The following is a 144,179-nucleotide window of genomic DNA, read 5'->3' as shown; positions in this document are numbered from 1 at the left end:
CCGTTTACGCCATGTAAATTACAGATCTATTTCTTTTATAATTAATTCCAGATTTAACTTCGTTTCGCTTAAGAATGAACGAAACGGATTATATTTTTAACCATTTCACTCGCGGATTGAGCATAAAGCGTGCATACTCTACACGATATTTTGCTGAGAAAAGGTGGAAACTGGAACAATTTCTGGATGAACGCATTAACAACATTCTATGTTATCACAGTTTTAGTGTCTCATTTCCTGAGAGCACCAGATTATCAATTTAAAACATTTTAGGAACTGCTGAATATTGTTAAGGCACAGCTGTTTTGTGTGAGTGAGTGTGGTTTTACGCCGCTTTTAGCAACACCCACACGGGATATTAGAAATAGGCGTCATACGAGGAAATCATGAAGAGTAACAAACTAGATTTTTGAAGCCCTGTCAGCGCTAAGCTAGTCGTAAGTGCCGTACACTGACATTAACTTACGACCATCTTAGCGCTAAAGTAACTTCAAAACTCTAGGCCAAGTACGTTACGAAGGGACGCTGCAACCACCCAGGAGGTCACTGACTTCAATATCAAGCACCACATCGATTACTTCGGACTTTCTTCCGACAAAATGCCGGCACGCCTTTACTGTGTTTAACAGTAATAGTATTTAACTCAGAATTACTGCTTGACAATTATTAGATGATCCACGACCTGACAAATGACCCCAATTTGCATATACGGGAACGCCCTCCGGAACATTCCATTTGAAACAAGAGGGAAACAGGTTGCCGTCTAAATATTGAAAAGTTCACTTTCCTCGTGCAAATCGTGTTTTGATTGTGTTACCATACCATTGCTTTGCAAGTATTAGATGAGCCAGCGCAGTGAACGCGTTTGTAACAAACAGGCGGGGCAAGTAATCTGGGTCCGTTCCTCAAAGCGATAGTAGCGCTACGACTGTCGTACGTCTATGTTAAAGTATCGGAGCTACGGTCAACATAGTGCTAATAGCTTACAGATAAATATAATTATACATAGCCTAAATACAGGATGATTAATTAAAGTTCTGTACTGTAAATAGAGTTTTGAGAACGTAATGATAAAGGTTATAGTATAACATAAAATTCATGATCAGCGTTTTTTCTTCATTGCAAAACTATACGTGTGTACCGTTTGTAACTGTATTTCAGGGATTCGGGCACATTCAACTCCAATAAAAAAAAACATGTGTTAACATGAACAACTGCAAAATAAAACAAAAACATAACGATGTAGGTGAACTGCTTGAGCTTAAAATCTCATGTGACCTCCTTAACAACAATGTCATCAGTCTATATAATGTATACGACTTTGGCCTTTATGATAACATGATAACATTCGTCCCATTATAAAATAAACAATGGTCAGTCAGGACCAGAGGCTTTACTAATAAGACAAATATACAATATTGGTCAAATCTCTGAAATGGAATGCGGGAGAGAAAAGCAAGATTTATAGATGTCAGTTTCTTTATCGTGAATAACGCGATGTTTCGGATAGTACACTTGCTCCTACATGACGTTGATGAAGGAGCGAGCATACACTCCACTACGTCGCGTTATTCACAACAAGAAGCTGACGTCTTGCTTTTCTTAAAAGATTGATCCATTTGAGGCCCCTTTTTACCCCAAGTCACAAATAAAACCACTAAGGCGCACGAAACAAAGCATTTGGTTGAACGTACATTTTGTCACTCTTGGAGCAACTTATAAAGACATTTCCACCTGTAAAATGTTACATGAAACATGAGCACATTTTGTTGCTACGGAAATCAAGGGCAGATAATTCAAAGGGAACGTGATCGAACTAACTCTGGATGACAAATATATTGCAGAATCGGAGCCATATCGCGACAATCGTATCGCGAGATTGCACAGCCCTAATAATCGACATGCAGTCTGGTGCATCCTCTCCACACCGGGGTCAAATACTGATTAGATCCATGATATAGATAGACTGAATTCGGACCTCTTTATTTTCTGAATCGATCTGGGTGTGTGAATTACTTGTCAGTCCTAACTAAATCTATCACGATTCTGTCTTTTTCTTTTTCTACTGCAATTTCCCTTTGCCAGTAGCTATGTTCAATGGTTTTGACATGTCTACAACATTCGGACCATTCCTTGGCTCCAATTGCAGACATCTTCTCATTTATGGCGAAGTTTTGTGAACTGCAAGTTTTGTTCAGCAAGGTAATTTTCAACACTGGCCCAATCAGTTTATTAGGGTTCAGTTATGAGTGAGTGAGTTTAGTTTTACGCCGCACTCAGCAATATTCCAGCTATATGGCGGCGGTCTGTAAATAGACAATCCAGTGATCAACAACTTGATCATCGATCTGCGCAATTGGGAACCGATAACACGTGTCAACCAAGTCAGCGAGTCTGACCACCTGGTCCCGTTAGTCGCCTCTTACGACAAGCTGAGTCGCCTTTATGTGGCAAGCATGGGTTGCTGAAGGCCTATTCAACCCTGGACCTTCACGGGTTGGGTTCAGTTCTGTTGGGTAAGGAGGATGACGTAGTATGCCATGATAATCTCCTGATTTGAGCTTTGAATCAAATACACGAAAAACATTTGCTACAACACTATTTTCAGACCCTGCATGAACCACGATAAGCCAAGATCCGGTCCCGGACGGAGGCTGAACCCCATTTATTACAACCTCACCATCGAGTTCCCAAAACTTTGGGACAATGTGGTGTACATGGAACCATGTTTCATAGAGAAAGATAACTGTACCATTTTCATCTCAGGATTTATTATTGCACGCAAGTATTGCAAACGCTTTGTAACGGTGTATTTTCGTTCCATTAAAACCTTACGATTTGACTGCGTTTTTCGCCACCTTAATCCCATGTCTTTCAGAGTTTTTCGAAACCTTTCCTTTGAACCCTGGTAGTGCAATTGGCTTCTTGTCATATCATATACAATATCTAGAGTTGTCAGTTGCTTTCGTACTCCATATAAATTGTGTACAATTGACGGATTGCACACTGGTACAAATCATGAAGTTTGTGCTTGAAAGTTTTGAGTTAGGTTGCACATGTCCTTTCCATATAAATGAGATCATTGTAGGCTAGCTCCCTTGCTCGAGAACGAACAATTTGCCCATGCTCCCATTACAGATTATAAACCTTTTGTTGCTGAGAATACCATGCGGGATTCGAACCGACACCCTCAAAGTTAGGCACCTAATCCTTAGCATTCGGAGGCAGCCGTCTAAACCGGCCAGTCACCCCGGCTTCCACAAATATAGAGGTCGGACAGCTGGTAGTCTAAAAACGGACTTTGAGAAGCCTTCTGATAAGAAACTCCCACGGGCCCAAGCTATGGGGTACACAAAATATATACCAGTTGTACATTTGTACTTACATGATATCAGATCTGTTTTCTAATACTCTCGTACCATTGAAGGTGTCTGGTTAGAAATGATCTTCAATAACCCATTCTTGTCGTAAGAGGCGACAAATGGCATCGGGTGGTCATGCTCGCTGACTTTGTTGGCACGTGTCAAACGTATACCTATTCCGTAGATGGATGTTCATGCTGTTGATCACTGAATTGTCTGATCCAGACTCGATTATTTACAGGCCGCCGCTATATAGCTGGAATATTGCTGAGTGTGGCGTAAAAGTAAACTTACTCACTCCAATATTCTCGCCTTGTTTTGTCACATGACCGTACTGCTTACGTTACGCGGGACGAGTACTATGACAGTGGTGCATCAGAGTGCTATACACGGTAATCTTCATCAGGTAGAACCGACGGCAACGTTGAATACGTTGAAAGTGTCCCTTTGGACTCATAACGCCTGAAGCATTCACTTAGTGCAAGATAACGTTGTATATCAAACATTAACGGGGTAATAAATCGCTACTAGCTAAATGTGGTCAACTACTGATGGAAAAGTGATAATAACAGGCAGTGAAAATCAAAAATGTATATAAAAATATTCACATATGCATGAAAGCCAAATGCTATGTCGTTGGGATGCCTCATCGTTAAAGCAAGTTTCAACCACAATATTTAGATCGGTGTTCATAATGTTGATGACTGGATTGTGTGGTCGAGTGATTATTTAAAGACTGTCGCCATACAGCCGATTGTGACGTTAAAACAACAAATGGATCAAACAAATAAAAGATCCAAGCTCGATTTTCTGTCATATAATCAATGCATGAAGTCTATTTTACGTGTTAACGATCCCGTCAAGATTCGGTGTTAGTGAGTGAGTGAATATTGTTTTACGAAGCACCCCCAACTCTTCAGTTTTTCAAGGATATCCGAGTTAAAACTGAGTTCAGCACTCAATGTTTATCTGCCATTAGAGGAGATTAACGTCAACGGGAATTCAAACCATCTCGACATAGTTTCAATCACTGGATCGTGTAGTCCAGTCTTGATTATTTACAGAAAGCGTGCATATACCTGGAATTTTGCAGTGTTGTGTAAAACCACAAACAAGAAAAAGTGTCCACACAGGGATAGGACTTGCATTGCACATTGCTAACCTCGGCACACGACCGTACTCAAGTTATCGAGTTACTTAAAGATATCAATGAATTTTAAAGTTACTATTACCCTTTGATTTATTTCAAATTAAGTTAACAATTCCTTCCGTCTCTTTGTCTCCGAGCAACGATTACCCAGACACGTTATACACTTCAAATTAGGGCATTTCGATACGAATTATAGATTCGTGTCCTTTTAAAAAATGCCAAATGATTTAGTCAACGCCACTTCAGAGAAACCTATTGTAAGTAGAACATAAGGAAAAACGAAACTTCCACTGTATTCCCCTTGTTTTTTTTCTCCGTGCTTGCCTTTAAAACAAAATCGAGAAAAAATATGATAATCAAATAAATGTATTTTGAAAGAAATCGTTAACACATACATCGTCTCAATTCTAACTTCAGTACAAGAGTTTGTTTCTGAACATTTGTCTCATTCTGAACGAATTATGAGTAGCATTTGGCTATAAATTCTTTGATCATGCCCAATAATGGTCAGTTGCAGAGGAGGAATCGCTTTAGCTGAAAATTAAAACCTTTATGAAAAACAAAATTTTCCAGCCTTTGACAAAAGAAATTCAATTTAGCTTCTCGTCAGTAGAACTAACATGTTTATGATGTCCATCAAGACGTATAAAGTGCTGAATTCTAAATACTAATGTCATAACCGGAACCGATGTGACCTTTGAACTTTTCGCTGGTCGATACTAATATTGTAAAAAACAGAATTATCTCCCCTTACCTCCTACCGTTTTCTTCATGAATAGTTAGTGGTCTTTGAAATTGTTGTAATAAGTGATTCCGGATCGGTATTTGCGAGTGATTGCAATTTACAATGAGATTGTTCATGGATACCTTAATATTTTACCATGGGTTGGACATTTTACTGAGACAGACTAAAATTATGTTTGGCTTTAAATAATGTCGACATAAAACTGATCACAGATGATACCTAAATAACTTTCGAAGTTAAAATTCCTCCATGACACAAATTAGATTTTAAATGTAACCTTCAGTGAGTCTGAGAGTCTATTTTAGATGTTCATGTTTCGACAATGTGAACTTGTGAGCGGATGTTTACATACAAAACTATCATGTCGCTTTGATCTAAACATTTATTGCAAAATGAGGCAGATAAAAACAGGTTGCCCCGAATCAAATCTGTTCGGCTCCTCCTTTGTGTGAAAAAGAAAGACTTTCTCAATGATATTATATACCTTGAAAAAAACGGATCTTAAGTATAAGATATTATGCGAATAACAATTTCTATCGTCGTTCCAATCAGCACAGCATTCTGAGCACGCGTAGCGGAGTATAGTGAGTGAGTGAGTTAGTAATGTTTTACGTCGCGGGGGAGACCAGATTGTACCCATATGGGCTTCAGCGTGACGAGCGAACGCTGCGGATTACAGTATTTCCCCGATTAAACGTCAGATAATATTCATGTGAATTAATACTCGATTATCATTAGACATTTAAAAGGATATTTCTTGTCACTTTTTTGCTGAAAGTCAGTGTTGATAGGAAACAGAAATAGAATATGTGCGAAAGATCAGTTTTCAGGAGATAGGGAATTAGAATCCGATTTTGAATTTATATCGGCCTAAAATACGTTGAGGACATATGAATCAAATAACACGGGTTACACATACAGTATCGTCTTAAATTTCGATAATTGTAAGCACACAACACATTAATAAACAGTTTAACAAACTGTACATACGGTACAGTAGATGGTTCTTGTAAGGTTAAGTCTCAAAATGAAACACCGGGAATCGGATACTCTCCATTAAACGCCGATTGTCCTAAACACGTATACATTCAGATCTGGCTTTTACAGCAGTGAACGAATCCAAGTTTCAACTCCGGTATACTAGTATTTGTTTGTTAGTTTTGATGCACAGCAATATTTCAGCTATATGGTGGCGGACTGTGAATTCTAAAATCTGGACAAGACGATCCAGTGATCAACAGCATGAGGATCGACCTGCGACTGGAATACGATAAAACGCATTTTCCAATTCCACGAGCCTGACCACCCGATCCCGTTAGTCGAATGGTAATTCTATAGTGTATAGCACTTACCACGTGTCTATTTATTCTTTACCAGAGAACGTGAACCGAGAAGGTGGGTACAGCACTTACCACGTGTCTTTCTATTCTTTACCAGAGAAAGGGAACCGACAAGGTGGAGATAGCACTTACCACGTCCCTATTCTTTACCACAGAATGGGACACGAACGGTTGGGTATAGCATTTACCACGTGTCTACCTATATTCTTTACCAGAGAACAGGAGACGAACGGTTAGGCATAGCACTTACCATGTGTCTATCTGTTCTTTACCAGAGAACGGGAGCCGAGGGGTGGGTATAGCACTTACCACGTGCCTATTTATTCTTTAGCAGAGTAAGGGAACCGAGTGGGTGGGTATAGCACTTACTACGTGTCTATCTATTCTTTACCAGAGAAAGGGAACCGACAAGGTGGAGATAGCACTTACCACGTGCCTATTCTTTACCACAGAATGGGACACGAACGGTTGGGTATAGCACTTACCACGTGTCTGTTTATTCTTTACCAGAGAACGGGAACCGAGTGGGTGGGTATAGCACTTACCACGTGTCTATCTATTCTTTACTAGACAACAGGAACCGAGTGGGTGGGTATAGCAATTACCACGTGTCTATTTATTCTTTACCAGAGAAAGGGAACCGAGTGGGTGGGTATAGCACTTACCACGTGTCTATCTATTCTTTACTAGACAACGGGAACCGAGTGGGTGGGTATAGCACTTACCACGTGCCTATTTATTCTTTACCAGAGAACGGGAACCGAAAAGGTGGGTACAGCACTTACCACGTGTTTTTCTACTCTTTCCCAGAGAACAGGAGACGAAGGGTTGGGTATAGCACTTACCACGTGTCTTTCTCTTCTTTACCAGAGAACGGGAACCGAGAGGGTGGGTATAGCACTTACCATGTGTCTTTCTCTTCTTTACCACACAATGGGAGACGAAAGGGTGGGTATAGCACTTACCACGTGTCTATCTATTCTTTACTAGAGAACTGGAGACGAACGGTTGGGTGCAGCACTTACCACGTGTCTATTTATTCTTTACCAGAGAACGGGAACCGAGTGGGTGGGTATAGCACTTACCATGTTTCTATTCTTTATAGGAGAAATGTATGTGCATCTATAACACCATGCGTGTTTTTTACCGGGGTACCTAACGTTGAGCGGTTACATCTAACAGAGAATTCCTGTCCGTTATAAACGGGGTTACTGGTTGGCCATCGTACAGTTGTATGTCCCTGAAGGTGCGTGGTGCCAAGTTCGGACGATTCACAAGAACCAGCATATTTGAACAAAGGCATTAAAACCCCCATTAAAAATTAGACTCGACTTTGAATGAATGTCCCATGAGTGTACAATAAAACGTCAGCACTGTACCTACATTCATTGGTGACACCAGACTCGGAAAACTCCTGTGTTCTGCATGACTGCCCCTTGGTAAGGAAAATACACACAGGTATCACCCCTTTGAAAATGAATGACATATGATCACATTGAAGGCTTCTTTTGCGTTGGCGGCGCCAGTTGGGGTTTAGGTGGGGGTTCCCTGATCCCCTCCTTTCAAAATTCGGGATCAAAATTCAGTGTTGCGCAGTGAATAAAGCGCCTATTACTTCGAGGGCCTGGGTTCGATTCTCCATAATGTATCAGGCTGTCTGAAGTCGCATCGCTGGGACTGAAAGAAAACAACACTCATTTTTTTCTCAGACGGGGCGATTTGCTATACAGTTACGTCCCTTAAAAGTGCCACAACCCTGTGACCTCTGTGAGTGCACTGTTCTGCCCTGAATGTATTTCAAGGTTCGTCATCACTATATCGTTGTCATATGTTTAATCGAAGTAGGGAACACCAAAAGACTAAAGTACTGCTGGAAATAGAAAAAGGTTGTTATTCTGTATCCCTAAGATTTACACAGTTGCAAATAGCTTATGCCCAAATAACCCACATCGGCCTAACTGGGCGTTCAGTGGAATGTGTAATACTGAAAAATATGTTTACTCGTAAAATCCGCTCGTCGCTCAGCCAGGTATAACGACGGACCGTCGACTCACCTGGCATCAAAGATGCTTTGTGCTTAATTATGAGTGTATGAGTGAGTTTAGCTTTACGCCGTATTCAGCAACATTCCAGCTATATGGCGGTGATCTGTAAATAATCGAGTCTGGACCAGGCAATCCAGTTATCAACAGCATGAGCATCGATCTACGCAACTGGGAACCGATGACACGTGTCAACCAAGTCAGCGAGTCTGACCACCCGATCCCGTTAGTCGTCTCTTACGACAAGCATAGTCGCCTTTTGTGGCAAGCATGGGTTGCTGAAGGCCTATTCCGTCCCGACCCAGGTCTGCTTAATTATGTGTGTTGAATATCTCACATCTATTGTTCAATATCTTACGTGTCTTTCTTCCATTGAGTTTATAGTGAGATACTTAAAATGGCGTGACACCCACAGAAAAGTTTACACCAACCACCGCATTAAATATCTCAAAATAGATAGTGTGGAATGACCACCTGCTAATAAACAGGTCTGGAATATTATTTTAAATTGTTTTGACATGTGCACATTTTTCTTTTCCGGAGCAGAACCGCTCAATATTTCTTCACCAAACTTGACACATAGATTGGTCTAGTGGTGTACTGGTGCCTCTTGATAGTTTTGGAATTCCGAATAAAATAAATTTGGCGTTTCCGTGGCAACAAGTGTGGCTTAGACTGAAATTGGAGGTAATGCGGGGGATATTGATGACTGTGTCTTCTTGCTTTGTTTTTGTTTTGCTCTTTTTTTGTTTGCTTGTTTTTGTTTTTTATTTTGTTTCCGAGTTGTTCAGAGACTGAGCGTTAGTTCAGCAAAAGACCAGCAGACCTTTCCGTCACATCAAGATTATATCACACAGTCACTGATCCAAACGGGTTGACCAAAGCGGCAACAAACCCAAATTTACGATGGGACAGCCTTAGTATGTATGTATGTATGTATGTATGTATGTATGTATGTATGTATGTATGTATGTATGTATGTATGTATGTATGTATGTATGTATGTATGTATGTATGTATGTATGTATGTATGGATGGATGGATGGATGGATGGATGGATGGATGCATGCATGTATGTATACAACGGATAAATATAGCAGAGGGCCAGGAAAGCTAAAATCAATGCATTACATGTGCTGGAGCTAGTTTCACTGAACAGAAAAGGTTATTTGTGTGCAGTTACTTGCATGCAGTTATTTGTATGTAGCTACTTGTATGCAGTTTTTTGTATGTTGTTACTTGCACGTAGCCACGTGTATGTTATCCATCGGCCTTTCAGTTGGAAAAACGGTTACTCCGAGTTGGAGTGGACTGTCTGCATTGGCCATCTTCATGACATTACTGTTAAGTGAAGTTAACGTTAACGTTTTCAGTAAAGTATCACGAAAAAGAATAGCGCGTTTTTCACAAAGCATGGTCTAGCCTCGTGGCGATGTGTAAAAACTGTTATAAAGGACCATTGTTTTAGAGGGATCACATCTTCCTACCCTCTAAAGTATTTATCAAGTTAGAGACCTGCATTTGGGAGCCAGACGATAGGATGAAGTTTATCCAATCAAATCATTACGCAGCTCTCTCTCATGCCATAATTTGAAGTAATTTTTCAAAACAATTAAAAAACCGACCCCCGACGTGGCAGAGGAGAACCGCATTAACATCCTCGCACTCACGCTTTCGTTCCAGCCATTGACGCGTGTGGGTAAGGCAAAACCTTAATTTGCTTAAATCTAAAGTGGCGCTCACACAATAATGCCACAAAATGTCAAAAAAAGGAGCTTTAATCAAATTGGCCCCTACACCAATACCCCTCCCGTCAATATGTAATGAAAATGTCAGTTCCGTGCCATCATTGGACGCGAAATAAATCTGTCACCTCATAATAGGAATATGGTATGACAGCAAGGCGCAAACACGTACTGAAACCCTATGCATAATTTACAACAAATATGGGATAATCTAATACATTGGCCCATCGATAAATGTAGGCCGGGTTATTATCACGCTTTCAAAGCTATTAGTATTAGTTGCGCTCAGGGAAGGTTGGATTATAGATTATGAATGACTCACCTGTGATTAATCTTTATAAATCATTGATAGAAGTAGGCTGACACCTTTAAATTAATCAAAGTAATCTTCGCTGAGTACTGAACAAAGTTCAGTAATCACGAGTATACTCGTACTCAGGCTGTTATCAGACGTCCTTGGGGTGGTCTAAGGGCAGATCAGGCAATAAACACAACTGAGCAAGGTAAGCGGTAGCGGCGTTAACTGCGAATGCTTGACGTAAACTCCGATTAACGTGTTTGTTTGACGCGTTAAGATAGCGAACGAGCGTCAAAACCATTTTTACGTTAAGCCTGTGGGAGTTGGAGCCGAGGTCCTCCGAGTTTTCAAATCTTTGTCTGTTGTGTTTGAATTATGAACATTTAAAGAAGCATGAGCGTTTACGTTGACATGTGAATGTTGTTAAGTATTTAAATGACTCTTTTAAGACGTTGTATGAGTAAAGAATGCAACGTAAAATAAGTCAACGTGAAATATATTTCTAATACTGGGACAGTAAGGATTTCAGACAAGACATATCAGCGGATTTAACACGAGGAACGATCCAAGCCGTGGGGGTGAGGGGTACGTAGACATGAAATGAAAATCATATTTGAACAATTTAAACATTAAGAATGAAGATTTTTATGGATATCAACTTCTTTATATGAGAACACAACGTTTCGGAGTTAATGCTTACTCCATCAGGTGATTGAGAATGGGGTACAGAGCTATATTTATATGTACAGGTAAAGCAATAACAAAGTAACAAGTGGAATGACTTAACGAAAGCTGGAAGCCAGTATAAACAAGCGCTGATTGGAAACCGACAGTTATGATAACAATGATAGAAGCCAATGGTAATACATTACAGATGATGGGATATGTTTACATAACACAGGTAGGGGGTAAGGACGATGTACATGATAGGGGAAAAGGGTGGAAGCCAATGGTGGATGATGTTTACATAACACATGATTGGGGATAAGGATGATGTACATGACTGCATGAGGGTTGATGGGCATGTTTACATGGGGGTAGATGATGTACAAACACAAGTAGATAAGGATGTACACGGGTAGATTGGCTATACATGGATTACATAGATTACATAGATAGAATGTACACAGATAGATGAGATTAATTTATCAATAAGTCCCAGGCACTTGGTAGGTACAATCCTTGGTCACGGTTGATTGCTGGTTTCTGTCTCCGGATCTCGATGGCTTCTTGCAGTTTCCTTTGGCGCCAGTTGTTGTTGGTAGATAGTATCCTAGTGTCCTCCCATCGGATTGAATGTCCAGGGTTCTTGAGAATGTGTTCAGAGATGGCCGATTTCTGGTCGAGTTTTCAAACATTCTCTGTTTGTCGTGGGTTAACATCAGATGCATGGACATCTTGTGAGCTGGGCATAGCTGACGATATGTTTATTCTTGGATACATATTTACGATGACCTGCACATGGGTTATAGATGACCTATTCTGTTCGAAATCGCCACGTGCGTAAATTACGACATACATGGGTTATAGATGACTTATTCTGTGCTGAAATCGCTACGAGCATAACATGGGTTATAGATGACCTGTCCTGTTATGGAATCATTACAGACGTAACCTGCGACATGCATGGGTTATGGGTGATCTATTTCTGTTTTGAAACCACTACGGGTGACCAGTCGGAAACAAAATCATTGCGGGCGTATCTTAGGACATACATGAGATATGGGTGGCCTATTATTGATTTGAAAACACTGCGGGCGAAACTTACGACATACGTGAGTTATGGGTGACCTATTCGGAGCTAATTTCATTACGGGTGTATCTTAAGACATACATAAAATATGGGTGACCTATTATTGTTTTGAAAACACTGCGGACGAAACTTACGACATACGTGGTTTATGGGGAATCTATTCGGAGCTAAAATCAGGCAATGTATTAAAGACTAGTTCCTCTCACTTAGGTATGTATTCAACAGTAAGAATCGTCAACAAGGATTGGAACCAATAAAAGTTGCTGTTGGCATTGATGTCATTGATGTTGATATTGTCTGTACACATACTGCAGCCTTGATCAAACATGATGTCATCATGTGACGAAACATTCATAATGACAAATATCAAGTACACCTCGCCCCACCCCACCGATCTTAAAAACACCGGGCTGATAACCTGTGCGATACACAAACTGTTCGAATTTATGAAAAGGGCGAGAGACATACCGCATCGACATAATGCGGGGACTATGATTTATTCAAATGGTAGTGAATGAGTGAAATTTCTTTAACGCCGCTTTTGGTTCTGTTCCAGCTCTGTCGCTGAGTTGTAAAGATGATAAAGACTGGGCAGACAAGTGTTTAGGTACACATCTGTCCGTGTGATCGCGATATGATGCCATGCATTCAAATAGGATATCTTTAACGACTAGGAGAGCATAATGAGTATATACTCTGTCCTAAATCAGTGAATGAGTGAGTGTGATTAGTTTTACGCCGCACTCAGCAATATTTCATCTGTATGAAGGCGGTTTGTAGACAATCGTGTCAGGACCAGGCAATCCGATTCCAGTGATTAACAGCATGAGCATCGATCTACGAGCCCAAGCGAACACTTTAACTACTGCGCTAGCCTGCCGTCTCTCAAACAACACAGAGTAACACGACAATGGTAGTACAATATATTCCGACACGTCATGTCATACAAGAGACGCGAATACACGAACATATAATTGAGTAGACTCATACTAAACTCACTCGGGACAGTTACGTTTTTATAAGTTCAGTTTTGTGAACTTCGATTTCCAAATTATACTTCCGTTGCAATGTAGTTTACGTCTGAGAACACTTTGTCTCGAGGTAAGCTGATGTGATAACTTTAGTAACGATTGTGAATGACTTTTTAAAAGTAAGATTAACAGATCCCTTGTTGTACCATATATCACGGTCTGATTGTAATGCCACACACGTGCGCCGTTGATTATTTTAAGTCACAGCGTCAGAGAAAAAAACATTAAAATAAGCTTTGATCGCAATACCGCTAAATCATTTGGTGGGTTTTTTTCTGTAGCAGTTGTGATGATGGTATTTAGGTCCGCTCAAACCGTTACCCTAGAGATTAAAATCTGTTTGAATCAATGGCTAATTTAATCGTATTTTCTACCAAAGATTTCGAGATTTCCTTGTAATTTTTCTGGAAATGACCCGAACCTATTTTATAAAAAAATAAATAACTTTAACATTCTACAAATTAGTAGATTTTAACAGACAGGGTAAATGTCTTACGTGAAATATTTCATTTTATATTATCTACGAATACAAGTAGATCAGACAGAGGATAGGTCCGGTTATTCGGTAATGCCTGAGATCATAGATTCCAGACTCTTAATTTGTTTCAACCGAAAATGAACCCGTTATATTAAAATGAACGTTATATTAAATCCCCATCAAAATGTCCGTTAGCGTCGAAAACAACCAATGTGCACTGTACATTTAAACATAGTCTTAGTACAAGTACCCCATTTCTTACGACACGTGAATACGCAAGTAGGAAATAATTAAAGCCGAAACACTTTGATTATCACATATATGTTTACCGTTTTGTTAAATTAAAGTTGTAGAGCAAGCATAGGCTTGGCTGTGTTCATATACCGGCTATTCACAGCTGCTGATCACATGTGCAAAGGTTTTCCCGGTTTGGAAAAGACAACAGCTGTTATGTTGGAGGTATATCCGGGTCACAAGTGGAAGGGTGGAGCCAGCTGTCACCCTGGGTTGTTGATGTCGGAGACACAATGCACATTCAATATCCAGGAAGTTATGCATCCTTCATGCAGGATTACACCAAAAATCCCCTAAGTTATTTATTGTAATTGTAAACTTACATTATAAAACCTGGACAATATATCGCTTGGCTCCCGTTACACACCACGGCATTACAGCCTAAAATTGGACGTGCGACACACTTTAGACTTGCACTAGTCTCTAAGTTAATAATTGATAGCTTAAATAATGATTTCCGAAAAATGAATAAAATTAACACATTGTCAATCTAACAGACTGGATTGTCTGGTCCAGACTCGATTATTTACAGACCGCCGCAATATATCTGGAATAATGCTGGAATATTGCACGAATATTGCACGAATATTGCTTAGTGCGGCAATAACTGTTTGCCGCTAGATGTCTCACTCCAACAGACTGGCGTCCTTTATACTTACTGTATATCCAGGGAAACTGAAACTGAGTGCCAGGTACTGTGTTACTGGGTGAGTGAGTTTAGTTTTACGCCGCACTCAGCGACAACCTAGCTATATGGCGGCGGTCTGTAAATAATCGAGTCTGGACCAGGCAATCCAGTAATCAACAACATGAGCATCGATCTACGCAACAGGGAACCGATGACATGTGTCAACCAAGTCAGCGAGTCTGACCACCCGATCCCGTTAGTCGCCTCTTACGACAAGCACAGTCGCCTTTTATGGCAAGCATGGGTTGCGGAAGGCCTATTCTAACCCGGAGCTTCACGGGTCTACAGTGTTTCTGCATAAAGGTTCATCATAAGGATGAATATGAGATTGATCGTACAGTGAATCCTTACGAATCAAAGGACGTAATTCCAGTGTATGGCGAAGTGCTGTGCCTTGGGTCCCACCTCCCTTATTGAGTGACTGAGTATAGTTTTACGCCAGTTTTATACATATTTCAGGGGACTCAAAAAATGGGCGTGGCATATTGTACCCATAATGGAATCGAACTCGAGTTGTCGCCATGACGAGCGAAGGCTTTAACCACAAGGCTAGCACAAAGCCCCCACTCCTTATTGATAACTCCTACCTCGTCTTATAATCTCAGTGACCGTATGCAGCTAGCTGAAACAAACGCAACGCTAAAATTTGTTTCAGTGCTACTGGAGATGATTAAAGAAATTGTACCAACAACGATAATAACACCAACAAAAATATCAATAATAACAAAGAAATAATAATAATAGTAACAAATAATGTAGAGATGGACGTCGATGGTAATACGCCCGCAAATGATAAGAAAATGAAATCCCTTTGACCATATGTTTAATACCTGCGTCGCAACCGTATTCTAACGTGAATGAAACCATCTCAAAATTCACATGTAAAACACTTTTCTTGAGAACATGCGCTTACTCACAAGAAAGTTTAGAGGGACATAAACTTTTGACATTTGGTGTTTCTAGAATCAATCTGCGACAAGTTGAGCAGAAATGTGGGGAAAATTGTATCAGGATTCCTGACCCATCGAAGCGAGAATTATTGAATTTCAAAATTCAATATGGCCACGAGGCCAAGATATTGACAAAAACTGGCATCGTTGTTCATGTTTTTATACCCTATTTCCGTCACACGCAGATTAAATTATGCTGAAACTTTGTGTGAGGCCAGATAACACTCAGTGAGTCTTCAAATTATGTGTACTTTGCCTAACAGAATATTGTCGAATTATTGTTCGTGGTAAGTTGATTTCAACGTGACTGAACATTTTCGTTGTGGTATTCTATTCATGCAAAAAACTCTCAACCGGCGCAAGTGAATCAGAGAGACTGGATCTCAGAACCGAGAAAGTTGGCATGGAAAATGTACTTTTCAAAATATGTCACGGTCGAGGTTGAGGTTATGTAATTTGTGTTGTCTACTTGTGGAAAATGTTTCTGGACCCACAGCTGGTTCAGCGTGACCTGATTAAAACAACACTAATGCATTGCGTGACCGTGTCACAGTGGATTGTTAACATCTCCTAACAGCCGAGACGAGGCTGCCGTTTGGCATCTCAGTGTCGAGAAATTTTAACTCTTTTTAAAATGGAAGCTACAGATGGTTTAATGTTTCCAATGTGTGCATACTTCGCACGAAAGCAACATGTGACCTCCCGGGTTATGCATATGTAAAGTAGCTCAAGTCAAGCTGAATAAGCTGTAAAACAATAAACGTTATTAATATAAAGTTGCACGTGTGTGGAGAGCGTAGTAGGTAAGGAGCTTGAAATGAAACCACACTGCCACATCACTAATTCATTAGCTAAGCGACCATTTCGATACGGGAGAAAGAGTTTAGCACAGACATGTACTTATAGTTCAAACGGTGAGAGGGATGCGCTGATATTAGCAGTGCTGTTCGTGCAAGTATGGTGGTTATACCGTAGCATTAAGAACCCTTTGTGTGGAACGAACACCCCCAGCCCCGTTCGAAGTATCAAGAATGGCAGTTATACCGTAGCATTTAGAAGGCTTTGTGAAGGAACACCCCCAGCCCCGTTCGAAGTGTCGAATATGACGGTTATACCGTAGCATTAAGAACCCTCTGTGTGGAACGAACACCCCCATCCCCGTTCGAAGTATCAAGAATGGCAGTTATACCGTAGCATTTAGAAGGCTTTGTGAAGGAACACCCCCAGCCCCGTTCGAAGTGTCGTGATTCAGAACTAAGAGACATATGAAGACCCGGGTTAGAATTGGTCTACAGGAACGGATTAGAATTGATCTCCAGTAACCAATACTTGTCGTATGAACCGAATTAGATCGGGTGTTTAAATCGTGGACACATGGCATCGTATCTCATATAGCTGGAATATCGTAGAGAGCGGCGTTAAACAAAACAAAACAAACAAACAAACAAAAACAACAACAAAGCAAACAAAGCTCAGAACATCATCACAGGTTTACCTTTACCAAACCAAGGCCACAATTCACAAAACGGACCGAGCACCAAACCTATCCCCCTCACTAACTTAGACTTATAACCTATCATCGTAGAGCCGGGGTCTCATACATGAGAGACAGTACAATTTAGCCTCTACTCGGACTAACACTTAGTCTCTCTATATATGATAATATTAATAATATCAGACAATCCCATTCAAACTAAAAAGCGTCCCAGTAAGATGGGAGATTCAACTTGAACCCGTGGATATCTCGACTTGCTTCATTTAGAGCTTTAACATTGCAGGGAGGGCTTAGCAATAATGAAAATATTTGGGGACTGTGCGACAGACTAGATTCAGCACAAACGGCTAAGAACAATTTGTGCAAATGAGCCTTGCCCCACAATCTTGTGATGTATTGCTGTGGTATTGCCAGCTATACCTAACGGGACCCTGGTGCCTGTTAAACCCAGAATAGCGACTGGGGACGAATTTATAGGATAGCTGAGGACGTATTCGCCTAACTGCATGAGGCACCAGAGACAAGAACGGTCGCGTGGAAGAAACTCACACCCGTAACGAGTATGCAGTGTTGTCTGAATAACAGCAGCACCAGCTGTTGTATCAGTTTCTATTTGTTCTGTCAATGGCAGCTATTTGTCGACCCTAACTGATTCTTTAAAGCAATTGAAAATTGAAATAACTGGTATTAAATTTCATCATGTTTTCAAGCATCTCTAATTCATGCAACAGTTTGTAAAAAGCAATATTGTGGGAAAATAGACCCTTTCAATGAAAGAGGGGGGTTAGGAATTGCATTTTCAACATGATCCCCCAACCATGCAGTACAAATATGAGTTTAGATTATCTTTATAGATTCTAAGGTACTCATCGGCAGTTACTGTGAGATTATTTTGATTTGGTTAAAGTTTAAATATCCTTGACTGGAATCAAGTTTGGATACATTATCGCAAACTTCAGCTATTTTCATAACCATCTTCAACTTCCAACTGTCACCTCCGACTTCCAGTAAGTGACCAAAGTCCCTCTCTACTAATGTAGATGTACTGATCTACTTTACCCGCTGGCGATCAACGGCCTGCTTGAATGAAATCAACTTTTAGACTTGTGTGCTAGCATCAAATTCTGATTCTGTGATATTCAAGTTGTTTTCACTCTCCTTTGTCGACATTTTTTTCATAATTTGAATGTAATTACCTTGTATTAAGAACCTGGGGCCCGTTTCACAAAACTAGTACTGTTGCTTCGTAACTTTCCTGGTAACATTTGTACCTGGTTTACTGTAATATAGTAGGTGCAGATGCTACGAGAAAAGTTACGAGATCTTAGGCTTACGAGAGTTTTGTGAAAAGGAGCCCAGTTTCGTCTCAATATGGCTGACATATTGCTCATGTCTTTTTTTAATTTTAACTCACTCATTCCAACACACAGAACTCGCTCTATAAACCAGAAATCGTACCTACGGTTTTGGCTTCTTCCGAATAATTAAATCAGATGCTATAACATTCTGAACTGACGGCAAATGAGATGTACACATATACTGAGAGAAACTAAAAAAAGAACACGGGGACATTCAACGGTTCCCTTCATATTTTCCATTTTTCATCACATTTGAATAGCGCTGCGGGAGAAAATTTGAAGATAAATAAAGGAACACTGCCATGAAATAGTGTTTCGTCAATTGTTTCCCCTCAGTATGTTGAACCATCCTCGATTATTCAGTTTTTTATATCTCCATTAACAACAGGATCTAAAACAAGTATGAAATTCCGATAGCATCGAGGGCGGTATGTTGCAAACGGTTTCTTAAGCTGTTTGTTACCCCAACGGTTGGAACATTATGTCAAACAGCGCTGACATTATATATTTGTTCTATTTACAGCTGAAACTTCCTTAAATATACTTTTATTCTGAAGACAAACACAGTGTATCTTTTCACTTGTGATGTACGTGGTTGGTTTCAAGGAAGCACTCGCGGGGTAGCGATTTGGAACACCACCTTGCTCCAACAATTAAACATATGCTCGCGTCTTTGTTCAATGGTGTCCACACAACTAAGCGAGTCAAGTGAACTTTAGCCTGGTTTCCTGGGTCTGTTGCGCCTGCGCCACGGTCCAGAACGTGCCACTGGGTGACGTGGCAAAACTAAACGCACTTTTGTGTCGGGATTTGCGCACGGCAACATTGAACTCTCGCAGGTGAGCTAAAAACGAGACTCATCCAACAGTAGGCGTAGGATGTTGGAAAGAGAACGTTGGGGGTTGGTGTTGAGACATGTATAGCGTCAAACGCCACCACTACGCGCCAACGCGTCCATTGGAAAACATCTTCAACAATCGGTTGTACCTGTTGTGTTGGGCTGCCGTGGGCGACAGATTCGCCAACAAGGCGGATATTGACACTTAAAAACACAATCGGCTTGAACAAATTACCACAACAGCATCACATTTCTACAAGTTTTTGTTGTTAATCTAGGAGGTGATGTTACGATCGTGAGTTAGGGTTTGTTTCAAACTGTACGCCGGTATTTCAAGGGGTACAATTGATGAATTAGTGAAGACTTGGGGTTTTGGGGAGACTTTAGCAACACCTCATAACTAACAGGACAGGGAACACCTTCGCGAGACAAGTGGACGTATTATCCACAAGACTACCAACAAATATGGGAGATACTGGATTCGAACCTAAATATCGGGGATCTAGACAATTGGTTTAGTTGGTTGGTTGGTTGTTAAATGACGCGCTCAGCACTATTCCAGCTAAATAATAAATAAATAAATAATAAATCGAGTCGAGTTGAGTGATCAACATCTTCAGAATCGATGTACGAAATTGGGATACGATGACATGCGTCAACCAAGTCAGCGCCTAGATTTTTTCGAAGCTCTCTTGGCGCTAAGATGGTCGTAAGTGTCATACATTGACGTTAACTTACGACTCGCATAACGTTAAGAGAGCTTTGAAAATCAGGACCCAGGAACAGAACGTTCAGTAAGAGCTTCTCGATTGCCCAAGACACTTTTCTTTCAAGCAACAAAGCAATGTTTTTGGGCGCATTGAGAGACGTAGCTCTTCTAAAACACATTATGTTTTGTCTGCAGACCTCTGCAGTGTTATAGAAACACAGACACTGAACTTGATTATCTTAGGACGTGTTTTGTAGCTGTTTCACGGCACTAGTGTTATTTGACAGCTTTTCCACTGATTTGTCGGTATCTTGTTATGACATAATTTGGCCCGGTATACTTGCAACCTTTGCAGGTACCCGGTACAGTAGAGGGGATACCTTGACATCGAATCGTCAGTCATGCGTTGAGACTTCAAAACGTTATATAGAGGGGTTTGGGGTATAACATGCAAATAGACAAACTAACTTTTCCAGGTGATAAAATATTCAGGCGACTTTAAAAAAATTCTGTTGTTTAACGCAGAATTCAGCAATATCCAAGATATATGAATCTGTAAATAATCTAGCCTGAACAAGTCAATCCAGTGATTGAAAGCATGACCATTGATCTGTACAACTGGGATACGATGACATCCAGCAAGTCAAGAGGGCTAGACCACAGGATCTTTTAACATTGACAACACCATTTTGAATATCTTCTATAACTGCTGTATCCAATCTATTTTATTGTTCTCTGTTCATTGTTGGTTCGGTGCCCTCTCTCTTCAAAACAAAAACAAACTGCAAAAAGTTGTAACCACCTGTTCAAAAATTGTCGGCATGAATTTGCACCCCCTTTGTTATATGTATGAGAAGCGTGTTTTAATGTCTGCGAACAAAATCTTATCCGACCAGTCTCATGACCTACATTCTTGTTTTAAGCTTTTACCTTCTGGACGTAGATACCTCGTCCCTAAAGTGCGCACAAAGAGGTCCCAAACATCTTTTATACCCGCTAGCATTAACCTTTTAAATGAAGGTTAGACCTAGCCACAACGTTAAAGGCATCTGCCTACCAGTCTCTTACAATATACACTGGTTATCTTTCTCATGCCGTTTATTCATTTGTGTTTTTTTTTAATGTGATCGAGTCTCTTTGCTTGAATTGTTTAACCATGCTGTATGCCTCACTGTTGTGAAAGGAATTCCCTTGTCGGGCAATAAAAAAGTATTATTACATATTACATCTGAGTCACATCTAAAGTGAGTTTAGGTTTACGTTGCTTTGAGCAATATTCCAGCAATATCACGGAGGGAGACCCAGAAATGGGCTTCACACGTTGTCCCCATGTGATAAGTAGGCGTGACCAGCGAACGCTATAACCACTAGACTACCCCCACCGTCCTGGCTACTCCTTGTCTTATACCCCTGAAACGACAGAGAAACATGTGGGAAAAAATTAACGTCTTTTGACTTAACCAGAGCTGGGATACAAGCATGACACTTTCTCATTCACTCAACCTATCCACTTGAGCACGGTGATCTGGTAAGAAAGTGTCTGGCGTAGCAAGGGTAGCTTATCCTGCTCAGTTAATGACCTGAAGCGTGTTCTGGCACGTGATTTTGGTTCATTCACGCTCGCCTCAGAGCTGGATTCCGCGCATGGAAGACCACAACTCCTGGAGGGAGGTCTTTTCTTCCAGAAGACGGGACGCCGACACATGGAATCTGTATCACAATCGTTCCTCGTAAAATCCAGAAGCCAACAACGGAAGACATTGTACGTAAGCTTCAGTCATTCTTGAGCACCTCTGTTCGACTTGCTTGGGCATTTACACGAACTTCGTGATGTCAGTGTATTATTACAGGAAGGTCCAATATATTTCAGTTGATATTATTGCTTACAGGCTTTGCCATTAGTTACGTTTTATTTCAGTCAAACGTGTCAGTCAATATTTTATGAAAACACTTTCAGAAAAACCACACGTGATGGGAACTATGTCGTGATGTTTCAGGTTGGACACAAACGCAAAAACATACCTGAATACGAATACCCTCAGGGCATGTTTTTACTTCGGACAACAGTAAGTTCGACATAACAGTACTGGTGTTTGACGGTATTACCTAGTACTGGGAACTGATTAAAATTTCATAACTGATGATTGGTTCATCAAAATGTACACCTTTTTTCAGATTTTCCTATTGGGGTTGTTATTGCAAATAAGTATACCAAGATGAAGCTTGCTACTTTCAAGTAATGACCAATATATCATGAACATTAACTTTCCATGATTTTTGAAATTGTAGAGTTAGTGTTGTACCAGAATACATAAACGAAGACTAAAAACATGGTGCGAAAATTTGACCAGGAGCTGAGGGCAGTCTTACAAAACTGTCCCAGATGACAGAGATAAGCTGTCTTCTCTTCCCCGTCAACACAAAACACCCCCTGTAATCTCAGTAGAATACTCTCATACTGAAGGTTCCTAATCATGGAAGTAACAACATGTATTGAATTCTTATTTGATATTTTGCCACCACTAGGTAATATGATCAATAGATTTATCATTTATTACAGACACTGTCAATAGTATCAACTACATACCGAAAGCATCTCCACTCTCCTGGTATTCAGGAAAGAAAGTTGAAAATATTCAATACAGCTTAAATGTGGGAAGACACAATGTCAGTTTGAAAGTGACCAAATGTAATGCTATACGCGAGACTACACTTTCTTAATAAAGTAGCTTCTAGTACTTTAGTTAGGTTGAAATCAATTCAGGGTCAGGCACAGAAAGTCAGCCATCTCACCCACTCGGCTACCATGTTTGCCATACATTGTATATTACTGAGGTAATTATTTCTTAACGGTATATTTGAGTTCATAACTTATACAGAACATTTGCTCCAGTGATAACAGACTACAAAGACCCCAGAAATGTTCTGATAGGAAACAAAAACATTTCATAGGTATCAGTATGCACTGGAGTGAATTTTTAATCTGCCTAAACACAACATCAGTGTTCACTTAACCTTGGCACTCAGAGCTTTACAGAATATATCAACCTCTGGCACTAAATACCAAAAGGCAAGTTTCTTGGTGAACGTTTATCTGAAGCACATTAAAGTCTGGGTCATCAGGCTGCATCCAGAAGAAATGTCAAAATGGCAGTAGAATCAAATTGCTTATACTAATGAAAAACTGAAACTTAAAATGTCAAATATTATTACCCTGCTAAGACAGCAAAGTTCAGAAAATCTATTTGCCACAGAATTGTACCAATAAAATGCAAAGTAGGTGTTAACTTGAAAGTAACAATTCTCCCTAAAGTTTTTAATTTCACAAGACCGACTCGTCACCATAAATTCAGTTAACAGCCCAAACCACCTTGTCATACCATCCATCTTCTGACATAAGTTATCCAGTGTTTTAGCTCATCATCATGGAGAGAGTGAGTTTTCAGCAGTGTTTCGCAACATTTCACCAATATCATAATGTAGAAAATTTAAAACGAACCGTCTAGCAAAGAAATGCATAGAATTTGACAAAATGATTCCATTTCTAAACATTTTTGGGAAGGTTTATATTGCATTGTTGTTACTGCATTACGATATACCGAACCTTAGGCAAATATAATGGTTCTACTACTACTGCAGTGTACTGTTTTACCTCTACTTTTTGTCTAATGTTACATGACACAAAACACAAACAAGGTTTTACAATATACACAATTTCTTTTCATGGAACGTGATACAGACATAATTCAATGATGTACAATAATTTTTACAAGGTTCTGTACAAAGTTTTACAATGAGATTGATGACAGGTATCATTTCTGTATCAACATCTGTAATCTGTACACAAGAAAAAATACAGACCAATAAACCGAATAATCATGTACAGTGACATAAAATTAGGACTATTTCAAGTTGCAGCAAGCATTAGGTCAACCTTATATTGAAAATTGCAGCTAAATATTAATTTCTACATGCATCCAGTGCATGTGAAAATATTACAAATTATACATAAAGCTCTTTCAAAGCATTTAGATGTTGGACTAACATGAATATTTGACAGATTTCATGGACAGAAACGTCTTTTATCCTCTTAATGATATTATGTTAAACAAAAAGTTTTAACTGTGGTTAGTGAGTGAGTATGGTTTCATGTCACCTTAAGCAATATTCCAGCAATATCACAGTGGAGGACGCTGAAAATGGGTTTCACAAAATGTACCCATGTCGTTTTAAGCATTATAAGCCAACTACTATAGTCTGTCAACATACCTTTTGGGCCACATTTTTTCACAATTTACATAAAATTCCTGAATATTTTATAGCATTACTCTTTTCATGTGGCAGTTGTATCCACTGACCTGACAAGATATTGAATTTAGTAATTTTGAAATGAATATTAAACATTTTGCCTTCAAACCTGTCATATAATAATTGTCAAACTGTAGGTTTATGGGGGGGGGGGGGTGTGTGTTAATGCATGTGATGGAAAAGCCAACAACATAGTAAAATGTGTCAGCGTGACATGTACAATAAGGTAAGGTTTTGACACCCAATGCACCATGTGCAAACTCTATCAAGCTGTCATATTTCTTGCACTGTAATGCTATACTGAACCTTAGGACATAAAGCATCTTCAATGTACATTAACATTTTCTCTTTATTGTGGAATGAGTTTCCTCTAAACAGATGCACATCTCATTACTACCCTTCTAAATTCCAGGGCCTCCCGTAATTGTTGACTGTCACCACTTGACACAACTGGTTACAAGTTGAGACATGTTTCTCTGTCCACTCATCACTGGTATTTCCGAAACACCTGTTTTCAAATAATGACAGGTTGCAATGATGCCAGTGAATGTGCTATATATGTGCATTACACTAGCTATTTGTCTGCGGCAAGATTTTAAAATTATCTCCGTGAAATATGGGCCATCTTTGCCGACACCTCTCAAACCTCCAGGGCCTCAGACCGATAAAATGAATGGGTTACATAAGTTACTGTTATGTACTGAAACATGCAGTAAGTCACTGTCAACAATCTCCATTACATTCTGAATCCATACATTGTCCAGGGTAGGTCCATGAGGCCCTCGTCAGCTTATACTCCCCTACAAGGAGATATCAAGTAATTCCTTTCTGGTCTGACAGATAAATATTCTACAGGTGCTGCGTCTCATAAGAAGTCCTGGACACGGACTGTTCTGCGGACAGCGTTGGAGAATCCTTCCTTGAAATGGAACCAGACATCCGTGGCCAGCACATCCTTCTTGTCTGAAAGATCATATACAAGTAGTGGTTGTCATGACTGATGGACATACAGAAGGATCAGCCTTTCAAGGTCCTGTTCCAGCATGTCTGAGAGTAACGTTGGCTATCAGGAAATTTTCGGTGGTTTGTTGTTCTAATGCCACACTCAGCAATATTCCAGCTATATTGTGGTGGTCTGTAAATAACTGAGTCTGGACCAGACAATCCAGTTATCAACTGCACGAGCATTTATCTATACAATCGGGAAACGATGACATGCGTCAACCAAGTCAGCAAGCTTCACCACCTGATCCTGTTAGTCGCCTCCAACAACAAGCATGGGTTGCTGAAGACCAATCCGAACCTAGATCTTCACTGGTAGAATTCTATGTCTATAGTTCTTCCTTCCCTCCCTCTCTCTTTCTCTCTCCCTGGTGTATGTCTAATGCCCTCAACCATCTAAATCTGTTGGGCAAAATCATATATCTGACTGTCTTCCTGAAATGTAGCTAAAGGTCTTCCTAATATATATCCAATGGCATCCCTGATATATATTTGAAGTTGATAAACATCACAAGGTCTCCAGGAAATGTCATTGGTCCCAAACAGGATATGACTTACCTTTTCCACCTTCCGGGGACTTTGTCTTTTCAGAACTGACAGTTGAAGACGTTCTTTTAGTTTTTGTGAAGTTACCAAAGAAATTTTTGACAGGCTAAAAAAGAATAAAAACAAATGAAGATATACTTGTATTGTTAGTTTGACATCCCTGCACCTAGCAATACTCCAAAATATTGAAAATATGTCCTGTAATATTTCAGAATATCTGGGGAAAACACTCCATGACACAGGGTCAAGCAACTTGATCTGTTGACCACAGGATGATGAGGATCTGTTCGAACCTTGAGTCATCAATGGTCTTCCATAATTAATTCATGACATGCAGAATTGTAGATAAAAATGTAGAAAAGTTCTAAGCCCAGAGGGAAGGGATACTGAACTCTCTTGTTGTGGACACCATGTTTTAGTTGTGTATCCATAAAGAATAGTCAGCTGAGTGAGTTCAGGTTTACGCCGCTTTCAGCAATATTCCTTCAATATCCTGGGGACACCAGGAAATGGGTTTCACATGCTTTACCCATATGAGGAATCACACCCTGGTCTTTGGTGTGATGAGCGAACACTTTAACCACTAGGCTACCCCACTGCCTGTGTCAGTTGAGTGCATCTGCTGTGACGCCTTCAAAACAAACATGGTCCTTCGTATCATGTACACCCAATAAAATCTGAGCATATGCTCCCTTCACTGCCCCTCAGTAATCCATTTCCAGTCACTCTCATACTTTATATTTACTCTGACCTAAACTTGTCATGAATACAATTATTTTCTGACCTTCTTTTTACTCATTGTGCCCAAAATACGATCCCTTTAATACCAGATGTGCAATCATGCCAGACTCACCTTATCTTCGAGGATGGGTTTTGCTTCCAGCTTTCTCTTGTGGTTGGGTACAGCTGGGATGTTGTCCTTGATTGGATCTAAGTCTGGAGCAGAACCGCTGGGGGAATACAAGTTTGTTTTAAGTCTTAACTTCAAATTATAACATACAGTCATGTCGCAGATTTCCTGACATTGCAAATCTGCACAATCAAGAACTAGAAGGCTACAAAACAACAAAACAGCTCAGGCATGAAGGGTAAAAGGATTGTATCAACATAATTTTGGTGAAATTGTGTCTCTCCAGGCTCAAGAAAAAATCATCGTACAAGGTTAATACATGTCAACTGTGAGTATGATTTCCACTACTTGGCAATATGGACTTGCCGATTTATGGAAAGAAGCTGAACATGATCCTGGGATTTACACAGATAAAGCTACATTGTCATGCAGATCATTGTCACAGTCATATATTTATCTAATCTTGCAAAATACAACCTGCCTGCTGAGGCAATATATGGTTTGCATTGTGACCATCTGTTCTTATTTTAGAATACAACTGGTGGTTTACAAACAAGACAAATATCTGGCCTTGAGATGAAGCTGTAACCCCTGTGTGTTCCTTGAACAGAAACATGTCTGGTAGGCAGATCTGAGTAAGGCAAAAAGGTTTATCAGGTACAGTTTACAAGAAATGTATCAGAACAGTCAACGCACGGCCCCGTAAACATAAGTAGGTTCACGGTGAGGCCTAAGGGAGACAACTCACTGAGACCTAGAAGGGAAGACAACTCACTTGTTCCTCACTGCCAGCTTCACCTCAGTCATCCTCATCTTCTCAAGCTCGATCTGAATGGAAAGTTGGGGCAGTAAAGTACACAATCATCTAATATAAACTGATGTGATCTCATCTAGTTCATGTGATCAACATTAGCAAATAAACACACACTTGACACTGTCAGAGGTGAGGTGAGAATAAAAATGACTGGTTTGTTATCCCAGACTATATGGTAGCAGTATGTAAATAACTGAGTCTGGACCTGGCAATCCAGTGACTGACATCACAAGCATTGATCCATACAATCTGAATATGATGAAGTGTCAACCAAGTGGTTCTGAGCCCTTTTCAAAACATTTAACAGGTGGGTCAATTGTTTAGATTTTTCTATTTCCATCCTACAAGACAGCCTCCCTACAGTACTGATAACTTTCCTTGATAACTACAGTACTGATAACTTTCCTTGATAACTACAGTACTAATAACTTTCCTTGATAACTACAGTACTGATAACTTTCCTTGATAACTACAGTACTGATAACTTTCCTTGATAACTACAGTACTAATAACTTTCCTTGATAACTAGAGTACTAATAACTTTCCTTGATAACTACAGTACTAATAACTTTCCTTGATAACTACAGTACTGATAACTTTCCTTGATAACTACAGTACTGATAACTTTCCTTGATAACTACAGTACTGATAACTTTGTCCCTACATCTAATCAGTGGCAGTTTTGTGGCGGTCTCTATGGTAACTCATCAGACAGGAAGTCCAAGCTTTGGTGCAGTGGAACAAACTTGACATTATCCTATGTATATACTGTATGTGCCGTGTGTAGTATTAAGAGCACAAACAATATATTCATGCCTAAAAAAACAGAAAACCAGCTGTTTTTCTTCCAAAAAACAAAATGACAGCAGTGTGCACAAGAAGTAACTGAATGCTATATTGGATCTCATAATTCATGGTACTGCAGCACTGTTAAGGTATATCTACATCTGACAGTATGTAAACATATGTGTTAAGAAAACTGATACAAAAACCTTTACATAACCAAACAAAATACATTTTCGTTATATTTTGCAAGGACCATATTCACTGAAATTACACTGTCATGAATGAACTATGATGTGTTGATTCCAAGAAATGTCCAACTGATACCCACTTAACACAAAACTGTTCATATGTTAGCAGTGTTTAAACCAAATTTAGTAACCTGGACATGACAAATTCTCCGTAGTTTCCAACTCAAATAGTTCAAAGGTTACAAACACTTAATTACCTACCCTCATACTCAAATACACCTTTCAGTCTGTATAAAGTGATATAGCCCTCCTCCTCCCACCCCACTCCCCCTTCTATAATCCTGCAATACTCCAGTCTCCAGCTGTATCACAGCCACCTATAAAGCCAGACAGACTGGTGATTGATAGTATGAGAGCCATCTAACACTATCGGGGTAGAATGACATAAATCAGAAATGCCACATTCGGTTTTAACAAGAAACAATGTGCAGGGTGTTACAGTTTTCCCTGAAAGGTGGCTGCTGTCACATTTGGCAGCAGCACTGTTAAAAGACAAACCTCTCTGGCTATCAGCTGTTTGGCTGCGTAGGTCAGCTGGCGTTGTTGTTTCATTCCAGGAAATTTCACAATTTCCTCAACATTTCTGAAGAGAAGAAGAAGGTCATGTAAACATAGTCTATGATAGTTAATAAACAGAATTTAGACAATATGATAGATTTCAAAAACAGAAGGGCTTTAGTGAATGAATGACAGTCATGCACTGAATTTGCCAGTGCAAGGAGAAGCTCCGACAAGGACATTTCCAGATTCACATGCACATGACTTAAAGGGAATGTACTGGATGTATGATCTATCATGTATGGGAAATATACAATACATAAGGCTAAATAAAAAAGTGAAATTGACATTTTTTTAAAAAAAATCTGATTTTGCAGTGTCCTGATCATCCATTTGTCCTCTATAACATTGAGTGCCTTTAAGAACGAGTGTGACTGAATCTAGAACTCATAAACACATGCGTGCTGTAACTCGGAGAGAAAAAATATGAATGTGTTCCTCCCTCGTCACTCTTTTTTGTATCAAAGTTTTTTCAAAAAGTCCTACAGCCCTCTTCACTTTTGAAAAAAATGAGCCCGAGAAACATATAATCTTTTTTATGCAGACTAATGAATGCCAAACAATGTCCAGTTTGGAATATCTGGGGCAGACATAATGTCTCTGGTCAAACAATTCTTTTGTGGCATGAGTACAAGTTGTATGTTTGTATGTACGAGTTGTTTGTATGATAAACAAGCTATCAACACATGAACAAATGGTCTAAAGTCAGTTCAACTCACGGGTCCAGCACATAGCTGTACTGCCCCTCAAGGGACTTTTCCTGCTGGTAGGTCATGTTGTAGGCGATCATGATCCGCACCAAGTTAGATAACTCTTCCTTTTCTCGCTTGCTGTACAACTGGGTGTTCACCTAGTAACGACAGACAACAATAGCATCTCGCTACACTAGTAACACTGGGATTTATCTAGATATTCTAACGGGACGCTATGTAGCTGAAGCAAAAGTCGTATACTTTTAGGCATGTCTGTGGCTCTGTTGAGGTGACACACATTAAGTTTAACATAAAATATTTAAAAGCATCTGAGAAAATCTCACTTATAAACAAAATTATGCTACTTTTCCCTCTATCTGCAAAGGGCAAACAGTTTGGAATCCTACAAAAATCACTGTTGGCATTTTGCCAGCATATTTTCCAGTTTGCCCATCAAGGTTCCAATTGTGTTTTCTTGCCCTACCACATTGCATTCCTGACAGTTTGCACATATGCTAGTAAAATATTTCTGTGCTGATGTCGTAGACAGCAACCAAAGTTAATGTATACTAATAAAACCCTGCATCTGTGGGCATTGGCCTGAAGGGTGACACAAGGGTGGTACACACAGGTCCAAGGGTGGTACATAACAGTGGTACTGACTTCTCCCAGGGTGGTACATACAGGTGGTGTTCACAGGTCTGAAGGTGATATATGATAGTGGGGGGCGGTGGGGTAGCCTAATGGTTTAAGTGTTCGCTCGTCACGCCAAAGACCTGGGTTCGATTCCCCACACGGGTACAATGTGTGAAGGTATTTTCTGGTGTCCCCAGCCGTGATATTGCTGGAATATTGCTAAAATGTAGCGTAAAACTAAACTCACTCACTCACTCACACGATGGTGGTAGTCAGGGGTCTGGGGGTGGTACATGAGGGAGGTACTAACAGGTCTGAGGGTGGTACATGAGGGTGGTATAGGTCTGAGGGTGGTAGATGAGGACGGTACTTACAGGTCTGAGGGTGGTATATAAGGGTGATTCTCAATGGTTTGAGAGTGGTACATGAGGGTGCAGGTCTGAGGGTGGTACTTACAGGTCAAAGGGTGTTACAGTAGGGTGGTACTCAGGGATCTGAGGGTGGTGTATGAGGGAGGTACTTACAGGTCTGAGGGAGGTACATGAGGGTGGTACTCACAGGTCTGACAGAGGTACTCACAGGTCTGAGGCTAGCACATACAGGTCTGAGGGTGATACAAGTAAGTGGTATTTTGGGGTCTGAGTGTGGTACTTATAGGTCTGAGGGCATTACATGAGGGTGGCACTCAGGGGTTTGAGGGTATTACTTACAGGTCTGAAAGTGATACCTTTGGGTGGTACTCACAGGTCTGAGGGTGGTACTTACAGGTCGGAGGGTGGTACTTACAGGTCTGACGATGGTACAAGAGGGTGGCACTCGAGGGTCTATGGGTGGTACTCACAGGTCTGAGGATGGTATAAGAGGGTGATACTCCGGGTTCTAAGGGTGGTACTCGGGGGGTCTAAGGGTGGTACTCACAGGTCTGATAGTGGTACATGAGGGTGGTACTCACAGGTCTGAGGGTGGTACAAGAGGGTGGTACAAGAGGGTGGTACTCACAGGTCTGAGGATGGTACATGAGGGTGGTACTCATGGGTCTAAAGGTGGTACTCACAGGTCTGAGGACGGTACATGATGGTGGTGCTTGGGGGTCTAAGGGTGGTGCTTGGGGTCTAAGGGTGGTACTCACAGGTCTGAGGGTGGTACTGACAGACAGGTCTGAGGGTGGTACTCACAGGTCTAAGGGTGGTACTGACAGACAGGTCTGAGGGTGGTACTCACAGGTCTAAGGGTGGTACTCACAGGTCTGAGGGTGGTACTCACAGGTTTAAGGGTGGTACTCACAGGTTTGAGGGTGGTTCATGAGGGTGGTACTCGGGGGTCTAAGGGTGGTACTCACAGGTCTGATAGTGGTACATGAGGGTGGTACTCACAGGTCTGAGGGTGGTACAAGAGGGTGGTACAAGAGGGTGGTACTCACAGGTCTGAGGATGGTACATGAGGGTGGTACTCATGGGTCTAAAGGTGGTACTCACAGGTCTGAGGACGGTACATGATGGTGGTGCTTGGGGGTCTAAGGGTGGTGCTTGGGGTCTAAGGGTGGTACTCACAGGTCTGAGGGTGGTACTGACAGACAGGTCTGAGGGTGGTACTCACAGGTCTAAGGGTGGTACTGACAGACAGGTCTGAGGGTGGTACTCACAGGTCTAAGGGTGGGTGGTACTCACAGGTTTAAGGGTGGTACTCACAGGTTTGAGGGTGGTTCATGAGGGTGGTACTCGGGGGTCTAAGGGTGGTACTCACAGGTCTGAGGGTGGGCTGCATAATCTGTAGCATTGGGTGTAACATGTCCAGCACAGCATTCTTGGTGTTGATGAACTTCTTCACAGCAGGAGACATGTCGGCAAACATACAGGTCACCAAATTGATGGACTTGGCGAGTCTGGTCATGTGCTGTCACACAAATACACTTGTTTCAGGAGAAATGCCATAGGTCTCATATCTCACAAGTCTCATACTTCATCATACACAAGCATGCATGTCCAGAAGTTATTCTCATATCATTAATGTCACATAATTTCAAAATCTTTCTTGTAATTAACTTAAAAAATCTGACTCAGTTCCTCAAATCTTTCATCTACCAGGAAATTCATCATCATGATTGCAATCCCTTGCATTTTATGTCCCATATATAAAACATAGAGTCATGATAAGAGCCTCTGACAATGAGGTACACGGACTGATCAAAATGCAGGGATCGTATAATTCAAAGACAACAGACATTACCAAAATATGACCCTGATCCTGTAGTTTCCATGACACAATCCCTAATAACTGCTTATATGCAATGAAAATACTATTTAATCATTTTTTCTTGTGCATGTGTTACTATAGATAATATACTATTCATGCTGAACTGTACAGTATTGGACACTCTCTAGAGTCGATAGAGTAGCCTCCCTTGAGTAATACTGGTCCTATTTAAACCTGTATTACAATTCATCAGTTACATTTTCCTTATGAAATTAATTTTTCTTAACCATTTCCACATTCACCAATAATAAGCTAGTGGAGTCATCTCATAGATCAGTGTGCTGACTGGTTAACCTCTTTGGTCATGTGGACAAGGCATGAGACTTCAGTACAGGATGGGAACTATTAAAGCTGCTACATCTATGTTTCAGCATTCCTCTACCTCAAAGTTGCTGGATGGGTACTGAATCTTCGGGGGCTGGTATGAGGCGTAGAGTAGGTGGAAGTTGACGAAGGTGAAGGGCACGTATTTCATGAGGCTGTAATCCTGCTTGTGCACAGTGTATTTGTTGATACAGTCGACGAACACCAGCCAGTCGTTAGCACTGTTTAGCTGGGGAACAACATCATCTCATAATACTGATGCTTACATACAAAGGGGTTGTTGAATGTTGAAAATTCCCAATAGCAAATGGAAATGAAGTGTGTACTTATTTACAAATCATAGAATTGTATGCAAAAGTTTTGAAGCACAAACAAGATACCAGTAAACAAAATCATTAAACTTAATAACTAATAAATCTCACTAAAAGAATAATGATTACTCCAAATTCAATATTTCAGCTGTTGTCATGAACACAATGAGGAGATAATTGGGAACCAATAACATGTGTCAACCAAGTCAGCAAATCTGACCACCCGATCCCGTAAGTTGCTTCCTACAACAAGCATAGTCGCCTTTTATGGCAAGCATCGGTTGCTGATCATGAAGGCCTCTACCCAGGACATTCACAGGTGTCTGCCTGGTACAGAGCACAAGAACCTTCTGTGAGTAATGAAAAGGTTTCTATCCAAGTTTGCACAAAAACCTACATAAAACTTCTTCCTTTGGTTTGTAGAACTGACATGTAAGTTATGACACTCACAGCATCAAGCCTGGGATCTTTACACTTGGCCTCCAGGTAGTTCTCAAACACTCCTTGGGTCACCTTCTCGTACTCTCCCGCAGCCTGTGCCGCCAGCAACACTGTGTGGAATCTGGACATACAGTTTGTACAGTACAATATCCAATTCAAGGTAAGAATTTATACTGACTCCAGTGTATTTTCAATTGGCAGCAAAGATTACCTGTTTACCTCCCCTTGATTTAACAATCACTCTGTCTCAGTGTCTGTTTGTTTAAGCTCAAGCCTAAATGATTGTAAAAAGTTGCTCACTACAAGAACTCTCCAGAGATTAACAAGATGAAACAACCGGATACAATGATATACGCATCTTTAAAGTCATATAAACTTGCTGTTGATCCAGTTGGTCACTTCAAACGTGTGACAACTAGTGACTGACCTGTTTGCAGGAGATGTAACAGTTCCCATCTTCTGTGCCTGCTGGCCATTTTTCAAGTCATGGATGTTTACAAACTTGTTCCTAAGAAGAGAAGAGAATGGTATACTGTAAGCACGTTGCTCTACACTGTTGTCAAACACATTACAGCTCTGAATGCGGACTGCATGTGTAGACCAGCAAAGTTGAAATTTCTGCACACCCTGATGTGCATTGATAAATGTTCATTTATCTGGGGTTTCACTCTAAGTTCCCCGAGGACCACCCTTCAGACAACATAGCAAAAAATCCAATTTCAAGGTTACTGTCCTTGAAACATAAAGATGAGATGAAGATGATCAGTTATGCATTGCATAAGATTTGACCATCATACCATTTTGCAGGTCTGTTGCCTTGTACCAGAGGGAGAAAAGAACACAGGGAAAAGGATACTGTCATCTGAGTCAATAATGAGTGGGTGAGTGAGTATTGTATTTTGCAGTATTCCAGCAATATCATGGCAAGAGACACCAGAAAATGGCTTCACACACGGTACCCATGTGGGGAATTGAACTCGGGTTTACAGCATGTTGAGCGGATGCTTTAACCACTAAGCTACCCTGCCTGAGTAAATACTGAAGAGATCAAATATTCATATGGGGAAAGAATGGGAGTGAGGGAGGGAATTTTGCTTTACGGCAAGCACGGGTTGCTGAAGGCCTACTCTACCCCTGTCCTTCACCAGTTGGGAAAGCATGCGAAGTGGACTCACTTCTTGGCTCGCGGCATGGAGAAGATCTGGTACCATAGTGAGAACATGCTCTTGTGAGAGTCCTTCTGGCCAACGGTCAAGTTCTGGACAACACGTAGGTTAAAGTCCTGTTTCTTTTGACGAACAAACTACAAAGAAGAAAATGCCAAGTTTCAAATATACTGTATGCTAATGATATGAAATCAACAGTTTGCAGTGTGACCTATTAACATGCTGGACTGGACATTTAAATACGACTATTTATGTGCATGTAATATGGTTTGTAAATAAAAAATGTTTTTACCTGCAAGGTATTGAGACAGGATCTGATGTCGTTCTCTGACTTCTCACAGAGAGCTAGCAAGGCATTCATCTCCGCTTTGATCCTCTCCTCCCGAACAATCTGGAAAATCAAGGGCATTCACTTATTCCCAGACAAGATTCCAGTCTGAAATGCAGATATATTTCTTAAGATGGCTGTTTGTTGTTGATGCTCCAATACTCCAGTAGTATGATATTCATCCTCGATATCTCCAGGGTATACGTTCCGATAAGTCTCCACTATACCCTGAATGCATCTACGGCTCTGACAGATAAATTTATTACCTCCCGTGACTGTCTTTTGATTCAATCAGGCGTCTACGCTGGGAAGTTGAGCGAACCAATCACAACTAACTTTCATTTTTTTAACTATCTAACCGATTATACTTGGCAACAGAAACCATGCAGAGGTTCTCTGGAAGAGGTAGAAGGAGTTCCTGCATATGTTGTTTTAAAGTTTCCTTAAAATCTGAGTCGCACTGCGAGCAAACCTTCACAGTTGCGACCGCTACCTTTGCTGACACTGGCAAGCTCGGTTATAACAGCGCCCTAGCTGATTGGCTACTGTGAGAAGGCGGAGCCATCAAAGGGAGGTAATAAATTTATCGGGCAGAGCCGTAGATGCTTCCAGGGTATAGTGGAGACTTATCAGAACATGGAATCCTGGAGATATGACTGGCCATCCATTCCATATGGGTGAGTCTTACAAGGAAAATAGGTTGTGAGGACATATTCAAAGCCACAGGATGCATGAAGTTCATAAGAAATACTAAAACATGAAAAGCACACTTCACTCTTTAGTACATTTGAAAGAACAAATCATCGGACAGTTACTTAAAGTCTAATTTGAGTTTTTTAGAGTCAAAATCATTTCCATGAAAAACATAAATGCCAAAAATCCGCAAATAGCAAAACGCACCACTTCAAGACCTGTTTGATATATCTGCCAATTCTTGTAAGAAAGATATTGCCTCGTATATCTGCTAAATGTCATTAAAAAGCATTGAAAGGACTCTTTGTTGTGGATCAGAAATATGCCCACCCTTTCCAGAGACAGTCCAAATTGTGGATATCCAGAAATATGGAAACACCAAAAGTCGGTAAATAGCAGAAGGTAACACTACTGTTTGACATATCTACCAACTTCTCTTGAATATTTTTTAACTGTGGTCTGGAAACGATTGCAGATCGATAGAATGATGAACAGATGAAAGATGTTAATTACAACACATTACATGCCAGGGAGACAAAAATGAAGCACATATCTCTGTATACCTCATATAATCGGCTTGCCAGACGAGTCGGCTCTGTTGGAGGGAAGTGTAAAATCATAGCAAGGGGACGTAACTGCCGCAGGGCAGGAACATATCTGTAGGTAGAGATGACATAAATCACTATGATGACCATGTTGCACAAAGAGATATTAGTATTAAGATCATCATAATTCCCATTAATTAAATCTAAACTGACATGACTAAACCATCTATCTATCATTAGGAATGTGACAAAGACAAACTGACTACAAGCATGTAAGAATGTAACCAAATGAGGATCACCAACCACAGATTTATCAATCGTAACTCAAGTCGATTACAAATCCTGCAGTCCTGCTACAATAGTCAGAGCACCAAGATTGCCTTGTAAATGGGGTTCCCATCAATGTGACAAATAAGCTGAAACAAGAGTCATCAGAAGATGACATATCCCCTCAGCCCCCAACATATTTGAAAGAACTAAGCATCTGACAGTTACTTAAAATCCAGTTTCATTATTTTTTTCAAAATGAGTCCACATCGTTTCCCACATGGAAATATAGTCACTCTAAGCACCATCATGGATGTACTTACTGGTCGTTACATATACAAATGATGGGCCGGTACAAAATTCCACCTTCATTCTTCTTCTTGGTGGTACTCTGGTCTGTCCGCTTTATCAGGTTCAGTAAAATGTTGATTGCTGCCTGGCAACAGAAGGTTATCAATAAACATCAACAGTCAAATTTTCTAAATCATGGGTTGAAGTTTCCCACCAAACAGAGAGACAGTGTTAGGTTGATGTGGTCAAAAAGTCAGCATATATGAGGATTAAACTTCTAACGACAACTTGGCCATCATTGTCTATCTTCTCAATGTCATTGAGAACAATAATTCAATTTCGTTAAACAAAAATCTGATGACATCAATACATGACATGTCTGAATGCCAGAGGTTTGAGCAGCCTATGAGATGGCTCACAAGAAGTTGAGAATAGCCATTCAAAAAGCACCTGTCTTGAGCATGTTGAGGAATATGGTCCATGTTTTTATTTCCATTCCAGGCTACATTTTACAGAATACTTGGACTATGTAACATAAAGGAGCTGTTAGAGGACAGACCTGGGGAGCACCATCTATCTCATCGATGACTAGACAGTTGGGACGGGGATCGGCACCAAGTACCGCCTTCATCTGTGTCGCTGCCTCAAGCTTGTTCCGGAATACATCAGCACTTCGATCGTCACTGAAATAAAGTTACCAACACATCAAGGCAGCACTTCGATCGTCACTGAAATAAAGTTACCAACACATCAAGGCAATGGTTTGTTAGTTGCTGTATAATGTCACAATCTGGTTTGTAAATAATCAAGTTTAGACCTGGCAATCCAGTGATCAACAGCATGATCACTGATCTACATAAATGGGAACGGATGACGTGTCAACCAAGTCACTGAGTCTGACCATCTGATCCTGTTAATCACCTCTTATGACAAGCATTAGCTGCGGAAAACCAGTTCTAACCTGGATCTTAATGGGTATCAAGAAAATGAACAAAACAGGATCTCAAGCATATCAAGCATAAGTTATCATCAACATTCACAGTGAGCAAGAAGAATGTTCAACAAATCCACATTTGACATTATTTCAATGATTTCTTGTAAATGAACAAAGAATTACCTGGCATTCATCTCCACCACGTTGTACCCAGCATGCCTTGCAACGATGTGTGCCAGGGTGGTCTTCCCGAGTCCGGGTGGTCCACACAGCAGTGTAACCTGTGAAAGAGCACAGACACATGTACACAACAAAACAGTTCCAAAAGAAATTTAACCGAAATAATAATTATTCATACTGCTTAATGATGAAGTCATCAAACCTGGGTACAAAATTTACCTGCCATCTGCTATCATCAGAAGGTTGTTTCAGTAGTTTATCAATTTAAAGGGAACTGTGAAGACGTCTATCTGCATGCACCCACTTGAAGTTTATGCTCTGTGATAATCGTTTGCCATGAGTAGAGTTAAAGGATGAGGACTATTTATGGCTATACAACTTCTTTATTTTGTATTAGCAACGTTTCAACATTCTAATGTCATTAACAAGCAAGTGATGCAAGCATCCTCATCCTTCATCTACTCAATTTCAAGAATGCCAAAGAAGTCATGAGAAGAGTTATCTCCCTTTAACTCAAAGCCTATGGCAACATTCTGAGTTGTTCTACATTTCAGTTAACCTGTGAATCTTATGTTGTCCATGTTCTGACAGGAACAGCTATCTTTTGACCGCTATACCATGTAATTCTCCTTCTGAGGTGTCCCCCCACCACCACCCAACACACTTTCTCCAGCTGATAACTGGTTTATAAATAATGACTCAAATGTTTTCAAAATGTGACAGCTCCATTTCACCTTCTGCTCTTACCCTATGTGGATGCTTGCTCCCTACACCTTCTGAGATATTGAGTTCCATTATCTCTATCTCCTTTTGTGTCAGTCACACTCTGCCATTCACCCTACACTCAGTTGATAAGCTGATACCTGTACCATCCCTCCCCAACCAATCCCACAAGCTGATACCCACTTCAGTGTCCTACCTTCTGTTGAGGTCTGTTGAACTTGTCAAGCTCGTCAAGGACCTCAGGCTGTTTCCACTTCTTAAAATCCTGCTTCTTCTTATCCTTCTTGTCCTTTTTGACTGGGAGATCTCTCCCAAACACCACAAAGTCCCACAGCTTAAGCCAGTGCAGCAGGGTGCGATTCAGAGTCTGATCGACAACATGGAACACATCATTACCAGACTGACTCCACTACTAATGTATTTGTATAGGAATCTCTACAATCACCCCACAAACACTCCCAAAATACCACACCCTGCTGCTTCATGATGGCCTTATTATGGCTATTATTAAGACATCATGGATCACAGCAAGTTTGCTACTAAGCAATGCAGCCAGTCATGAGACAACAAAATGTTTACAAATTATAAGTCAACAAGTTTGAAATTAACCTTAAACATTAACTTTCCCAGAATAGTAATATCATGTAACAAAACTTCAAAAATTTTAAACTACCTGCTCAAAGGATATTTTTTCAATTAACAAAACATATCCCAAAAGGTTCATCCTAATTTAAATACCAAGTTTCATGTGTTAAGTGTTAGAAACACACAAAAAGAATAAATACACTTCATAATATGCTGATAACCTGCAAAGATTCATATTACTTGACTCAAATAATATAGCAGCAGACCCTCAAGTACAACGAGAACCCTCTTGATAATTAACTCTGGTAACCATGGTTATGGTATGGTTTGTACCGATGCTACATGCCCCAATGCCTACCTCCTCACTGAGAAGCTCTGTGTAACGCTGAGGGGCATATTTCTCTACCCACAAGTTCCGCTGGGGCTCGGTCCTCTCAGGTTCTTCATTCTCCTTATTCTCAGCTTCATCCAGTACAGAGAAATCGTCAATGATGTCTCTACAGCACATAAATCCACACTTGGTTCAGCAAAAGAATGCTGCATAAATGATTAAACCAAAACAGAAACAGTCTAGCCTTAACCAAAAGAAGCGACTTCAAGTCTGCAACAGAACTATCACTCATCATATTTTAATCCCTGGACAAGAAATGTGACTTTGTTTTAAATCCTCATCTCTAACAGTAGCTTCAGATTATATTCATAACCTCCTGTATCTCCTGAAAATCAGGTCAACCTAACACCACCCATATTTAAGCCAGGGACAGTGGGATAGCCTAGAGGTTATAGCATTCACTCATCACAAGGAATATCCACGTTTGATTCCCCGCTTGGATACACCATGTGAAGTGTATTTTGTCTAGTGGTGAATGCAGTGAATTTACCACTGATGCGATTAACACTAACTCATAAGCTATAACTGAGATGATCATATAATGAGAAGATCAGGCTACTATTGGAAATTTCTGTGTAACTCAGACTGCTGACTAATTAGAACTTTTTATTCAGTCCCAAGCCAGTGCAAATTAGACAGAGTGCCCTGTACTTATGTCACATTGCATGAGTCCTCATGTTACTACAGGTGACTAATTATAAAACTGCATAAACCATACCAATAACTGCAGTAGTCACTTAGTACAAAGAAACTCTTCTCCAAGAGTTTTAGAGCCTAACCTGTTTATTTGTTGGGATATTCTCTCAGCCTCCTCAATTACCTTTCTCCTTCTCTGAAACACAGTCAGTGAAACTAAAACAACAGTGTAAAACACTAAGTCTGACTACACAGAATTTATAAAAGAAAACAGACCCAACAAATAGGTTGCATTCTGTCTCAGCAATTAACTATTTGGGCTGTGTGATAGCCTAGTGATTGATACCTTTACTCGTCATGCTGAACACCTGGGTCTGAGATCGCACATACACACAATGTGTGAAGGCGATTTCCGGTGTTGTGTTATTGCCGGAATATTGCTGCAACCAATGTCAAACCAAAACCTCACTAACTAACTGACAGCCAATAATGTCAGTGCCTGACAATGGTATGGATCAATGATCAAACAAAATCTTATGGATCAAATGATCAAAAAACAGGAGATGCAAACATTGTTCAGCATGGAACCAGACAAAAAACATGTAAGTTGGCACTTACTTATAAAACATCCTGACGTGAGATAAAACAGATCAAAATGATATGTCACTTTTCGTGTGTACATGACTGAACTCACCTCTTCTTCAGCCTGATACCGCAACACAGAGACTGGAATTGTCAGTAGCTGTGTGGCTTTCAAGTCCTTCCCTACACTATCAAACTGAAACAAAATCACCACTGTGAACTGAAACATCATCAACACCAACACTCCTGATCACTTGCACCACCACATCAGACTCTTCTGACTACAAACTACTACAACCAAGAATAATTATAAACAATATAATACTTATAAAATTATAAAAAAGACCACTGCCTTTGCTGGTCAAGGTACATGTGTGATAAGAGTCACGTCTACAAACTTTGACCTACTTCCATACAGAAAGCATTACCTCCTTCTCAAGCTCCAACGTATCCTTCAGCTTCATGTACGCCCTCTGACCTTCCATATTAGTGACGCTGATGTAGTTGCAGTCACCGCCGGGGATGCGGGACAACACTCGGGGACGCTCGATCTCGTAGTCTGTCACGAAGAGAGGCAAGCTGTGAAGACATCCAGTTCTAACAACACCATGTCAGACATTCATGGGATTACCATAATTACCATCTAGTTCTGCAGCCAAGCTCAGTAAAGGTTCTATCTGGAAGTAATCTCTCTCAGTTATAACTCTACCACCTATTCAGAAATACAGGGTTGGTTACATGTTAACAGGGCCAGCAACATTTTTCAGCTATCAGCCCTGTGGGCTTCCTGGGTATTTCAGGAGTTTCATACAATGGAAAAGTTGACAAAGCATAAGGCAAAGGGGATTCCAAAACAGGAGCTTACCTAATTTCTATCTCTGTTTACAGACTGAACACATACATATGATGACATTCATTAAGCAACAGAAATTAAGACTGATTTTCCTCCAAGCTCACACTTATCAGAGGGGTACACAAAGTACACAGTCTAGACTAAGAGTTGTCCGACTTTCATTTTGTGGAAGTCGAGGTGGCTGAGCGGACTAGGCGGCTGTCTTTGTGTGCTGGCAATTAGGTGCCTGACTCTGAGGGTGTGGGTTCGAATCATGGATGGGACTCTACCAAAAAAGTACTAGAATTTGTTCATTACTGAGAAAGTGAAATCCCAAATATGACATGTTGCTCCAAGCTAACAACTGCACAAATCTGGTTGGCAAGTTTCAACAAGACATATTCGATGGTTTGGGAAAGTTTTGTTTTGGAAACAGACATGCTGTATCTCCTGTTTTACAAACAAGGGCAAAAAACATAAAACAAAGAACTACCGTCCTACTACGATCATATAATCTGAAATGTGCATTATATATTTGAGGGCCTAATTACTTATCTACTGAGAGTGCAAGCTTGTATCATACTATATTTCATACTATTTTATCAACCATTAATTCTAACCATCAATGGCATCAGCTCCAAAGTCGTCAATGTCAATATCGGCAATATTTCGATGTGGATGGCTGCCTGTCCATGCTGTTTCTTGTGGTCGCTTCTGTATAATGGGGTCCTGCTCCGGTGGGGGTGTGGGACTGCGGGGTTCTGTGGGTTCTGTGCGTCGCCGCTTGGCTCTGTGACCTGACATTGTGGCACAACACAGTCAGACTCACACTCACACAACATATTAATCACAAACGTAACTATTGCAGCAAAACATTAGAAATGATTTACCTGTATGTTCACATGACTTGCAGATATTGGCAAGCTGGCAAGTTGTCTGTCTCTGTCAGATTTGTACCAATAAAATCTCAATAATTATCCTACTAAAGCCTGCAAATGCACTATTGACAATTAAACTGTATTCTAGATTACGCTCTTCCCCCAACATCACACACAAACCAACAAACGCATCCATACCCACCCACCCACCCGCACTCACATGCACACACCAACAAACGCATCCATACCCACACATGAACGTACATGCACATGCATGCACACACCATAGACACATCCACACAGAAAAAACACACATATACACACACCCAAGCACTCACACATACCCCCCACAACCACGCACTCATTCCAGAGCAGATCCAGGCAGGGTTGCACATCCCTCCTTCGGGAACAGGACAATTCCCACCCAGGCAAATGCTACCCATACAATTCCCACCTAGGGCAATCCTCAACTAGGACAATTCCCACCCAGTTATTTTCACTATAATAATGACGACAATTCCGAGGATTTGTCCTAGGTGGGAATTCGCCCAGGTGGCATTTGTCAACAGACCCCCATCCTTCTCCCCCACCCTCCCCCTCCAAATTTCCTTAGGAGCATTTCCCTCTAACCCATACACTTTATGATTTAGGTGCACCCCCTCCTTCCAAATCCAGGATTCGCCCCTGCACACATTCAACACCTGTAGACAAACAAACACACACATCCACACAGACCTCTCATGCACAGATAAAGCACACAACCCCGCAAACACCCACAAATACTTGCACATGCGAGCATGAACACACACACATCTACAAACACTCCTCATCTTCATCCTGTTTTACCTCTCATATATATTGCATATACCACACACACTAGAAAGAGTCACCTATTTTGGGGAGAGTATCACATGTGTCCTCTTCACTATCTGACAGCCCAGTGAAGCTGTCATCACGTTGTCTTTTCTCTTTGACGTGTCCATTCCTTGCTGACAACGGGCTTTCCAGTGGCGTCAGTGGAGTGGGGCTGACCAAACAGCCACTTGGGTGCTTGCCCTTTGGCTTTGGTGTTGTGAACTGAAGAGTCTTCTTGGACTTTGGAGCATATGGGTCCCCTGGATCATCTGAAAAAGATACAATACAATATTAAATAAGGTGCAGAGACTGACAAAGCATGTTAAATGTCAGTATCTAGCAAACTGGACAGAAGAAAATAATGTCAATGAGAATTTTTGGATTCAATATAGTTTAGTGTGGCAGGTATTGGGAAAGAGAACTTTGACAATGGGCCATTTTCAGGATTATTAGCCATTTCCTGAATTTTGAATGGGCCACTGCTCTTGTATCAATACTTAACTTCCAAATTTTAATGGGCCATTTCACATTAGATGTGAAAAAAATGGTCAATGGCCCCTGCCCTTCCTAATCCCTGGACTGTTGGGAACCGACCTTTAAAACCATAATCGAGTATTATAATGAAATGAATTCATGAAGAAATTCAGTTCTATTCACCAAATAGTCAAGTGAATCATAACAATTTTGTTCACAGTCATTTAGTAGGGGAAGGTGTCATTGATTGTCATTGTACATGCACCACCATGAAAGCATCATCTCCCTAGCCATAAATTATGAACAGTCCCTATCATCAGATAATTAAAGGGGAACTGATGCAGAGCGATTAAAGTTTCACACCAATGGTCCAATTACGAAACCAAGCTGCAAGTTGGTCAGCACCTGCTCCCTCGACCATGACGGACACAGGGACTGGGCTACTGTCCACATTAGCAGAATTTCTTTACCATAAACTGTGAAAAGGGTGGATGCCCATCACATGCCAATATCTGAAATTATCCCTGGCATTCGTTGTCTGACTGTAATAAAGTATCCTATTATCCCAGCAGTGTAGGTTTTTTCCTAATGCCTGGATACTGACTGATCCAGTTTGATCCTATTTCTGAGTTTTTCACCTCAATATTTGCCCATGTCATGTAAAAATATGATGTCTACTGGCATGGAGCAAGCCATTTGTTTCGCCTAAGTCCGGCAGACTGCAAAGCTTTATATTTAGATATTATTGAGGGTTGGTCCAACTTTCATAGCAACACTCATGTGTAATTTTTGCAGCTACGACCCTGGTCTATTACCTATGACAATAAACATGATAAAAAACACACTTGATTTATTTGAATCCATAAACTAATGAAAACGACTTTGATATTAGTAGAAAAATCTGAAAATTTTCTTTGGTAAAAAAGGTATAACTATTTACCCAAGAACAAGGCAAATGCTTACATGTATTTCTTATGTAACAATTAAGTTTTGGTGGTATCCTCACAACAATTTCGGACCATAAGTGTTTTCAGGATGAATGCAATAAAGTGACTACTACTCCCTTTTTGTAACCCGCGTTTGGTAGTATAAACCTACATGTTATTTGTCATCATTCACTTGATGGTCAGTAAATGAATTAATAACAGGTTTAAATTATAATTAGTGGTAACACCACTCAGATTGCTGAACAAAGGTTCCCTTTTGGCATTTCTCCTGTCTTGAGTAAATACTCAACATTATTAATTAAGGTCTGATGTTGCAGTTGTATTACATGTTATGCAATATGTGCATGTAAGTGATGCAAGAGGCTTTATCAGCTCAGATACAAACACATCGATCAAAGGATTAATCAATAACACACTGATTAATTAACTACTTTTACCTTCCACAGCTGATTTGTCACATGTAGAATTACTAATCTATACTGACTACACCCTGTTGTGAAATGCAAGTATAAACACAACATCCTTCCTTCAAGGAATTAATTGCCAATACTTTGGTTGGTTGGTTGGTTGGTTGGTTGGTTGGTTGGTTGGTTGGTTGGTTGGTTACTGGCTAATTGGCTCATTATTGGTTAACTAAATTACTTAGAATGGCAGACATCACACAAATAATTGCCAGGTGTGCAAATTGTGGATGACCAATGAGACTAAACACCAATTTTAAAAAACCTGCAATGATGGATCACTTTTTTCAATATTAGACTGTTGAAAGACACATGATATAGAGCAAGATTATTTACCAGCTACATATGAATGGTATATGATCCTTTTATGTGGATACAATGTTTAGATATTACAGTCATGAATTCTCTATTATATTCTATAATCTATAAGTATAAGCAGACCGTGTGCTTTTTCACAGACTTTCAAAATGCATACAAATAGCATAATAAACTAATTTAGGTTATAAGACAAAGTATAAAGACGTACACTGACTTTATTTTTCAGTCCTAACAGTTTTTCATTACTGGCAGATGATTAAGCTTTAAAGTGTTTCATTTGTTTTCTTTTAAACTATCAATTGCGAATACGGGTGGTGCCACAAAGGTTACAAACCAGTCACGAATCCTGGGATATCACAGCAGATAAACGAAAACCAAAGGAACAACCAGTCCATGGAAACTGCTCTGAACTAGTGCCCCTTTAAGTTGGCTAATCAAAATCAAAATGGACAAGAAAATGTTGGGGTTCTGTTTGGTCTACCGTTCAAATTATCAACTGGACCGGTGTCGTGCAAATCTGTATCCTTGCCTTGGACTTAAATTGAACAACTGTCAGTCAGAATAAATATAAATGTCCTCATACACCAACACAACATCAATCATCATGCTAATACTGCCCTTCTGCCTGTATCCCGATACAGGATCTAGACCTTGACCCTACAAGACTGCGATAAGAATTCCACCCGCATCCCCAGCCCCTATTAAAAACAAATGTTGCAAACTGACATACATACCTCGCCATAAATATACATTCAATAAACTAAAATAGGCATTATAAAACAATCAATGAACTTGCGTTGGCATATTAGTATATTGGAATGCGTTGCGTTGGAATATTAGTATATTACACCAGGGAAGGATTCCCCTGAAGAAAATTTACTATGTTAAAAGATGGGGTTATAGGTGGAACTATTAATGTATTTTACAATATCTCTTCCGTTCATGTTTATTTGTTTTGTCCGTCCAGCTGTTCACCGCTGAGCTGACCTGGCTACACTGGCTGCCAAACATCAGGTTTGTCAGTATAATCATCAGATTCTCACCGTCGCAATCGTCGAGTGCCTCCAGTTCATCGGCAAATTCTTCTTCAAAGAAATCATCCATCGTTTTCTAGTATAATTCCAACAGATGTTTTATATAAATACAAGCTATTTTTGTTCTAAATTCAAGAAATCCGCCATTGCATTTCCCGCGGAATATTTATAAGGGAGATAATTCCCAAATAAGTTAACTTACCGCTAAATAAAATTCGGTTGTGACAGGGATAATATACATAGTCTCCTTGGTTGAGAGGAAATGAAAGTGAACAAGTATGGGGTGTGTCTTCAGAGTTGTGTTCAGGTTCCACCTTTAAAATGAAGAGGCAAGATAACATTTTACAAAAAAAGTCACAATCTGTGAAGAACAGGGTATTTGAGAGAGAAGGATTGCTGCAATATTAGTGGCTTTTGTTATGAACTGAAAATTATATTTAAATCTATAATTTGGAATTATACGTTGACCCTGCATATTTTGACTTCTCTCTAAGCTCTATATTAAATGATCAACACTTAAGTAATAATTAATCAATACTTTACTGCGATACAATTGATAACAGATCAATTTAACCAGTCCCTGGCAGCCCTATGAAACATTCCTCTGTTCAAATCAATATACATGTATGTTGACTGAACCGTTATGTCGTTTAAACCTCACACAACATGTGAAAGCATGCCGAGTAGCTGATTTTATAAATAACAGCGCAATTTCTTTATAGCCCTTTCCACAAGTTCTGCACGCGTCCAAAGTTGCCCGTGCAGAACCATAGTAAATTCGTGACATCGAGTACAAAGCGGTAAATTAATTAAAACGTGGGAGAGAACGCCGATGTTTTTATACACGGAAGTACAGTCACGAGAGTTGATTTATAGGAATAGATATATCATAACCAGGTCAGCGCCCTACTATTGACTGAGGTGCTATACAATCACGATTTCACCTGTGTTAGGATCAGGACAACGTAGACCTATTCAACTGAGTAAAAAGCAAGGGCTTATTCTGCTTTAACTGCAAGGGCTAATCCCACGATCTATGTAAAGACGAGATCTATAACCTCGCTGATATGAATGGTTTCTGATACAATATGCTCAGTGGTTGTAATATAATTCCATAAAGAAATGTTAGTTAGTTGAAGGCCTCCGGGAAAGAACGGCCAACCACAGTCTCTGATAGGGAAAGTATGACTTGTTTGCTACTTTTTATCCGCCTTGGTGGATGTTTTCAGGTTTGCTCGAGTAAATATACCACTTCAACACTCCCCCACTCCCCCCAAATCCATCCCCACCCCGACCCACTTAAAACATTCATGGCTTCATGTTCACAAGTGTCAGATAGTGTATATCCCTGAAACGGATTGTCTAGCTGATTTTCGAGCTGATTGTAAAGAACTGTTTAACTTACTTCTCGATTTCAAATTTGATTTTCTCACAAACTCACTTATCTAACTGACTGTTCAAATATGTATAAATCCGGTTATCTTTGAAAGATACTAATGGAACGGATTTCTGCTCGACTCTCTGACTGCTCGACTGCACATCTGCCCGACTGATTGATCAAACGCATTTCTACCCGATTGTACGACTGACTGTTCGGCTACTCGATAGAATATATACTCGAGATATCCGGTTATCTGACTAACAGACAGTGCATCTATCCCGACTGTCTCTCTGTTCGACTACAATGTACCCGATTATCTGTCTGTTCGGAACCCGCCAATATGTTTGTACGACTGCAATGTACCCGGCTGTCTGTTCTATTGTAATTTACGCGATTGTCTGTCTGTTCGACTGCAGTGTACCCCATTTTCTGGCTGAGCATTTCAACGTGAGAAAATACATGACTAATGTCAACTTCTTTATTGTGAATAACACGACGTTTTAGAGTGTACATGCTTGCTTCGTCAACAATCCCAAAACGTTGTGTTTTTCACACAAAAGAAGTTGACATCTATATTCTTGCTTTTCTTATGCATTCCACTTCTAAATGCTTTTCAAAGAATAACATCTGTCCGATTATCTTACTGATCGACTGCAACGTACCCGATCGTCTGTCTGTTCGACTGCTATGCACCCGGTTGTCTGTTTGTTCGGCGACATATCTACTCGACTGTCAAGATATGTTCACCATTTATCAGTATCGCCCAGCTTTTGGAAAAGAAATTCTATCATTTTCGTGACAAATTGGGTTCATGCGGCTTTAGACGCTTTTACGAGCTGCAACAGACTCTCACACTAGATTCATGAATGGCAGGGTTCATCCACCCGTTTAACAGTATTTCATTTGCACAGCGCGTCAGCTTAATGTTTGGGTTAACATTCAGGCCACACCCGCAAGCACGGGAATGGAAAAAGCCAGAAACATCACTAGATGCCTTTATTATGATAACAGCTCGATTTGGTATGGTCGGTGTTTCTGAAACACGTGCTATGACTTGTACTCAGCATCGAATGAACAAATAACCGCATATATGGACATCCCACCACAACACATTTGACCCATGAAGATTTAGGTTAGAATTGATCTTCGACGCTATGTGTTATGCACATGGTTTTAATGTGTGTGTTTGTTTTTTGTTTTTACTTTTTTTTGGTTTGTTGGTTTTGGGTGTTTAATATTATTCGTATTGCTGTTGGTTTTTTAAATAAAAAAACTGACGACAGCTTTGATCAGCTCAACATTGCCGTTATCATATATATTATCGCAGACGGACAAAGGCATCCACAGAGGTCGAAAAATTAAATCACAAGAAACAACTTTCATTTTCACGAAGACTTTTATATAGAAGCTATCTTATCATTCTTACTTTCGATGAATGTAAAGTGCTTGGGAATTTTTCATATGTTTTATTGTATATTTTCGGTTTTGGTGTATTATATGTTCAGACATAAAAAAATTGACTTTTCGTCAATCTATTTAATGGCCAATACGAGCTGCCTCATTGCCCAGGGCCGTAAACCATTTCTAGTCTGTTATATGCCACTTATAAGTTGTTTCTGTTATGCATACGTTTAGGAAATTCCAGGTGGTACTTTAATTAATTTAAGCCATTTCCACTCTGAAGTGCCACATAAACCACTGTCACAAGTACTTTAAGTATATGAATTACCAGAAATTTGGCCTTACACTGAGAGGGCACATAATGCCAGTTTGTCGATGCACTGAATCAGTTTAAGAGTTCGTTGACTGAGGGGCATTTCAACGAGCTTACCGTGAGCCCTAAACCAACCATCCACTACTGAGCGTGAGAACTATTATGGTTGCTATAACAGCCTGAATAGATGTACCCGTAATGTACGTTATATCTACATCGGCAGACTTGCACACCGAGTTACATCTCCACCTGCGCAGATGTGTGTTATCAAAACTATTTACATGAGTATCCCATATGTCCCTAGTTGACTATAGAGTGCCCAAACTGAACACTGCTCAAATAAAACCTTCATTGTCACTGTGAGCGTGGCAGCCTCGCTATAGAAAGGACCTATACCTCAGCATTAACATCGAAGGGTGTGGTGTGTGTGTGTGACTGACAGGCGTTAGCGAAGCTAGTCGCGCTTCACCAAGCAGATTGACCAGTCGCTCCTGTGTCTGGGGGTAGGTTCTCATGTTTATATCTCGTACGTTACTAATCATATACTACAAATTATATGGGACTATGGAGTTGATATTATGTTAACTATCCCTTGGTATAGGCGCTTTTACCACAACTGAACTGATTCATAGTGACGTAAGTTATACAGTTGCTGTATTTTCAGCTCAATGTTGGCTGGCGTCAGGGTTCAGCTGCGATGATTGAAATGTGTTTACATTTTTATCCTCATATATTTAGCTACTGGTTTCTAGTCCATTATGTCGGAAGCGACGTGAAACATTGCCTCAAGTATAACGAATACATGGGCATCCCACCACAACACATTCGACTCGTGAAGATTTAGGTTAGAACTGGCTTTCAGTAACCCATGCTTGTCGTAAGAGGCGACTAAAGGGGATCAGGTGGTCAGGCTTGCTGACCTGGTTCACTTGGTTAACTCATGTCATCGGTTCCCAGTTGCGTAGATCGATGCTCATGCTGTCACTCACGGGATTGTCTGGGTTTATTATGATTATTTACAAACGCCACCATATAGCTTGAATATATCTAAGATGTTGTTACTTTTGTCGAGAATCTCCTTAGATACATGTCATTGCAAGGTGAAAAGAACATTGTACATGGAAACGCATTGTAGCGCAGTCCATGCTTTTCGCAAGACGAGAATGACGAGATCAGATGGTTGATGTTCACCATGTCAATCGCTGGACTGTCTAGTGAGACTCCACTATTTACTCACGGCCGTCATGTACCATTGCTGAAGGCGACTTTAAACAACAAACAATTCCCACAACGTATTACAAGAATGCAGAATTATTCAACCCATTTCAGTGCCTATATATATAGGAATGATTTGGCTATACATGTTGGGGTAACTAGATAATGCTGGAAAGTGTAATGTGTTACGTGTAATGCCTGTTGTAAGAGTGAATGAGTGAGTGAGTTTAGTTTCACGCCGCACTCAGGAATATTCCAGCTATATTGCGGCGGTCTGTAAATAATCGAGTCTTGGCCAGACAATCCAGTGATCAACAACATAAGCATCGATCTGCGCAATTGGGAACCGATGACATGTGTCAACCATGTCAGCATGCCTAACCAACCGATCCAGTTAGTCGCCTCTTACGACAAGCATAGTCGCCTTTTATGGCAAGCATGGGTTGATGAAGGCCTATTCTCCCCCGTGACCTTCACGGGTCGCCTGTCGTAAGAGGCTAACGGGATGGAATGGTCAGGCTCTGTGTCTTTGTCCTCACATGTCAGCATATCCTATTTACGTAGCACGAACGGTGCTCATGCTATTGATCATTGGTCCAGACTCGATTATTTACTGACCGCCGCTATATAGCTTGGTATTGCTGAATGCGCCGTAAAACAACAAACCAAACAGCATCTTGGTATATATACATTTTTGTTTTCTTGACATGAATTCATGTATCTCAATACAATATACACAGTCATTATTACCGCTTGGTACTGAAAATCCATGCATGTAATACATGGAATTAATGATAACTCAGGTTATTTCCTCATATTATTTTAACCAGGACACATCCTTGTGCCAACATGGAGGCGACGATGTCCGCCTGTGGTCAACTCTGGGTGCTGACTGCTCTGGCGCTTGTACAACGGAGTCTCCAAGGTGTGCATTGTCATCGTGTCCGTAACATTTTAGTCTCACTGCGACAAGTTCGTATGAGTGTCATCAAATGATTTTCTGTTATAATGTCTGCCTTTTTCTACTTTTTGGCATACCTTTACCACCAGGTAAAAATGAATAGCAATATACCAGTATCACGGCAGGGGACAGCCAACAATGAATGTTACATAATGCTACCACTGAAGCTGGGGTTCCAGGGCTATGTACATCCTCGATATCTCCAGGGTATACGTGTATAAATCTACACTACATATCGGAACGTGCACCTTGATGATATCAAGGATGGGCTGTGTACTGTGATGAAAGGTGAACGAAACATTGTGATCTCTGTCTTTACATAAGCGGTAGGCACTTCATGTCCTCTGAAGACGCCCGGTTGCTGATTAAACCTTGATACAGCTTTTTATCCGAGTCTAGTAATGTAGAGACGAACTGATGAATAAATGTCAGATTATTTTCAGAATCGCAAGCTCAGGTTTTCGAATATCCCAATGGATTTTCAGTTATAATGCTTTAAAGAACTCTGTTGCTTTTCGATTTTGAATTTTGCGAATTTAATTAATTTAAGGTAGATTTTATACCATTTGCTTGCGTTTTAATGTACTGAAAAGTGTCTTTTGTACATCTTGCCGCAAATGCGTTTTAGACATTATTTCCCCTCTTGTATTCGCCGTCTTTTTCAAGCAATAATTTTGTTTTACCTTTAGTTCGACATTTGAAGTGTGTACCAAGTACCAACCTTGTATCAGCTATTGTCACTGTAGATATGGTTAATTAGAATACCAAGTGTCTACTTCATACACAGAGACTGTTCCAGATGTCAAAAAAAACTCTTGTTAGTACGATCCTCTTTTACACAGGTTTTACACACTGGACATTGACAAGGTGCCAGCTTCCTGCAGTAAATTCCAAGAGAGTATGGATTCTGCATAATTTGAATACTAACCTAAGGCAAAGATTCAGTCTTTTCGCAAACATCTGGTTTTAAGTGATCCATTCATATAATTCACACAGCTATTTTGCATTTTACGTTATTTCCATTCCAAATTCGATATGTTTTATTATGGCATTGATTTTTGGCATGTATATTTTCTACAGTAGTGGTTGTTTACAACACCACGGGTGTTGGTCGATAAAAGCACCTGGTGATATAGAATATACCAAAGCTTCCCATTCGCAAATGAAGTCTAGAAACACGCATGCACGCGCGCACACACACAGCTTCACAGACACACATACGCACACGCACATACACACATGCATGCAGGGACAAAAACAACCATAATGAACCAAATTATCCTGTGATGACAAAAGTCAACTTTTGTTGCTATAAAGTGTTGTAATTTGTTGTGTAAAATATCTTGTTACATACCACAATGGATACCCTTCAAAGGGCTTCAAACACTGTACAAATTTCAGCGTAGCTGTTTCTTAAATCACAGGGCAATCAAGACACGTGAGTTCGACAATCACAAATAGTCAGGGTTTGTATTGAAATGGTTGATGACTGGGAATGCATCTCTGTATTTTCAGCTCCCATATTCTTAAAAGCCCCGTACGTGGCCAACATCAGATACGACGATGATGTGGGCCATATTGTGGCGACAGTTACGGCAGTCGATCCAAACCTCCAGGTGAGCACGTCATGATCATCAATACCGTCGTTTCTTCATCGTCGTCGCGCCGGAATGCACCATCGTTGTTGACATATGTATCGTCAACGCCATCATTTGTACACAGATTATTCTTCATGCACCAAATAGGGTTCCGCCGATCCTGCCTTAGTGAGGCTGGATAGTGTCTGAACACCAGACAGAGAACTGGCCTTCCCTCGGGAAGTCCAACCTAGTCGACCCAAGAAGCTTTCAACACAAACTGCAGTCTCCCCATTACCAGGGGAGGTGGGGTAGCCTAGTGGTTAAAGCGTTCGCCGAAGAATCGCGTTCGATTCCCCACATGGGTACAATGTGTGAAGCCCATTTTCTGGTGTCCCCCGCCGTGATATTGCTGGAATATTGCTAAAAGCGGCGTAAAACTAAACTCACTCACTCACACACAACCCATTACCGTCGCACTGGTGTGAACACGATATGTTAATCGGTAAATTAGGAGATACCAAACCTAAGTCACCAAGAATGAGGGAGTGAATTTGATTTAAACGGCGTTTTCATCAATATGCCAGCAACATCACAGCTCGATGCACTAGAAATGGGCTACACACGTTGTGGTGAATCGAACCCCGGTTTTCGGTGTGACGAGCTAACGCTTTAATCTGTAGATTTCTACAGAGCCGCAAGTCATCAAGAACAATCGGGAGTCTAACGAGCCGGTACTTGAGGTACAAGTGTGACATTTCATAAGCAAGGTCCGCATATTTGCCATGCGTTTTCCTGTTAAAAGAGACAGAGAATTCAAAGATATCATTGATGCATTAGATGTGTATGTTGCAGTCATTTTGTGTAACAATAATCAATAAGCTTAAGTCTTTTTATCTAATTTAATTTAATGACTTCTGCTACAAAAGTGAATCACAATTTCAACATCACTTATTGTCACTAACAGTTAAAACTATTGTGGCAGCGACTGTTGCACTTCAGCTTGGCTTTGATGCATTTACACATATTTGTTTGACACTTGCCGTGTCCAGAGCAGCCACACTTGTCTACCACATAACATATAGATGAAATGACATTTCATGAAGTGGCTGAAGTATATTGATTGTTGTTGCACGAAATGGCTGACCTCTTCAGTCACTTCACGAAATGCCTGATTTCAAACTCTAACTGTAACATATACAACACGACACGGTCGGGTTGGTTTCGGAGGTATCATCCACTTAAAATGATATGACCCATCATCCCAGGAAGCGCTGCCTAGTCGCACCCACCTCAAAACCAACATGGAGCCCTCCAACACTGCAGCCTTCTGCATTTGTCAGATCACCAGAAGAACTGTGACCCCGGGTTAAAAGCATCAATGACTTACTTCACCCCTTATATCAATCAACGTACCATCCAGCAGAACACAGCTATCAACACGATCAACCTCAACTTGGATATTCTGGACCTCCTTTCAAAAACCACTAAGGTGATCGTGAGTCGCTAAGGTGACCTTAGTGCAATGTTAAAGAATGGAAGCTGAGGTTAACCTTAGTAAAAGGTTGCTTCGTGAAAGGAGTCCCTGACCAGCAACTTTGGTGCTGTAGAATTCCTTACTTTCGTCATGAGTCTTGGCATGCATCACCAAAGGATCATCAGATGAATAAATATGCGGAAAAGTACATTATTATTTTCTTATTATTTTCTAGGGTTCCTTGAAGTATGACCTGAACGGCGTCATGCCCGCCCCTGGCTTCTTCGCTGTGAACAGAGACAGAGGTGTCATCACGGTGGCTGCATCGTTAAGAAGCGACACTCTCACGTCGTACATTGTGAGTTTTTCTTGGAACCGGGAACTTTTGATGATAATTGTCATAGAGACATTTCGACAAAATGTTCAAAATCTTTATTCACATTGGTATTTCAAACCAGTAAATCACAGACTCTGTTTCCCTGTTCATAATTCTTTGCAAATAAGCCAAGTCGGTCGATACACGGCATTAAACCACGAGCAACAGCACTACCTGGCCATTAAACATACACTGTATTTTCCCCGAGTTGTCTTTTTGTTAAAACGAAACATTAATAATGTACTTGATGAATTGATGCGTTGTCACATGTTCTTGTTCCGTTTACACTGTCAGTACATATGAATTATTCACATTCTCCTTGTCGCAGCTTAACGTAGAGGTCTACGACTCGGCCCTGCCTGGGATAAAGACGTCGACTAACGTTACTGTCAAGGTCAACAGAAACCCTGAACCGCCTACGTCGAACACCCTGACGATGGAAGCAACCATCCTGGAGACAAGAAGGGTGGGATCCAGCGTGCTGGTGGTGTCCGCAGTTGATCCTGACAAGGTAAACAGAGAAACTGCAACAAATCCTATATTCCCCCACCTGCTCCCTTTACCCACCCACCCCCACCCCACCCAAAAAACTCAAATATTTATCTACATCCGTGTTCCTACAAATACGTTTTCTCTATCCGACTCGTTCGTTCTAAATTGTATGTACGCGTATACGGTGTCATTCCGTCTCCATATGAATGCAACGCGTCCTTCTTTCTCCAAATGAATGTATTGTATCCTTCTTTCTCCATATGAATGTACGATGTCCTTCTTTTTCCATACGAATTTACTGTGTCCTTCCTTCTCCATATGAATGTACCACATCCTTCTTTCTCCACTTGAATTCATCGTGCCCTACTTTCTTTATATGAATTACTGTGTGCTTCCTTCTCCATATGAATTCAATGTGTCCTTCTTTCTCCATATGAATGTACTCTGTCCTTGTTCCATATGAATGTACTGTGTTGGTCCTTCCTTCGTGTGAATGTGCAGTGTCCTCTTTTCTCCACATGAATGTACAGCATCATTTCTTCTCCATATGAATATGCTGCGCCCTTTCTCCATACGAATGTACTGTGTCTTTCTTCCTCCATATGAACGTACGGCATCCATTTTTTTCCATGTGAATATATCGAATGTGCTGTGTCATTTCCCAATATGAATGTACTGTTTCCTTCTTCCTGCATATGAACGTTTGTTGTGTGTGTACTCCTTCGTTCTGTGACCACATGTTTGTACTGTTTCTTATTCTGCTTGCTCTATCACATTCCTAGTCTAATATGGACACGTGAAAATAAGAGTTGGAATTGATCCTCAGTAACTCTTGCTTGTCGTAAGAGGTGCCTAATTGATTCGGGTGGTCCGACAACTGTGTCTCTTATGTGTTTGTACTGTTTATGTGTATTCGTTTTAATTTGATAATGCAATTTTCTCATGTACAAAGCTGCTGAAAGGTCTGTTTTCCTTGATCAAATCGAGGTAAAAATTCGTGATAGCTTGTCTAGGCAAGCAACGTTGGATGAACTCTGTGTGCTGGCTCCTGACTCTGAGGGTGTGGTTTCGAATCCTGGATGGAACTCAACCCAACAAAAGTATTTAGAATCTGTACTTCACTGAAAAAGCGCAATCCCAAAATATTACACGTTTTTCTCTTAGACGCCGGTGCACTACGACTTGGTTGACACACGATCTGACCAGCAGAGTAGCCAGTACTTCACGGTGAACTACAATACAGGAAGCGTCATGATCAGGGAGTCACTCACCTTTGACCCGGTCAGACACACAACCTACAACGTAAGTATAGATGTCAGCAGGTACCTGTCACTCGCACGTATGTTTTCTCCAGCTAACTCTACCTCTTTCTCTCTCTCTCATTACTTCTCTCACTGTCTCACACTCCCATATCTCTCTATCACCCTCTCACTATCCAGTTCTCTCTCTCACCCCTTCTCGTCTCTGTCTCATTCTAACACTATACGTCCGTGTCTCCCTCCTTCCTATCTCACTCTCAACGCTGCCATTCACTATGTCCCTGCTCTCGCACCATCTCCCTTCCTCTTCTTCCCCTTATTTTGCTACTTACTCCTTCCACTCTCTCTATGGACCCGTGAAGGTCTCGGGGGAGAATAGGCCTTCAGCAAACTATGCTTGCCATAAAAGGCGACTATGCGATTACGCAGATCGATGCTCATGTTGTTGATCACTGGATTGTGTGGTCCAGACTCGATTCTTTACAGATCGCCGCCATATAGCTGGAATATTGCTGAGTGCGTTGGAAAACTAAGCTCACTCACTCCACTCTTCTCTGCCTGTCACTCACTGCTTCCACTCACTATTTCTCCGCTCTCTCTCTCTCTCTCTCCATCTGTCATCTGCTTCTTCCCATCTCTCTATCTGTTACTCATTCCTTCCCCCACTCTAGCACTATCTCTCATTCACTTCTCCCTTCTCACACCTTCCAGCCTCTTTCATTCTTACATTTCACTCACTCCTTCGTCTCTCCTACTCTCACTCGTTCCTCCCTCTCCTTCTCATACTATCTGTCACTCATCCTTCCCCTCCCTCCACCACTTCTGCAGTTTATCCATCGCGTTATGGTGTTGTAGTTCGGAGTGAGGCTGACCGATTCTGGCCTTCCCCCAAGGACGAGCGAGTCCCTGGTCAGCGTGACGATCAACGTTGTGAGGAACATGTTCACTCCCACCTTCATCGGCCTGCCTTACACAGCCAACATCAACAGAACAGCACAACCTGGCGACATCGTCCTCTCTCTCCTTGCTGTTGATGTCGACAGTGTAAGTGCAGTCAGTCATTGAAAGATAACCACCTCATATTAGACATTGATATATATTTTGTTAAACGTGATTGTTATATTAAAAGAACCCCAAACGTTTCCCGCCTGAACATGGTATCATTTGCTAACGTCTTGTTGTAAAGCCACTGATTCAGTTAAATATTGTTCATGTAGAAATAACATTACCTTTTTGTCGAATGTTAATATATTACTGATTTACTTAAAAGAATCCAAAATTGTCAAAACGCACCACACTAATCATTTTCTGTTGTGCATACACACAGCATTAATCTTCTTTTGTGCAGTGTATACGCACACCAATAATCATCGTTTATAGGGTATACGCACAACAATAATCTTCGTTTATGTACGGTATACTCACAACAATAATCTTCGTTTGTGTTGAGTATACGCAAAGCATTAATAATCTTTTGTGTAGTGTATACGCACACTAACCATCGTTTGTGTAGGGTATACGCACAATACTAATCTTGTGTGTAGTGTATGCGCACAGCAATAATCTTCGTTTGTGTAGGGTATACGCACAACACTAATAATGTTTGTGTAGTGTATACGCACAACACTAATCATCTTCTGTGTACTGTATACACACCACTGATCATCTTTTAACAAAACAGAACATCATACAGATTTGAATATTGGTTTGTTACACAGATTCATTAGTTATCTTATTAACACGCTGTACAAGCTGTCGGTGGAGATCAGGACCAGACTTTGTCTTCATCAAACCTTGATGCTTGTCGTAACAGGATCGGGTCGTCAGACTTGCTGTTGGTGTACGCCACGATATCACATTTCTTATCTGTTCATGACGTCAATCATTGGAATCATCTGGTCCAGACGCCATTATTTACAGACCGAGGTGATAAAAGAGGAATATTGGTGGGTGTTGCTGTAAACACCCCCCAAAATCGTACAAAAAATCCTAGCGTTAGGTTAATCTGTCGCAGAGTACACTTTGGCGGTCTATATGTATTGCAATGATACTCCCAAAGATATCTCAATTATGTTGTCAGTTGTCAAAATATCAAAATCAAATTGCAATGTCTTTATTCTTTTAATCTCAGGCGTCACCCTTTTCTAAGCTGCAGTATTCATTGTGCGGAAGCAGTTATTCCGACATGTTTGCAGTCAACAACGACACTGGAGAAGTCTCATTGATTGGGAATCTGAACGAGACAAGGCAGCATCGTTATCAGGTAGGGTCATTTTACCAAAAAGGAACGGAAATCCTTAAACATTACCAGAATTTGAATTATTAATTAAATCCGTACTCAATATTAAACTCATCCGTGAAAATCCGGGTTGGAATTAGTCTTCATCAACCCATGCTTGTAGTAAGAGACTAACGGGATCTGGTGGTCAGACTCGATGACTTGGTTGACATATGTCATCATTTCCAAAATGTGTTGTTCGGTGGCCTTGGTGTCCATCACTGGATTATCAGGTTCGGTTAGAACGAACGTTCTGAATTTACAAACTACATGTACTCACTTATAGAAAAGCAAAGTGTAAATCACACCTTTCATGGCCTCTTTTACTCATCAAGCAATAATTGACCGAGAATGTATATATCAAAAAGTTTAAATAATGACAAGGGTAAAATGTATTTTTTTTAAAAAAAGTACTGTACATATTTGCATGAATGATGATTTTCAAACCAATATTTTATTAAGTTCATCGCATAAGCTTAATATTGTATGATGTTTATGACGACGTTGTGTTTCATGATGAGGTGTTATGATTCAGTTCGATGTGAGGGTTGAAGACGGCGGCACCCCGCCCCTTTCAGCCACCACTGTGGTAGAGGTGAGCGTCGACTACAACTTATATGACCCAACGTTCCAGGCCGTATTCTTCACTACACGCATCACAGAGACCCTTCCTGTACAGTCCAACGTGTTGAACTTCACGGTCACCGATGAAGATGGGGAGGTTAGTACTTTGTCTCAATATACTTTGAGTTATTATATAAAGCTTATACAGCGATATTGTTACACTACGGTAAACTAAGCGAACTGGGTGGGTTGTTTTTATTTTTGTTTTTGGGTGGGTGTGGGTGTGGCATTTTATTTTATTTTTTTCCTTCTACTAGTCCTTTTTAATCGAAATGTTTATATACCCCTTCGCGGTATATCCATTCCTTCCCCACTGATTGGCAGCCATTGATTTTATATTAAACTATTCTGCATGTAGACTGAAGAGATCTCTTCTCCTTAGGTTTCCGGCATGGTAACCTAGTAGATAGAGACTCGGATTTGATTCCCAGCGTTGGTAAAACGTGTGAAGCCTATTTCTGGTATCCCTCGCCGTGACATTGCTAGAATGTTGTTAAGAGGCGACGTAAAATTACACTCGCTCACTCCCCTTAGGTTCCTCTAATCAGCAGTTTCGAAAACGGGATTGACTTAGAGTTTAATTCTTCACCCATGGGTTTCAGGCCTGATCACTTCCAACTTTAGTACCATCTTAAGTTCGTTAGAACCTTAGAACTTAACGAAACTGAGCAAATGCTTAAAGCGGCGTTAAAGAGCCGCCTCCCATTCCGTTTCCAGGTCGGTATAGTAGCTTGGTGGTTCGCTCATCGCGCCTAAATCCCGGATCCGATTCGTCATGTACGTTCAATTGCTAAAGTTGAGGTAAAAACCATACTCACTCATTTCCTGTCATACCTTTCAGAGACCAGAGGGAGAAGTAGTGCTTACCATCGACGACCCAGTTGCTTCCAACTTCTTCAGGGTTGAAACACTATCACGTTCCCAAGGCTCGATAACACTGCGACAGTCACTCATTCAAGGCGAAAACAGGCGTTATCAGGTACGTCTACCTGTATTAGTTGGCACTGGAGTTAGGCCCCCTTGTTCACAGGGAGGCCTATTTGCGCTCACTAATATATTATTGAATTCTGCGGCGCAGGGATGCGTCCCTTAGCAAGTTCGTTTTGGATGAGAGGGGGAGTACGGATACCCTGGTGGTTAAAGCGTTGGGACGTCGCGCTGTAGTCCCGGGTTCGATTCCCCACATGGTACGATGTGTGAAGCCCATTTCTGTGTATCCGAAAAGTGCAGATCGATGTTCATGCTGTTGATCATTGGATTGTCTGGTCCAAACTCTTTTATGTACAAACCGCTTAAGTATGACTGAGTGAGGCGAGAAACTAAAATCACTTGTACTTTCTCTCTTACCCGCGCCTTTGGGTTTCAGTAAGTTGATGAACCCCCATAACTTTAAGCTTGACCTTTATCAAGAACATACGTAGTGATTTCACTGAAATACTGTTTAAAACGGCTGGTTTTTTTAAAATGAAAAATCCATGTACTGATGATTACTCGCTCTTATCATGCTCATTACCTGCTCATTTGTCAATGGTTCTTGAATTCGAGAAAAAAACAATGCAAGCAAAAATAAAAATGCATGAATAGACTTGATCGAACGGGTCGCTGACTTGTCATAGTATCCCAGTTGCGTATATCTATACTCATGATCTCAATCATTGGATTGTCTGGTCTAGCCTCGGTCATTACAGGACGCCTTCATGTAAATGGAAAATGGTCGAGCGCGCCGTGAAACAACGAATTAACAAAACACTGAGACACAAATACTGACTGAAATAATCAAATTTTCATGTTTTACCATTCTCAGTTTGGGGTGACGGCGGTTGACAAGGGTTTCCCTCCAAGATTCGCGACCACGCCAGCGTCCATTAATATTGAAGTTCTACGGAATAATTACGCACCACGGTTCCAAAATCTGCCCTCAGAAATTACGATCCCTGTAACAGCTTCAGTTGGTGTGGACATCTACACCGTCTCTGCCGTGGATGATGACGCACAGGTAAACCCAACCATGGTTCAAACCCGAGCCGAATCATTAAGAAGTGAACCCAACCCACCCGACTAGTATCATTAATAGTAAGTGATTGTGAATCATGAACTCATAAATTCTTGACTTGAAATTGTCTTAATCAATCTGGGTATAAACAGCTTTCATTGTTAATGTAAACACTCAGTTCAGTTTGTTGAAATTATGTCATATTACGTTCCTTTTGTTTGAGTGACTGTCGGTCATTTCGTCTAACTACACACTGGGTGATCTCGTGGTTAAATCGTGGCTCAAATTCCGCAGATTCAAAGACCCGCTGTGATGCAACCAGTATGTATATCCCATCTTGAGAAGTTGCTGGAGGATTTCATGAAGTACTCAGCCCTTGCTGTCTACTTTCACACTCCAAGCAGCAGCAAACTGAGCCTCATTTTACATTTGCCTTTGAAACAATTGGGAAATAATGTTGACATGATGTTAATGAATGTTGAAGAATGCATCATCACTTGTATTTTCTATACTATCATGAATGTACAAGAATTCCTTCTGACTGATGATTGGTGTATTACGTTAAATGTGCATCTGTATGATTTACTTTTCTAAACAAACCAAAAACGTAGCCAAGTATTTATTCAGAAATAATCTAACAGCTGATACCACATCGGCGCTGTGTAAGGGTCACATTGTTCATTGTTTGATGGTACCCATTCCTCGCTTATTAATCAAATAGTTATCCCGGAGAGTGACCTCGACTGCTTTTCTTCATGTCAAGTCCTAGAGCATCCCGAGCTCAATGTCAGCAACCAAAGGCCTGTTGTTGCTCGTCTTGTAATAGGCCAGGAACCTTCGAATCAGCTCCCAGACCTCAACAGACAACAATGTCATACAACTGGAAGAAGTTAAGTAGAGAAGAACTCAGTTCTGGCTACTCAACTAGCAATTACTGATTGAAACTATACTACACTCAGAGGATGACGTCAACAAGTATCGCGTCACACTGACAAAATGTATCAATGGTACATCAGACAAGCATGTTCCACATCTAAAGCCATACTTGTCTGCTGAGTTGAAACATCTCCACAAAGCAATGCGTTGTACTAGAACGTCTTTGATTCGAGATGGGAAACCAAGGGGTGGCAGTCATACCACATATAGGACTTACAAATATCTAAAAAGGGATTTGGAAGGTCTCAAAGAAAGCACATTGGAGATAAAAAATGCAAGGTCTTGAACGAGACTGATGCATATGCGGAAATGAATCAGTCTGCATTCTGGAAGGCTATAAACTCTAGAGGAATAGGTCGCGGAGCCGACACGGGTGGTGACGTGTTTTCAAGAAGGTATTATCACTCGTGATCAGAAAAGCATTGCAGATGGCTGGAGTGAATATGTCAAAGCATCGTATATGCCATTACTGGTAAACACATATAAGATGATCCACAGCCTGACAAATGATCCCAATTTGCATATTTGGGAACGCCCCACAGAACGATCCACTTGAAACAAGAGGGAGACAGGTTGTCTGATAAATATCGAGAAGTTCATTTTCCCCGTGCGTTTCACGCATGAATTGTTATAGCACACTCGATTTGGGAACAGGTACAATCCCAACGAATTGAATCAACACAATATACTGAGCAAATGTGTTTAGGACCAACATATAAATGACATTTTCCTGATTTCTTTTTAACAAAATTGTTGAATATCTAAAATGCTTGTCAATGCCCCAATCATCTATTTGTCTTCGTCTTAAGTCAAGGTTAGCATGGAATATCAGTATCTTATGCCTGAAATTGCAGTCTTATCATTCGAAGGAATGTGCGGTGTTGTCTTAATGGGTAAAGTTGACTTTTCGTCTCCTAAATATTAAATAGATAATACCTACATATAGTTCATTGTGTTTCATTTAACTATTTGATATGTTAAAAGTTATCTGTTACTGAATGGTGGTGGGTAAATCAGAGTAGCAAGGGGGAAATATTTTTATCCCATGATTGTGTTCCTATTTCTCTGTACGGGCCGATTTTCGTCAGGGTTAGAGGTGTTGATTTCATGTCACGGTTAGCATGTATTGCACATGCATAATCGTCAAGCTACCTGTAGCAGCCAAGTGTACTCGCCCAATTCGTTGTACCGCCTCTCTTGTCACAAATGCGTTCAGTGCGCAGGATCATCTAATATGTGTGTAGCAGTAGAAGATCATTCCTCTGATTCGGATCATAAGGAATCTGCTGAAAGTGAGCTTCTCTAAAGCGCGCCTCCTGTTGTTTCCAAATTGAACACAAGCAAAGCGCCTGGTATTGGTCATGTGACCAATTAGCATATCATCCATGGCGGTCCTGGCTTAGTCACCTGTCTTACCAAACTGTTCAATGCCTTCCTTACAATAGGTTTTCAATGAAACGCGGAGTTATCATTACACTGTGCAAAGGTGGCAGGAAACCAAAAATAATACCAAATAGTTACAGAGCAATAACACTTCTCATTGCTATCTATAAACTATTTGAAAGAGTACTACTGTCGCGCCTGCAGAAATTTTACAACCCATCACCACTTCAGCATGGCTTTAGAACTGGAAAAGACTCAACGATGACTTCATTTCTTCTCCGAGAGTGCATAGCATACTCTATGGTAAATAACACTAAACTCATTTTGGCTGCTTCATTGACACTGAAAATGCATTTGACTGTGTTTGGCATGATGACCTCTTTTAAAGCTGAGACACATTCTGACTCCGGAAGTACTTCTTGATGTTATTCTGTCGGTGGATGTATACTGTGCATTATACATGGGTTACTCAAGCAAGTGCTTTGACATCACGAAACGGATTAGGCAAGGAGGTATGCAATCACCTTGGCTGTAACAGCTATATCTTGACGAACTGCTAGAGAGCCTTTCTGCTACACCGTTTGGAGCCCGTATTAACACAAGCTCATGTGCTGCACCCACTCAAGATGTCATGAGAGTCTTCAACGATTCAACCTCAGCTTACAAACGTTCCCAAAGAACCTGGAACCCGGGAGACAGGCCAATACAGGAGACTGACCAGCATACTCACGTGGACACTGCAATATTCAAGAGCATGAAGTCAACGGAGCAGACTGACACCGTCTGTAGAAAGATAAAGTCAACTTTCTTTGCCATCAGAAACATTGGTGTTCATGAAGATGGACTCCACCCACTCACAAGAGCAAAGATCTACCAGTCATTTGTTCTGCCACGTGCCTTGTACGGCTATGAAACTCTGGACACATGTCAACAGCTCTCTGTCTCGAGCTGGAAAGGGCGCACAGATTTTACCTGAAGATAATTCAAGGTCTACCAACAAGAACTAGAACAGATATGGTGCTTCCACTTATAGGCATTCTGCCTATCACAGCAACCATGAGCATTAGAAAACTCTGTCTGTTTGGACGACTGCTTGCATGCCTAACATCCTGTTCAGCAAAATCCACCCTGCTATATCGCTACTTCATCGATACAGTCAGATATGCTCAATCTCAGATCCAGTTATGTTCTTTTGCCCTGGAAAACCCAAGTGAAGAAGCATGTTTTTAAAGCTGAGACTGATGAACCTCTGCCACAGATGATGCAAGCATGTCAGTGTTCCTCACCCACCACAGGGTTAACAGTCTACATCTGATATGACCGAGAGAAGACAACACCCACACAGGCGAGAGAGGCTTAAAGGTATTCTCTCTGTCTTATCACGCACCCAGTGAGAACTGAACAGTGCCCACTATGTTCCTGCACCGTGCACGGTCTTGTACAACACATTCTTCAATTTTGCGCTGATAGTGTGGTAAGCATAAGAAGAGAAACCATGTGGCTGGACATTCTGGACATATTCAGTGTTGACACATATATTCTGTTGGACAATGATGAACAGAGAATGCTGACCAAAGAGCTGTTTGATGGTGACACGCATGACATCGACACCATACAACTGCAGCTACTGGTCGGACAGGTTGCATCTGGGATCACGTGGTCCAGTTTCACCCTGTAAAGCCTCTTATTAATCCATCATAAAATTTGAATACATGGCTTTTCATATCAAATTAATTTTTGTATCTCCTAATCTGGAGGAATATAATAAACCTACCTACCTACCTACCTACATTATAAGAGTATACATACACGCAGTCTTGCCTCGTTATTTTCAGGCACCTTTCAACACCGTCACCTACTCTCTGATCGCAGATGACCACGCCACCAATTTCTTTACGGTGATTCGTGATACCGGTCAAATAATACTGTCGGAAACGTCGTTGTCACGTGATACAGCGACACGGTACACGGTGAGTATATGTCGTATTCCTCTTGACCAATTTGTGTCACAGTTTTCCCTAGACCATCGACAAAAGTTTAATGTGACACGAAATAATCATATTGACGTCCATTACTAATAATCCTTTGGTTTGAGGAATACATGACTGGGTAGCCCTGTGGTTAAAGCGTTCGCTGGCCAGGAAGAAGACGTAGCTTTAATTTGAGTTTAGTTTTACGCCACACTCAGCAATATTCCAGCTATATGGCGGCGGTCTGTAAAGAATGGAGTCTAGACCAGACAATCCAGTGATCAACAACATGAGCATCGATCTGCGCAATTGGGAACCGATGACATATGTTTCAACCAAATCAGCAAGCCTGATCACCCGATCCCGTTAGTCGCATCTTACGACATTGTCGCCTTTGATGGCAAGCATGGGTTGCTGAAGGCCTATTCTACCCCGGGACCTTCACGAATCTAGTTCATGGAACGACATTATGACAAAAATACAGGCCCAAGTTATCAAAGGGCATCTTATAAATGTTATAGTGTCCGCTCTTCACGCCGAAGACCCGGGTTCGATTCCCCCACACGTGTACAATGTGTGGAGACCATTTCTGGAGTCCCCTACCCTGATATTGCTGGAATATTGCCAAAAATGGCTTAACACTACTCACTCGCTCGAGTTATCAAATTTGCCTGACCATACGGAGTACAAGTTGGTATCATGCTATAATGAATAAAATTTTGACAAGCATGGCGACCAATCAGAATCATTCGTTACTTTAATGATGGCTCCTATTTGCGTTGCAGCTCCGTGTATTGGCCCAAGATGGTGGAACCCCTCCAAGAAGTGTCGTGTCTACACTTGTAGTCAATGTGGACAGAAATCAGTTTTCACCGGAGTTACCGTCCCAGTCATACAGCGCGGGCATACTCACCAGCCATCCTGTCGGGTACCCACCTTTCCTGCAGCTGACGGCAGTTGACGGAGATATTGCTGTAAGACCCTCTTAACATCTGGGTTCCGATCCAAATTTGGCCTAGATTCTTAAAATGTAGACTTTAAGACAATTTCATGATCACAGTGTCTGTTTCACTTCGGGTTTTTATTAAACCGATACTTACTGGTATAACTTGAATATTGTTCAAAACGGACATTAACCCACTCACTCACTCACAGACAATCTGGACGGTAAATATACAAGAAATATCTCAAAGACACAACCTCCTAATAATTTAGTCAGGAATCATAACATGCAATGTCTGTGTTTAGACATAAAACTGCATAATCGACAATTATAATGTGAAGTAAGTACAGGATTTTCTTAGTCTCTTGCATAATTTGAAGTGTGTTACATGAACGACCATGGACAAAAGTGAGTGAAATACAATTGCATGATTTGGGTATTTGTTTTTATCTCAACAGGAGCCGTACAATATTGTCCAATATTCGATCACAGGAGACGCGAAATTTCAGGAATTCTTCTTCATCAACTCAGACGATGGTCAGATTTCCGTGAAGAAAGATTTACAGACGGATCCCAGTCAGCCAGTCCAGTACAACGGAGGCGTCCAAGCCTGTGATGCTGCAGCCAATCAACGCTGCACCACCGCCACCGTCGTCGTGACCACTGTCCGTAATGACAACCCACCCTCTTTCATCAACGTGGACGACTACATCATCAGCATCAACTCGACTGAGATGGAGATCGGATATTCTGTTCTGAAGATAGTTGCCGTGGACAGTGACACGGTAAGCAGGACATCTCTAGCGAGTTAGTGAGGGGGAGGGGGAGGGGGAAATCATGTTATACAGTCCAGTGAAGATCTGGGTTACAGAACTGGCCGTCAGAGGCGACGAATGGGATCGGATGGTCTGGTTCGCTAACTCTGCTGACACATGTCATCGATTTCCAGTTGCGCTGATCTATGCTCCAGGTGTTAATCAAAGGTTTGTGTGGTTCAGATTCGATTATATACAGACCACCGCCTTATAGCTGGAATATTGCTCAGTGCGGTGTAAAACTTAACTCACTCAAGTAATGTAAGATCAGATTCGTGAAGTGATAATGCTGCTGATGATTATTTATTTCGATAATTCATGTTTTGTTCACAATAGTTTTATACGTTACATGAATTGATGACATTATACTGAAAAACACTGATTCTGACATGCATACATTTTTGTTATAAAAATAACTGTAAATCATATAATTCATACCATTACTACATTTCAATATAAATTTCTTAAAGAAATGACTCATCAAAACTAATGGTCGAGTATGTTACGAAACACAGCTCCACATGCGTGCATTGTTTATTATAACTATTACGGCAAAAACAAGAGGTAATTAAGTCAGACTATGGAATACTGAAAACACATCGTTCCAAGATTCACTCATAAATTTTGTCTGAGGACAATAAAACAATGCAGCGTCACTTTCACTGGCAAAGTCGTTCAGCAGTTCATTGTAAATCTGTGGTAAAAAATTCACGAAACACATTTGAGACTTCTCGATTATGTGCCTACATACATGTAAGTTCAATTCAATGTAAAAGTAAATATAGGAATTAACTAAATTACTCAGTTAAGTTGATGAAAATACCCCGAAACTTATCCCTCTTGAATCAATTAAAATGAAATATGATATGAGACCAGTTGTTTCTTTATTGACACACTGTGCACTTTTTCCCAGAACGTTACTGACAACACCGTGAACTACAAACTTTTCAACATAGACGACACCGTGGACTATTTCGACATCGACTCCTGCACTGGTGACGTCACAATCAAGGCAGTGCCGCTTCTCACAATGGACAGAACGTTTGAGGTAAGACCTTTGTGGTCACATGAACACTGCCGTATCTTAACCCATTTGTATAGGGGTTTGGATTTTCATCAAATGTTGTGAACTGATTTCCTTTGGCCAGCAATGAAAGGAATGTGGTGACATTTTGCCAGTAAATAAAATTCTCCATCTCCAGAATGGGCCAATACACAGAACTGAATTAGGTAATTCGTTAGGTGGTGGAGATCAACCTCTTTGGTCACTAAATTTAAATACAACCAAACTGGCTTATATATGACTCAGTGTGTAGTGAAAAGAATGAAACCTGGACCTTTTCATGGACGTTCTTGATCCCATAAAATGTTTTCTGATGAACGAAAGATCATAGTTGATGACTGTATCGCAAATCCTTGTCATATAAGTGTAATTAATGCTGATTATATATGTTCCCTGACACATATACCCCTGTGGATCCTCGTCATATAAGTGGAGATATTGGTGATTATATATGTTCCCTGACACATATATCCTTGAGAATCCTCGTCATATGTGGAGATATTGGTGATTATATATGTTTCCTGATACATATACCCCTGTGGATCCTCGCCATATAAGTGGAGATATTGGTGATTATATATGTTCCCTGACACATATATCCTTGAGAATCCTCGTCATAAGTGGAGATATTGGTGATTATATATGTTTCCTGATACATATACCCCTGTGAATCCTCGCCATATAAGTGGAGATATTGGTGATTATATACGTTCCTTGACACATATATCCTTGAGAATCCTCGTCATATGTGGAGATATTGGTGATTATATATGTTTCCTGATACATATACCCCTGTGAATCCTCGCCATATAAGTGGAGATATTGGTGATTATATACGTTCCTTGACACATATATCCTTGAGAATCCTCGTCATATAAGTGGAGATATTAGTGATTATATATGTTTCCTGATACATATACCCCTGTGAATCCTCGCCATATAAGTGGAGATATTGGTGATTATATATGTTCCCTGACACATATATCCTTGAGAATCCTCGTCATAAGTGGAGATATTGGTGATTATATATGTTTCCTGATACATATACCACTGTGAATCCTCGCCATATAAGTGGAGATATTGGTGATTATATATGTTCCTTGACACATATATCCTTGAGAATCCTCGTCATATAAGTGGAGATATTGGTGATTATATATGTTTCCTGATACATATACCCCTGTGAATCCTCGCCATATAAGTGGAGATATTGGTGATTATATACGTTCCTTGACACATATATCCTTGAGAATCCTCGTCATATAAGTGGAGATATTAGTGATTATATATGTTTCCTGATACATATACCCCTGTGGATCCTCGCCATATAAGTGGAGATATTGGTGATTATATATGTTCCCTGACACATATATCCTTGACAATCCTCGTCATAAGTGGAGATATTGGTGATTATATATGTTTCCTGATACATATACCCCTGTGAATCCTCGCCATATAAGTGGAGATATTGGTGATTATATACGTTCCTTGACACATATATCCTTGAGAATCCTCGTCATATGTGGAGATATTGGTGATTATATATGTTTCCTGATACATATACCCCTGTGGATCCTCGTCATATAAGTGGAGATATTGGTGATTATATATGTTCCCTGACACATATATCCTTGAGAATCCTCGTCATAAGTGGAGATATTGGTGATTATATATGTTTCCTGATACATATACCCCTGTGAATCCTCGCCATATAAGTGGAGATATTGGTGATTATATACGTCCCTCGACACATATATCCTTGAGAATCCTCGTCATATGTGGAGATATTGGTGATTATATATGTTTCCTGATACATATACCCCTGTGGATCCTCGCCATATAAGTGGAGATATTGGTGATTATATATGTTCCCTGACACATATATCCTTGAGAATCCTCGTCATATGTGGAGATATTGGTGATTATATATGTTTCCTGATACATATACCCCTGTGAATCCTCGCCATATAAGTGGAGATATTGGTGATTATATACGTTCCTTGACACATATATCCTTGAGAATCCTCGTCATATGTGGAGATATTGGTGATTATATATGTTTCCTGATACATATACCCCTGTGAATCCTCGCCATATAAGTGGAGATATTGGTGATTATATATGTTCCCTGACACATATATCCTTGAGAATCCTCGTCATATGTGGAGATATTGGTGATTATATATGTTTCCTGATACATATACCCCTGTGAATCCTCGCCATATAAGTGGAGATATTGGTGATTATATACGTTCCTTGACACATATATCCTTGAGAATCCTCGTCATATAAGTGGAGATATTAGTGATTATATATGTTTCCTGATACATATACCCCTGTGGATCCTCGCCATATAAGTGGAGATATTGGTGATTATATATGTTCCCTGACACATATATCCTTGAGAATCCTCGTCATATGTGGAGATATTGGTGATTATATATGTTTCCTGATACATATACCCCTGTGAATCCTCGCCATATAAGTGGAGATATTGGTGATTATATACGTTCCTTGACACATATATCCTTGAGAATCCTCGTCATATGTGGAGATATTGGTGATTATATATGTTTCCTGATACATATACCCCTGTGAATCCTCGCCATATAAGTGGAGATATTGGTGATTATATACGTTCCTTGACACATATATCCTTGAGAATCCTCGTCATATAAGTGGAGATATTAGTGATTATATATGTTTCCTGATACATATACCCCTGTGGATCCTCGCCATATAAGTGGAGATATTGGTGATTATATATGTTCCCTGACACATATATCCTTGAGAATCCTCGTCATAAGTGGACATATTGGTGATTATATATGTTTCCTGATACATATACCCCTGTGACTCCTCGCCATATAAGTGGAGATATTGGTGATTATATACGTTCCTTGACACATATATCCTTGAGAATCCTCGTCATATGTGGAGATATTGGTGATTATATATGTTTCCTGATACATATACCCCTGTGAATCCTCGCCATATAAGTGGAGATATTGGTGATTATATACGTTCCTTGACACATATATCCTTGAGAATCCTCGTCATATAAGTGGAGATATTAGTGATTATATATGTTTCCTGATACATATACCCCTGTGGATCCTCGCCATATAAGTGGAGATATTGGTGATTATATATGTTCCCTGACACATATATCCTTGAGAATCCTCGTCATATGTGGAGATATTGGTGATTATATATGTTTCCTGATACATATACCCCTGTGAATCCTCGCCATATAAGTGGAGATATTGGTGATTATATACGTTCCTTGACACATATATCCTTGAGAATCCTCGTCATATGTGGAGATATTGGTGATTATATATGTTTCCTGATACATATACCCCTGTGGATCCTCGTCATATAAGTGGAGATATTGGTGATTATATATGTTCCCTGACACATATATCCTTGAGAATCCTCGTCATAAGTGGAGATATTGGTGATTATATATGTTTCCTGATACATATACCCCTGTGAATCCTCGCCATATAAGTGGAGATATTGGTGATTATATACGTTCCTTGACACATATATCCTTGAGAATCCTCGTCATATGTGGAGATATTGGTGATTATATATGTTTCCTGATACATATACCCCTGTGATCCTCGCCATATAAGTGGAGATATTGGTGATTATATATGTTCCCTGACACACATATCCTTGAGAATCCTCGTCATAAGTGGAGATATTGGTGATTATATATGTTCCCTGACACATATATCCTTGAGAATCCTCGTCATATAAGTGGAGATATTAGTGATTATATATGTTCCCTGATACATATACCCCTGTGGATCCTCGCCATATAAGTGGAGATATTGGTGATTATATATGTTCCCTGACACATATATCCTTGAGAATCCTCGTCATAAGTGGAGATATTGGTGATTATATATGTTTCCTGATAGATATACCCCTGTGGATCCTCGCCATATAATTGGAGATATTGGTGATTATATATGTTTCCTGATAGATATACCCCTGTGGATCCTCGCCATATAAGTGGAGATATTGGTGATTATATATGTTCCCTGACACATATATCCTTGAGAATCCTCGTCATAAGTGGAGATATTGGTGATTATATATGTTTCCTGATACATATACCCCTGTGAATCCTCGCCATATAAGTGGAGATATTGGTGATTATATACGTTCCTTGACACATATATCCTTGAGAATCCTCGTCATATGTGGAGATATTGGTGATTATATATGTTTCCTGATACATATACCCCTGTGGATCCTCGCCATATAAGTGGAGATATTGGTGATTATATATGTTCCCTGACACATATATCCTTGAGAATCCTCGTCATAAGTGGAGATATTGGTGATTATATATGTTTCCTGATACATATACCCCTGTGGATCCTCGCCATATAAGTGGAGATATTGGTGATTATATATGTTCCCTGACACATATATCCTTGAGAATCCTCGTCATAAGTGGAGATATTGGTGATTATATATGTTTCCTGATACATATACCCCTGTGAATCCTCGCCATATAAGTGGAGATATTGGTGATTATATACGTTCCTTGACACATATATCCTTGAGAATCCTCGTCATATGTGGAGATATTGGTGATTATATATGTTTCCTGATACATATACCCCTGTGGATCCTCGTCATATAAGTGGAGATATTGGTGATTATATATGTTCCCTGACACATATATCCTTGAGAATCCTCGTCATAAGTGGAGATATTGGTGATTATATATGTTTCCTGATACATATACCCCTGTGAATCCTCGCCATATAAGTGGAGATATTGGTGATTATATACGTTCCTCGACACATATATCCTTGAGAATCCTCGTCATATGTGGAGATATTAGTGATTGTATATGTTTCCTGATACATATACCCCTGTGGATCCTCGCCATATAAGTGGAGATATTGGTGATTTTATATGTTCCCTGACACATATATCCTTGAGAATCCTCGTCATATGTGGAGATATTGGTGATTATATATGTTTCCTGATACATATACCCCTGTGAATCCTCGCCATATAAGTGGAGATATTGGTGATTATATACGTTCCTTGACACATATATCCTTGAGAATCCTCGTCATATGTGGAGATATTGGTGATTATATATGTTTCCTGATACATATACCCCTGTGGATCCTCGCCATATAAGTGGAGATATTGGTGATTATATATGTTCCCTGACACATATATCCTTGAGAATCCTCGTCATAAGTGGAGATATTGGTGATTATATATGTTCCCTGACACATATATCCTTGAGAATCCTCGTCATAAGTGGAGATATTGGTGATTATATATGTTCCCTGACACATATATCCTTGAGAATCCTCGTCATATGTGGAGATATTGGTGATTATATATGTTTCCTGATAGATATACCCCTGTGGATCCTCGCCATATAAGTGGAGATATTGGTGATTATATATGTTTCCTGATACATATACCCCTGTGGATCCTCGCCATATAAGTGGAGATATTGGTGATTATATATGTTCCCTGACACATATATCCTTGAGAATCCTCGTCATATGTGGAGATATTGGTGATTATATATGTTTCCTGATACATATACCCCTGTGAATCCTCGCCATATAAGTGGAGATATTGGTGATTATATACGTTCCTTGACACATATATCCTTGAGAATCCTCGTCATATAAGTGGAGATATTAGTGATTATATATGTTTCCTGATACATATACCCCTGTGGATCCTCGCCATATAAGTGGAGATATTGGTGATTATATATGTTCCCTGACACATATATCCTTGAGAATCCTCGTCATAAGTGGAGATATTGGTGATTATATATGTTTCCTGATACATATACCCCTGTGAATCCTCGCCATATAAGTGGAGATATTGGTGATTATATACGTTCCTTGACACATATATCCTTGAGAATCCTCGTCATATGTGGAGATATTGGTGATTATATATGTTTCCTGATACATATACCCCTGTGAATCCTCGCCATATAAGTGGAGATATTGGTGATTATATACGTTCCTTGACACATATATCCTTGAGAATCCTCGTCATATAAGTGGAGATATTAGTGATTATATATGTTTCCTGATACATATACCCCTGTGGATCCTCGCCATATAAGTGGAGATATTGGTGATTATATATGTTCCCTGACACATATATCCTTGAGAATCCTCGTCATAAGTGGAGATATTGGTGATTATATATGTTTCCTGATACATATACCCCTGTGAATCCTCGCCATATAAGTGGAGGATTGGTGATTATATACGTTCCTTGACACATATATCCTTGAGAATCGTCGTCATATGTGGAGATATTGGTGATTATATATGTTTCCTGATACATATACCCCTGTGGATCCTCGCCATATAAGTGGAGATATTGGTGATTATATATGTTCCCTGACACATATATCCTTGAGAATCCTCGTCATAAGTGGAGATATTGGTGATTATATATGTTTCCTGATACATATACCCCTGTGAATCCTCGCCATATAAGTGGAGATATTGGTGATTATATACGTTCCTTGACACATATATCCTTGAGAATCCTCGTCATATGTGGAGATATTGGTGATTATATATGTTTCCTGATACATATACCCCTGTGGACCCTCGCCATATAAGTGGAGATATTGGTGATTATATATGTTCCCTGACACATATATCCTTGAGAATCCTCGTCATAAGTGGAGATATTGGTGATTATATATGTTCCCTGACACATATATCCTTGAGAATCCTCGTCATATAAGTGGAGATATTAGTGATTATATATGTTTCCTGATACATATACCCCTGTGGATCCTCGCCATATAAGTGGAGATATTGGTGATTATATATGTTCCCTGACACATATATCCTTGAGAATCCTCGTCATAAGTGGAGATATTGGTGATTATATACGTTCCCTGACACATATATCCTTGAGAATCCTCGTCATAAGTGGAGATATTGGTGATTATATACGTTCCCTGACACATATATCCTTGAGAATCCTCGTCATATGTGGAGATATTGGTGATTATATATGTTTCCTGATACATATACCCCTGTGGATCCTCGCCATATAAGTGGAGATATTGGTGATTATATATGTTCCCTGACACATATATCCTTGAGAATCCTCATCATATGTGGAGATATTGGTGATTATATATGTTTCCTGATACATGTGGATCCTCGCCATATAAGTGGAGATATTGGTGATTATATATATTCCCTGACACATATATCCTTGAGAATCCTCGTCATATGTGGAGATATTGGTGATTATATATGTTTCCTGATACATATACCCCTGTGAATCCTCGCCATATAAGTGGAGATATTGGTGATTATATATGTTCCCTGACACATATATCCTTGAGAATCCTCGTCATATGTGGAGATATTGGTGATTATATATGTTCCCTGACACATATATCCTTGAGAATCCCCGTCATATAAGTGGAGATATTAGTGATTATATATGTTTCCTGATACATATACCCCTGTGGATCCTCGCCATATAAGTGGAGATATTGGTGATTATATATGTTCCCTGACACATATATCCTTGAGAATCCTCGTCATGAGTGGAGATATTGGTGATTATATATGTTCCCTGACACATATATCCTTGAGAATCCTCGTCATATGTGGAGATATTGGTGATTATATATGTTTCCTGATACATATACCCCTGTGAATCCTCGCCATATAAGTGGAGATATTGGTGATTATATATGTTCCCTGACACATATATCCTTGAGAATCCTCGTCATATGTGGAGATATTGGTGATTATATATGTTTCCTGATAGATATACCCCTGTGGATCCTCGTCATATGTGGAGATATTGGTGATTACATATGTTCCCTGACACATATATCCTTGAGAATCCTCGTCATATGTGGAGATATTGGTGATTATATATGTTTCCTGATACATATACGCCTGTGAATCATCGTCACGTGAGTGGAGATATTGCTGATTTCATATGTTCCCTGACACATATATCCTTGAGAATCCTCGTCACGTAAGTGGAGAAATTGCTGATTATATATGACCCTTGACACATATATCCATGTGAGTCCTCATCGTATAAGTGGAGATATGTTTGTCTATGTATGTGTTCCCCAACATATATAACTGGGAGACGCTGGAAACTCTGTTATGTGCCACTGGTGAAACTGCTAAGCACAACATTCAAAAGCAACCTTTCTTGCATTTTGTACACAGAAAGGTAAATGATCTGGCATCTCATTTTACAGCTTTGGGTCGAGGTTTGCGATCTCGGCGAGCGTTGCAACAGAACGGTTGCCGGGGTAACTGTGCTGACCAACTTCTACGCCCCAGTGTTTACACCAAAACAATATTCGGTCAGCGTCTCTGAGACAGTTGGATATGGCATTCCCTTAGTGACATTGATCGCGACAGACGGCGATCTAACGGTATGTTTAGTGTCGTACGGGATACTGAATACTGTACCAACAATGTTTACATACGTGTTTAATTGTTCATCAGTCTGTACAATTACGAAAGTAAATAATATCTAATGTCTATAAGTATTGATATCTTCTAGCAATGTCCGTATTGTCCTAATTATCAGTCAGTTTCATAAAATATGTACAATCATATAATCATATATGGTTGTTTATACAAAGATCAAGTTCTTCGGGTATAACGTTTTGGAAGTGATAGGTTAAACGCAAAGAAATATGGATCAACGTTATGGATAATAACTGCTTTTAGTTCGTGAGTGCTGCCTTTCGATAGAAATTCCTGTTTCTACTTTCAATCTTCCGGAATGCCACTCAAAGATGTTACACGTAGTGTGTAACAACTAAATTTACAAATGTACGTGTAGATTTCTTAAATCCGATTGGCTATGTATCGTAGTAATTTCATGATGTTCGCTGTCTGGAGTGAGTCAGAAAGTTTAGTTTTACGCCGCTTTTAGCAATATTCCAGCAACATCACGGCTATAGACACCACAAAATGGGCTTCACATATTGTACCTATGTGGAGAATCGAACGCGGGTCTTCGGCGTGAAGAGCGACCGCTTTAACCACTAGGCTACCCACCACCCCTCGCTGCCATGAATAATGGGGTATATTTACTGTTCAAATTGTTATCATCATTACATTTGGCATTTTCGTTTCTGTAGAACACTGACTTTCATGCATTTCAGTTCTTTAGAACACCGATTTCATGTATTTCTGTTTCTTTTCCTAAATCCTAAAATAATCATGGATGACACAAGAAACCGCCACCGAGAAGCGTTAATAATTGTCCAGGATAGCTCTGATGATGATATAATATTCTGTGTACATATGTTTATGTCTGGTATTTGTTACCCCCATTCTGACGATTTCACCACTTTGTCCAACAGCCACCCAACAACCTCGTCAGATATCAATCGCTCTTCCAGCAGACTGAGTGCTTTTCTGTTGATGACATATCAGGGGTGATATCAATTAAAAGATCTCTGCTGGACGCTTACTGCAATGACGATTCCTTCTTGGTAGGTACTGATGCGTCAAGTTCTGTGTGGCAATGACAAACGTTTAACTACTGTGTGCTACGCGTTCGGTTCCGATTGAAATTTAGTTGCCATCAATTCAGTTCAGCATGTCTCTGATTTTCAAACACACTAGGTTTATCTCCAAAATGAAAGCTGGTGATACCTCTCTCAAGGGTAATGATCTTGATGGATTGGGTATTCCCTCAGGGTATCCATGCACTAGTAAGGGGCGCAACTCTGCCTCACGTGACATGCAAGCTTAATAATCGACTTTGTCTGGTAGGAATAGTGCCACTTACCGTATTTTGTCTTCAAGGATTCTCGTATTGATGTTGTGTTGGCCAGAGATCTTACGCCTTCCTGTCTATGTATTTTGTGGCATGTACCAGTTGTGAATTGTCCTTGACCTTGCGTCACCAGATTCGGGTACAGGCTCTTGATGGCGGCACGGTCCCTAGGTCCAGTACAGCTGATGTATTCATCACGGTCAGACGGAACAAATATGCACCAGCCTTCACCAGCACCTCTTACGATCGCACCATTCAGGGTCTAGTTGTGCCTGGCACAGTTGTGCTTAATGTGACAGCCACCGACAAAGACGTTCTGGTAAGTGATCAGAGCTCGAGAACGTGGTTGTAATGGCATACTTATTTAGTCGCAAGAGTACAATGGCTTAATTGTAAGAGTACTATGGCTTAGTTGAAAGAGCATAATGACGTATTTGTAAGAGCATTATGGCTTAGTTATAAGGGAATAATGGCTTAGTTGGAATACATGTATGGCTTAGTTGCAAGAGCATTATGACGAGTTGTAAGTGCTTTACGGTTTAGTTGCAAGAGCAACATAGAGCACGATAGTAGGTTTATTGTTACTTGACGCAGCACTAGCTTATACAAGATACATTACTGTGCTGTGTCTGTAATTAATCAGGCATTGGTTTAATAAACACGAGTTTCAAAAAATACAATTCTTATCTGGGTCCTGAATGGAACCTGGATTAGCCTGAGCATCCCACCATGTAAAAAGATCGAGTTAAAACTAGATATTGAGAATTGATGGATGGGAGTGATGTCACCGACGGAGGATGCACCTGAGAGACTGATGACGCATACGTCAAAGAGTGATGACGTAGATACCAAAGGATGGGGACAGAATTGTCAAAGAGTTGTAACGTAGACGTGTGAAAATAAAATCCATCGTAAAGCAGGATGGTGAATTAGAATCCAAAGAGCGATTTTGACGTAAGACAACGGTGGAGATATGAGAGTGATAACGCTGCAGTCAAGAATCCATGGAGAAGAATCAGAGTGAAGATGTTCATGTTATCAATAGATAATAATGAAACTGACAAAAAGGTATATTTTGATGTCTAGAAACATTTGTGGATCAAGCGAACATGACGCTTCAAAGCATTTCTGTTTCATTGTTGTGACATTTCACAAGTCTGTCAACACACTTTTGGTGTCATTGTACTTCAGGCGCCGTTTAATACAGTGACATACTCTATGTTTGGTCGGGACAGCACCCAATTCCTCATCAACCCAAACTCTGGTGTGGTTGCGGTTCAGTCACCTCTACAGACAGACAGGCTTCAGAGATACACGGTGAGAAGTATTTACAAACCACAGAGGGTTCCATACGCATTGTGAAAATGTCAGGAATAAATTAAAATCTAGAATATTTTATTTCTGAGAAATACAACATGTAACAAGCATGTCCGTATTGTACTGCCCTGAAAGTAGAATTCATTTATCAGAAAATTCTTGAAAACATATTTCAGCTTAGTATCCCTTATATGTATAAGGATGTGAAGTTTCGAAGGTTCAAAGTCCGACAATCAGGGCTTACATTGTTGACCACTGGTATTTTGGGGCTCTCATTATACTTTACTACAACAAACTCCTGCCCTGAGACACTTCATTTCTTGTGGAATCACTGTCATATTCTTTTGTCAGTTCTTCGTTGTGGCAAAGGATGGAGGAACGCCGGCCCTCTCAGCAACAGCGGAGGTTGAAATTTCGGTACAGTGGAACTTAAACGCACCCGTTTTCGCCCAAAGCACCTACTCTGTGGCCATTTTGTCCACCCAGACGCTTAACACGCCCATCGCCACTGTCGTTGCAGTAGATGATGATGTCTTGGTAAGTTGTCAGGAATCGGGGTTGTCAAAATACAATGAACCTTGAAGATTTCACTTAAATCATTCAATAATTCAGAACTAGGTTCACCACTCAACAATGGCAATGTTTTATGGTTCTACTGATTTCATTACACAACGATGGCAATGGTTTATGGTACTATTGATTTCATCACGCAACAATGGCAATGGTTTATGTCACAATTGATTTCATCACACAACAATGGCAACTGTGTATGGTACAATTGATTTCATCTCACAACAATGGCGATGGTTTATGGTACAATTGATTTCATCACACAACAATGGCAATTGTTAATGGTAGAATTGATTTCATCTCACAACAATGGCAATGGTTTGTGGTACAATTGATTTCATCACACAATGTCAATTGTTAATGGTACAATTGATTTTATCCCACAACAATGGCAATGGGTTATGTCACAATTGATTTCATCACACAACAATGGCAACTGTGTATGGTACAATTGATTTCATCTCACAACAATGGCGATGGTTTATGGTACAATTGATTTCATCACACAACAATGGCAATTGTTAATGGTAGAATTGATTTCATCTCACAACAATGGCAATGGTTTGTGGTACCCATGTTTTCATGGATGGACGCATGTGTTATTTAATTGTGTGGCATGTACACTGACGTCTCTAAACGCTGTTGATGCAGTCGGCATCTGGTCTCCAGTGTGACCAATATTAATCGGTGAGCTGGAGCTGAAATACAACAGGACAAACATTTGTTCGCTGACTCACTCATGAACTCGATGAAGCAAATGTAAATTCTGTTTAGATGGTGATGAACTTCCACCCTTTGTGTTTCTTTTACTTACATGTAGCCCTTACAATATTGACGTAGAGGTCAGGGTTATGTAACTCAGTAAAGCTTTCAAAACGTTTTGTGATTGACACTTGGAGAAAGTTTCCAGGTGTGATGCATCGGTGTCAAAATGACTCAAATCTTTAAGTTAGTAGTAGAATACGTTACCATGTTTCTTCTGGTGAAAACTGAGGCGGTAGGGTAGCTCAAAGATTCTCAAAATGGTACAACGTGTCACATCCATTTCTGGTGTCCTCTGGTGTGATATTCACACATGTTAAAGCTTGTGACAGGGTGTAATTTGATACGCTGACCTATTCGAGAACATTTGTTATCATAACTATCAGCTTCCTTGATATCTCCAAGATAAATTCATCTCCACTATACCCTGGATGCAGGTCGGCCCGATAATTCTATTACCTCCCTTTGCTGTCTATGCTGGGAAGCTGAGCGTACCAACTGCAACTTTCGCTTCTTAAATTATCTAACCGATTAAACGTGGCAACACAAACGATGCAGAGGTTTTATGAGAGAGGTGAAAGGACTTCTTGCGCATACTTTTTTGACGTTTCGGGCATGTCATTTTGCCTGCATGATTTCCCCCAAATCGCACTGCGAACAAACCATTGAAGCCGCGACCGCTGTCTATTGACACTGGCAAACTCGGTTGTAACGGCGGAATAGCTGGCTGGCTAATGTGAGAATGCGGAGCCAGCAAATGCAGTTAACATAATTATCAGGCACCATAATTATCAGGTGCATCAAACGGTACACCCTGCAGATATCGAGGATTTACTATTAGATTCATGAACACATACTCAGGATATATGCTTGTAGCAGTGATTTCACTATCTATATAATTGCTAACCAATGTAAGTATAGTGCACCATATGTATGTTATATTTCATAGGCCCCCAACAACGTCGTCACTTTTAACGTCGTTGGCTCTAACGACTTTAACAACTTTTTCACCATCGACCGGACGGGGAAGGTGCTCGTCAAGAAGGACCTGAGACATAATCCTGTTAAACAAGCAGTATACCAGGGAAGCATCAATGCGTGTGACGGTGGTACAACTCGGTTATGTTCACCAACACCTGCTAACATCATCATCAGCGTCACCTACAACAACTATGCCCCCTCCTTCGTTAGTGACAGCATGAATCAGACTGTGATGTCCACCCAACCAACCAACTCACATGTACTGCAAGTTGTGGCCATTGATGAGGATCCGTCAGTGAGTTTAATTGACTTACTGTGTGTCATGCATGTGTGTATATTACGTGTTGATGTGTTGTGCCCTTTTTCCATACCAGGATCCGCTGATGCTAGACTGGGATGGCTGGATCTGGTGTTATTTGGAACCATGTGGGTGTCTTTTACCAATACAATATGCTTCATTTTGAAAATCATTACATCTTACAATCGCGTATCGCAGTTCTACTGACATATTGCTCAGATCAGGAAACACAAAGCGCACACCATACGTTTATGTCAATGTATGTATCGCCATAACACTGAAACCCTGTGCTTCAATATACAAGTTGAACTACGATCCTCGCATTGAATACATCACAATCGAATGTCCCCTTCTCTTATGCTTTTAGATAATTCTAGTAATAGCGACATACTAGAATTTTCCCAAAGTTACGACTGACTTTGTGTGATAGAAGATGAGGAGAGTCCCGGTTGAGTCTTTTCCGCGTCATAAATAGCTATAAGACGCTAAAAGATTATACAATGTACTTCAATGTCTGGCATTAGTACAAACACAGGAATAGTTTCAACAGTATAAACACTGGGATAGTTCCGACTAGTGCAAACATAGGGATAGTCGTACTAATGCAAGCGCATGAAAAGTGTCACTAGTGCAAACACAGGGATAGCCCCGACTAGTGCAAGCGCAGGGATAGTCCTAACTAGCACAAGCACAGGATAGTCCTGACTATTACATAGTTCCGACTTGTGCAAGCACTGGGATAGTTCCGACTACTGCCAGCACACGAATAGTTTCATTAGTGGAAACACAGGATAGCCTTGACTAGTACAAGAACAGGGGTAGTCCTAACTCGAACAAGCACAGAGATTGTTCCGACTAGTGCAACCACAAGGAAAGCCCCGCCTAGTACAAGCACAGAGATTGTTCCGACTTGTGCAAACACAAGGATAGCCCCGCCTAGTACCAGCGCAGGGATTGTTACGACTAACGCACAAAGATTGCACCGACTAGTACACCGCACACACATAGGTGACATAAACACGACATTCAACTTGAAATCGTCCAGATCCGGACTAAGTGCAAAATGAAAATGGGCGTTATTCTTTCAATAACTGTGTGCCGGTGTATATTTTTCCTCCACAGAGTTCCCCGTTCGGCCAGGTCAGATACAAGCTGCTCAATAAAGACGAGACGAGAAACTTCCTCACAATCGACAACGTCACTGGTAATGTGACAATCAAACAATCGCTGGTTGGTTCACAGAAACGGTTGTTCCTGGTACGTTTTTCAACAGATAGTTCCGAAGGCATTCGTGCCGCTTTGGTAGAATACTGCTTATATATATCAACAAAATTGTGCTCCTTGAGTGATATGAGCAGGCTTTGGTATTATCAGCTTAATCAGAGCAAATGTATAGTATTCCCAGAAATTATTGAGAATCATGTTGTGTCATGTAACTCATTACGTTTATTAACTTCTGGCGTTTTACTTACATAAACATGTTAAAACATCACCCTTTTACAGTCTCAGTCTTGTTTTAGTACTTTGTTAGACCTCCCCGCTCAGCAATGCATGCCTGAATACGCCTAGGCACACTACCCATCAAAGTTTGTAGGTAATCGTGTGACAGGGTATCCCAATATTGGACCACCTCGGCCTTCATATATTCAATATTTCTCAGTCCCTTTTGGTTTATTCTGTCCTTCATGACTCCCCACACATTCTCAATTGGGTTTAGGTCTGGGCTGTAACTGGGCCAGTCTAAAACTTAAACATTTTCGCCCGACAACCACTGTTTTGTGTAGCGCGCAGTGTGTTTTGGGTCATTATCATGCTGGAAAATCCAATCATCTTCATACAATGTTTGTGCTGTCGGAAGAAGGTGACCATTTAGAATGTCAACGTATCTTTCTTTTGTCAAGTTTCCCTTGAAAACACACAATGGCGTCACTCCGCGAGCCGATATGCCACCCCACATGTGAAACTTCGTTCTATGTTTTGGTCGCTGGTAGATAGGTTTGACAGTATCTTTGGTCCAAATTTTCACACAATTAGGGAAAAGCCAAACAGAACTTTCACCCGAAAAGAAAACATTATCCCAATCTTGATTTTCATGAGCCCGACACCAGTTTAAACGTTTCCACGTTTTTTCACCCAATTAAGTCTCTGTAATTCCTGCCTAACTGTTTCATTGCATACCTGAGGACTTCCTCTGCTAATCATTTCATTTCTGATGTTCTCAACACTTTTCAATTTGCCCCTACTCACAATCTGCCCAAGTCTTCGGCGATCCACAACACTGAATTTCCTAGGCCGACCTGCCCCTGCTTTGTGCTCTATCCCGGTTCCTGTTGGAATATTCTTCAAAGTTCTGTATACTGTAGACAGAGGAATACCATGTCTACAAGCTAACACTTTAGCATCAGCATCACCCCTTTCAAAATCATCTAGAATGAGCTTTCTTTTCTCTCTTGCTGTAAATTCTGCCATGTCAACACAGGAAGCCGTCTGCTCAGACAAGGGAGATAACTCTTGACGTAATGAGCTGCCTTCTAAGCCTTCAAGAGTTGTCTCCCTTATTTAGTATGCTTAGAGCATAGTGAAAGCCCTTTTTCCAATCTTAGCATCATTAGAAAAAAAACAAAGATTTTCTCAATAATTTCTGGGAACACTGTAAATAATGTATACAACAATATGTTTCCCATCAAGTAAAATACTCAACAAAATTAGAAACTTGATAACCATATTGTTGGTAATAATCGGGTTGTTTGGATTTCAGTTTTATGGGTTTACTGTTTGCTTTGGGTTGTTTTTGTTGTTGTCTGGGTGTCTTTTTTAGTTCCATGATCATTGAACATGATTGAAGCGAAAAAATCTATTTTCACACACAAAAAATGTTCACTATAGTTCCTTTCAGTTGAACACAGGTTCAATTGATTAAGGATCAATGGTTTAGTTTAGTATCGTGTTTGATATCTGTGTAGCAACAGTGTAAGTAACTCCTATATAATCTATTCTCCAATTTCAAGTCCCAGTCAACCTACACCGAAACATGAGTCTTATTCACCTATTCAGACAATGACCTACTTTTCATCGGCTTCCAATTTTCTTCCGTGAAAGGCAAATTAGACATCACCTACAACTGTAGTTATACTGAATTCCAATTTCTTGTTTCATAACAAATGGTTTTTCCAAATGAACTTTAATTTTGAACTGTAATAACATCGTATTTCCTTTTTTTTTATTGCGAGGTGTAGGCAGCATGACCTTAACTAAAACGAATCAGGCTGTCCCTGTTTGATGAGGTCGTAAAAGATTCACAATGCATTTGGTTCATTGGTTACACCTGTTATGTGTTGTTTTGTGCTTATTCAGTGTAGTTCTGTATCACACAATGATATTGATATAATATCAATTCCGCACCAGACCTCCAAGCTTTCCTTGCAGCAGTGCCTCGTTTTGAGATTTCCACGATTTCCAGGTTTCTGTTTGTCAGAGCTTGCTGTTCGTCAGAGCACGCTGTACGATGTGTTTCAAGGATTAGAAGGAGGGTAGTATTGTAATATACAAGTGCCTAGATTATCGTATCATACTGATTAACATGTATGTATCCAGTTAAATGAATGAGTTTAAAACGTCTAGACTGGTTATTCACTAAGCTGCACAATAGGACGGAACCCAGTCAACAGGAAACACGACTGTTGTGTAATCAGTGTTTTGATTTGCCAGTTCTGACGTGGAACAATCTAGACTGGGTTCGTTTCTCTTTCTTTACAGCTCTTATTAGAAGCATGCGATCTGGACCAAATGTGCACCGCAACAACTGCGACCATCTATGTCATAACCAATTTATTCCGTCCCGTATTTCTGCCCCCTTCATCCGAAACTATCCCGGAAACATGGATCATTGGCCAGCCCCTGCTGACGGCAAGCGCTGTGGACAGAGACGCTATGGTAGGAGATTCTATGTATTCACTAGCATTGCTTATTGTCAGGGAGTGTTTTCAGTTTTCTATATTGCGTGAAGGACAAAGGATAGAATGGCGCCTTGCGTTGTATACTACTCAAAAAAGATAAAGAAAACAATGCGATTTAATCCTATTACTAAGTCTTAATTGCCATGACAATGCAGGGCAAGTATAATATAGTAATATGAACTGATGGTTTGGGCTATTATTGACAGGCTCCAGACAACGTTGTGACGTACTCGATTGCTGGCAGTGCAGAGGTGATGAACTGTTTTGCTATGAACCCTCATACAGGGCATCTGACCATTAAACATTCCCTCCTGGATGATGAATGCAATCAGACAGACTATGTGGTAAGTAGCGAACCCACTTCCTCAAGTAGCCTTTATGCTTGTAGAGCTTTAGATAGAACATTTTTGACAAAAAAGTGGGGATGAACGACACACAGTCATCCCATTTCGCCCTCCTAAATTCGCTGCGTGTTGTTTTAAGTCATACGCAGCATGATTCCAACTGTATGGCAGTGGTCTGTAAATAATTAAGTCAGAACCAGACAATCCGTTGATCAACAGCATGAGCATCGATCTACGGAAATGGAATACGATACACGTGTCAACCCAGTCAACGAGCCTGACCATCCGATCCCTTTAGTCGCCTCTTACAATCAGGAGTTACTGAAGGCCTATTCCTACCCACATCTTCACTGTGGCGCGGATGGCTTGAATCGCCACACGCTCAGTACTGAATTGATAAATGGCTCCGCTGTTAGCACACATATTTTTTACTATGCTATTGAAAATATGCTTCTCACTTATATGTTTGTGAGCATTTTGAGAGACGTATATCAGTAATATTGTCACATAGTCATTTCCACACTACTTAATGATGTTGGATAAAGTGGTTTGTGCGCATACCGTACGCGACGGGATGTGACAGTAGGAGCGCATATTTACGTTTCGAAGTTGTTTCCCTTTATCCTGCTTCTAATCATGCAATAGTTTGTCCTGGGGTAAACCTGGACAAGAGTTATCTCCCCTTATCAAATTTAATTTAGGTATGTTGTTTCAACTGGAGATAATGCTGATACCCTCTTCTTGCTTTATTTCTTGTCAATACTGAAATATCTTCATAAAAATCATATTGAATAACATAAGTAAACAGTTTACTTTCGAGAGAACTTTTATTGACGGTGTCACAAGGAACGCTGCATGTCAGACAATTCCATGACTTTTAATTACTTGAATAAGGGACACACTTTTCCACAAAATAATACAAATTTTAGCAATTTCTTCACAATTTAATAGTTTGTGTGTAACCCCCTTAACGGCTTAAGTGAAAACACGGAAGTCAAGAATTAAAACTGATATAAACATTATTTTCTAAAAAAAACCGATCAATTCGCGTCAAGTACTAACAGGTATCAATATAAACGAACCATTCCCATATTTAACAGTTTAAGTGGAAAGTGAACAGTGGCCGTCAGCTTGACGAGAGAACAGAATTAACCACTGACGCTGGAATATCCGACTTTACTATATTGCAGGAATAATATAAAATCATAGTTACTCACCAAACTGTAACGACAGATGCGTGTATTATGTTACATACAAACAGAGGTTAACACCAAGACGTTGATATTAATGTGTCTCTCCACACAGATACAATTACGGGCGATGGACAGAGGGAATCCACCACTTGAAGCAACAGAAGAGACTGTCAACATCACGGTCATCAGGAACAGGTATACCCCACAGTTCATCAACAGCACAGACTCCTTCTCGGTCAGAGGAAATGTCAGCCTAGGAGACATCGTGTACACAGTTACCGCAGTGGACGACGATGAAGTGAGTACCAACGATAAGGTTCAGGACACTAACAGCAGCTTATAAATATTGTTTGGTTGCGTCCATATCTTTCGAGTGACCAGTGTTTGAAGATGTCGCTTGATCGTTGTGTCATTTTGTGACAATATATTAAAGGCGTTATTTTCAATTTTAGTACGCGTTTGGTAATGTCAGCTACGAGCTGAGGGGGGACACAGAGACTTTGACCTACTTCAAGATAGATCCTGCCACCGGAGACCTCATCACCATCGGTGACCTGACGGACAACAGGAACACTCCTCTATTTGTGAGTACTGAGCAGCACAACTGCTGCTACTAATACTACCACAAGTATTGTAATATTTCCATTTTTGTCTCTCTTGTTCATACACTGTATTTAAAATACGATGATGTTTAATTAAATATGTCAGGCGCGTAGCAAGCCAATTGTTACCCAGCTGGGCCGCAAAGCGTTATATTCCGACTGTACTGGGGGATTGCCTTTTAGCAACAATCATGTGTAAGCCCGGGTTTTTACCATAACGGCAGCTACGCTCTCGTATGTGCTCATTTCTGACGCTAGCTGAAAACATTGTCATAACATATTGTGACAGATAGTTAGATGCACCGTAAAGCACGTTGTTCCCTATAGAGATATGGCTTGGATATTACGACGACGCAAGACGATGCTTGCTCACTCACATACTCACTCACTCACTCACTCACTCACTCAAGAAAATAACTGAAAGGACTGCATCGCCTGATCTTACTAATCTTACTGATCTTACTGATCTTACTAATCTTACTGATCTTTCTTCTCTATATCTACTGCACCGTGATGACGACAGCTACTACTGCTGCTGCTGCAACAACGGCTCCTCCTCATTCTCCTAGTACTACTACAACTTTACTTTGTTATTATACCAGGGCGGCGGGGTAGGTTAGTGGTAAAAGCGTTATCACATCAGGCCGAGGACCCGGTTTCGACGCCCCATATCAGTGTGTAAAATTCATTTCTGGTGTCTCCCGCCGTGATATCACTGGAATATTGCTAAAAGCGACGTAAGACCCACTCACTGTTATATCCCCATACAATATCACGACACGTGTAATGAAATAATTATTGTTATTCGTTCCTTACCAGGCAAGAGTTCTTGCGCGTGACGATGGAACACCTCCGCGTGAAAACATCACCATTCTAAACATCAACGTCATCAACAACCACTACGACCCAGTATTCACTCGATCATCATACGACATAACTATCCCAGCATCGACGTCACGCGGCAGCGTGCTCACCATCGTCAACGCTGTCGACCAGGACACGGTACGTTACGATCCGGCTTCACGTTCTGGTAGGTAGAGATATGTGCGATAACATGGGGTCTTCTTCCACATACAGAGACGAGTATGCATGTGCTATAGTTAGGTTCTGTACAAAACAGGGGAGTGTCCCCGTGTGTTCTAATTCAAATGTCCTTCCCAAGCAGTGTTATTTTCTAAAACAGGTATCGGGAAACGGTGATGTAGAATACTTGCTCCAAGAATCCGATAGCTCTAACAATCCCTTCTGTGGCATCGACAGAGAGACTGGGGAGGTTTATCTGTTGAAAGATCTCTCCGGCACATCAGCGTTCAGTGTGAGTGTAATGTAATGCTTTTAGAACAGTATATTATCATCGCACTATGAATGTTGAAACTATACGTCGTTGATTACTTGATACGACGTGATTAAATGGTAACGGTTCCCATTGCACATGTCACAGGTAGATATATTAAACAAGGTAGGCTGCACTTTACGCCAGTGTACAACAGAGACATGTGCTTTATGCTTGTTGTTTTATATATACATCATAACATTAAAAATAGGTTAAAAAAACCAGTGAGATAATAACATAAGGAATGAAACACTCACGCACGCGCTGGCACCTTGTAAGAGACAAACAGAAAATCTACTATTCATCAACTAGATGAAATTAATGCATTTGTACACACATTATGGCTAATCAACCAACATTTTTTTATTGCTAGTGTCAGATAGAAGCACGTGACAAGGCACCTAAGCCTCGATCTAATACTGCACTGGTTAATGTCACTGTTCTGTCTGCGCAACCTTTGACCTACGCAAGGTCCGAAATCAGTGTGACCATCAACGATAAACAGGATATCGGCAGGTCCTTTGCGCAAGTGGCGATCGACCAAACGGTAAGAATTTAGAATTTGGCGAAAAACGTTCTTGCATTTTCGTCACTTAGTACTGTCAGGATCTGTCAAATGTTCCTATATCAGATTAGCCCGACAACGACACTCTTTTCACAAGATGAAAAGACTTACTAAAACACTGGCAGGGCTGTACTTAACATATATGTCAATGAAGCACCTTGTATACCTACCATGTAGATGAGATTGAAAAATCAGGTGCACACAAATCCAGTGACGGGGTAATGAAATGGCGGCGTGAGAAATCTTAGGGGTTTAGCTTTATCTTTTTTCGTTTTCACATTGCATTACTCAGGTTACTGGCATTTTATGAACGTTATGTAATCCGTATTCAGTCACAATATCACTGTCTCTACTCCAGTAACTACATCAGGTCTGTATTGACTTGAGTCTTTTTTAACTAAAAAGTGTTCGTGCTTAATTCTTGATAATGTATTTAAGTATATATCCGTATTATGTGTTGTTTTGAGTTTTGGGATTTGTTTTATTTATCATGTATGCTGTGTTTCTTAGGCAACGGCAACCTATTCCCTGATTGGAACCGGCCGTGCGCCGATTTTCTTTGAAGTCAACGACACAACAGGGGCTATATCTGTATCAACAAAATTAACCTCTGACCCCGATGAATTAACGTCTTATCTGGTGAGTGTGTCTAAAAAATTCAAATGAACATTGTATTAACACTGGCGTCATCGTAGAGGGCTGTTGAAAGCAGTGTGCATTTATGGACGAACGTGGATGTGTATGTCTAATAATTTCGTTGATGAATAGAATGTAGTTATGTTATACGAATTATAAGTACATGTATATTAAATCAGTATACGTTCATTAAAGTCAAAATATACTTTGCACGTGAAATAGTTATGCTATAGCCAATACACAACTAGGTCGGTTGATTGGTTTGTTGTTTAACGCCACACACAGCAACATTGCGGTCTATAGATAATCGAGTCAGGACCAGAAAATGCAGTGATCAGCAGTCTGAGCATTCATCTACGCCAATGGGATATGATGACATGTGTCAACCAAGTCAGACAGCCCCACCCCCTTCGTCGCCTTGACGACAAGCATGGTTTGATGAAGGCCAATTCTATCTTCGGCCTTTACGGACTTATGCATTATTAAGACTGTAGATATGGGCATATGGGAACTGAATATAATTATTGGTTTACTGGAACCAAGGTGTTTCCTGGTGTCATCTTTTCGATAAAATACGCTTTCGGTTTCCTCTCATCTTAAGTTGACACCCGTGAAGACCTCGGTGGGAACTGATCTTCATCAGCTGATTGTGTTTTGAGAGGAAACTAACGAGACCAGTAGTAGTGCTCTCTGACTTGGTTGATGCGTGTCTGTTGTGTATCCTATTTGCGTAGTTCGATAGTCATTGCGTAAATCACCGGATTGTCTTTTGCGAGACTCAATCATTTACAGAAAACTGCCATACAGCGGAAATCTTGCCGCAGCGTTTAGCAACAAACACATGAAGCTGAATCGGTGATGCATAACAAAAGTACTATCCAAAATATACTCCTTTTATGTGTATATGTTGTGAAGGATTATTTTCAGTATATTCACATTTTGCAGAGGGTTCATTAAATAGTGAGATGTGGTCACTCATCGGATTTCGCTTGAATTTGTTGTACTTGTACCTTACCCGCATACGTCAAACTTGCATATGCATTTGCAGTTGTTGGTTGAAGCGAAAAGTTCAGATGGCCCGTCATCAGCAACAGCGTCTGTGAACGTCACCGTCGTGCGAGAGAACAACTACCCGGTGTTCATGCCAAGTCGCTATTCAATCTCTTTGCCTGAGGATACAATACCGGGCACCAGCCTTGTAACAACAACTGCTGTGGACAGTGACGGGGTGGGTGTCAAAACAACATCGGGCGACATCATATTATCTCGAATCTGTTATCTTGAATTATATATTTGATTATACTCGTGAAGGTCTACCCGGGGTAGAATAGGCCTTCAGCATCCCATGCCATAAAAGGCAACTATGCTTGTCGTAAGAGGCGACTAACGGGATCGGGTGGTCAGGCTTGCTGACGTCGTTGACTCATGTCATCGGTTCCCAGTTGCGCAGATCGATGCTCACTGGATTGTCTGGTTCAGACTTGATTATTTACAGACCGTCGCCATATAGCTGGAATATTCCTGAGTGCGGCGTAAAACTAAAATCACTCACTCACTCCTTTTGATTGCCTTAATTCTTCCAATTATGAAATAGCGTTAGATCAAAGTCCATAAGGGCATGGGACGTACTGTCTGTTATGTCCACATTTTGGGAAATGCGAAGTACCTGTATGAGACCATAGTTTCAAAAAGAATTCCTGGGTAAAGTTGCAACAGCAATTTGTCTATTTCTGCAACAGAGTTAAAGGTTAGTGATTCAGCTATGAGTATATGGCTCACAATAAAATTGACTGTGAACGATTTCACCCGAGTGCACATGTGTACACATTGTCACGGGTTGACCTTCGATGTGTTGATGTCACGGGGTGAACTTTGATGAGTGTTAATGCCACGGGTTGAATGTGAATGTGTGTTAGCGTCATAGGTTGAACTTGGATGTGTGTTGGTGTCATTTTCTTTGTTTGTCAGGTTACATGTTTCTGTTGCAGGATTTGATCCTGTACAACATCACTGGTCCTGGGAGCGATTTGTTCTTCATGCACCCACTCACAGGAGAAGTGTTTCTAAGGACAGGTCTGAAAGAGGCCACAAGCATGAGATACCAGGTAGACAGCTTGACGCTGTGGTTAATGTCATCTTCTTTCTTACTGTCAGCGTCTTTTCTCTAACCCTGCCTGGAGAGTATTCACAATAACCATTTACTTGTGTATATCAACTTTTCATGTGCATGTCAATCATTTAACTTTCTAAATAACTATTCAAATGTGTATATCATTGGCCTTTTTGCTTTCACTTTCACTATCAAACATTTTTCGGGGTATATCAATCATTCAACGGTACACATCTATGTATATCGACCATTCAGGTTTGTATGCCATTCACCTTCATATTTCAGCTATGCGTATCATTCACCTTTGTATATCAACCCTTTACGTGAGTATATCTGCCATTCACCATAACTAACCCAGTTGCCTGTGTATTCAACCGTTACAGTGTGTGTATTTCATGACTTCGCCTATGTATATCAACCATTCACCTGTGTATTTCATTATTTCACGTGTGTATATCAAACGTCCAGTTGTATATACGAATCATCTACCTTTGTTCGTCAACCAATCACATATTTATATACCAACGACTGACTTGTGTATATCAAACATTTAGCTGTGTCCATCGAGCACCTATATCTTGTTGCATTCAAAATATGCATGACTCTTGCTAACCGATTGTTCACACGTGCGTGGCAACAATATGCATATATCTGTCTACCGAGTATCAATACATGCACCTGTGACTATCAGTCATTTGCCAAAAGTGTCCCAAATCGTTTCGAACGTACGTCTGCATACAGTGTATAGTCTATACTTGCACATGTCTCGAAGGTAATGATTGATAGTTTGGATGATATTTCTGAAAATAAATAAATAAATAAATAAATAAATAAATAAATAAATAAATAAATAAATAAATAAATAAATAAATAAATAAATAAATAAATAAATAAATAAATATCCCTCTAACTGACTAGCACCGTTGTACTGTCCTGTTATCTAGACATGAATCTTTTCGAGACAGGATCGCTATACATCCAATGTCATCAGTACATTCTTGAAGCATGGCTATCAATAGTCATTTAAATCACATGGGTTTACCTGTGCATTGTCTGTGCTGCAGTTGAGTCTACACGCCCGCAGCGTTGGTGTTGAGGAGCCAGAACCGATGGGAACTCTCATTGTTAACGTTATTCGGGATACAAGTGCACCTTTCTTTATTGGAACCCCCTACCTGGCAACCGTCCGATTCTCAGCATCTTTGAATGACACAGTGAGGCGGGTGGTCGCGCAGGATCCTGACTTAGACGTACGTTTACCTGGTGGTAAAATAAATGTATTTAGTGTTCAAGAGTAACACATTTTTTGTATTGGTTGATTGGTTTGTGTTAATGGAATCTGGACCACACAATCCAGTAATCTACGGAAACGAGACACGTTATCATGTGTCAACAAAGACAGCGAGCATGGTTGACAAACCATGTTTAGTGAGGGAGTCAGTCAGCTCGGTTTAAGGCTCAGTGACGTGGCTGACGTCATAGGATCACATTTGCATAGATCAGTGCTCATGGTGTTGATCCTCGGACTGTCTGGCCCAAACTTGATCACTTACAGTCCGGCATTAAACAACAAACTAACAAAAAAAAAAAAAAAAAAAAAAAAAAAAAAAAAAAAAAAAAAACAAGCGGCTCGGGTTAACACAGCTTTGCTCAGCATTCACCCTTCAAGATCCGAGTTAGAATATTGGCCTTCAGTAACCCATGCTTGTCGTAAGAAGCGATTAACGGGATCGGATGGTCAGGCTCGCTGACACATGTCATCGCTTCCCACTTGTGCAGATCGATGCTCATGTTGTTGATCACTGGATTGCCTTGTCCAGACTCGATTATTTACAGACCGCCACCATATAGCTGGGATATTTGCCGAGTGCGGCGTAAAACTAAACTCACTCACTCACTTGAACTTCATTCATGACGTATTAGCTTGATCAATGAGGAAACCCGAGCTGATGTAGGTTTCAGGTGTTTTCCGCCTGTGTGACGCCTACGGGCACATCTATGGTGTCGGCATACCTAAAGCCATTATCGGGGCAAACCGGGATTCGAACCTACTCATCTTGTGGCCCTTAAGCTACAAGACCCTGTATAACTCTTTTTGTTTCAGGGAGTTCTGAAATACGATGTTGGAGGACTATACTTCAAGGACAAGTTTGCTGTTAACACTCAAACAGGGGAGATCACCGTGATCGATAACCTGTCACGTGATACAGAGACCTACAGGGTAGGTGCTATTTATGGCTAGACTATAACTCGTGTGCCACAAGACATGAGAAAATGGAAGATGAGTTGCATACCCTGGCTAGTTGTGGACAAAAAGTCAAAACGGTAGTCCAAAGGATGACATGAAACCCACACCTAGCCGGCTGTTGTTGATAGCGAAGTTCTTTGATCAACCCCGAGAACCCCGAGACCCCGAGAACAAAAACGCGATACGAACACCATGAATGTATGACACGTTTTTTTGTCTTCAGAGCTAATTCCTACTCCTTCATCAAGTGACTGCAGAGTCAGTACAAAGAGTGATAACAGATGAAATATGTCTATACAATGCAAAGGGAGACTTACAAAGAGTGATAACAGACGAAACATGTTTATACAATGCAAAGGGAGACTTACAAAGAGTGATAACAGACGAAACATGTTTATACAATGCAAAGGGAGACTTACAAAGAGTGATAACAGACGAAACATGTTTATACAATGCAAAGGGAGACTGTACAAAGAGTGATAACAGACGAAACATGTTTATACAATGCAAAGGGAGACTGTACAAAGAGTGATAACAGATGAAACATGTTTATACAATGCAAAGGGAGACTGTACAAAGAGTGATAACAGATGAAACATGTCTATACAATGCAAAGGGAGACTGTACAAAGAGTGATAACAGACGAAACATGTTTATACAATGCAAAGGGAGACTTATAAAGAGTGATAACAGACGAAACATGTTTATACAATGCAAAGGGAGACTTACAAAGAGTGATAACAGACGAAACATGTTTATACAATGCAAAGGGAGACTTACAAAGAGTGATAACAGACGAAACGTGTTTATACAATGCAAAGGGAGACTTACAAAGAGTGATAACAGACGAAACATGTTTATACAATGCAAAGGGAGACTGTACAAAGAGTGATAACAGACGAAACATGTTTATACAATGCAAAGGGAGACTTACAAAGAGTGATAACAGACGAAACATGTTTATACAATGCAAAGGGAGACTGTACAAAGAGTGATAACAGACGAAACATGTTTATACAATGCAAAGGGAGACTTACAAAGAGTGATAACAGACGAAACATGTTTATACAATGCAAAGGGAGACTTACAAAGAGTGATAACAGATGAAACATGTCTATACAATGCAAAGGGAGACTGTACAAAGAGTGATAACAGACGAAACATGTTTATACAATGCAAAGGGAGACTGTACAAAGAGTGATAACAGACGAAACATGTTTATACAATGCAAAGGGAGACTTACAAAGAGTGATAACAGACGAAACATGTTTATACAATGCAAAGGGAGACTTATAAAGAGTGATAACAGACGAAACATGTTTATACAATGCAAAGGGAGACTTACAAAGAGTGATAACAGACGAAACATGTTTATACAATGCAAAGGGAGACTTACAAAGAGTGATAACAGACGAAACGTGTTTATACAATGCAAAGGGAGACTTACAAAGAGTGATAACAGACGAAACATGTTTATACAATGCAAAGGGAGACTGTACAAAGAGTGATAACAGACGAAACATGTTTATACAATGCAAAGGGAGACTTACAAAGAGTGATAACAGACGAAACATGTTTATACAATGCAAAGGGAGACTGTACAAAGAGTGATAACAGACGAAACATGTTTATACAATGCAAAGGGAGACTTACAAAGAGTGATAACAGACGAAACATGTTTATACAATGCAAAGGGAGACTTACAAAGAGTGATAACAGATGAAACATGTCTATACAATGCAAAGGGAGACTGTACAAAGAGTGATAACAGACGAAACATGTTTATACAATGCAAAGGGAGACTTTACAAACAGTGATAACAGACGAAACATGTTTATACAATGCAAAGGGAGACTGTACAAAGACAACAACATATATAATTACGATGCCAATAAGATTAGATTAATGCACAAATATTAATGGTTTGTGATGACAATACCTCGATACGAACGCCGTTAATTTTACTTCAGCAAAAAAGTAATATATTTTCAGTCTCAGCGCTCATACATTGTAACATTTTGTGAGAGTAACGTTCCTGTTCACACTGATACCACAATCATATACCGACTTGTCTGTATGCTGTATTGTTTGTATTGTGCAGTTGATTGTGGTCGCCTACGACAGTCGCTACCCAGAAAACAAGGCCTCAGCGACTGTGACGGTCAACGTAAACATCAACCCCAATACACCAGCTTGCCAACCATCCTCCATTCGTACAACCGTAACCGAAAATGCCGTCCCAGGCGACGTCATCGCTGACGTCAATGCAACGGATGCTGATGGGGTAAGATTATGAATCATATAGGTCAAATACGCTGGTTGAAAAAATGATTACAGAATGTTCCACGTTTTTAGACGCGATGTTTACGATAGAGGTGACTGTAAAAGTGCATTATTCAACGTCTCGACTGCTCTGGTGGCCATTCGTTATAGACTTGATATGTGTACAGGGAGCGGACTTCAACATTTCCATTTGAAAGGAAATATCATACATGTATCCATTGCTCGATGCTTCTTTATGCCTGTACACCTACACCATATGCTGCATTTTCAGGATTATATCACCTATAGCTTTGCCAACAGTGACAGAGAAATCAGTGATCAGTTTTTCCTTGACCCCACAACCGGGACGGTGTTCCTCAGACGTGCCCTCACGAATAACAGGACGTCATACACATTCTCAATACGTGCAGCGGACCAGTACGGCAAGTATTGTGTTGCATTGATGTCCGTCCCCGTTTCGTCCGATACGCCACCAATATTCATCAGAAGCCCTGTCACAGTGTCTGTTTCGGAAAATAGTCCACCCGGGGACTCAGTTTTCGAGATGACTGCGCAGGACAAGGACTTGAAGGTAAACATATCCTTATCCTCGGTATTTGTTTTTGTCATTTGCCTTGAGACGAATTTTAAGAAGATGTTATCGTTATTATTTAACCCTTTAAAGACATTTAGTAATGATCAGTTGCTTACAGTGGCTTCCTCTGGTACATTCTCTATTCCTCTACATATAAATAACCGTTTATGTTGAAGTTTATTTTGCCAGAAAGAAGCTTGTATGAACTTATCCTTTTCAATGAATCCATACTTGAAGCAAATCAATTTTGCGTACATAGCAAAAATACCTCTCTCACAACGCTTAAAGAATGTTGTTGACCAGAATATTTCATTTGAAATCTCTGTTAAAAGCAGACTTTCGGAGTATCCAGTGCCGCGACTGTTTGTGAAACTACAAACTTAAAATACAATGATGCCATACAATACTGTCCAACAGGGTTCTCTTGCATACGAGATAACGGGACAACTTAACGCACCGACGTTCTTCGAAGTGGAAAGAAATACAGGCTTGATCAAACTTAAATCCTCCTTGAAACATTCTTTTGAGTCAAGATTCACGGTAAGTGACAGTTACATACAAGCTGACAAAGACACCGCTTTTAATGAGTAGCAAAATTATCCTCGGTCGACAATGCGGTTGCACAATCTTGTATTTAAAATTTGTTTTTTGTATCTGTATCACATTATGTATTTAACTCTGGATATGTCAAAGTCACGCCTGTAACGAACTACCATATTCATATACAAGCAGTAATACTTAACGCTTTTCGACTTATGGACATTTATGGACACTTATTGGGTTTTCACATACGAGATGATTCGTACAACGCGAGATCTTGATAGCAGTCTTTTGAGTTTATGTTGTTTAACGCCGCATTCAGCAATATTGCGGCTATACGACAGCGTCAGTAAATAATTGAAACTGGACCAGACAAACCAGTGGTCAACATCACGAGCATCCATCAACGCAATTACGATAAGATGACGTGTGTCAACTTAGCCAGGTATCCTGACCACCCATGACAAGCATGGGTTGATGAAATCCAATTCTAACCCGGATCTGCAAGGGTTGATGTCCTGTATGAGGGTTTTGGATAATGAATGCATGTTCATATATGTCATATATGAGTCCAAATATGTCTTTGACGGCGTACATCGATAACGTTTTGTGTACACCATGTCTTTATTATATATGTGTGTGTTCATCTGCAGTGATGTCGTTGCCCTTGGCACATATAAACGCATCGAGAGTTTTGCTCATGGTCATTAAATTATAGTCTTGGTCTAAATAGTCCATGCTCTTCTATCCACTCCGGCACTCGTTGGTTCACCAAAGATCTTAATTCCACGATGCCGTGGAACAAATCACGGCGGACAAGTTAAAATGAAAGTGGAGCACTGATTCAAGATGCATGAAATCACACCCTACTCATTGACTTTGCCTGCAGATCCTGGTAGCAGTGTTTGACACTGCTGCCCCCACAGTGGTCACTACCGGGACGGTACAGGTAAACGTTATCCGGAACATCAATGGACCAGGCTGGTTGTCGTCGTCGTACAGTGCGACCATCACGGACATCACCCCTGGTGGCAGCGACATCTTGAATGTCACAGCCGTGGACAACGACGGAGTAGGATGATGATTTGATTGATATCTAAATGTGTTGACATCAACAGTTTGTAAAACCTCGTTCTGGTGTCCTCCGTCATGGTCTTTTGATATATTGTTAAAGCGACTTAAAGCCGAATTCACTCACTCACTCAAATCAGTGGTAACAAAGAATGCACTGAACTGTATTCATACTTGGAAAGACCTAGCTCTATTATTTTTCTATGTTCCTACAAGCAAATGTACTGTAAGTCCCTATGGTCCCTAGTATGGTGATCTACCTTCATTTGGTGGTGATGTATAGCCCGTATTTAAAATTGTTCTGTCCAAATAATGATACTAGTCTTAACTTTCCACACTAGTTTTAATTGTAATTGTGGTATTGCTGTCCTTTGACGACAGGTTTTATAATATGTACTAATTTCATTTCAATATCAAACTAGTTCTCGTCACGATATGGCTGAAATATTGCCGATGTGACGTTAAATTTTACATCACTCACTCACTCACTCCTACATCCAGAACTTTCATACAAATTGTGCTTACTTATTAAATACACTTTAAATCATGTCTCGTTTCATTATCATCCATTTAAACAGGACATCATAAGGTATGAATTTGCCAGAGGCTCAAACACAGACTTTTTTCGAATCGACGTAGACACTGGCACCATTAGTCTGCGGCGCTCCATGTCCGCCGATACAAGTGGACGTCAAGTGTACATAGTGAGTACAACTCGGTATTGTACTTACATGATAGCAGCTATACGTTATTATACATCTAGATATCCCTGTGGTGCACACCCAGAGGAATTCCCAGAAGGCGTGAAGAAAATTCATCTTGAAAAGTTTAAAATCCTGCACGATGCCATGGTTGTATCAACAGTGATATGACGCGACACCGGTATTTGTCTTCCTTTCTCAATTTGTCAGTACATATCTGCGTGAAGCCCTGGCCTATATTACGTCCGAACAAATTAATGCTAAATACATATCAAAAGTGGGTATATGAATAATGTTATTTTCATAACATTATCAACAGGTAAATACATATTCAGTACAAGTATGCCTCATGTGGAGATTGGTAACTCGCTGAGACGATTAACAAAAATTAATTAATAAGGAGAATATTAATGTACGATGTCAGAGGTTTAAATATCTGTTATCATTCCAGCTTCCATTAATTGCACGAGACCAGAGAAAAGTTGAGAAAAGTGCCACCGCCACAGCCACCATTAACGTCCGTCGGGACAGCAAGCCCCCTGCATTCGCTAACACTCAGTATACCTTGACAGTGGCAGAGTCGTCTCCTGTCAATACTACCATCATCGCTGTCTCCGCGGTCGACACAGATTTACAGGCAAGAACAATCTTAGCACAATACAGTCTTCACCTTAAATTGTCTTCTTCGCATTTGCACAATCAAGGTTTTAGGCTGTAGCTCAGTAGTTTCGTGTCCATCCTTTCACAGCTTAGAGCGATCGTATCATCACCACATTTGCGTCTCATGATATTGTCCTCGTTATATATGAACACCCCAAATTAAATGCTGAAGCGCAATAGTTTTGTGTCAATCCTTTTACAGCTCAGAGCAATTTTATCATCACCATATTGTCTTCACATTATATTTTGTTTTCTTCTACCCATGCCAAAGGAGAGGCTTGATGGTTTTAGGGTTATCCTTTCACAACGTATAAAATGCTGAGGGGTTTCGCGTTTCTTCAGTTTACCACATTGAAAAAGCTGGCTTGTTTCGAGTTATTTCTTTTATACGCAAAAAGCTGAATAGTCTAGCGTTAACCCTTTTACCACATACTTTAAAAAAATCAGCAGAATCGTGTTTTTGCCATTTCCAAATATCTGATACATTTTTCAAGACATTTTATGATAAATACAAATTCTTTGTTTTTTAAAAACGACTGTTTCATGTTTTCACATGCGCACTGCTGTCTTCAGGGTAAGATGCAGTATAAGATCACCGGCGACGATGTTGCAAGGTCGTTCTTCCGCGTCACGCCTGATCATGGACAGATTGTTATTCAAAGAGATCTCAAACTGGATAACTCCATGTCCTATACTGTAAGTGTTATTCGTGAAAACTGCATTTGTTGCACATCTGTCGAAATCTGATAACGTTTACAGCTAATATTCAACTTAACGCTACTAACATTCTGCGAACATACGTCTTAAAACGAAATGTTCTCGGCCTCACGAAACTAGCGATGGGCTATGTTTGTTGGTTGGTTGTGTTTGCTCTTAGCTAGTTGAGGACGGTTTGTAATAGAGTCTTGACTCTTGGTAATTCACTCCAGGTAATTCAGTTTCAATTTGAAAAGATATACATCATCGTAAAACCGTTAGTAGCCTTCTCCAGGATGACCTTCAACAGAGTTGTGAAGTATATAACATAGGAACATATTTCGGCTATGCACGTGCATGTGTGGATGTGTATTCGTGCATGTGTGGATGTGTATTCGTGCGTGGTTGTGTGAGGTATGTTAACAGTCAGGTATAGCAGTACATTTATCCGAAATGCGTTTGATGATATTTATGAATTTGTCAATCAAGATACATGCTAGATTAGTCACAACAGATATTCCGAAGTATACATTGTTATACAATATACCTCACACACTCTAAATTCTACCTTACCCGTTTGGACGTCCTCTCAAGATACATTCTGGTTCAGCCACAATACGTATTCTAAAGGTTATGTAGTCAACAGATCTAGAGTTGGCGTAATCGATTTGCATCAGTCGAACAGTGGGGGTGTCTATGTTATACCCACAAGTATGATATTATCGACTAATAGACGTGCAGGTATTGCCAGTGGAAATAGTATATATAGTCAAGATTTGACAATACAGTTACTTTCCTTACCTGAGTGAGTAAACGAACTGTCCTGATAACATCCTTAACATCTACGCCAAAACGTCGCATCCATTGCAGTTATGAAGTTGGTCATCCATGAAAATGTTCCTCTCCATCAAACCAGTGTCTAAAAAACACTTAAAGAAGGTCAGCTACAAAATTAATTGTGACTGTTGACATTATTAAAACTTATTCCAGCTACTACATGACAGATAATCTCATTTCTAGATTAATTTGAAGCAACTGTCTATGTCTTACTTCCAGGTAACCTTAAAAGCCTTCGATTCTGTGTATCCTACCAACGCCGCGACGACTACAGTGGTGGTCTCCGTAGAGCGGAATGCCAACATACCCGTCCCTTCCCAACCCTTCTACTCTGCGCGGATCCCAGAGAACACCCCTCCAGGAACATCGCTGCTCACTGTCACCGGCGAGGATGCAGACGGGGTGAGAGGGCGTGCCAACTTTCTCACCTCTTGTGTGACATTGCTGGGGAGTTCGTGTCTTGCTGTCTGCACTAATTTTACGGCACATTCAATAATATTCAAGCGAGACTGCGGTCTGGGAATAATTGTGACCAGGCAGTCTGAGGATTGATATCATGAACACCTGTTCCTGATAGATGCTTTTCACAATAATTCACCCGTCATGATCCGTATGAAACTGGAACTGTTAGTCAATGGTACTAAGGGAGATACTCATAACTTAGAGCACTTCGGATGTGCACAATGCTGATTTTGGAAGCATAAGTAGTGTTTTGCTGACTGAGTTATAGTATCACGAGTGTCATTACCATAGCTTCTTAATGCACACCATGATGGCCGGCGTTTCCTTTTGATTCAACCGGTGAACTGGTCTTCAGCAACCGGTGAACTGGTCTTCAGTAACCCATGCTTGTCGTAAGAGGCGATTAACGGAATCGGGTGGTCAGACTCACTGACACATGTCCTCATATCCCAGTTACGGAGATCGAAGCTCTTGCTGTTGATCATTGGTTGTCTGGTCCAGACTGGATTATGCACAGACCACAGCCGCACAGCTGGACTATTAGTGCAGCTTAAAACAACAAGCTACGAGCCACACACCTTTGTTATCTCTGTCTAATACTGTAATTATAGTATCTATTATCAAAGTGTATGTAATATTGATCGACACTCAAATGCATTTACCGCCATGAATAATTAGGGGTTAATGTGTTAACATATGATCTGTAATATGCGAGATTAGTAAAGTATGTATGTTTATATAAACGATGATGACATTTGTGTTGGTAAATGAGTTGAAGGATTAAAGGGCATCAGGGTGTGATCAAGAATGCAAGTATATGTTCAAGCATGTGTGGTTTGCTAAAGTGTCATCTCGTTTGAAGGGTAAATTTATTCATGTATAGGTAAATGTCAGATAATGTATGGTAAATGTTTTTAATTATGAATAGGTGAGAAAATGTTCTTCAAGTATGTATGGTTATTATGAATCATCCATTTTTCGTTCAGATATTCCTTCTCTCCTCCGGCATGCAATGTTATATTTACAGGATACCCTATCGTATACGATAGTACCAAGTGAGAATGCTTCTCAAGAATTCTTCAGAATAGACGAGAAGACGGGAGCATTGACAGTAGGGGGCGATCTTACCTCCCCGCTAGTTCCATCATCGGTAAGGAGATGCTACCATCTGCTGTATCCTCTTATACCAACAATGATTAGTTGATCAGTTGATCCTTTCATAAATGATTAGAAACCTTTTTTCACAATTATAAGTTAACTCTTGGTAAAAAATATATTTTACAAACGATTACATTGAAAAAGTGTGAACTACAACAGCCATTTCTTGCAATAATTGTGCAGCTTGTGCAGATGTTGATTTCAATAAATGGATCCAAACTGCGTGAGTTTAATTCAACACTGAACTGTGTCTTAACAGTGATCATTCATTTGTATCTATCTCAACTCTAAAGTGATCTTAATCTGTATGAATAGGCACTCAACGTATCCTTTCACGATCAAAGAATGCAACTCTTCAACAACTATTAGCCCTTAGGAATGTTCACTGAAGTTCGACATGGGCGTTCAGGTTGTGTTCGTTATTAATGCTGGAGAGCAGGTTAGAAACGGTCTCTAAGGCGTCGATACTCGCTGTGGACAGTTGCGTCCTTTAGGCTACCAGAAGCCAGTGAGGATGTGTCCGAATCTCAGTTTTTCCTGATAATGCTTGTAGGTTGTTCAAGACTATAACCGTGCTAACGAGGTTCCTTATTATTCAGTAGGGTCCATGATGGTATTTTAACATAACAGGTGATGGTTAGGATCTCGGACAACAGAGTGCCACAGAAACACGCAGATGTCTCCGTGAGGGTGAACCTCATCCGGGATTCATCTTCTCCGCGCTTCAGTAAAACGCCATACTCAGCCAACCTCGTCGACACGGTCGCCGTCAACACCACCGTCATCACGGCGACTGCGACGGATGGGGATCTCCTGGTGAGATTATATGTATTAGATATATTTGATAATAAACACTACTGCACCTCAACTCCTTATAACGTATAATCTTGTTTCCTAATAGTAATGGGTAGTCATCCTCCGGCCTCTTCTCAGGATCTCGTATCCATGGTAACCGTTCGTTTGTCCTGGGGTGTATACCCATGTTTCTTTATCCACTTATGTCCTCGTTGTCCCGATGTCCCCATCACCTTTCTATGCTCGACATCCTATTTTCATTCCATCTGAGTGACATATATTCCCTTTAGAGCGTCCCATGGTTTCTTTCGGTTTTCCTTGGTTTCCTAAGATGTCGGTTGACATTTCTCACGTGTTTTTTTTCACTTCCATCCAGAGAACAGGTCTTCTTGTAAATGCAAAATTAAATGTAACATACGTCTGTAACTGTTACAACGTAACGTCTTGCTGCAGGGATCTATGAAATACAAGATGAAAGAAGACAGTTTGTCAAAGGTCTTTTTCTGGATCGACACTGACACAGGCGTAGTATACACCAGGAGACGTCTAACACTCACCAATCTAGACAGGTTTGATGTACGTCCATGTCCTAAGATGATGATGATGATGATGACGGTGGTGGTGAAAAGAAATTTGGAGGTTTTTTTTCGAAAATATTGATGTTTTAAGGAAATGCATCAGCCAAAATAACTTTAAAAAGACGGTTTTTTATCAAAGGCCGGTCCCTTTAGTTTCCTAACTAGCAGCTGTAGTACTTTTCCAATGCCATTTGTCACATCAATCTTGCCTTCCACATAGTGTATATATATTTTGTGTTCAGTCTTTTCAAAGGACTGTCTCAAAACATCGCGGTTTACATGACACTGGATGTATGTACATAACCACACACCATTGCTCCACTCTGACCGTTAGATGCCATTTTAAAGTAATGACAGCAGATTGTGTTGGCGATGATCCATAAAGAGTTTACATGGACCACTTGCAACTCCTACACGAGCGATACTACACCAGAGAACATCAGACATGGGACTTACCTGATGAGAAAGACGAACATCATCTATGATCATCAGTATGAAGCTATTTCCATGTCAACTGACCTTGGTGTAAGTTGATGAAGCTATTGCCATGTCAACTGACCTCGGTGTAAATTGATGAAGCTATGGCCTAGTCAACTGACCTCGGTGTAAGTTGATGAAGCTATTGCCATGTCAACTGACCTTGGTGTAAGTTGATGAAGCTATTGCCATGGCAACTGACCATAGTGGAAGTTGATGAAGCTATTTCCATGTCAAGTGACCACAGTGGAAGTTGATGAAGCTATTTCCATGTCAAGTGACTTTGGTGTAAGTTGGTGAAGCTATTGACATGGCAACTGACCATAGTGGAAGTCGATAAAGGTATTGCCATGGCAACTGGCCTTGGCGTAAATTGATGAAGCTATTGCCATATCAGCTGACGTTACCAGACACAGGATCGTATTTACGTTTTGTCTAGGATTCGGCCTCTAATGAACAGAGAACTGCTAGAGTATATTTGTTAATTTCTATTCAAGGGGTCTTGTAATGAAGATGAGCATCCTTATCAGTATCAAAATAAAGTTGTTTGTATGAGCTTTACAACTTATCATATATCTACAAAAGGTGGAGGTGATGGCCTATGACTCGGCGTTTCCGGGCAATGTGGCGACTACCGAGGTTGAAGTCATCATCACCAATACCCAGGACGACGACAACACTAACGGCCCAGTCTTCAGCGCGTCCGACTACTCTGTCAGCGTGTATGAGTATGTTGAATGCGGCACCTCCATCCTCCGTGTCACCGCCACAGATGCTGACGAGGTAAGTTGACCATAAACGAGTGAGCGAATAAATGCGTTGAGCATTTCGTCACACCAGCACCATGTTTGGTTGAAAACCCTCAAACACAACAGCCTATAATTCATGTGGAACGCACAGGAAACTGTGGCAACGTTTCCTTTTCCAACGAAGAACAGTATTACAGACAGTATTGAATCGAAGGCTCACAACCCCTTCACCATGCCTCAGCGTACACCACTAAGCGTCCATGGCTGAAACGGGGCCAAGACATGTTACAGGATGGTGCATCCATAACAAGTGTTGCTCGCCGTCCTCAGGTGTCTCCATTTGTCATTGACAGATTGAAGGACAGATTCCAGGCCACTGGTAGTGTACAGGATAGACCTCGCTCTGTAACACCCAGAAACACATCAAGGGCAGATGACCCATATGACAGGTTCCAAACCTTACAGAACAGGTTCGCACCTGCGAGTGCCAGTTGCCATATACTGCACTGGATCTATGTCTTTGCACACTAGGATGTTGGGTTTTGGTGTTTGAATCAAACATGGTGCTGGTGTGTTAGAGCACCCTTGTTTTTCACTGGTTTTGACAATATATCTTTTTACCAAACTCAACGAATATTGAATCATGCTTCACTGCATGGTCTAACATGTTTAAAGAGTCCTCCAAATAGACAAAAAGCTGCTTTTACCTCAGAGTATAAATGACCTCACCACGTTTAAGTTTTTGTATAACTATCTAATCTTAGGGTTTTCCCATACACTTTGTTTGCGGAATATAAATCATCACAGTGCTCAGGATGAACATGGGGTCTCCCATATGGTGTGGTTCTGTAATAACTAGGCGTGTTACCTGTTTATACAGATTACACGTGAAGACAACTGATTGTCAAGAGTTGTACTTCTACGAGGTGTGTTTGCCATGAATGTGATTGTTTCTTCCCCGTAGGACGCCGTTCAGTACCGGATCATCCACACACCCGGTGACCCGTCTTTGGTGAACATCGACCCAGATAATGGTGACATCTATGTTCGACAGTCTCTGGCCTCGTATGAAGAGAACGCTTACGTGGTACGATCCCGACATGGTTTTCGTCAAATGTATTTTCCATAAATTTCGTCTTCATGGGTAACAATTGTGTTGCAAATTGCTACTACAGGTTGTTCCTATGTTATCATGCGGTTCCATTGCGTAGCATATCAAACGGACCCTCCATGCCTTTACAGTATTCGTGTAAGAACTGATCTTCAGTAACCCTGCTTGTCACAAGTGGATAACGGTAACGCGCGATCAGGCTCGCTGACTTGGTTAATACATGTCATCTTTTTCCATTTGTGTAAATCGATGCTCATGATGCTAATCACTGGATTGTTTGGACCAAACTCGATTAATTACGGGCCACTAGATACGGCTGGCAAATTATTGTGTCCATTGTCAAACAACAAACAGACAACCGGATACCCATTGCTGTAACGCCAGTCACTGGATTGTTTGGACCAAACTCGATTAATTAGAGGCCACTGTCATACGGCTGGCAAATATTTATGTCCAATGTCAAACAGCAAACAGACAACCGGATATCCATTATGGTAACGCTTACTCCTTTTCAACTCCTGGAAGACTGAAATGGGATGCCCGACGTATGTCGGTAATGTGCCCATCACCATGCAGTGTTTCAGCTGCCTCATCAGGGGACGAAAAGTTGTTTCATAACGATGATTTTTTTGTACCAGTTCACGGTAGAAGCGAGCGACCAAAGACGCGCTGCGAGGACATCCCGAGCCATTGTAAACGTCAGTTTAGAACGGGACGTCCCCATCCTCATTGCTAACATGCCGTCGACTATCACAGTCAACGAGAGCATGGCAGTCGGTGAGCGGGTCTACACCGTGCAAGCCATTGATCGCAATGGTGTGGTAAGAACATTTTGTTTGTTTGGGTTTTTTTGTGCATGTCTTCCTTTGTGTGTGCATGGGATTCTCGTATCAGTGCTAATAGAGTGTGAACAAGCGAGTGGGTCATTGAGCAAGTGCGTGAGCTTTATGCCGCTTTAAGCAACATTCCAGCAATATCACGGCGGGGACACCATAAACGGGCTTCACACTTTGCAACCACGTGGGAAATCGAACACGGGCCTTCCGCATGACGAGCGAACGTTTTAACCACTGGGCTACGCCACCGCGGCGCTTATTGATGGTGATTCGTGTACAAGTACATTTATGACCGCACTAATAGTAAATTGGTAGCTTTCTTTTTAAATAATGGTCAGTGTTGAAAACATTAGTGTGTAAATTTACCTTGTTGGTATGACAACAGATTGTTGTAATGTTTATAATTCAGACATGTAAATTAGATTCTGTGTTCTATTTTTTAGCTGAAATCGGCTGAGCTCACCATTTCTTGTGTATTTGTTTGTAGGGATCCATGCTGTATGAAGTTGTGGGTGACATCGTCGCCGTACAGTATTTCAACGTCACTGATACTGGCGACGTGATTGTTGCAGCGTCTCTCCGAGAAATCAAAACACAGACTTTTACGGTAATTGGAACTGCATAAGACTTCACCCGACGCGACTGAGAATTCACAATGACAAATATTGATGTTTGCGAGGACCTTAATAAATCATGATTATAAGCATCATTGTCATACATGCATATGACAATGATTCTAATAACCGATCACAATATGACAATGAGCCCACTACTGATAAAATAGGGTATATTACTGCCTCAGTATGAGATTCTCCAATCATTTTTAGTTTTGATTAATACACAATTTCGTCACTGGTTTGTATAGGCTCACCAAGCATAAAGTATTACAGCTTCAGATAAACGCGTGGAAGACCAACAGCTTCATCAATGTGCCCAAAGTTCAGGGTACGCTGAACGTCAACGTCAGGATCAACGGCAACACCCCATTCTTTACCAATGCCCTCTACACCGTCACGATTTCATCTGACCTGCAGATAGGAGAGGAGATTACTGCAGTAACTGCCTATGACCCTGACAGGGTCAGTTTCTGCTAAATTCTGTCCTTAATATTTGAATCCACATACTTTCATTATTTCTGGTTATCAAGGTTAAATTAACTTAATAGTATTTCCATTTTGTATCACATTTGCATTAGTATATTTTGATATATCCTCTTCATAGGATCATTCATGCATTTTGAACAGGTTTTTGTCATTTTCATTTTTACCTGAATTGTGTTTGGCGAGGAAATAAATATTTCTATAATAACCAAGTAACTCCTTTTAACTACTGAGTTATTGTGCTCGTTGTGAAGGGTTGGCAAGTTGATAGTATGGTTGTGTGTAAGAAAGACTTAAACCTGTTCTACGATTCACCAACGGTGACTTATTTAGTAACTTCAGTATATAAAAGACGAAACGAAGCAGTAACCAGGTTGTGTAACCAGTTTGCAGTAACTGTGCTCTTTACTCTTACATTTTACACCTTTTGTTGGTGTTATCACAGAAAGTGATAGTATAACATTCTGGAAACATATATTCATGTTTTGATAGATTAAAACACCCTTAAATATAACGTTCTCATACTATGAAACAACATCTACGTTTTTCACTGTTTTCATGAAAACTTTCAATAGTAGGCATATTGTTCATCGTCACAGATAATCTACAATAAAATGAAAGAATTTGGTGTTCTAAAACCTTTTATTTTCCACCTCAACGTCATTCGAACCAGCTAGAAGGACCTTCATAACCAGCTCGGTATATACCTGGTGCATAATTCATATGAACATAAAGATTGGTTTTCACAGTTGATCGTAACTTGTATTGGACATGGGGCAATGGGATGGTTAGCCTGTCACACTGAATACCCCTGTTTGACTCCCACTCCACCCTACCATACTCTCCGTGGGAACCTTGTGCAACGTTTTCTTACGCGACATATTGTTGGAATATTGCCAAACAGCGGCATAAAACCACCATCTCTTGTGTTGGCTATTTCTGAGGTTAGTGTGTGTATACTCTATTTGTCAGGACAACGTTACGTACAGCTTAGACGGCGGGAGCGACTACCTCTACATCCATCCTGTAACCGGTTCCGTGATACTGACAAAAACCCTAAAGAATGTCAACATTTCACAGATTGTGGTGAGCATTTCATACAACACACGTAACGTGCTGCCATACCATAAAATTAAACTTGATCACTGGGTTATCAGGTCCAGACTCGAATATTTATTACTGAGTTAGGCACAATTACAAAACAAACCTATATATATATTCATACCCTTTTCGTATGATATGATATATAATGCCTACAATTGGTGGTTTACAGACCACGGTGAAAGCTGTAGACCGGATGCTGTTTCCAAAGATGGCGACCACAGTGCTGACAGTAAACATTCGGTCCAATGTCATCTACCCTGAGTTTGGCTCAACACCTTATAATATATCTATACCAGACACTATGGCGGTACAGTCGCCGGTATTCACTGTGTATGCCACAGATAGCGATCTAAAGGTGAGAACCGCATGGACAAGGTAGTACACGATATAATAAACACAGGCATGAGTCTGATTTCAAGAACGTTTAAGTACACGATATAATAAACACAGACATGAGTCTGATTTCAAGAACGGTACCTTACTTTCATTGGGATTGTTATCTCTAATCCATATTGTTTATTCACATGCTTCCTTTTGGATCATTATGAATTTTTATGTTTTCATATTTACCTCAAGAGATTTGTACGACATTAAAAAGGATGCAAACACGTTGCTGAGAGTGTACACCTGCGTTTCCAGGAAGTGATTCCGATGATATCCCACTTCATAGAAGTGAAACAATTCTCATTTTGTTAAAACGCTAGATTGATTATTGTATTATATTACAAAAAAAACAAAAAAAACATTGATACTTTTGGTTTTTGTTTGATAAATATATATTCACACTGTCAGTACGACAGGTAGATTCACGCTTTCCCCAGGCTACAATGCTGAAGTTCAAGGCGAAGATTGAAGATGGCGGTGGAATAGCTTTATAGAAAACAACGTACATGTGTTTTGTATCCCTCGTAGGGTCAGCTCATGTATGAAGTGACCGGAGTGTACCCAGCGCCCTACTTCTTCAGCCTAAGCCCAGTTGGTCGTATTACCTTGATTAAACCATTGACAACAGACACCTTCCCCTCTAGTCGATACGACGTGAGTACCACTGCAACTACAGCAGTTCACGGTGTGGCTCCCCGTGGGTTCAAAACACGCTCATAAACAATATCTTTACCAATTCCATGAAGAAAAATAGGTTTTAACATTCCAATGTTCACAGTGTGATTTATATCAATAACATGTTTCACCATACTTATTGTTACCCACCGCAACGCGTTTTGCGGGGGGTCTTAAAATGCACCCCCGTCCGTCCGTGCTTCCGTCCGTCCGTGCACGTTTATTTTTTACGGAGCAGAATTCTAAAACCGTTCAATATTTCTGCACCAAACTTGACACACAGATTGGTCTAGTGGTCTGTTGGTGCCTTTGGATAGTTTTGGAATTCTGAATAAAATATTTTTCTCGTTTCCATGGCAACAAGTTTGACTTCGACTGAAACTGGAGGTAATGCTGGGGATATTGATGACTGTGTCTTCTTGCTTAATATGCAGAAAACTACGGTTAAAATGAACACAGTTGGACCATTTACTTTAATTCATTTAGCATGACTTCCTTGTGTATTCTTTGGTATATTCGCCTGAAATTTTAAGCTTGTGTCTGCTGCAAAAATAAAATGTTCATCTATTCATCACAAACGTGAGGTAGTTTATGGAAGTTCATTAACAATAAAGCTTTTGTTTTGCACCTCTTACGGTAGGTACAAGTGGCTGTTCTGTGTGTACGAAACCTATTGATAACCCCACCTGACCATTGTGGGTCTGTAGAAATGAACATCGTATGTCTCATTTCTAGTTAAGAATTGTTGCCTTCGATGCCATGGCGCCCGACACGAGAAGTACCGTGACAGTCACTATCAACGTAGCCCGAAACCCTAATGGACCGGAAACCCCTCAAGATCAGTACCAGGTCAATGTGTCCGAGGTTGCTAGTCTGGACGAGGTGCTGTTTACTGTGATCGCAACAGACCCGGACGGGGTGAGATAATCATTTGTGTCAACGTCGACATACCTAAGGTTGTCGTATCAGGGAATTATTTCCATAGAATTTGTTCACCGTATAGCACTTACAGTTCGGGGAATATTTTCTTTTGCGGATGATGATGGTAGCTTAAGGGTTAAAGTATTCGCGCTCTGATCAAGCGGATGACTACGGTCCGATTCCCCACTATGGGTACAATGTGTGGCTGGTGTCTCCCTATTGATGTTGCTGGATTATAGCTGATGGATACATGTATCACTGCATGATGTGAATACTGCCCCCTGTAAAGCATAGTGGTATGACATGCATTCATTATAACCTTACATTATGTATGACAAAGTGATTACGCCATAATGGAATTGAGCAGATACTAAATAAATGCAGGGGACAACTCTTGTACTGAGCAAACATGCAACAGTTCTTAAATTAGACATTGATTAATGCATACCATTCATATTTCAGTAGACGTTTACAGTGTTGATATCTTAGAACATCACTTACCCATATGGATTATTAAAGAAGTATGTATTTATTACACATTAAGCTTGTACTGATGAATTCGTGAACAGGACAGCCTGACATACCGGATCAGTGGTAAAGACACCTACTTCAACATCAAAGACAGTGGCGACGTCTACCCGACAAGGAGTCTGATAGGACTCGGTGGCAAAAGTTTTTTCGTACGTTTATTCAGTTTTACTGATACTTAAATAATACATCACAGTTTGGTATGTGCCACGAATGACATGAGGGATATATATGCATTTTGTTACAAGCTTGAAAGCAGACCCAGACGTTGGTTCGGACGGAATTACTAAGTCAACTCTCACACAGAAGGAATAAAGATTCAGTTAATTAGAGTGATAAAGTAATTCAGAATATCTTAAATCTCTATAGTCTTTGAAGTGCTTAAATCTGGAATAATAGAGAAAACTGGCGGGACATATTGTGGTTAACAGTAAACACCCAGAAAGCACATAAGAAAGTATGGCTAGAAAAAGGGTGTTTTTATAAATGTCGTATATACATCAAACATCTCTATGAAAGTGCCCCATCCATAAACTTCCTGATAATTCAGATGACCGAGTCTGTCTTGTGCATGTAAACAACTGTAACATACATGACAGGATAGACGTTGGGTTGACGGGTCATTACGTTCGTTTGTTGCGAGACATGGGTTCGATTACCAACGCACGTGCACCTTATTCAGCTGTTAAATATTTGGGTTCGATATTGCTGAAAGTTGCAGGTAAATGATTACTTTATTTTATTGCACACGCCGGTATATATTTCAGTACAACGTGAGCATCACCGACAGCGGCCGACCTTCCAAGACAACAGAGGTGGGACTGACAGTCTCTGTGTTGTCAGCTGTACCCGTCTTCTCAGCCACCCAGTATGACGTCACTATCAGAGACGATGCAGTTACAGGCACGCCAGTAACCACAGTATCTGCTCAAAGCCCGCTACAGGTACGTGTCTAACCCGTACTTATTTATCTCGTCACGTCACAACTATTCACTGAAACTGTACTTATGACATATTGGTGAGTGTTGCATCCAGTCAATAGTCTGCTGTGATACGATGACACACTGTCAACTAGGTCACGGACTGTGACACAATCACATCCGTGACTAAATCTTTGCTAAAGGCCGTTTCCATTGTACCATTGCGACTATAGTTTAACATACCATTACGGCAGCACCCGTCACAAATACATGCAAAGGCACGTTGTTCACGTAAGTCAGGAAGTGAACAGGGATCCAATATCCTTATTAGTCGACAACGACAAGTACAACTAACCATTTCGCTTTGGATTCAAGGCATAAATATGGTTTCCATCCGAATGTTCATGTGAGTGACTGAGTTTGGCTTTACTTTTAGTACAATACCAGCAATATCATGTCATGATATGCCAGAGATGGGCTTCACACATTGTACCCATGCACAGAATCGAACCCGGGCCTTCGGCGTGACGACCGCACGCTTTAACCACTTGGCTACCCCATCTGTCTCTTAATGTGACAGATAATGATCCTTCTTTGCTTGTAAATGTCCGTAGTAAGATGTGTTCTAAGTAATCTCACTGAACTAGCAGCTACTTACCAAGCGCTGTAACAGAAATGGACGGCAACACCGGCTATAGATGGATTTAAGATTTAATCAATGTTGCTGTGGAGGACAGGTTATATTTTTTTATTTATATGTATGTTTTGTGTACACTAGGGACGAGTCACGTACGATGTGGGTGGGTATGGACTGGCACCGGTGTTCTTCAGTGTGGACAAGGCAACCGGGTCAGTGACCATCGCTCGTAATCTGAAGCTAGGAACTGATCGCCTTTACACTGTAAGTATCTGTTTACGTTGATCAATAAATTAAACAAAACAAAACACCTATTCGTAACACCTGTAAATCAGTTATCTTGCCCTGTGCTCGAATGTACGTCTTGATGGTGTCTACAAGACTCCTGACACTGTCATGATCCGTGCGTTATGATTAATGCAGAATAAAGCAGGGGTTCGTAACTCAAACCAGTCTGCATGCACATATAACGCTTACACAGTTTAACTGGGAGATCGTTGGAAACTATTGTTTGTGGCATAGCATTGCTGAGATATAAATGGTATTGTCTGAGAAGCGAAAACCTTTCCAAACACTGAAATCCCAATGTGTGCCATTTATTTGCAAGGTGGTTTGCTGTTTTCAAAATCGTACTTCTGGGAAGTACCTTTCCTCTTTATCATCCTCTAGTACGGCAATCTCACATGACTAATTCGACAGAAACATTTCCAAAAACATGAAAAATCTCGACCAAAAGAAGGAGCCATTATATGCTGCCGTCGCCATTATAAGCACTTCTCGCGCCCTCTGCACTTGTCACATTTCCGTTACAGCTGAGAGTCCACGCATCCGACGACGGCAATCCGCACTACTACAGTGCTGCAAACGTCACCATGAGAGTTGTGAGGAACATCAACTTCCCACTCTTCGTCAGCCCTACCTACAAAGCTAGCATAGAAGAGGACATGGAGCTTGGAGATGTGGTGACGTCATCAATATCTGCCACGGATGCTGACGAGGTTGGTTTTTCTCTCACATCACTCATTTACAGTGACTGTGCCTTTTTATGAGCATGCTGTTTAATGTGCTTCAGCGTTAATCACGTGGATGTCCCGTCAAAATGTATAATGAAATATACTACCCATCACTTAAAGCACTTATATATGCGGCTACATCGAAGATGAATTTCTCCACTAACTTGGGGGACCAGCTGCAAACCTTATACAGATGAATAACACGAGGATCATACAGTAAATATCGTGCACGTCAACAACTGCGTTTTGGTGTAACCTCTTGTTAGGAATTTGCCAATTTTCACTGAGTCATTTATTGATCTACTGACAATAATATTTTCAACGTTATGAATTCGTGACATCTTTAAACGCTATGGAATGTTTTGTTTTATCTATTGAGAACAGTTGACTGAAGTTAGTGGCTACATTTACACTAGTGAGTAGAGTTCTGATGAATACTACATTAGGATCATTACCGTATTTTCAATCGTGAAGCAACTGATTTTAGCGCCGCTTTGGACATTATGTCCTTGTGGAATCAAACGCCTAGTGTCAATAAAACGTGTTGTATCCACGCTCATCACGACAGCGTGAAAAACACAGGTGAAACAGATGGTTTGAAATACACATTCTTAGTCAAATACAAATTCTTTGACTTCGGTGGTTAGCTTCTGCCCGCGGAAGACGATTTTACAGCATCCCTACTATGAAGCATTAAATGTGCGACTACTTGACTACAATGTACCAGAGTCACTGTCATTCTACCGACATGTATTAATACATTTTTCACGTGGTTGATACATGTTTCTGATAAAGTAACTTGTCTCATTTTGCAGGACACTGTGACGTATTCCATTGTCAGCACTGACCAGTGCAAAGCACTTCTGGCTATAGATGCAGCCTCAGGAATCATCCGACTGCGTCGTCTACCTGCGTCAAACATCACCAGCCTCAGTGTACTGAACCGTCATTTATCTACATTTGTATTTCAGAAAGATAGAATTCGTAAAATTCGTTAGCAGTAGTGATTCAGGTCATGCGTCAAATGAAAAACAAAGGGCCGTTGTCACATGTGTCCTAGAACAGTAAACGGACTTAAGGTCCAAATACGTTTTACGTGCCATTCCTGTAGAAATGCAGGACACATTTTATGGATTGCGACTACTTGAGTTGAATTTACCACGTTTCACGACGTTTCGGGGCTTATCCTAGCCCCTCCTGAGGCTGAGCTGAACTGGGGGCATATGAGGGGATAGGATAAGCCCCGAAACGTCGTGAAACGTCGTAAAATATACGACAGTTGCAATCCATAACATTTGTCCTGTATTACTACACCAACTTCTAAATGATTTAGAAGAATCACGTGCCTGTAGAAGCCATTTTGAAGAAAACGTCATTATGATCTGTCCATTTAAATCCCCTTCAAATGTGCTCCCTGTCTGGTGAATGGTGACTGTTTTGAACTCTTGTTCTCATTGTGTTATTTGTGTTCTAGTGCAGAATCCAAGCGTCGGATAACAGCTACTACGAAGACGCGAAGACGGCCAGCGCGGTGCTCGACCTGACGGTTAACCAAGGACATTACCCAGTCTTTGACCAGTATTCCCACAGAACCAGTTTAACAGAACATGCCCCTGTTTCGTCTGTTGTCTTTACAGTCACAGCCAGTAAACCAAACTTGGTAGTAAGTCCATAGTACCCTCCACGCAACATGGTGTGATTGATTTTCAACGCCACACCCACCAGTATCCCACATGTATGGCAGCGGTGTGTAAATAATCGAATCTGGACCAGGCAACCCAGTGATCAACATTAATCTATGCAATTGGAATACGATGACATGTGTCAACCAAGTCACCCAGCCTGACAACCCGATCCCGTTAGTCGCCTCCTAGGACAAGCCGAAGTCCAATTCTAACCCGGATCTTCACGTGGGTAAAGCTACGTGGAAAGGGAGGGCCACCTGTACAACCTTGTCCAAGGATGAGAATTGCGTTTCTTTTGAATTGTATGTTATGTAATCTTACTTTGACTATTATCTGAATCTTATTAACAAATAACTATGACATCATGTGCCTCTTGTATCGGTCTCAAAGTACAAGCTATTCTGGACATTGCATCGCTTTTGTATCTTCTTTATGATACCCATAGGCGGATCCAGAGGGGCGGGTGCGTCCCTTTTGTCCTAAACTTTCGTTAAATGACAATTGAAACTTGAGTGAAATGAAGTGTGCACCTCCCCTTTTTGCAATAACCCACCCACCCGCCAACTTTCTTAATGAAGCTGTATCCGCTCCTGACGCTGTATCATCTCTGTAACTACCCATAACAGTATATCATTTTGTATTCCACGTATAAGACTGCATGTATCTTGCAGCATTGCATCACCATCTACACAACGCTGTATCCCCTTGTATCCTACTCATGACACTGTATCACCCGTGTTTCATACTCAGAATACTGTCATTGTGTCAAATTAACATAGCATCTTCCTCATGTTGTTCCTGTTATAGGGTGCAATGGTATACGAACTCGTCGGCGTCTACCCGGCTCCTAGCTTCTTCATGGTCGACACCACTTCCGGCGACGTCAGCATCAAATCCGACTTAAAGACTGATTCGGCAGGAACTGCGCAGTATGATGTGAGTCCACAAAGTGATTTAATGACTGATTGTTATAATGCGTTTTAGTTAGGCGGTGGGGTGCCTTATGGTAAAAGCGTTCGTTCATTACGCTGAAGGAGGAGGTTCGATTCCCTACATGGATACAGTATGTTGTTCACTGGTTACGAGGGAACCTATGTTTACCTCAACCCATGGTCCCCGAGGGAGCAGTGAACAACGTATTTATCTTACCGAACACCTCATTGTTAATTTTAAACTGTTTGAAGCATGAGTATGGGAGTTTACACTTCAGCCAGTCTGTGTGAATCAAACGATTCGAATCTTGCATCTTGCTGTTTTTTTCCTGTAGGTATTGTCTTAGTAAAGTCGCCCCGATGTAATTCCCCTCGCCAATATTCACAGGGACTACATTTGAACGTTTTGTCAAAATTTAATGAATGGAATGCGGGGTAATTTTTATGGCGGACGACACAAGAAAAACAGATTTAGAGTTATCTCCCATTCCATCGATTTGCATACCTAAAACATTGGTAATTTCCGTGCATCATGCGTGATGCAATGTTATTCGAGATTACTACCAATGGCAGAGGGGTGTATTGCAATACACCTCGCTTGTACACGGGTTGCACTGAAAGTAATAGAAGAGCGCTCAGGCAATCAGAAAACGAAATTTATGTGTGAGGTAAGATAATGTGTGAGGCCCACTCCCGGTGTCCGCTGCCGTGATATTACTGGAATATTGCTGAAAGAGTAAAACAAAACTCTGTCAATTAGCCAGTCAGTCAGTCAGTCAGTGAATTTTATTGATATGTTTATTGAGTGAACCCGAAACACTACTGTTATTGCAATTTGATATTTCGCGCTTTGTTTTCTTTCGGACGGTGATGAGGTAGCCAAGTCACGCTAAAGATCCGGATACAATGTGTGAAGTCAGTTTCTGCTGTATCCCGACGTGATACTTCTGGAATATTGCTAAATGCGGCGTAAAAGTATTTTCACTCACTCAGTATTATTCTTTCGAAATTTCCGGAGCAAAGCGTGGGTGAGTGAACTACAAAGTATAGTATTACACCACATTATACGTTTTGCAGCTTTACACAGACAATTAACGCAGGTATTCTTGGTCCAACGTCACCCGTTTGCAATTTCTATGAAAATATTTGTTTGAAAAACTGACAACCTGACTAGATAGTCAACCAAACGTGATTCAATGAATAGCAATGAAAACAATGAGTGTGTAGCGTTAAACATGTTCTGTTCATATCATTACATTCACTTATAGCTATGTTTTGGCCCTTGTTCAACCCCTGTGCATTTGTGCAGCTGAAAATAGTCGCCTACGACTCCAGCAATCCGTCACGTCCGGCTACAGCTGACTGCACTGTCACGGTCATACGCAACATCTACGGCCCAGTATTCGCTTCGAGTTCACTACAGACTATGGTCGATATCAACGTTGACATTGACGGGTGGTGTTTCCCCATCCACGTCACCGACAGGGACAGTGTAAGTGCTAGACTCATATCCTAATGTGTTGTAACGTTACAGTACCAAACCTTCATCATTAATTTTGTCTTCTTTCATTCCTGAGAGACTTTTTTGTACGTATTCAGATAATTATGTTTTAGTAAATAAAATATTTACTGTTGAGAGCAGAATTTACGACGTGTTTGTTTACGTACATTGTGGAATATGCAGATTTAGTTTTTGTCAAGACTTTTACTTCTTTCACGGTATTACAGACCTATTATTGAGTGAAGATTCGTCATAACCGATTTTCATCAACATTGTTGTTACGGGCAACTAACGGGATCAGGTGATCGAGTGTGGACCACACAATGCAATGTTTGCCACCAACAGCACCAGTCTATGAGACTGGGATACGGTGACTTGCATCAGTCAAGTCAGCGAGTCTTACAACCCGATCATGTTAGTCGCCTTGTTAAAGACCATTTCTATCCTGGATTGTAGTAAATGTTGTGTGTAATGATGCTGTATACCGAGGTTACCGTTTTAAAACGAGGAGCCTCTAATTTCAGGATGTCATCACGTGCTCATTCAGCGGTGAGACATCAGCATACTCCGACTTTTTCACCATAGATCCCCGAACCTGTGTGGTGACGTTGAAACAGTCTCTGGCAACCGATGACGACACCCCGGACAGCTTCAGGGTATTGAACCTTATAGCTTTCGCATTTAAGTAGAGCACGTATTCAGCTGGATGTAAACATGCATGTAGGAACATTCACCGTTATGTTTTTAGACTGTTGTTTAAGGCCCCACTTACCAATACTACCGCTCCATGTCACCAGTCAATCAAGTTACTTGTATCCTTACCATCTATCTTCTCACATAGAATACGATGGCGTGCAAGTCAAGGTACCGGACTGGGCCTGGTGATTCCACTCCGTTTATCGTATCCTCGACAAGCTGGACTGATCAGTCGGGGATCGCTGCGAGTGTTTGTTGTTGGGAAATCTGTAATACAATGATATATTGCTGATTGTCATATCGTGCAACCTTCTATCAGTCTTCATGAGTATGAACTATACAATCTCGTGAACAGAATGAATCTGAGTTGGCAACCTCTGGTGACCAGGTCGTCGGAAGCACAGGCGCCCACCGCGGGTCCGAAATATCGATAAACTAAGCCCTGGTTTACTATCCAACCCCCTTACTATAATATATGTTATATAGTAAGGGGGTTGGATATGTTATATAGTAAGGGGGTTGGATAGTAAACCAGGGTTTAGGTATATGTTATATAGTAAGGGGGTTGGATAGTAAACCAGGGCTTAGTTTATCGATGTTCGCACCCGCGGTAGGTCCGAAGCGCTGTGGTCGGAAGCGCTTAATATATGCTGTGCAGAAACCTTCAAACATCTCGGAAACGCCTATAATAGAACCATGCTCACTGGTCTACCCAGGGGTAAACTTCCACGACCTGCATTACTTCGGGGATTCCCCTGGCTCACAAAAGTTTCAAGATTTTGATGACTTATGACTATTTTCAGATGATGATTCGCGCCACCGATGACGGACGTGTGCCGAGGGTGGCCACTATGACCTTAACTGTCGATGTTGCCCGTGATGGATCGACTCCAAGGATTCTTAATCTCCCCGCATCCGTCGACATGCTAGACACGACTGTCGTTGGCAGTCCAGTATACACTGTCCGGGTTTCGGACCCCGATCTGCAGGTAATATGATCTTAGAGAAATATTGCGCACACATGACGAACAGTCTTGGATCTGTCTAACTGTGTCTGTGGCTTACCATTGGGTGGTTCCGTGGTTGGCTGCCCATGGTGTTTCTGTTTAGGCCTTTAATCCATTTCAAAAATTATTTCGACTGAGATATGTCAACTATCAATGGTCGATGCACCGTGCCGTAAATAAGTAGAAAACTAGTCCTTGTTTAGAACTTTAGAAAATGTCTGTATAATTGAGTCTTTGTATAATTTAGTCGACACTGTCCTTAGGCAATATGGCTACGTCAAGTTTACCTAATTTCTGAAGTGGGTACAGCTGGATCTATGTTGAAGAGTTGTTTTGTTTATTCTCATTTGACGGATTATCTTCGTGAAAACTCTCCTTTGCTGTGGTGATTACAGTGAAGCAATATTATAAATGATACCGTCAAGTACATTCCTCATAAGGTATTGTGGATAGGTGTCAATAATTTACCACACGCGTTTGCGTCAATACAATAACCACTGGTTCGTTTCATTGACAATGACAAACAATGATATACCGTGTTTAATTCTAGTGTGTTGTATTCAAAATTATGTCTCGACTTGCAGGGTTCTTTGAAGTGCGACATCATCGGCGACGGATTGGCCATTGCCCTCTTTCAAATTGACAGTCGTAATCGAATAACACTAAGGACTTCATTGACAGTCGACAGAAGCAATGCCGTATCCTATGTTGTAAGTGCTGTGGATCTCCATAGGGATCCGTCCAAGAGTTGCAGGTGATTGCATGGTTCCCGTGACTTGGTTCACTGCGTGTCTTCCGACGGGATGGATGATCGTCTACTATATCAAGCAGTGATCTGTATGGTTAAAGGTCCCATGCAACGTAAAACACATCCTCGGTATCTCCAGGGTATACGTTCCGATCAGTCTCGACTATACCCTGGATGCATCCACGGCTCAGCCCGATAAATGTATTACCTCCCATGGCTGGCTTTTTATTCAATCAGGTGTCTACGCTGGGAAGTTGAGCGAACCAATCACAACTCGCTTTCGCTTTTCAAATCATCTAACCGATTAAAGTTGGCAAAGCAAACCATGCAGAGGTTCTCTGAAAGAGGTAGAAGGAGCTTTTGCACATACACATGTATTTCTTTTTAAAGTTTCGGACCTAAAAATATGTCTGTGTGATTTTCCCAAATTCTGAGTCGCACTACGAGCAAACTTTCGCGACGGCTACCTTTCTTTACACTGGCAAGCTCGGTTATAACGACGGTCTAGCTGATTGGCTATTGTGAGAATGTGAAGCCAGCAAAGGGAGGTAATGCAATTATCGGACCGACCCGTGGATGCGTCCAGGGTATACTAGAGATTTGTCGGAACGTATACCCTGGCGATATCGAGCATGCGTAAAACACAACTTTGCAGATTCTGATACCTTTAGGTATGCAATTACCGAAACAAATCAGGAAAAGTGCCAATTCAGTCTATAAACTTGAAAAAAACGCGATGAAAAAAAGCCCGCGAAATCGGAGTTCAAACGATTCACTAAATTCCCGCCAGCGCTGGGGAAAAAAACTGGTTTCAACAGCTGTGCTGCGCTGCGTCCATAACGCATGCGCAGTGAATAGGTTCGCGGAGCTTGAAACAGTATGCATGCTCGGAGTATGAGGTCGTGAGCAGTAGTCTAATCTTGGTTTTGTACACAAACAAGTAAATAATCTACTCGTTACATTAAAAAAACCTGTTGATTGTAGTAAGCAGCCTCTGTCACAGAGAAAGCTCAATGTCTGTTTTTTGACGCCTGTATGTCTACCTGCCTGTCTGCTAAAGACAATATACAATAGACAGCTTCAATCACTGACCACATGCAATTTGAACTTAACACCTATCAGGCTATACGCCATAAACAAAGTAAACTGATTTATGACTCGTGCACCCGAGTCCAGTCTCCGCCACATTATGTACATGTAATTAGGCAGGTGTGATACTTGTACACATGACAAGTTTTTATGTCTGTACAGACATTTTTTCGGATGACTGAACCTGACAGAAACTGGTGCAAACTCTTTCAAGTCCTGCTTTGTACTTGAACGAATGACACTTTCCAGTCACACAGTAGTTTACCATCACTGCTGAGAGGATTTTTGATTTGATCGAACTCAAATTCAGAGAATATGTATTTACAAAACCCAACATCTCTATATACATTCTCTAGGGATAACAACTTATTCTAGTGTAAATGATTGACAACGGTATATGAATCCATACTGAAACGATGCATCAAGTACAATAAAAGAAGTTGTTATCCATAAAGAATCTTACTTTCTTGTGACTAGCCATACTTATAAAATGCCCATCAAACAGATCATCTTCCTGTACACACAATGAGCCCTCAGCATATCAGCAAATGAACCGGCCAATCGGAAGCCGTCGTTACACTTGAGTGCACAGCCACCCGCGATGACTGGGTTTGGTCTCCCGAGGGCTTCGTTTGGAGGGAAGTAAGCCGAAGTACAAAATATTGCACTTTTGAATCGCGATTGTACACTTATAATTTTGTTTATTTGTTTTTAACAAGCAGCAATGTATATTAGATGTCATGAATAAGTGATAATTGTGTTTAAATTATGTTTGATTTTTTGGTTGCATGTGACCTTTAATACCTGGTTATAGACCTGCCGTCTTCACACTGTACATGTGGTTTAAAACAATCACCGAAAAAGGCACAGTGTGACTACATTCTACACAACTCAGTAACCTGTCTCACAGTCCCAGAACGGCATTACTGACTAGCCCATGGTGCAATGCTAAAGTCCGTAATAAAGCAAGTATGAAGTTCTCAATCCCCGTCTACAATGGGGTTCCTTTTCAGTTTACAAGGAATTGTTGATTCTGGTAAAATAATATAAATATATATAATATTCACTGTCTAAGCATGGTCTAAAAGGTTCTCGTATGATGTGTAACACCGGAACTCAAAATGTCAGACACACATTATCGTGAGTTGTTATAACTGGCCACGACTGTGATATAACTGGAATACGGTTAAGAACCCAGTTCACTCACTCACTCCATGGTGCTAAGGAGGCGGCGTACGTCAGTTGGTATGAGGTATTCAAGGATCTACTTAGAGGGATATACAGGTCTTAGCAGTCGAGTACGGTATCATACGGTATCATACGGAGGTATCTCCGAAGCACATGTTTAATATGAGTAAAGTCTGATCTTGCATCAGTGGTCATGTGGTCTATTGCGATTTAAGAAACTTTTTACAAGTAGATTTGAGACGTTGTTATTTTGACATTATGTTGGTGTGTCAGAGTTTATTGGTAAAGGGATTTTGTTTGTGTGTCTACAGGTACGAGTCCGCTGCTTTGATACAAAATGGCCGACGAACACTGTCGACGGAGTGCTGACAGTGAGTGTCAGCCAGACCAGCAACGACCGATCCGATTGTGCCACACTGACTACCAACAATGAACCAGTGATTGCAGCTCGCGAGTATTTCGCCAGAGTGTCCAGGTCGGCCAGCCCTGGGGAGGCGCTCATCCGTATCAATGCCACTGATATTGATGGGGTATGTAGGCCTGCTGGTAGTCTGTCTCACAGTTCCTGAACTTCATTATTTTGCCTAATGCCAAGCCTTCTCTGCAGTGCTGAAACTGTAAATGAAGCAAGTCTAGACTTACCAGGTTCAGGTCTGAATCTCTGAATCACTTAAAATGAGTGTGTTTGTTGCTGTCAAAATTATTCAGAGAATTTCCTGCTGGGAAAGCACACCTCACTCTGAAAACACACCTGACTGTATTACGTAGGCCGACCATTCAACAGTGTGATCTTCCACATCCTCCCTCTCGCTTTCTCCGCAAAATATATTTTTCCACATGTGTACAATCACACCGTGACATCAGTGACCCATGCCAGGGTCAGGGAACTAATTATCAACAACTGCACGATACGAATCAAGTAGAGCCTTTCTTACGCCATCTCCAAAATTCTGCCTAAGGGAAGTAACTCTTGTTGGTACAGCAGCATCATTTGTAAGGGCCCATTGGGTTATATCCCCTGTACTGTACTTCTTACAGCAGAAACATTCAAGCTTTTGCCTCCGTCTACCGTGGTCTAAGAGTGAGTGAGCGAGTTTAGTTTTACGCCTCTTTTAGCAATATTCCAGCAATATCACGGCGGGGGACACCAGAAATGGGCTTCACACGTTGTACCCATGTGGGGAATCGAACGCGGGTCTTCGACGTGACGGGCGAACGCTTTAACCACTAGGCTGCCCCACAGCCCCCGTGGTCTAAGAGCCGTTATAACTTGGAAATGCGTCTTCAAATACATAATGAAACTCATTTATAAATTTAAGTCTTCACGCACCATATCAAAATAAAAGGATGCATCTATTTCAAGTACCAAGGCTAAACATATATTCTATTACACAACAGCCTCGTTTCCCAGTGACTGGTTTCCGTTCTAATGCGCAGCCTAGTGCAATAACCAGTCCCACATTTTCAGACAAATTCATTTATTTAGCAGTATGATCTGATACATCTAAGCACTTGTATATAGCACCACTACGCTCCATCTAATTCGTACAAATACGCCGAACAGTGTGCTCTGCCGTACAGCAAGCTCTGAGAAACGGAAACCAGGAAATCTTAGAAATCTCAAACCGAGGCTCTACAGGTTGAAAACTTTGGCGGTCTGGTACATAAATGATATCATATCAATCTGATTGTGCGTTACAGATTTAAACTGGATAAACGCAAACAAACACACATAACTAGTGTACCAGTGAGCCAGATGCATCGTGAATCAGGTTACGACCTCACCAGACATGGGCAGTCTGTGAAGACTTAGTTAAGGTCATGCTGCTTACACCTCGCAATAAAATATAGAAATACGGTGTTATTAAAGTTTACATTAATTTTGTAAATACCATTTTTTTCTGTAACAAGGAATTGGGATTCAGTGTAACCAATGTTGTTTGTGATGTCTATTTTCACTTTCACATGCGAAAATTCTGATCAGCTGAAAAGCAGGTCATGGGTTAAAGGCGACCAAACTGAATGGTGTGTTTTAGGCTTTTTGGATAATACGTACGGTTCAGGTCGCCAGGTGACACACACCGCAGTAGCCGGATTCTGAGGCAGTCACCGTTTTTCTGATTTATGATAATGGCGTAGTATTATGATTCTATTCACAGAAGAGATTACACCAATGTGAGATCTGCAGTCACCGTGTTTCACTGTATATGTGTTTTCTACAGGATCCTATTCATTACTCTGTTGTATCGTCATCGGTCGGAGCCTTGGCATATTTCTATCTGGACCCTGTAACTGGGCAAATCTTTACACGTAGCTCCATATTAGCTGAGGATCTGGATCAGGACGAGGTCACCTACAATGTGAGTACATGCTTTATTGGGGTTTTTATTTGTTACCATAGCATTTGTTGCAGTAACGAATGTATGTGTAGAGGCGACACCATAGCGCTGCATATGAAACATGTATAAGTAACGATGGTTCAACTGTGTGCCGCAGTGGTGTACACTGTTGTCCCAGTTTATACTTGCTGGAACCCGATGGTTATGGCATCGAATCCTGTATCCACACCAGTGATAATATCAAGGCGCTGCACAACCCACCCAACACTGACATTAACTTGATACGTTCCTAACCACGTTAAACCGACCTCATCAACTCGAGTGCTTACACAAAGATTAAACCTCAAGGATTAATCTGAAAATGTGACGTGGTTATAAACTCAGTGGAAAGTAGCCAGTGCAACAAATGCTTTCACCAACCCTGATCATATATGAAAAAAAGGTTATACAAATAGTTTAAATTTCTTTTTTAAGCGGTTATTAAAATGTTTTTGTGTGAAGTGAGACTGCTCCTGTAAACGTCCTAAGGTTCAGTAGTATAAGTAGTCGTGCCACCATTACTTATACTACTGGTTTACTGTCGCTGTTTCAGTTGCTAGTGGCGGCTACTGACCCTCAGGGTGGTCAGTCTACAACTACAGTGTATATCACCGTCCAGCCGCTCCAGCTACCCGTCTTCGACCAGACGTACGTGTTCAACGTGTCTGCAGCTCTACCCCCGGGGCAGAGGGTGTTTAATGTCGCCGCAACAAAGTCTGACCTGAAGGTAGGGGAAATAACCCAAACTATTTTTTCATATGGGAAAGAAGAAAAGTAGGTTGAGTTCTTTTCTTTTACTTTTTATTACCTGAATATTTTACCTGTGATTAACGAAGGGTATCTCCTTAATCTCAGTCGTGTGTTTCAGGGTGCCCTACGTTACAAACTAACGGGTATCTACCCATCAGTAAACTATTTCAACATTAATGGACTCACCGGCGAGATCTACCTCAACAAAACTCTCCTGTCGGACGATGTATTAATGACGCGCCACAAGGTAGGGTGTTTGCTAAACTGCTGAGCAAAAACATTTACACTTAAAACTAGGACTTGTCTAAGCACATACAGATGCTATATGGAAACCTTTACAAGCTGCAAACAGCCCAGGAGACACTGTAACCCGGTTTATGATTATTACCAACAGCTAATAACAAACAACGAACAAAATTCATTTTATACATTTTGTTATATCAGGCCAATAACAAGGTAATGAAAGAACTATTTTCAGCTAACTTTTTGCTAACTCGTGTTTTAAATAAATTAATTTCTTTGTCATGTGGCAAGTATATTTGACGTTCATACCACCATCAGAATTATTTTATCTTTTGCCCATTTGTTTATGTTTTCCGATATATGTTTGTATTTTCAGGCCCATTTTCTAATATGATTGGGCCCAGGAACCAAATGCACTCAATTCCTATGCATGTAATTACATTTGTCTCAAATTATTTACATAACTGCCATAGGGTGGTATACTCATTCTCTTCAAAACGCTAAACAAATGTTCCGTCACCTTCCATGGATAAATCTTATATACTTCTACATCAAATTCATCCGCAGCTAATCGTGGTTGCATATGATACTGGTGAACCTAGCTCCGAGGGAACAACAGAAGCGATAATCAACGTGGTGGATACAAACCCAAGTAGTCCTACCTTCCACCATCCGAACTACACCTTGACAATATCCCAGGTTTTTCCCATTGGCGGAACAGCCTACACACTCACGGCCACGGACCAAGATGGGGTAGATGCCATTACGTTTATTTGAAACGAAATATATACGCTGTCAACGCCAAGAAAAAATCATTTCCGATTATCTATCGTCGATTCCATTTGCGCATATGGAACATTGCTGTGGAATGAATCTATAGTCACTCATAACTTGCTTAAAAATTGTTTACTGCAGGACAGCATGACCTATAGTCAGAGCGGGACTGCTCTGACCCGGAAGTATTTCTTTGTGAACCCGATGACTGGTGACGTAATTGTCATTGATGACCTGACAACGTCTACACAGCATACATTCACTGTAAGTTATTGGTGGAACAAGAAATGCCATCTTCATATTTCTCTTTGTATTCAGAAGTCAGGGAAACGATAAGTCATACATGTACGGCCCGGAATTTACCATGTTAACGTGGTAAGATGTAGGTAACATCGTCATATAAAGTACATAACATTATCTTGTAATTCATGTAAATTCAACACTAGAAAAAAATCACTCTTGCTATCTTTCGAAACGCATTTCATCATGTGTAAATAACAGCATAAAGATTGCATGAATGTATTGTTAAATAACACTGTTTACATGGTGGTCTCTAGGCTTGCACATATTTCAGTTCATTGTTACTGCCACGGATGACGGAAGTCCACGCAAATCTACACAAGCGTCAGTGGCCATTTCAATAGAACCTCAGGTAGGTTTAGCTACCTTCGAAGTACTAGCAGCTGTCAATTAATTCAGCATGTCATTGGTCACCTATCGTCCACAAAGTCCATGGTCCAACTTTCACTTATCCAGTTCCATTCTTGTAGAAGCCACGACGGCTGAGTGGGTTCGATGGCTGACTGTGTACCTTTGGTCCCACATTGGACCACTTTCTACAGTAGTAGCATGATATATGATGAGGGCAGTACGGGAGTGAGTGTGTTATGACGTTAACACCAGCACACCTGGTGATGTAGTCATACTATCAATCCCATGATTTATCAGTCCCAAAGCTCCATACAGGTATTGCTTGTTTTAAAACACCAGTTGTATATTTGATAATTTGTTGCTGAAATGACAGTTACTACACAAATGTAAGGATATAATTCGGATGTCAATGCGGACTGTCGAAAGGGCTTTACCTACTCCAGTTTACATTCAGCTGAGGTAATGGGTCAGTCTGCTGGGTAGTTTTACACCCAGCACTAACACATTGAAATTAGTTTTATAAGAACGCATGAATGTAAAACTGGACTTGACAACCAAATCCCCCAGCCCATTCCCTGTATGTTATCGACCTATTAGTACCTGAAACCCACACCATCTCGAGCACACCTCAAGTGTAATAAAGCATTAGTAGACTAAAACAATCACACAGGCACTGTATGATTGTAATACGAAGTATCAAATGCAACGGCACTGCATGGCCATTTGGTGTTTTGGGGTCTGTCCGATTTGATTTTAGTCAAAATCAAAGATGGCTGCGCAATCTATTTTTATAGCAGTTTATCATAAATCCATTACTTTTTGTGTATTGCAGAACAGGAAACCAACATTTGAATATCCCACATGTTATACAGATCCGTCGGGAAAGTGTGTCAACCCAACCTACTCGGCCACCATGACTTCGGGAACTACGGTGGGGTGTAGAATCCCTTTTGTATAGAGTGTGGAGTGTTGAAGTGTTGTTCATGTGGGAATTCACTTTCACCTGAACCCTACCTAGATATTCATACATATCTGTTTCCAAACCTCTGACCACATTACTCTTTCTTTTCGACGTGAAATAATTAAAATGTTTTCCCTTTTCAATTTTCCCAGCTGTTGTGGAACTTGTTTCTGAATTTTCTGAGTTTATTTAAAGATCATTACCAAGTATTCTTATCTTCGTATGAAAGAACCCGCGCAATACATAAAATGCCCTTTGCGGACACGGATGAAATGACTGAAACCATCGGGAACCCGATAACCAGCATGGACCATATCGGTTAGTCTAATCATCGGTACCAAGTGCATCAACAAACAAGCAAACAAACAAAAAAGACCAATAAACAAACATGTTTGAATCTCTAAAAGAAATGAACTCAACTTGTGAATAACTTCCTCTCAGGGTGAACTGACAGTGTACCCAATCCCAGGGACCAGTCCTCCTGTCTCCGCCGACATCCTCGCCAGGGACACCGATGGTGGTAAACGTATTGTGTTCGCCGTTGAGCAGAGTAAGTAACGGTCAAACCCTGACTCTTATCATGCATTGTTAGGTCGAGTGAGCGTTTTAACGTGCTCTGTAATCGATTTATGTTTATGCATTCACTTTAACAAAAGTGATAATATACAACGTGACATCTATGACCTTATATATTAGTCAGAACGGAAAATTACAACTGCAGAATTACGTTGGATTTCAATTTCCTGTGAAGCTGACAAATCATCTCATAATAATCATATGTGCAGGGTATAACATAAGTTGTAAGAATGACTGCCAAATTTTGAAATAGGAAAACGTGAGAATTTCATCGTTATTTCGCTGACGAAAATGTGCCAGAAAAAGTGGCTTCTTTTGCCAATGTCAATATGAATATAGCTAACCAAATACTTTACATCAAATCTGCCGAAACTACGACCCCTACGTATTTCTTCAAAAAGTCGTTTCCAACTTGATCAATATTTTCATCGAACTACCACCTTGATTGTTTCGGCCAAAGTAAGAAAAGAAGTGAAAAAGAACCACTTCAGTCATTACTATCATCAGTGTTAAGATAACAACAAACAATCATGACAGAAAATGTACATGTAGAATTAAATCATAGAAGTCCGTAGTAGGAGCATCGTTTAAATACGACCAAACAAAATCTAATGGTTTTCGTGTTATCAGCTGATCCGGCTGGCTATGCAGTGTTCTTCAACGTGTCTTCCATGGTGACTTCGACACCTGACCTCTATAGAGCGACCTTGACCCAAACCATTCCAATCAAGAGGCGGAATGTCAGAGACCTCACGCTTGTCCTAACGGCAAGTAAACTACAGTAGAGCACATGCATGGCATTAATAAACAATAAAGTTGCTTTACCCCAAGTTACACAGTTGTTGAATTACGCAGTTTATTTCTTGTCTCAATATTGAAATTTGATTTTATCAACAGGCCAAGGAAAGATCATCAGTTGGAATGTCTTCAAAAGCCCTTGTATACGTGAAGATTGGACCATCCAATGACAACCCTCCTGTCATTGGAAGTTCAACCAATAGCTTCACAGGATACATCAGAGAAGATGCGGAAACGTCTTTCTTCGTGAAAGACAGCCCTCTACAAAACGCTATGAGATTGATATACAGTGATCGTGATGTTGTAAGTAGCACATGACCCTTTTGGTACGTGACCTTGAACTTGTTTAAGTCACGTGACATTGAGTGAACCTTTTTACATTAAATCGATAGAGCTGTAAATTATTGCACATATTTGCCATTTCATGACCAAACCATACATGTGATGAGGCGCAAGCTGATTTAGCGTCTGATGATTAAAATGGTTTCCGTTTAGCCCCAAGATGTTTCATTTGAGTTCGGGGTACCTTATGGCTTTTTAAAACGTAAATGTGGGTTATGTCATGGGCTGAATGTAATAAAACAAATACGTGACTTTACAAATATCCAGTCTCGCGATAAAATAGGCGGAAAAGATGTAACGCCTAGTACTTGATCTGTGTCTGTTTCACCGCACTGTTCTGTACTCCGCGATGGTCTAGTGGATAGTGTGTTTACCAGGAGAGAGTAATGTCATTGATTCGATCCCCAGCTGCTTCAAATAGAGTTACCGGTGAGAGTACGTTTCGTGACCTTGCCTGTTGCTACGCTTTAGGAGGACAAAAGATGCGAATTAATATTGGTCTGCAGGGACCCGTGCTTGTCTTAAGAGGCGACATACATACATGACAGACATCCGTTATATAGCCGTTTCATTGCTGAGTGCGGCGTCAATCTTGGCAACAAGATGGTTTGGTCAGCTTCGGGTCGGTACATTGTCTCTATTTATGCAACATGGTTTGTTAGCGTGTTAACACAATAAACCCGGTGTTGGTCGAAATAACCACTAGCGTGAAACGGTATGCTCTACCCACGGGGCAGTACGTATAGTGGTGCAAGGCTTCCGGTTCGGTCTGTTTCAGTTTGGTATATGAGATGTGATCATGATACGGAAAATAAAGGAAATGCATAATTTTGACAAAATGATTCGATGTCTAGACATTCAGAAAAGGTTTCAAGGAGCCAGTACAATGACCATACGAAAACCGAAAATATCGGTTATTTAGATTGCATTACGGGGAACCGAACTGAAGGCAAAATATCGCTGTTCTGTCTTTTCGCTCCTAATAACCCCACCCTTATAGGTGCAGTAATCTTGAAAAGGGACGCAAGATTCCAGTTACCTTAAGTTTGTTCTTGTTCCAGATACTAGGTGATCCTGTTCAGCAGTATGTCAGCTCAGTAGAGGGCACTGAGAGCTTCATTGTGGACCCTGACGGGTATGTCCGACTGGCTAAGACAGTGGACTACGACACCCAGAACAGATATGTCTTCCAGGCAAGTGTCCCAGTGCCTCTGTAGGAGATTAAACCAAGAACTATACGTACCGTCAAAAGTTTAGACTCACTAGTGTAGATATAGCCACTTACGTGTACTTCAGGCAACTGCTCTAAACTGAATATAGAAGAAATATTCATGTTTAAAGGTATCGCTTACACAACTGATGAATTGTAGAGCAAATTCGTAATGTTTTAAATGGTTGTTGTCATGAGTTCAATAAATGATAAACTTTATTGGAAATTGGCGAATTGTTAACAAAACTTTGCACCAAAATGCAGTTGTTCACATGCACGATATTCGCACTTCCTTTCCCGTAGTTTGATGCATGATCCTCGTGCAGTTTATCTTCAAAAGGGTTGTAGTTGGTTCCCCTAAGTTAGCGTAGAAATACGTCTTCGATATAACCAAATATATTAATATACATATAGTGAGTGTTTTAAGCGAATCTAAACTTTTGATGGAAAGTATGTGTTTTATTGATATATTGCTGCAAGGTGGAGGACTATTCATCCCTTAACAGATTAGTTAAGTAGGGAATATTGTTAATAGATATGTTGTCTTCTAACCTGTCCTCGTCTGTCAAATGGTGTAAGAACGTGGTTATTCTTTCGACCCGTACCCGTGATCATATGTCTTACCGCACGTGAACCCCGAGGTCATGAGTCGGGTTGTGTTAACAAACCTGGGTGCCTATCCACAAAGCCTTCGCAACGTTACGACCTGTCGTAACTCTATACGTTATCATAGGCTTACGAATGTTTCAGCACTACGAACGCTTTATGGATCGGGGCCATGAATCCTTGAATATGTCTCACATTGTTTTGTGTTGGCGAGATCAGTCCACGCTCGCCCAAGTTTGTACCTGTTATCAAAAGTTGGTAAATTAAACTGCCTTTCCATTGTCATTTTAAAAGATCCGGAACGGTATTTTTCCGAATTGGAATCTTCGTATGTCAATATCCTGGCTGGAATGAAAGACAGCTTGAGTGGCTAATGTCGACATCCAGTTAGATACTGTAGGGGTGTCCTTCAGATCTTTGAATAGGTGCGCCCCATCCTACTGCAGAACGAAGAATCGTGACGTCTACAGAATGGTGACGTATACAATATGTTGACGTTCTACAAAATGGCGACGTCTACAGAATGGCATCCAGCCCATGACATGCGAATACATGTTTGTCACGATTTCCTAGAGAAGTCAGAAGAATTCCTCTCGAATTGAAATCCAACTAATTCCTAACTTTGATAAAATTCAGGTGACTGTCAGCGAGAGAGACGCGGTCCTCAAACGGTCAGCCACATTGCCACAGGAATAATTCTTTTCTTCTTGATTTGAAATCCAGCTAATTACTAAGTAAACTTTGATAAAATTCAGGTGACTGTCAGAGAGAGGGACACGGTCCTCAAGCGGTCATCCACGATCTCCCTGACGGTCAGCGTCATCAAGACTCCGCCCCCCTCAACCACATGTGACTGTAACAAACCCACAAGTGGGACGTGGACCTGCACTGCTAGTAGGTTGGCGCGATATCTACCGACCATAATTCTCGTGATATTGATGAAACATATATGAATATGTCTTTGATATTTAAGACTGTGATTATGTGATTTTCCGCCCTTGCCTTTAAGTTATTGTATTACATGGTGTAAAAAACAAGTGTGTTTCATAAAGAAACAGTTTCAGCGTTGAAATAACTGCTGTCATGATTTAATGCATGTTTTCATAAGTATAGGTGCTATGTCTCTTTCATTGATCAGTCGCATTAATATGAATGACTAAATTATTATGTATGGTAAGTACTTGACTTTCAAGCCTCATGCCCTCAAGGTATTATCTCGTCACTATATGGCTGGAATAATGCCAGTGTGACGTAAAACCCAACTCAACTCAAGCGTTATGTATGAATTATTATATCACGCACGCATTCTGAGTGGAAAATGTGTTCATGAAAAATGATCGTATTTAAGGAGATGTTGTGTCTGGTGTGTCTCACCGTCTCTGAACCACAAGTTTTCTCTATGTATATGTCACGGACGATATATATACTGGACTGGATACTATATACCGGATTGGACAGATGCCGGTTTTGATAGCTTCCACTGTATAGATATATATATATTCAGAGTCTTTGTGGCAAAGGCCTCTTCATGTTACTTTGTACACCTCTTTTGTACTCTTGTATGAAGCGGAAAGGTTATCGTTTATCAGCTTTCGTTTTTTTTCATGTGTGAACACCAGTATTAATGACTTCGATCGTATAAGTTCTAATACTGGTACATTTGATAGTGACAGTTATTGACAAGTGAATTTGCTCAAATCAGGGATATACTTTACCTTGTTTATTTGCGTTTTACATGTGGGTTTTATTTGAACTTATATACAACACCAATGAATGGTTTTCAATGGTATTGCTATACCGTACAGCTGTGGAGATTTGTGATTAAAGGTTTATTGATGATAAACTGTTGTTGTTTTGTACCATGTCAGCTTATGACTATAACTACGAATCCCTGTGAAAACAAATCGTATACCATTATTGTTGGATGACCGCTAAATGTTGATTTCAACCAAGCGGAGACGATGGTGGATCAATTATATCGTTGATGTAGACGATGGCCCGTACATAGTGCTGCCTTCCGGATGTTTCCGTTGCTTGTAATCAACAATCGTTAACATCTGTGAGAATATTCAGGGAATGTGAGATTATAATTACCACAAAAACTAAAGTCTGTTTCTACTTTCCTCAAAATCCGGGTTAGAACTTGTCTTCAGTAACAAGTGTCGAGAGAGGCGATAGCATCCTAATTGACTGGATCGATGACCATACTGCTGATCACTGGATTGTCTGGTCCAGACTAGATATTATTAATAATTCCTGTCTCGTAGTGAGGCAGAAAAGGCTGGCGTAACCATCGGGTTCGGCTGAAGTTAGCAGGCCAAGCCTTACGCTTCTGTTGATATGTATGTGGTTGTCTGCGTCTAATCGGAAGGGCTAGAATGACGTAGGTCGAGAATCAGCTAGCAATTGTGCAGATAAACCAAGATTGATAATCTGATCGTTATCATCCGATGTCCAGTATAACCTGGTCAGCCTATCGGGCACAGTGGTGTAGTGGTTAGCATGCTAGCCTCTCACGCCAAATCCACGGGTTCGAATCTCGGTGGACACACCAAAACGTTGTGACCTTCCACTTCGTCCACATTGCACCCAGTCCACCCAGCTGTTCAAAATGGGTACCTGAGAAGCGGATGTACGGACATATATGGTCGAGCTCAGCGCTTAGTATCAGCTGTGAAAGTACAATTCCGTCAGGGCAATGATGTAACGATAGACAGCAGAATCGCGTGGTAGTCTAGGCGCAAATTTGAGCATTATTATTTGTTACATGGCAGTTTCGGGCATATGAGTCCTGCTTCACAAGATGAATGAAAGGTAGGATGATCTAGCCTATATGACAGAGAAGTGACCGACATTTTACAAGTCCCATTAATTTACTCTGTTTGACCAACAAAAAGACCGACGTGTTCAATGTATCGCTGTCCCTGGCCAAGATGGATTATCAACGTAGATAGGATCTGGGAGCACCTGCAGCTCGCCATGCTGAATTATAAATTTAGTTACTTTTCACTCATAAAATTATCGTTTGTTTAGTTAAACTGATGTTTATGGTTAATGCTTATTGTACCTGTCACTGGGTTTCACGTGGCGGGAAACATGACTAACCAGACATAATATAGGCTGAAGAGGGAAACTCCCGAAACACATTAAACCTGATGAGAAATAAGTAGGGGATATTCCATTTTGCGAGCATACCACTTGCCAATGCCAAAGGGAAAAAATAATATATGTCCATACAGATGAAATATTTTCAAAGGAATGGAATAAATTTCACATTTCCGCTTTATTACTCTTCCGACCGACCTTCCTGGCACTGGGGAGAAGAGCTGTCACTAATGAAAGGGTTTAATGGTATTTAGAACAGATGCACATAAAAGGACGTCAACTTCTGTAATTTGAGAGTAAAACGAAAATAAAGAAGCCCTCCAGCCACCCTTCTGTTCTACTCTGGAATGAGCCTTAAAGTCTCTTCCGCAATATTTTTGAAACCCTTTAGGTATTAACTGGGCATGACTGAACTTTCTACAGGTTGGATAGTAGATATGTCACTGAATTCTCTTAGTCTTAATAGTAGATATACCATCACTGAACGCTCTTCAGTCTTAATTGTAGATATGTCATCATTCACATTCGTATGCATAAAATAAATCAATCACCACGATCACCTTTCTTCACTAAAGATAGTTCATGTAGGGAAACATTGAAAGTTTGAAATGTGTTTAGTTCTTTAGTTCTGTTTTTCAATTGCTAATCCCGACATACATCTATGTAGTATGTAGGATTGGGGCGAGCTGAAATGTATGTCTTACTCAAATATGCTTTTGTTTCCTGCGCAACCAACGTTTCTCAAGGTATGTACTCACCCGTCGGGGGGTGGGGGAAGGAGAGAGAGAAAAGATCCGCATATTTGGCATGCTTCCCCTGAATCTTGCCAATCACATTGTTGTCTGTTTGCAGGAATTCTTTTGAGGCTGTATGTGGGCCTATTCCAAAGATTCCAAAGAAGTTTCAAAGTACCATTCTCCATTACGCTTTGGACACGTTTGGGCTCGTACCTTGGATGGACCCCAGAATCATAGCCACAAGCATGGCGAAGACGGTAGTAAAAGCAGCAAACCATGTCATCATATCTTTTAAGATATGCTGTTTGTGCAAGAAAGGATATACACCGACAAAGTGTTTAACAGTATCTCTAAATTCATTGCTCAGTCGGCATTTCATGTTAAACTTTTCTTTAAAAGTGACGTTTAGGCGATTGCGAGTGGGAAGTTACTGGTCCTGATCGTGAGCACTAGGCCACCACACCGTCCTGGCGAAGAAGTGAGACTCTGGACATCACCACATTGTGTAATCCCTATCGTAGAGAATGTAGGTCTTGAGGGCAAGGATGGAATCATATTATTTCATAGACATACTACCGAAATCAATGGATATCTACATGAACGCTCACATCACTACTGTGCTAATAAATATGCGATTTTGTGAAAATTTCTTTTTTCTGCTTACTCCGCAGCTAATGGTGGCAATAAAGAACTTTCATTCGTTCGTTCATTCATTCGTTCGTTCTGATTTCACTACTTTTTGAAGCTTACCAATTCGTCATTAGCGGTCTATTTCAACGGTATCGATAAACTATCTGATACATGTCATTGTACGTCAACGGCGTCTTTGGCTGCTCAAAATACCAATCACCGGATTGCGTGGTCCAAACCTGATAACTTACAGATTGGCGTAATGTAGCTGGAATACCGCTCAGTACAGTGTTTAAACTTAACAAATTGATAGTGTCGCCATGTGAGGACAACAGATCTCAAATATCCTCCGAAAGAGATACCAGATGGGGCTTGATAAGAAGAGAACAGAGAAAATATAAATAAAGATCACTGAAAATCAGTGTTGAAACCTGGTATCACGTAATCGGGGCCAATTTCCAATTCCAAGCGATGACCAAATTTATCATATATAATAATGTATAGAGGGCCTTGTGCATGCTCACAGCGCTGACACAACATATTCCCGGATAACCCGGTGAGACGCTTGAGGGTTATCTGTATTATGACCTATCACCCGGGCCCCTACTCACTGCTGGGTGAACAGAGGCATTTCATGAACAAATTCAGCTACCATCTGATACTATTGGCAGTTAAAGCTTTAGTGATCCTAGCATCATTGCCTAAAACAAAAATGAGATAAGAGACAATCAATTTTCTAAACTTTTATTAGAAAAGAGAAAAGCAAATTATACATATTTTCGGGACTTACATGTGTGAAAAGACATCATTGTGACCGAAACAATTTCTATGAAAGACAAATATAAATAAGTTTCATATATGATGAGAAGTTATGTCTACAAGTAATCGTGCCAATATACACAAATACACAGATTACAGAAACTAATATTTGAACAAAGATTATTTTGCCTGTATCGTTGTCGTTCGTACATTCGGAACACAAGTACCGTAACGTCAAATAACTTGGCAGATTAACACAGCAACCAAAAAGGGTTATCGAACGCTCAGGAAAACTCGTGTAACAACGGGGAAGTTCGTACATGTCTTCTAAAGACCCTGGTAGTGGTAGCAATGATTAAACATATTGTTTTCATGTATCAGTCATGTATTTACCATATGGAATCACGGGTAATAACATATATAAATCATATATAACATTAATCGAAAAATATTTCCACTGGTTGAAATAGCATTGCAACAACCGTGAGATAACAATGTTCAGGTTATCGCCCTATTCATGATTTACTTGGTGACTTGTACCCATATTTATTTACAGAATTCCCAACACATCGAAAGACGTATGTCTGAACTACATGTATTTAGAGCCAAAAGGCAATTGTTTACTTCGCAAGTATAAATCACATTAGGATTTTTTAAATTATCTAAACAGAAGGTCAAGTCACATGAGCTCTTTTGCATAGATCATTATGACAGGTGAAACAAAACTACAGATACAATTGCACCGAAATATCATAGAATCCAGGCGTGCTAAGGGACGCAACTTTGCACATCAACTTGCGATACCATAAACGACTTATGCAGAGGTAGCGATGCAAAACGCTTATATAACACGGACACATGTAATGTGAGCATTCTGATAGGAGATCCATAAGCTCTAAAATAAATAATTCTTTGAATGTTTTTTAGTTGACATTGCTGTTAGTTCGAGCTTATGAGGAGAAAATGTGATACATTGTCCATACGATAAACTGAGTTTAGTTCAGAATTATGTGACAATTAGTTCTACATTTATACTCTTCGTTGAGTGAAAATTATGTCGCCCTTATGGCTCGATTATCCGATATTCCACTGGAGATCAGAGGGTCGTCTTGAGATTTTGTTCACAGTTAAGCAGTATAGTCCAATCATAAAACGGTACACACAAAACTGCACTATTCACAGGCAATATATACACCATATAATCGTATTGACAACAGTTTTCCTAATAGTACTCCATCTGACCAAATGCTTGATGAATGCCGTTATAAGGAATCCTGTGCATACCCAAAGGAATCCACCAGCTGTTCTTTTGGGGGCATGCTTGGATTTTTGGAATTCAATATTTGCGTTAACATTTTTTTATGAGGACATGAAGCATGTGTTAAAAACAAATTAGTTTTCAAAGTTTTCTTTCTTTTTTCGAAAACATTCGCCTAATATCAAATGAACAAATGACGGGTATAGCGTAATATCTGTTTGTAAGTAGATGTTCTCAAATATACAAGTCTGGATGTTTGAGGTTCCACTTTGGAGGCACTTCTGTTTCGAAGATAGTCTGTCTTCGGGTTCTACAACAAACCAGTTAGAAATAATTCTGTCGGATATTTAACACTGCATCTTCCCCAGTTTAGCTCATCCCCTTCGAACAAATGGTTGCGGATGCACCTTTAAAGAGGTTATGTCTCTCGACATGTAATCTTCCACCATGATGTTCCTGCTGCGAAGCTTCATTGGCAGCCGAACAGTGAAGTGATAAAGAAATCCCATTCTCGTCATATCAAAACTAATCACGGCAGAACTAATTTCTAGTGGAACCTTCAACTGTCTGAATATCGGTGGGCTGTTGTACACAGCGGTGTATCGGTGTAGACTTGTTTTATGTTGTATTGATGCCACGTTGTACTCTGCTTTGGGAGCAGTGGCAGCATATATTTTCCTTATTTCATCTGGATTTCTTATATAGGATGTCCCTGTGAAAATCACTAGGGGCGAGGGGAGTCTAAACTCAGGATACCTGCCTTCTGGCTGAATGAATGTACATATCCTTCTTGGGTATGTGACTGGGAGCGATTTTGCATTAAAACTACCATCGACTTTAAAGGACACCACGAGGATCTTTGGTGGAGATGGAAGCTGCTGTCTTAGGTAACATCTCTTGTATCCTGAAATGGGTTTCCGAAGGCGTAGTCTTAGTGTGTATGTATTGTAATGAGGCTTGAACTGCCACTGTTGGTCGTTCTGCGGGGTACTGGTATCAACTTTCTTCGGTTTTTCTTTCACTCTCAAGACATGTGACTTCTGGTAAGTCTTGGCTTGCTTCGGCTTAGGTGGTGGTTTTTGGGTCTTCGTTGTTTCTTTGGGTTTTTTCAAATCCTGTTTTGGTGGCATTGGTGTTTGCGTTGTGGTCGGTTTAGGCTTGTATGTGTATGGCTGCTTATAGACACGTCTTCTTGTGGGAACAGGCTTGTACAGACCTCCTGGAATCACAGCCACGTGGTGTGTCTTTTTTGGTACCAGCTCAGCTTTCTGAAAGTTGTTTGCCCATGGATTTCTTTGAGGAGTATAATAACCTGTGGCTGTATGCCGAGGTGGATACCCAGAGCTGAAATAGACTGGCGGCATCCGTTGCCAGTACTGTAGACCTGAATACTGATAAGGACGGTAAACAGGATATCGGACTGAATAGTAACCAGGATTCTGGATAGGATAGTGACCAGGATTCCGGGCAGGATAGTAACTAGGGTTCTGGACAGGATAGTGACCAGGGTTCTGGACAGGATAGTGACCAGGGTTCCTTGCACGATAGTGACCGGAGTTCTTCACAGGATAGTCACTGGGGGTCTTTGCAGGATAGTGACCAGAGTTCTTACCGGGATTGTGTCCAGGATTCTTCGGCGGATAGCGACCATGATTCTTCACAGGATTGTGACCAGAGTTCTTTCCAGGGTTCTTCATAGAAGAGTCACCAGAGTTCTTCACAGGATAGTCACCAGGCTTCTTACCAGGATTGTGACCAGAGTTTTGACCAGGACTTTGACCAGGTTTTGTTACTGGTTTCTGTATTTGATGTTGTGTTGTGTTTTTGCAAGCGACCTGTCTAGAATTTTGATTCGCATTTAGAAAGGGGTTTTTACCAATCATCTGAGGAGGTTGCACAGGATGTGTCTGCTGGAAAGCTGGAATCCGTAGCCGTACGGGAATTCGAATACGATATAGTGGTTGGAAATACGTTCTCCTCGTGAATGGTACAAATTGTCCATGGCGTGTGTACCACTGTACCATTGGCGGGCAGCGGTAGACACAACCATTTCTGGCTGATGTCATTCCACTGTGAAGTGCCCGAGAGGCATCCACCATATTTGCATCCCTAGCTATCGGATTAACTGATACCTTTGAGCGTATACTTATCTTTGGCATGCGATAGGTAGATTTCTGCTTTCTTTCAGTATCATTTTCTGCTTTCAACCGAATTTCTGTCGATGAACTGTCTATATTTAAGTCTATAAAAGGAACAGCCGTTGTTGTCGAAGCAATATTGACTGACTTGCGAGTCTGTGTTAATTGTGATAACTGTGGACGTTTTCGGGTGTTGTATGACATAGATATTCTGGGCAGTGGGGTTTTCTTCATAACCGTTTTAGGTG

At 40.7% G+C, this 144,179-nt stretch overlaps 3 protein-coding genes across 3 annotated transcripts in view; 1 reads left to right on the top strand and 2 right to left on the bottom strand.

Moving 5' to 3' along the window:
* Positions 1-23,973: 23,973 nt before the first annotated feature.
* On the bottom strand, positions 23,974-47,335 carry LOC137283684 (chromosome transmission fidelity protein 18 homolog). The gene is made up of 24 exons (XM_067815334.1): positions 47,175-47,335; positions 43,967-44,200; positions 42,819-42,995; positions 41,795-41,925; positions 41,479-41,562; positions 40,928-40,980; positions 40,116-40,254; positions 39,369-39,539; positions 38,453-38,550; positions 37,895-38,018; positions 37,368-37,480; positions 36,796-36,889; positions 35,504-35,602; positions 35,221-35,348; positions 34,473-34,553; positions 34,055-34,166; positions 33,352-33,522; positions 32,460-32,609; positions 30,108-30,238; positions 29,329-29,413; positions 27,758-27,810; positions 26,986-27,082; positions 26,145-26,238; positions 23,974-25,547 (listed from the first exon to the last, which is right to left on the bottom strand). Exons 1-24 carry the CDS (start codon positions 47,233-47,235, stop codon positions 25,450-25,452), a joined length of 2,778 nt encoding a protein of 925 aa, XP_067671435.1. The 5' UTR covers positions 47,236-47,335; the 3' UTR covers positions 23,974-25,449.
* A 4,989-nt stretch (positions 47,336-52,324) lies between these two features.
* LOC137284654 (protocadherin Fat 4-like) lies at positions 52,325-136,264 on the top strand. Its single transcript, XM_067816552.1, has 77 exons — positions 52,325-52,400; positions 53,952-54,052; positions 55,726-55,848; positions 56,195-56,377; positions 57,523-57,660; positions 58,473-58,661; positions 59,749-59,880; positions 60,431-60,616; positions 61,361-61,498; positions 62,324-62,515; positions 66,667-66,801; positions 67,587-67,775; positions 68,203-68,529; positions 69,473-69,607; positions 77,904-78,083; positions 79,026-79,157; positions 79,578-79,763; positions 80,636-80,761; positions 81,113-81,298; positions 83,043-83,369; positions 84,495-84,629; positions 87,129-87,305; positions 87,535-87,672; positions 88,978-89,163; positions 89,318-89,449; positions 90,287-90,469; positions 90,651-90,782; positions 91,174-91,347; positions 91,876-92,004; positions 93,050-93,229; positions 93,990-94,106; positions 95,176-95,361; positions 96,216-96,332; positions 98,461-98,643; positions 98,914-99,213; positions 99,634-99,756; positions 100,646-100,828; positions 101,406-101,531; positions 101,980-102,165; positions 102,762-102,884; positions 103,941-104,123; positions 105,211-105,333; positions 105,972-106,157; positions 106,590-106,712; positions 107,777-107,974; positions 108,905-109,027; positions 109,690-109,872; positions 110,375-110,494; positions 110,778-110,966; positions 111,960-112,073; positions 112,261-112,446; positions 113,004-113,129; positions 113,886-114,068; positions 114,641-114,751; positions 115,367-115,543; positions 116,298-116,420; positions 116,969-117,154; positions 117,985-118,104; positions 118,644-118,832; positions 119,662-119,790; positions 121,096-121,278; positions 121,812-121,943; positions 122,787-122,972; positions 123,575-123,700; positions 126,327-126,545; positions 128,238-128,375; positions 128,947-129,120; positions 129,262-129,390; positions 129,954-130,139; positions 130,302-130,424; positions 130,735-130,812; positions 131,644-131,742; positions 132,214-132,322; positions 132,979-133,115; positions 133,246-133,449; positions 134,550-134,681; positions 136,060-136,264. Exons 1-77 carry the CDS (start codon positions 52,325-52,327, stop codon positions 136,255-136,257), a joined length of 12,216 nt encoding a protein of 4,071 aa, XP_067672653.1. The 3' UTR covers positions 136,258-136,264.
* Positions 136,265-140,504: 4,240 nt separating this feature from the next.
* LOC137284946 (mucin-2-like) overlaps positions 140,505-144,179 on the bottom strand; it is an 11,700-nt gene continuing 8,025 nt past the window's right edge. Inside the window, exon 4 of the mRNA XM_067817030.1 lies at positions 140,505-144,179. This exon is cut by the window's right edge and continues 435 nt beyond it. Coding sequence (XP_067673131.1) covers positions 142,168-144,179 — 2,012 coding nt within the window. The 3' untranslated portion in view covers positions 140,505-142,167.

This window comes from Haliotis asinina, chromosome 5, assembly GCF_037392515.1.
Source record: "Haliotis asinina isolate JCU_RB_2024 chromosome 5, JCU_Hal_asi_v2, whole genome shotgun sequence".
Classification (NCBI taxonomy): domain Eukaryota; kingdom Metazoa; phylum Mollusca; class Gastropoda; order Lepetellida; family Haliotidae; genus Haliotis; species Haliotis asinina.
The sequence above is the reverse complement of the archived record's forward strand: the minus strand, read 5'-3'. Positions and strand labels throughout refer to the sequence as shown.

Bases quoted from the DNA above. Each gene is read 5' to 3' on its own strand.
- LOC137283684 (XM_067815334.1), bottom strand. From the start codon at position 47,235: ATGGATGATTTCTTTGAAGAAGAATTTGCCGATGAACTGGAGGCACTC. The intron at 35,603-36,795 runs GTATACAGAGAT...TTGATTTTCCAG, and splicing joins TGGCAAGCCGATTATATGAG to ATTGTTCGGGAGGAGAGGAT. The intron at 33,523-34,054 runs GTGAGTGTCATA...GTTGTTCCCCAG, and splicing joins AAGATCCCAGGCTTGATGCT to CTAAACAGTGCTAACGACTG.
- LOC137284654 (XM_067816552.1), top strand. From the start codon at position 52,325: ATGGAGGCGACGATGTCCGCCTGTGGTCAACTCTGGGTGCTGACTGCT. The intron at 61,499-62,323 runs GTACGTCTACCT...TACCATTCTCAG, and splicing joins GCGAAAACAGGCGTTATCAG to TTTGGGGTGACGGCGGTTGA. The intron at 128,376-128,946 runs GTGAGTACATGC...TCGCTGTTTCAG, and splicing joins AGGACGAGGTCACCTACAAT to TTGCTAGTGGCGGCTACTGA.